The sequence below is a fragment of the Coffea arabica genome, chromosome 10e (genome assembly GCF_036785885.1).
Source record: "Coffea arabica cultivar ET-39 chromosome 10e, Coffea Arabica ET-39 HiFi, whole genome shotgun sequence".
NCBI classification, from domain to species: Eukaryota; Viridiplantae; Streptophyta; class Magnoliopsida; order Gentianales; family Rubiaceae; genus Coffea; species Coffea arabica.
In genome coordinates this window covers 2020096-2123361 of record NC_092328.1, presented here as the reverse complement: position 1 = coordinate 2123361, position 103266 = coordinate 2020096, and the positions used below count along the sequence as shown (strand labels likewise).

The 103266-nt window shown below is 37.8% G+C and overlaps 13 protein-coding genes, 1 long non-coding RNA gene and 1 other non-coding gene across 26 annotated transcripts; 10 read left to right on the top strand and 5 right to left on the bottom strand.

The window, feature by feature from the left end:
• Positions 1-339: 339 nt before the first annotated feature.
• On the bottom strand, positions 340-6912 carry LOC113712678 (sugar transporter ERD6-like 6). Its single transcript, XM_072067280.1, has 18 exons — positions 6540-6912; positions 6159-6221; positions 5985-6074; positions 5789-5848; positions 5622-5687; positions 5469-5534; positions 5296-5371; positions 4268-4332; positions 4089-4181; positions 3759-3839; positions 3538-3622; positions 3131-3177; positions 2842-2904; positions 2705-2764; positions 2510-2575; positions 2359-2418; positions 1067-1181; positions 340-687 (listed from the first exon to the last, which is right to left on the bottom strand). The coding sequence occupies exons 1-18, from the start codon at positions 6732-6734 to the stop codon at positions 575-577; spliced, it is 1464 nt and encodes a 487-aa protein (XP_071923381.1). The 5' UTR covers positions 6735-6912; the 3' UTR covers positions 340-574.
• Positions 6913-8954: 2042 nt separating this feature from the next.
• LOC113712556 (uncharacterized) lies at positions 8955-11128 on the top strand. Its single transcript, XM_027236039.2, has one exon. The coding sequence runs from the start codon at positions 8998-9000 to the stop codon at positions 10954-10956; it is 1959 nt and encodes a 652-aa protein (XP_027091840.2). The 5' UTR covers positions 8955-8997; the 3' UTR covers positions 10957-11128.
• Positions 11129-20009: 8881 nt separating this feature from the next.
• Positions 20010-21785, top strand: LOC113711130 (zinc-finger homeodomain protein 2-like). The gene has a single exon (XM_027234298.2). It carries the CDS (start codon positions 20702-20704, stop codon positions 21560-21562), a length of 861 nt encoding a protein of 286 aa, XP_027090099.2. The 5' UTR covers positions 20010-20701; the 3' UTR covers positions 21563-21785.
• Positions 21786-24829: 3044 nt separating this feature from the next.
• TRNAA-AGC (transfer RNA alanine (anticodon AGC)) lies at positions 24830-24902 on the top strand. Its single transcript has one exon. It is a non-coding gene; the product is annotated as a tRNA-Ala (tRNA).
• A 442-nt stretch (positions 24903-25344) lies between these two features.
• LOC113711904 (protein RADIALIS-like 3) lies at positions 25345-27233 on the bottom strand. The gene is made up of 2 exons (XM_027235141.2): positions 26809-27233; positions 25345-25611 (listed from the first exon to the last, which is right to left on the bottom strand). Exons 1-2 carry the CDS (start codon positions 27084-27086, stop codon positions 25584-25586), a joined length of 306 nt encoding a protein of 101 aa, XP_027090942.1. The 5' UTR covers positions 27087-27233; the 3' UTR covers positions 25345-25583.
• Positions 27234-36520: 9287 nt separating this feature from the next.
• Positions 36521-39873, top strand: LOC113712696 (uncharacterized). Its single transcript, XM_072067391.1, has 2 exons — positions 36521-37729; positions 38618-39873. Exons 1-2 carry the CDS (start codon positions 36605-36607, stop codon positions 39665-39667), a joined length of 2175 nt encoding a protein of 724 aa, XP_071923492.1. The 5' UTR covers positions 36521-36604; the 3' UTR covers positions 39668-39873.
• An 897-nt stretch (positions 39874-40770) lies between these two features.
• On the bottom strand, positions 40771-43360 carry LOC113712054 (CBS domain-containing protein CBSX3, mitochondrial). 4 transcript variants are annotated; one of them, XM_027235335.2, is made up of 7 exons: positions 43239-43360; positions 43077-43153; positions 42042-42336; positions 41854-41935; positions 41700-41773; positions 41545-41605; positions 40771-41360 (listed from the first exon to the last, which is right to left on the bottom strand). In XM_027235335.2, the coding sequence occupies exons 3-7, from the start codon at positions 42327-42329 to the stop codon at positions 41218-41220; spliced, it is 648 nt and encodes a 215-aa protein (XP_027091136.1). In that variant the 5' UTR covers positions 42330-42336; positions 43077-43153; positions 43239-43360; the 3' UTR covers positions 40771-41217. The 4 variants fall into 4 exon arrangements, with proteins under 4 accessions (XP_027091136.1, XP_027091135.1, XP_027091134.1 ...); XM_027235334.2 differs by lacking the exons at positions 43077-43153; positions 43239-43360 and adding an exon at positions 42545-42668; XM_027235333.2 differs by lacking the exons at positions 43077-43153; positions 43239-43360 and having other exon boundaries at positions 40771-41376; positions 42042-42541.
• Positions 43147-45776, top strand: LOC113711080 (uncharacterized). Its single transcript, XM_027234221.2, has one exon. The coding sequence runs from the start codon at positions 43361-43363 to the stop codon at positions 45533-45535; it is 2175 nt and encodes a 724-aa protein (XP_027090022.1). The 5' UTR covers positions 43147-43360; the 3' UTR covers positions 45536-45776.
• A 69-nt stretch (positions 45777-45845) lies between these two features.
• On the bottom strand, positions 45846-49009 carry LOC113711081 (tubby-like F-box protein 5). Of its 2 annotated transcripts, none has more exons than XM_027234224.2 (6): positions 48521-49009; positions 47972-48051; positions 47436-47809; positions 47184-47271; positions 46806-46938; positions 45846-46731 (listed from the first exon to the last, which is right to left on the bottom strand). In XM_027234224.2, exons 3-6 carry the CDS (start codon positions 47790-47792, stop codon positions 46065-46067), a joined length of 1245 nt encoding a protein of 414 aa, XP_027090025.1. In that variant the 5' UTR covers positions 47793-47809; positions 47972-48051; positions 48521-49009; the 3' UTR covers positions 45846-46064. The 2 variants fall into 2 exon arrangements, with proteins under 2 accessions (XP_027090025.1, XP_027090023.1); XM_027234222.2 differs by having other exon boundaries at positions 47436-47813; positions 48521-49008.
• Positions 49010-52902: 3893 nt separating this feature from the next.
• LOC113712551 (uncharacterized) lies at positions 52903-62137 on the top strand. Of its 2 annotated transcripts, XR_011822047.1 has the most exons (4): positions 52903-53762; positions 54110-54192; positions 54271-54506; positions 55633-62137. It is a non-coding gene; the product is annotated as an uncharacterized lncRNA (long non-coding RNA). The 2 variants fall into 2 exon arrangements; XR_011822046.1 differs by lacking the exon at positions 52903-53762 and having other exon boundaries at positions 53833-54192.
• Positions 62138-67017: 4880 nt separating this feature from the next.
• On the top strand, positions 67018-68266 carry LOC113712661 (uncharacterized). The gene is made up of 4 exons (XM_027236160.2): positions 67018-67274; positions 67401-67519; positions 67608-67738; positions 67836-68266. Exons 1-4 carry the CDS (start codon positions 67223-67225, stop codon positions 67984-67986), a joined length of 453 nt encoding a protein of 150 aa, XP_027091961.1. The 5' UTR covers positions 67018-67222; the 3' UTR covers positions 67987-68266.
• A 2492-nt stretch (positions 68267-70758) lies between these two features.
• LOC113712310 (eugenol synthase 1-like) lies at positions 70759-77912 on the top strand. 7 transcript variants are annotated; one of them, XR_011821769.1, is made up of 10 exons: positions 70802-71118; positions 71247-71381; positions 71909-72146; positions 72296-72499; positions 73544-73675; positions 74467-74512; positions 75331-75409; positions 75505-75670; positions 76039-76264; positions 76424-76853. XR_011821769.1 is itself a non-coding variant. In XM_027235669.2 (5 exons), the coding sequence occupies exons 1-5, from the start codon at positions 70936-70938 to the stop codon at positions 77668-77670; spliced, it is 927 nt and encodes a 308-aa protein (XP_027091470.1). In that variant the 5' UTR covers positions 70759-70935; the 3' UTR covers positions 77671-77912. The 7 variants fall into 7 exon arrangements, 1 of the variants encoding a protein (XP_027091470.1); XR_011821767.1 differs by having other exon boundaries at positions 70809-71118; positions 74467-74580; XR_011821768.1 differs by having other exon boundaries at positions 70809-71118; positions 74467-74580; positions 75920-76264.
• A 3890-nt stretch (positions 77913-81802) lies between these two features.
• Positions 81803-85824, top strand: LOC113711870 (gamma carbonic anhydrase 1, mitochondrial-like). Its single transcript, XM_027235100.2, has 5 exons — positions 81803-82134; positions 83058-83201; positions 84508-84633; positions 84751-84902; positions 85103-85824. The coding sequence occupies exons 1-5, from the start codon at positions 82020-82022 to the stop codon at positions 85382-85384; spliced, it is 819 nt and encodes a 272-aa protein (XP_027090901.1). The 5' UTR covers positions 81803-82019; the 3' UTR covers positions 85385-85824.
• Positions 85825-87782: 1958 nt separating this feature from the next.
• Positions 87783-91325, top strand: LOC113712710 (uncharacterized). Its single transcript, XM_027236239.2, has 8 exons — positions 87783-88123; positions 88893-89156; positions 89256-89327; positions 89435-89473; positions 89711-89818; positions 90100-90197; positions 90343-90466; positions 90894-91325. The coding sequence occupies exons 1-8, from the start codon at positions 87950-87952 to the stop codon at positions 91149-91151; spliced, it is 1137 nt and encodes a 378-aa protein (XP_027092040.1). The 5' UTR covers positions 87783-87949; the 3' UTR covers positions 91152-91325.
• A 904-nt stretch (positions 91326-92229) lies between these two features.
• On the bottom strand, positions 92230-95714 carry LOC113712516 (proteasome subunit alpha type-1-B). Its single transcript, XM_027235995.2, has 2 exons — positions 95109-95714; positions 92230-92974 (listed from the first exon to the last, which is right to left on the bottom strand). Exons 1-2 carry the CDS (start codon positions 95457-95459, stop codon positions 92495-92497), a joined length of 831 nt encoding a protein of 276 aa, XP_027091796.1. The 5' UTR covers positions 95460-95714; the 3' UTR covers positions 92230-92494.
• Positions 95715-103266: the final 7552 nt, after the last annotated feature.

The following is a 103266-nucleotide window of genomic DNA, read 5'->3' as shown; positions in this document are numbered from 1 at the left end:
TCTATAACGTTAATGCAAAGGCAAATAGAAATATGGAAAAAAAAACTAATTATTTCGAAATCATATTTTATAATCAGCCACAATAATCAATGGATAAATGAACATGGCACATCGCTTCTTATAATAAAGACGTGGACCATGTACACGACTATATATTTCTTCAAATTTAGCTTTCACAGAGAGCTAGCCAAGGGCAAATTATTTCCACGTTTTAGAGATATTAAAAAGAAAAATCTCACTGCTGGAAAGTTCTGATGTTTCGAGGCTCATAAAGATAATAATGGCTACGCATGCCTTTGGAGAAGGTACAAGCATCTAAATGACAATGCAACCAGTCAATGTGCAAAAAGGACTTACCGCAGTAGCAATGAATTTGGAAGAAGCAATTTGCCAAGCATTATTTGTGACTGCTGTAGATCTAAATTTGACACTATAAAGAGGGCATATTACACAACACAAGAACTGCCCCATATGGATAAGAAGACAACAACAACAACAACAAAAAGAAATGAGGAAAGAGGGAAAAATTTTAGCAAAAAAGGAGGAGGAGGAAAAAGTGGTAGAAGAAATGCTGTCATCTGAATGAAAACTGTATCTCCTCTAGCGTTTTTCCTTTTGTCTCAGGAACCCAGAGCGCCACGAACACCAGCGTGAAGGCGCACATGATCGTGAAAAAGGTGAAAGTTCCTGAGGATAAGCAAGAACAATTTAAAGGACGAAGGTTACAATGATTCATCACGATACTATGTCAAAAACTCCACAGGGTTTCACTCAAATAACCATAGACGACACACTTGATTACCAATTTCTTTCCTAATGCGGTCACATAAGCAATCTTGCATCAGTAATAGTGCAATATGTCGTTCACTATCTGCATAATTTACCATATTGGCCGCGTGCAACCTTTACCATGTGTGGACTCACCGTAAATTATTACACATAATGCGTTTTTCATAAACCCTGATCGAATTTCTGCTTCTTTTTTTTTTTTGGATGCAACCATGTACCGAGAATGAGCATATATGAATACGTGGAGATGCACGCATATAGAGCGAAAAATACTAACCTCCATCACTCCAAGACAACAGCAAAGGGGTACTCATTGTAATAGCCCAGCCAACCAACCAATTGCCTAGCGTAGCTACACTTCCAGCAAGGCCTTTGATTTTGACGGGAAGAATCTGCAATGTTATTCCGAAGAAAATCAGTCAGACGGTTTTCATGAGGTTGAATTGTGCGCGTGCACGTTTTTTCTTTTTCTTTCTTTTTTTGGAGCAAAGTAATAGCTTGTATTAAGATAGAGGACTGAAGTTTACACGGGAGATCTGCTGAAGTACATCATAGACTCTCAAAAGACAGCCAACCTATTCTAAACACTGAATAGGAGGCCCCCATTCAATCGCTAAGTTCTAATTTTCCACATTCCTAGGATTCTTTCCCCAGGAGAGCACTATGAGACTGAATTGTGTTGGTGGCAGAATCATATAGATCATGCATAATATATTTCTCTGAAGTTAACTCTCTGATTCAAAATGATAGAAGTCGTAACGTATTGAGGATTGTAGTCTTCTACCCTCTGCTATTTTCTTCTGTTTGGAACTAGAAACAAATGACAGGAATAAATTCCCTGCTTAAGAACTTGGTTCGTGCTTGAAAAGTCAATCACTAAAACAAGAAGTATTTCCAATGTATGTTCTCTACTTGCTCTTTGGATTTTCAAGGAAACAAAATAGATGCCCCATCTGAAAACCCAATTGATACAAAGAGCTCTTTTCAGGCTAAGGTTTTCACAGGATAATGTTTCTGCCACCAACCATACGCAGCTCAGTGTTACTCTCTTGTTTCAGAGCTGTAGATGAGCACCATCTAAAAGAAGTAAAATAGGACATGAGTAGGCAACCCTGAAGCTGACATCTGACTCTGGCAAAGCTACCCAAGGTTGCAAAACACAGCCTCTTGGCCAGTTTTTGAAATAGGAACAACTCTTTGAAGGAGAGATTTGACAGCATATGAAAGGGAAGAGAACCACAGGTCCCTGAAGTTCAGATGCAGGAATGAAAGTCTATTCCACACTCCAATAGAAAACTGAAGAAAAGACAGAAAGAAAGGTAGAACAAAGGAATCCCTCAAAGGTGTCTCTTCATGTACAGCTCAGAACAGTAGACATCAAACGGAGATCTGAAGGTCAAGTGCAGTAAAAAGATACTGTATTCTGACAGAAAAGAAGATTTAGGGGGGAAAAAAGGCAAATTACACGACACCTTAGTCCAACTAGAGCTACCACTTTGTTATTTACACTACAATATCTCACGTACAATCAAACTAGAGCATGAGAGAAATAAAATAAAACAGCAGTACCTCAGACATTATGAGCCACGGTATGGGCCCGAGTCCAAGTGAAAAAGAAATTATCATCAACTGGAAGAGCAAGGTGGTCAAATCAAAGATTGATCTTGATAGAAATTGATGAAGAATCATTATAAACTTGTTTGAAATTTATAAGGCATACCACAACACCAACTACAGGTAGGATACTGAATATGCTGTAGATGGAAGAATCGTCTGATGCATGGTCCTGAAATAGTGGTTAGATAGGGAGAAAAGAATGAAACTATGTAAAGAATACATGATTACATGAATCAGACCATGCACATATTCTTGTTTTCTTTATAACGGCACAAGAAGAATTCCTAAGAAAAACTACCTTGATGAAGAATGAAACAGCAACCAGTAGGAGACTAATAGTCATCCCAGAAGAGGAAATCTGCAAAAAAATTTTCCCTTTTGTTAGGTTAAGCAACAAGTTAGAGAGCATATACACAATTATTTTGCACAACTCACGATCAGTAGAAGCCTACGCCCAGTTTTGTCCACCAACCATGTAGCAACAGCAGTTGCAACAACCTAACCAATGTACATATTTCCTTTTTAGCACATTATTGAATGCTTATATAGGAGTCAGGCGATTTAAAAAAAAAAAAAAGAAAGAAAATCCAAGATGACTTTATAAGGAACATCTCAAGTGACGACTAATTTTTCTTACAGTTCCAAAGGAGAACGGCGAGAGTTTGAATCAGAGATCTAATTAATAAGTGACATTATATTTCTGATACAGATTATTATAGCTTACCTGGATAGCACCCACTGCGAATGTTGCAATATTACTCGATGAAATTCCTGTTCACATAGCGTCATAAAATTAAAGCAATTCATTTGCTAATTAAGCAAATTATTGTCACTTATTTAAACCAATAACTGAAATATGAGAATCAACTCCTGTGCAAAGCACTTCTTCTGGAAGTTTTGCACCAATATCTAAGGGACAAACACCATGAATGTATAGGAGTTTCAATCGGCTAATAAATAGTGCTGCATCATTTATCTTTTTCATCAACAAGGTTTTCAAAAATTTTACATCAGTTACTAGTGGTGCAGTGTTCAAGTTGGATTAGCAGTTCCAGTTAAGGGTCAACGTTGCTGTCATTTTCCTCAATCACAAGATATAAAGTGTTTGGGGAAAAAGAAATAACCAAGTACCAGCTGATTCAAATATGCTAGTGGTATAAAACAGAACACCATTAACCCCAGTTAGCTGTTGCAGCATCAGTAATCCAATTCCCACCTGCCACGAATAAAAGGAAAGAGAAAATTGATAAGACAAGTTCACTTTATCATACACAATGTTCCCATTCAGCAAATCTACAGTAAAGCCTAAACAAGAGAAAATTGTAAAAGAGTCAGCAGAAAAATTAAAATACCATTAGAGGGAACCAGTATCTCTTCTGTTTGAAATCGCCAAAACGAATAGTTGTTCTTCTGCTTGTTGATGCTACAGATCGCTACAAATAATTGAAAAAAATTAGGGGGAAAACTACTACTCAAAAGACACTAATAATGTGCATAACAAAGAAAGTAACTTCAGAATACTACCTTCAACAGATTCTAATACTAATGCTGATTTCAACATAGGACTTATGAAAAATACTCATGGTCCCTGCTGCCCCTAACAACAGTTTGTCTCCTTTTCCATCCCTTAAAACAAAAATTGCAACATAGCACCAGTTTAAGAATAATTCACGAAATTTTACCTTGATTTCATTTACTTCAAGGGAAATATCTGCATCAAAACCCCGAAGAACTTGCAAAGAAACTTCAAAATCATCAGTCATTCCCATCTTTGCCTGTGTAGTGCAAATTCTGCATTAATTGCTTTAGTGGTGCATTTAACAAGAAATCAGGGCGGAAGAAGTAATTCCATGATGCTCACCAACCATCGAGGGGACTCCGGGATGAAAAATAGGCCAGGTATCAATATTAGACAAGGCAATATTCCTGTTGAAAGACAATAACACTAAGTTGCCTGAGGGACTGCCAAAGTGACAACAGCAACAACGGATGTTAAAGGTGGAGAATAGTTTTGCTAATTTGCATGAAAATGGCCACTTGTCAGTGCATCTCATGCAAAAGGTCAATGCATTCTATGAATTCTAAAGCATCCCGTTAAATTTTTTTTCTTGATCAATACTTGCACACAAACCACCCTAGCCCTTTTAGGAACAGTATATACATACAAAGAGAGATCACAACACAAATTGACTGCATTTGATTGCTAGATAATTTGTATAGATCAGAAACTAAATAAAGCACGATAGAAGTACAACGAATTTCTGAAATGAATTCCCCGATTTCAGTAGTCATTGGTCAATCCTTGTTTCTAACTACACAAAATTACAACATGTTCTTTCTGACAACAGCTAGATTATCTGTTGGTTGATTTATGCATGGTGAGATTTAACTTCAAATATATAGGAGCATTCTTATACAGCAAATCACCTTTGAGCACCTTATTATAATCACTATCGCTGCCCAGAATGTTATAAGGTCTCTCACGACCATAAGTACAATCACTTTTTTCTCAGCATTCAGTTCTGGCTAACCAGTCATCCCACAAAGGAGGAGGTATGCAGGAATTGCCTTAGTTTCTGTGTTGCAATTTAGTAACAAATGCTAGCAGTCTGTCAAAGATTTGAGAACTGGTGTTTCTCTGGAAAATATGTTTTCTTTCTCTTCTAGCCACCTGCTGTTATTAGTGCCTAACAGATAAGTTATATCCTTGTCAAAATGAGCATTATTAGGTAAAAATGGACAACAAAGTCAACATATCTTTGTCCTGGTGAATATGAAGATAAAGTGTTACACGCTTTCATGTCCCATACAGTAAACTGTAAAAACTGCAACACGCGGGAAGGATATGCATAAATTGATATAGCAATGAAAAGATCTCAAGAGGATTACCCAGAACAGCAAGCACTCTCCAACTGCAAAAAAGTCCCAGCAGATAAGCCAGCATAATACCGATTGTGACAGAAAGCTATATCCACAAAAACAACAGGGCTTAATTTATCTCAACAGCATCTCCATGCATGCAAGAACTATACTTTAAGAGGACCTTGATAAACTTAGCCAACCTGATTCACCGACCCCAATGCCCCTCTCATGTTCTGAGGGGCTATCTCTGCGATGTATACAGGCACCTAAAATAGAAACAAGATATGCGTGAAGACTGGTTCAGTTTCTGACAGCTCAGATTAGGAGCTAAAGCCGAAAAGTGCAGTCTTTACAGTGTACGAGATTATTCCGACGCCAAATCCTTCCAATAACCTTCCCATATACAAAAATGATGCATCCTAAACATGGTAAGAGAAATAAAAAAGGATTAACTTTAACTTCCAGGATCAGCAAAGAAATCAAATGTCGTTGCATACCCAGAAAAACAAGAAAGATTTACCCTTGCAAATGAAATGGCAAGCCAACCAATGATGTTGGGTATGGCAGCGATCATCAAAGACTGCAATTTAACAGGAAAATAAGGATTATTCCTGATACGAAGTACAGCTTGCCTCCCTCCGCTTCCTAAGAAGAGAGAAGAAACAAAAGCAACCACGACAAAGAACAACAAAGTGCTACAAAAGCAACAGTTATACCCCTTTTCGCCCAATGTAATCCGCAATCTGACCACTACATATTGCCCCAACCATCGCTCCGACATTCGATAAAGAACCAAAAAGAGAGAACTGTCCGCCAAAATTGTTGGAGTCAGTAACATTTCTTTCAAAATCTCAAAATGGTATCACAGCAGAAGTATTGCACATTCTAACCTCTGACACAGTGAGGCCAAGATCCTTTGAGATAGCATTTTGCGTGGGAGAAGAATAACCAGCCTTCATCATAGTAACAAACATTCACTAGTCAAGCAAGTAATTCAGACAGATAAACAAGTTTATAGGACAAAACAATGCCAACGAATCAAAAGAAAAGTTAACCCCAGCCTTGTGCAAGATTTGAACATTTCATCAAACCTCATTTCGTTTTCTAATCTATGTTTCTTTAACATCAGATTGTTACGTACTAATCTACGTCCGCAGTTGGCAACCCACAGGATTCTTCATTTGGGCAGCAAAAAGAAGTACAACAACAATAAAGGGAAAGACAGATTGAAACAAGTAGAGAAAGGTAAATGGTAAGTAAAGTAGTAATACAGTGAAACCGAACTGGATAGGCCCCAAAGCAACGATCAAGACACAAGCTACAACAGAAATTGAGCTGTCCCTAATAGCCTGAGATGACCCCATCATGCTAGACTGGCGAGAACCCATTCTGTACCAACTCCCAGTATGCAAAAATGGCTTCCTAAGATCCCCTCTTCCATCGTCACTCTCTTCTCTGAAACTCATTCTTGTGCTCCTTCAACTATCAACCAAAGAACTCAGCAACACAAGTCAACCTAGAAAGCAATAACAAGAAATATTTGTGTGTGGCTGTAAAGTTATAGTATTATTAGGAGTAGAGAGGAATCGTCACTGGAATTGAATTTCAGGTGGGTGGGGGAGAGTTGAAAGATACAGTTGAGTTGGAGGAGGAGAAGCGTGAAGGAATTTTCGGTTGAGCCGATAAACATGAAGGATATACTTGTAATTTCAGATACCGCGAGTGAGTCAAGACTCGAGAGCGCCTGGGTGGCTATTTTTGTTGTGATGCGTCGTCGTGTCTGTATCTCACGCATCATGAGTCATGATCTGATTTGATTTGATTTAAATTTTTGGCCTTTAATACAAACAGGGGGGGTAAGGTAAGGGGGCTTCTTTCAATATTTTTTTTTTAAATTTTTAATTCTTCTTTTATAAGGATTGTGAATGTCGCACTACAAGGTTACGTCATAATTATTGGTGTTCTTCCTTTGATAAATAATTTGTGGGTTTGTTTGGATACATATATTATTCTAAATAATATTTCGCTTGTATCATAAACACATTTTTCAACCCATCTTTTTATATTCACGATGCATGTCAGATAAAAATATTCACGAACAATGTATTCAATTTTGCTTACTTGAATTAATGGGGTAAAACACAGTAATTACAGAAATTAAAAGCAAAGGAAGGTGGTGGAAAAAAGATGGAATTGATCATTATTCAAAAAGAAATTAAAATTTTAAAAGTTGATTAAATAAATTGTGAAATATGTACACGTGACAAAAAGTAGTAGTAGTAGTATCACCACCAGCACTACAATGCCACTCTGCATTTTTTTTTTTTTTTTTTTGTTATCATCACAATAATCTCAAACTACTAGTAGCTTTAAAAAGAGAATAAAAAGTGATAAATAAATAAATGTAGTACTAATGTAAAATCACTACGCTGTCCTCATTACCATCACCTAAGTGCCTGAACGTGTTCTTGGCAAGAATCACCTAAGTACTTTCCAGACACGAGAATGATGAGGACAGCAACTAGACTGAAGAGCAACCTTTGTGCTGTGGGAGAGTGTTTGGACTCAAACACTAAGATCTGGCTAGCAAAGACTCAGCAGGATTTTGAAATAATCTGCAACAGATTTGCCTGATTAAGTACGTGTGGATCCTTGAAGCCTGACCCAACCCAATCCTTAAAGCATGTTTACTTGTGGATTTTGGGCTTTCTCTTCTTATTATATTAGTTTTAGGAAAATAGGAATGTTGTAGTTAGGGCTGCAAACGAGTCGAGCCGAGTCGAGTTTTGAGCTAATCGAGCCGAGTCTCGACTAAATTTTACCAAGCTCGAACTCGAGCTCGAGCTCGACGAGCCGGCAAATTTCGAGCTCGAGCTCGACTCGAATCAAGTCGAGCCGAGCTCGAACTCGAGCTCGAGCTCGAAAAAAAATAAAAAATAAATATTTTATTAAAAAATAAATAAATAAAATAATATTTTTTTCTTAATAAATAATAAAATATTAAGGACATATACGTAATTTTACTATGAAAATAAAAAATAAAAAAAAAAATATATATATAATATACGTAATTTTATTATTAAATAAAAATAAAAATAAAAAATATATATATATACCCAAGCTCGCGAGCCGGCTCGCGAGCTAACGAGCTTAATATTCTGAGCTCGAGCTCGAGCTCGAGTTTGACTCGAGCCGGCTCGAGCTCGACTCGAGTTCGATTAACATCGAGCTCGACTCGAGCTTGACTCGAGCCGCTCAACCTCTCGCGAGCGGCTCGATTCGTTTGCAGCCCTAGTTGTAGTCATTATAATTTTGAAAGTTACATGATATGCCTAAACAGGCTCTGGTTGCGAAGGAAGTTGAGATGTCAAATGATCCATTTACGTCTCATCTAATTCTAGATGGCCTGGGAATCTCAGAATGTATGTATGTCTAAATAAATCAGACGAGATGTGGCATGCGGCATCACAGAGTTCTGTTCCGCTAAAAACAAATTTACAAAGGTTAAACGACAGTGCTGATTCACCCCAAGTGGATATTCTTCCCGAATATCTGATAATTCTTCTTCGTAATTTGTAATCTTCGCTTGGGATCGGGTTTCTGAGCTTTCAATCCTTTTTCATCTCTGTTTTGCATCACCCCATCACCGCTGTATATATAACAGCTTAGCCAGGGCAATTCATTTCACCATCACCTCATCAAATTCTCCTCTTAAGATATACTAGCACAATGCACTTCGAGAACTACGATCCTTGTTTCCCTGATCAGCCGGTGGTTGATCTTTACCTCCAAATATGGGGAAAACTGCCAGCTTTCAAGTCCAAACCAGCTTTCATTTGGGCCGAAGATGATTCAGCTTCTTCAGGCACCGGGGCTAGCACTTGCTCAGCCATCACCTATCAGCAGCTGAACAATTCAGCGGATTGCATTTCCTCCCAGCTGTTACTTCCGCTGCAAAGGGGTGATGCTGTGGTTGTGATGTGTGCTCCAGGACTGGAACTCGTAGAGATCATTTTTGGGTGTCAAAGAGCTGGCCTTTTGTCTGTTCCTGTTGTCCCTCCAGACCCGTCTTTTGCTGAAGATAATTATCACCACCTCGTCAGAGTTATATCCCAGACAAAGCCTAAAGCTGCCATTGCAAATCATTGTTATATCGAGCGCGTTAAGCAGTATATATCTTCACCTTCGACCAATAAACAACTCTCTGAGTGGTTGCAGAAGCTTAGCTGGATTTCAATTGAGGCTATTAAAGACAAGAAACTGGACCTGCACTCGAATTCAGTACCGTACAGCGGTTGCAAAGCTGAAGAGGTGTACCTGATTCAGTACACTTCTGGTGCCACAGGAATTCCAAAACCAGTTCTTGTAACGGCGGGTGCAGCTGCTCACAACGTTAGAGCAGCAAGGAAAGCTTATGATCTGCATCCCAATAGCGTTATTGTTTCTTGGTTGCCTCAGTACCATGATTGTGGCCTCATGTTCTTGCTACTTACCCTAGTGTCAGGAGCAACCAGTGTCTTAACATCGCCAGCTACATTCTTGAAAAGGCCCCGAATATGGCTCGAGTTGATTACCTTTTTCAGGGCAACTTGCACTCCCGTTCCCTCTTTCACATTACCACTTGTTCTTAAGCGAGGTGGGGTTGCTCGGGGAACAATTCCTATAAATTTGGAAAGCATGAAGAACTTAATTGTCATCAATGAGCCAATATACAAAGATGCTGTTGAAGAATTCATTCAAGTATTTAGGAGATTTGGGCTGAATCCATCAGCCATCTCTCCATCTTATGGCTTAGCAGAGAATTGCACGTTCGTTTCTACGGCATGGAGAATCGGCAGAAATAACAATTTGCCAACTCACAATAAGCTCTTACCTAGTGCGAGGCTCATTTCTTTTGACAAAGATGAGGAAGAAGATATTGAAATTCTAGTTGTCAATGAAGAAACGCAAGAGCCTGTCGAGGATGGAACAGAAGGCGAGATATGGATATCATCTCCGAGCAATGCCTCTGGCTACCTTGGCCATCCTTCTCTGAGTAGAGAGGTATTCAATGGGATGCTCAGCAAGAGAGTGGGGCGGTGCTATGTCCGAACTGGAGATAGAGGAGTTGTCATGGGAGATGATAGGTATTTATTCGTGACAGGTCGAATTTCAGACATCATTAAACTCCCAAATGGCCAAGAATTGCATCCTCATTACATAGAAACTGCAGCTTACAACAGTCATCCGAAAATACTCCGAGGAGGCTGTATTGCAGCATTTATGGTTTCAGGAACTCTAGCTATTGTTGCAGAGATTCAAAATTTTGAAAGAGAACGAAGAGCTATGAGGAACATATGTGAAGGGATAAGGAAATCTATCATGGAAGAAGAGAGCGTAGCAGTTGGACTGATCGTTCTTGCTGCAAGTGGAAGTGTTCCAAAGACTACTTCTGGCAAAATACGGAGATGGTTAGCTAAGGAGAACCTGATAAGGGCCAAAATTCGTACAATAATGCAGATGGAATTAAAAGAGGAAAATTGTGATTTAGCAGTTAGCAAGAAGATAAATCATTCAAGAGAAGAAGGGAAGGGAGAAACATGCAAACTTAAGGGGAAGGGTGAGGTTGTAGCAGAGCACAAGCTAGGAGGGATCATCCTTTCGCTATCAGAAGCTCCAACTAAAGGACCCTTGCTATCTTCTCTATAGGAACGTGAATGCTACGCCGTCTTTATACAATCTTCTTCTTGTTTTTTTTTTTTTTTTTTTTTTTTTTTTTTTTTTTGGGTTCAAAAGTCATCCTTGTCTTTATGCAGTCAATCTCTCAGTTTTTTACCTTTTCTTGCCTGTAATCTTTAAACCCTGCATTGTTCGGATTTTATGACATGGTTCAAAAACTCGGCCAAGACTGAGACGGTTCAGCCGAGTCGTCATCGGAACGAAGTTTTTCGATTCAATATCAGGACGAGATGACTCCGAGATAATAAATCGCCGAAAATTCAACCAAGTGACTGAAAACTCAACCAATATTTCTCTGAAACAGATAGAAACGATCAAATCGCCCCGAGTTATCCTGAGTCAACTCGAATTTTTATTATTTTTAATTATTTTTGTTTATCATTTTTTTACAATTTTAGAATATTAAGTATTTCAAAAATTTGCGTCTCATCGAAATCGCAATCTATATGTCGGGACCATTACCGAGATCGATGTAGAATGATCCGGACTACGACCGTCGCTTTGAACCATGATTTTATCAGATGTCCCCGAAGGGACTTTTTCTTCTTCTTTTGACTAAAGAGCAAAGCTTGGAGTTTCTCTTGACCAAAAAATGGGGAAGCAAGGATAACAAGAACCTAACAAGGAAATGCAAACATCTACCATTTATCAGAAAAATGCAACAATTATACTCTTTATCTGTCTTCTGAAGTGTCAAGAATCATATTTGAAACTAAATAGCATTCGGAGTTTGAGGGATCAAGTCATGTACATTAAATTGTTTGTTTTCTTAATTTCAACATATTTGACGATTTCATGGTCAACTCGACTTTGGTTCCGTTTAATAAAACTGAATCTGAATTCTGAAATCTGAATACTGAAACAATTAATTTACTGAATTTTAAGTACTGAAAAGAAATGCATGAATGTTTAAATTTTAATATTAAACCTATTTATACTGTTTGATAAACATTTATAACTAAATGCTTAATAAGTTAAATTTGACAAATTTGCCTTTATATCTTTTCATCCAAAAAACAAATAGAACCTCTGATTTAATTAGTTAAAAATGTTAGGTATGAAAATGACAATATTTATTTTTAAATCAAATTAATATAAAAGATGAAATATATTATATGAGGAGTATGGAGAATATGTGAAATTCATTCAAAAGGGAGAAAAAAGAAATAGAAAATCATTATATAGAGAATATTAGATTGTTTAATTAGATAAAAATTTTGAATATAATTAACAAATAAGGGTAGATTTGATAGATAAGATAAGGTAATTATTCTTATCAGAATTAAGTATTCAATTAGGATTTTTGTGCTGAAAAAAATACACACAAGTTCAGCATTACTTAACAAGTTCAACAAATAGATTTTCATTTATCAAACACTCAAAACATCTGAATATCTGAAAAAATTTAGATTCAATACTTTTTTATGTTATCAAACAGGCCCTTTGTCACAATAGATAATTTTTTTTTTTTTTAAGAAAAATGCACAATCAAGGGACGAGCCTCGAAGTCGTTGGCTAAAAATATGTAAATCATAAGCAAAGCAGCGCATTGGTGAAAATTGACTAAATGGAGCCATAGCCACCCTTAGAATTGCTTTACAATTCCAATTTTTTTTTTTTTTAAAAAAAAAAGAGAAAGGAAGAAGAAGGGTTAATTCCAATAAATCTCCTCAAACTTGCCTCATATCTCACTTTCCTCCCCATGAAGGTTCAATTGAACCAATGCACCCCTAATTTTTTTTACAACATTCCTAATCAACTGCAATTGGAGCAGATAACCCACTTTGTGTCTAGTTGAATCATATGCAGCTCCCGTGATTATGTGAATTGATTGAGTTATCCCCAAAAAATCAATAATGAAGCGTAATCTTTATGAACAATTTCATCATCTGTCTTTACCATTTTTTTTTCCCTCGGGACAACGATAAGGGCAAATTTATTTAAGAGTTCTGTAACCGTTAAATACCATCCTGAGAGCAGACCTATGGGTAGACGCTAATGTAAAATGGCAAGTTAAGTTCCCGGTCCAAAAGGGCAAATTGATTTAATTTATTTTGGTAGCCAAGTAGTAAATTAGTGATTTTCTAGAGATAATTCAGTCAATTCACATGATCATTGCACTGCACAGTGCACATAACTCAATCAGATGGTACAAAATAGGTTATCCGTCCGAATTAGAGTTGATTGGAATTATTTTGTCATTCAGATTCTTTTATCTTGATTTTCAACGAAAACCAAGCTTTAATCGAAAAGAAGCAAAATACTTCATTACTTATTCAACATATATACAAACATTTTAATTAAATTAACTAATTTTTTTTTGTGATTTTGATCCATTTTGCATGAGCATGAAGATTAAAGGCGCAAAAAAAAAAAAAAAAAAAGCATACTTTTCTCACATGTGAAAGCTCAAAAAATAAGCAGCTCCTTTTAAAAAAAAAAAAATTTCGAACACAAGTTTCTTGGTTTACAATGGAGACAGATATTGAAGATCACCAGGTAACAAACTCAAAAAAAGTGTTCCTTTAGCACCCTAAAAGCCTCGGCAAATTGAGCCAATAACCCCCAAGACGTGACTGCAAATTGAATACACGAATGCTAAAATATGCCAATTACCAAAGACTTGTATGCTTTCTGATGTAGTTACCTAGGATCAATCTCACACAAACAAATTCACAGATTTGAATAAAAAGGGAAGAATTTTCTCGATTGCATAGTTCCCTTTAAACTCACCACAAGCCCAAACTTGTTCCAATTCTCGAGTCTCTAAGCTGTAAGCTACAATTGTTCCAGGAGGAACGTGCAGATACAGCAAATGGAAGTCTTGATTGAAACCGCAAGGCTTAATTCCGCATTTAGCCCTCAATTTCTTTACCTCGCCATTGACCGTCCCATAAAATTCTTGCCATAGAAATTCCATCAACGTCACAAAATGACTGAGCTGCCACATGCAACAGCCCTCCATGCTGCTGTAACGACCATGTTCTTGGTCCATAACTTCATCGTCGCCAATGAAGTTGTATATGCAAAGCCTCTCGTTCATTTGATAACAAAAATATATGCTTCCATCTGATTCCCACAAGAGTTGAGAAAGCATGTCTAATGGCCTCCCATAATTACCCTCCTCGGCCTTTGATGGCAATGGGATGAGCTTGAAGAACTCTGCCTCATTATCATACACCAGCATGCATAGACTCCATATCCAATACAATCTTCCCCTGCAGAAGACGCTAGGGCCAAATAAATGTGCTACATCGAAATCCCTTTTCAGCAAAAGGTCGGTGTTCAAAATTGTTGCTTGAAATTCTCTCCAATCCCACGTTGCTGACGAGAAAATCTTGCGGCCAACTGTGCCTCGAACAAAATCAATTTCTTTCAAGAAAAAACAGAGAACCCTGAAGTTTTCTTTGGATGATCCATCTAAAGCAAGGCTTGCACAAGCGAGTCTTGTGATGCTGTGGGCTCGAGGAAGGGCTAAACACTGATCAAGAAAAGGGCTACAGACGTAGTAAGCCCAAGAAAGACCATCATTTGCGGCGTAGAGGAGTAAGCCTTTGCATGAATCGATTAAGCGGACGGGAAAGTTGCCTTTGATGCACGCACGAGTAGAAAAGAATCCCTGTTGGCCTTCTTGGGTTCTGAGGAAGGTTGATTCTTGAAACTCTGGATTGTGGAGGTTTCGGTTGAGGTTTTGGAGGACGATTGTGAGGCCTGAGGCAGTGGTGGGAGGGTTGCGACGGCGGAAGTGTTCAATGAAATTGCACCATGTCTTGGAAACTGACTTCAATTTTGCCAGAGATTTGAGAGGGATTCTTGAGAAGATGGAGTCTACTACTTCAGGACAAAGATCTCCTAACTCAATTCTATCGGCTTCTTTCATTTTCGCTTGTCAACCCCTTGGGTTCAAATTTCGGTTGTTTATATACGTATAGGGCGGTTAAAGCCTTAAAGGCGGTGATGAAATCAATGGTGACTGGGTTAAAGGCGGTGATGAAAACACTAATGATTGGATCAGTGAAGTAGATTTTTTATGTTTCCTGAAAAAAACTTTTTTCGGCCCTCTGCATCCTTCAGAATATAAGAAGCCGGACATCCATCCTTTTAAGAGAAAATAAATTTACACTTGGGCCCCTAATATTTGGACCTTATCCCACTTAGCCCTTTAAGTTGTCAGTTTGAACATTGGATCAATACGAAACAAGTGAAGAATATTGGCTAGCAGTGAATGGACATTTGACAAGCCAAAAAGGCGCCTTTAGAGGCCAAAGTGCCTGATGTTTTGGATCCTTGTGCTTCTGTCTTGTAGAATCATTAATGGGCTAGCATTCGGGAGGGATTTTGCAGTTTATATTTAATTAAGATGAAACGTGCTACTCATAATGACATGATCATTATCAATTAGGGTTTAAGATTTTTCATTTTATTTCAAATTAATGACTTCAATTTTTTTTTTTTTTAAGTGTCAGCGGGAGGTTTCAAACTAAAAATTTCTCCCTCATACTCCCTCTTCTATACCCTTGAATTTAAGTTGCCTATTGCTGTTGTTATCAATTGACGGGAATAAGTCAGTTTAATGGACAAATATTAGATTTTAAAGTGTAAATTTACATGAAAAGTATCCAAAAAAGGATGACCGATATATTTGTCGGGACATGGAAAGCTTTTGCCTACACATTCAAAGATTGCTAGATGGAGGTGTCAAATTCAAAGTTGGAAAAATCACACAAATAGTGTGTATTGGCTGCATAGCTTTTATACCCCTCATTTCTGAAGTGATGATTTTTCATTCTTAATATATTAGTTTGATACCTTTTACGTCCCCTACATATAGAAGATTGATTTTTCGTTCCTTACAAATAAAAAATGCATATTTTTAGTCCCTCGCCTTATTTCTGCTCATAAAAAAAAATACATGTAACTCATGCCTCACAAATTTTAGAAAAAAAAAATGAAAATTGAAAAGAAAAAGGGAAAATTGTCCTTCAAATTTCTTTCTTCTTCATCATATTTTCCTGGCCAAGAATGTAGCAGCCACCATGGTTGACTTCAGCCGTTATGCTGACAATGTCGCCGTTGGCTGCTACCATTTCTGATTACAAAAATTTCACCAAAATTCAACTTCTCACTCATTTTTTTTCATGTATAATCTGATTTCAATATTAGCTTTTACACAAAAAAAGAACAAAAGTGAATGAAAAATCGAAAAAATAGTGGAGGGTAGTTGAACTTTTCACCTACGTTCTTTTTTTGTGAAAACTAATATCGAAATTAGATTCCATGCAAAAAAATTTTTTTCAATGGAATGTTGATTTTTTTGTGAAATTTTGTGACCGAAAATTGTGGCGGCCGACGACAACACCACTAACATAGTAGCCGAAGGCAATCATGGCTGTTATCATATTCTTAGTTAGGAAAATAAAACGAAAAAGCAAAATATGTGAGGGGATTTTTCTCTTTTTCCTTATGATTTTTTTATTTTAGCATTGAAATTTCTGAGGCATGAGGTGCATGTGATTTTTTTTCTGGCAAGATAAGTAGAAATGAGTCAAGGGACTAAAATCGTGCGTTTTTTTTTTTTTGAGGGATGAAAAATCATCATTTCATATAAAAGGGACATAAAAGGTAAAAAACTAATATGTGATACACTAAAAAAAATCATTATTTTATATGTAAGAGACAAAAAAAAAAGAAGTACCAAGTCAATATATAAGGGACTATTTGCATGATTATCCTTTCAAAATTTCCCAGCTCCCGCCAGGATTAATTGAATATCCAAGTGCTTTTGGGCTCATTCCATAAACAATGTCATGTATCAATACACCAAGCACTTTTTCCTTTTTCCCATTTTATGTATTGCATCCAATTTTTCTTCCCTAAATGAGTAAACCCAACTCCATGACATGCTTGGTTGCATAGTCATAAAACTCTACCCGGCCCGACGGTCGAACTTTTCAAATTGGTGAACCGGCTATAAGATCGGATTAAGTCACTAATTAAATTGGATAAGTAATAACTCATTTACCAATTAATGATCCGATGGTTCAACTAATGAGCAAAAAAAATTGTCCGTCGAACCATAAACTTAAAAATTTTAGTATTTTTGTAATTTAAAATATATTATTATATTATATAAGATAACTACTGTCCAATCCACAGTTGAACTGCCTAATCCATGATTGAACCGAAAATCTGTTGAACCAATCACCTCTTTAGACCGAGGTCTGGGTTGGATTTTATAAATATGCTTGGTTATCAAGCGCCCCATTTTCAAAATTTTTCTTGGGCACTCCATTTTCCGGTTCATTATTGTACAGCTTAAGGTTTTCTGGCTACAGATAAAATAATATAACAACCACAGTAACATTAAATATGTTTGTTCTTACTATGGCATTGAATAAACAAAAAAAGTCAGCATATACTAAACCAATGTGGAAAAACAAAAAAGGCCTGATGCGCAATTTTTTTTTTTTTTTTTTTTTGGGGTGAAATTCTGAGAAAATTTGTATGCAAGGCAAATGGTTAAGCATGCATGATCTGTAACCCACTGATGGACCAAATGTTAAGTTCAGTGGCTCGCGTGAGTTTAGTAATTCGCTGATGTATAAGAAATGGTGATGTAATAAAGGGATAATTTTAGAAACGTTTCCTGAAGTTTGTGATGATTGCACAGACCTCCCTTTAGGTTTGAAAAATTATGGAAACGTCCCCTAAAAAATATGTTTTGGCAACAAATAGTGATATCAGTACAAAAAGTCTAATAAATATCTTATATTGCCTTTATTTGATTTACAAAACAAATTAAATGACAAAAGAAATCAAATATCAATATTACTTGCTAAGTAAAAAGATGGTTTGAGATAGTTCTTTGTAGCAAAATGTAGGTCATGTTTCAAAACATCATTTTTTAATATTTAGATTTTTTTTTTTTTTTGCTTTGCTAAGGGCTTGCTTGGATTGCAACTTTCCGTCGGAAAATTTCGTTGTTTTCCGTGATCACATTTCCCTATCACCTTTTTCCCTCACATACATCAAATCGCTACAGTAATTTTTCCATGAAAAATGACGGAAAATGCAATCCAAACACAACCTAAGTAAGTTGTGAAGAAACTATTTTCAACAGATACATCCCTACTAGTCGCGGCTATCTATAAAACTAAGTAAAAAGTCCATTTAAATGACTTAGAAATTGAATATAATAATGTATTAGGTAAGATGAGTTTAGAATTTTTGAACCAAAAAAATTTAAAAATGCAGATTTTTTTTCTTTACACCTACTTTTCACTTAAATTTTGTAAAGTTGTCAAGACTATTATAATCTTTTCATAACATTAAAGGAGTTAAGTATAATTTTTCAAACCTCAAGAGAAGTGACTGCAATTATTTAGAAACCTTAGGAGAGGTCTATGAAATTATACCTATAATAAAATGCATGTCTTATTAGTTATTAATTATACCACATGTTTAAAAAAATGATGGTAAAACAGGTCTATCCAAATACATTTGGCCTACAGGTAGGTAGTTGGTAATCTTCATTTTAGTGATGAAGGAAGTTATCCAGAGAGTGATATTACTACTGATATCGCATCTTTCACCACCCGTAATAGATCAGTTAATTTCTTATCACAAATATTCTCTGAGCTAAAAATTCAGTTTATTTAATAAAATCCATTCCCCAAAAGTTGCACCCCATACTGCCTATAAATGGTTAATATTGCCCGTGAGTTTACTAGACCTAGGCAGCCATAGGACGCTCAAAACACTTGGGAAAAAAAAATGCTACTGAACTTCCTTTCGCTTTCACCTTATTTTCCTCATCCATCTCCAGCTATTGAAGCACTCACTAGCTAGCTTGATATTTAGCAATGGAGTCAGCCCCTGTTCCTTCTTTACAGCAGTAAATCAACAGGCCTAGCTGCTGTAAATAGTACAGTGCCAGTGAACTTCCTCCTTGAGAAAAGAAAAGTAAAACAAGAAACCAACAATAGAAGTAGGAGGGGAAAAAGGGTTTTTGGCTTAATGAAAGAATATTAACTATACACAGCGAAAACAAAAGCTCAAAAACTATAGCCCGTCTAGTAAAGAGTAATCAATACTAAGAAGATGAAAGAATATTTATCTGATTCCATGGCATCCAGATAAATGGTTTCCATTGGTCAGTTTGCTGCACTGTACCACTAGGGGCCGGTATGCAGTAACCTAACCAAGTACCAAAGCATATCACAGATCACTGTAGTCCAAGCATGGATAGAGAGAGAAAAAGAAAGAGAAGGGGAAAGCATCGATTGTATCACGGAAAGGTAAAGACATTGCTTGGGGAAAGCATGGACTTGGCAGAGGTGCGCAGGCAGAACGCTGCAGAGAAGCATAGTGTCACACACACACACGGATACAATACAATAGCTAGCCTCTTCTGCCTTTCGGAAGATAGGATGGATAGATAGATGGGAGAACTAAGCAGCTGAGTTTGGCTAAGCCTCAACTCAATTTCAACTCAAAAGGCACAAGAGGACAAGTGCGCCACTGTGGACCTACCTTCTAGCTCCCTCTCTTTCTTTTTCACCTTACCGTTTACTTTAGCAGTTGATTCGTTTACCCAACAGGGCCAACTCGCCTATGCTGTTTTGTTACTCGTTAAACCGGGATCAAGACTCCATTTTTAACGACTAATGGAATCTAGAACCTGGGATTATGGGAGAAAACATGGTGAGGGAGAGCATCATATCAAATCTAATGAAGAATCATGAGGCTACATAAGGCTGTTAGCGTCAATTGGGAGTGTCATAAACAGAAAAGAGAGGCGAGTACGTGAGAGAACTGGCAAAGATAAGAAATATATAGAAAGGGGCAATAATGACGGGGGAGGGATGGGACCAAGTGGCAGGGCGTGGGAGAGGACGAACATGACTCTGTCGGTTGTTTTTATGCTCAGTTGTTGTTAATCTCATCAGTTGTTTTCCACTTATCTCCTCCCTTAGCTTCATCGCAAGCAACCAAGCTGTCTCTTGTTGGATACATAGTTGGCCTGTTGGAACCACTGAAACACTCCCCCCACGCCCTCTTTTCTCCCTCTGCCCCAATTAACCCTCATCCTCCTCTTTTCTTCCTCTCTTTTCTCTCTTTCACTTTATCTCACCAAGAAAAGGAAAAAAAAGAAAAGAAAAAACCTAAACCCTGCTTCTCTCCAATTTTTTTTTTGGGACAACAGAAATCCCATTCGATACAATCCTAAGGTGGTGGTGGTGGTGGAGGAGCTGCGGCAGGCTTATTCTAAGGTAGAGTAGTCAGGGCCCCATTCATGTTTCTGCACTCTCCTTCTCAAGTTATCCTGGGGACTTCTCTCTTTTGTTTTTCTTTTAACTAGTTAGGTGTTTCTTCTATCCAGATGGCCCCCATCTTCCCTCTGTTGCCTTCTTTGTCACTTTAGATCTTGATTCTGAACAAGCAAACAGTTTGAAATTTGGGGATATGGGTAGTTGAGATGAGGACACAAAAGCTGAATATTATTGACAATCACTAAGATTAGGGTGACCACTTAGATTTTGTACGAGGGCGATTTAGTTAAGCTACTCTAGTTAACCCTTTTGAAAATCAATTCTAGTAGTCAATAATTGACCCCATAAAATGCTAGTAGTAGATTAATCGTTGGAGGAATTTATTTGAGGGGCAAACATCAATCTACTTTGGGTTTGATATTATTATCCTCCGACGGACATAAATGGCTCTAACTGGTGAGGATAAGGAAATGAGAATACCACCAGGTTCTTTAGGTTATGACCCACTTGAAAACCTAGACCATAGCACCGCCACCCATCATCACCATCATATTCAGCATCCCGAAGACCAGCTGATTCACCAAGAGAAATCTTCCCGAGGCCCCGGTGCAACTGCAGCTGCACTGAGTTCAGGTGGATCTAAATCCAAAACTCCAACTCCCACAGCTGGAAGAAGTCATAGCACTAGTAGTACTAGATACCGCGAATGCCTCAAGAACCACGCTGCTAGCATTGGCGGAAATGTTACAGATGGTTGCGGAGAATTCATGCCCAGCGGTGAAGAAGGAACCCTCGAGGCCTTCAAGTGCGCTGCTTGTCACTGCCACCGCAACTTCCACCGCAAAGAGTCCAGTGGAGACGGTGCAATTGTGGTGCACCAGCTCCCACTTCCGCCGCCGCTGCCCTCTCCGTCCATGAACCAACATCGTGGGGAGTCCATGAACGTGCACGCTAACCACTGGACTACTATGGTTCAGCCAGTGAAGATGGCTTTTGGAGGTGGGAGTGCAAGTGCAGCCACAGATTCTTCAAGTGAGGAGCTGAATTTCAACGCCTACCAGTCAACATCAGTTCCTCCACCCCCGCAGTTTGTTCTTGCAAAGAAGAGGTTTCGGACTAAGTTTTCTCAGGAGCAGAAGGATAAGATGCTGGCATTTGCCGAGAAGCTCGGATGGAGGATTCCAAGGGAAGATGATACTGAAGTGCAAAGGTTTTGCACTGAGGTTGGAGTGAAAAGACAAGTTTTTAAGGTTTGGATGCACAACAACAAGAATTCTGCCAAAAAGAACCCTCAAGAATCATAAATAAACGTTTTAAGGGGAATGCAGTGTAGTGGGATTCCTAGATTTATCTCGAGTATATTAGGTGATGTAGAATGGGTGTGGGTTTTTGTATAGGGAGAGTAGTAGAGATGAGAGATGGATTACGGGCTCCTGAGTTTCTCTTCTTTTTCATTAGTTAAGATTCATGTATGCTTTTCTGGGGATCGATCGAGGTGCCTTTCTCTTACTTATTTTTATTATTTTTTTTTGGGGGTTCAAGTTATTAAAGTTTCTCTCTAGCTAGCATATTATTACCAAGAACTTGGTCTTAATTTCTTGTGCCATTTCCTTTGCATCTTTTGTGTTTCTTTTGCAGTCCGATGGTCCTTAAATTCTTGTACGTTCTAGAGGTTGGGGAGAGAAGACCAGCTCCCCAACCAAGTCCTATACATGTTCTTCATTAGTACCCCTTTTTTTCTTTTTTCTTCTTTCTTTATTAGTAATTATTATGGTTGCTTTTTCCACTTGTCAGTTCTCGATTCAGATTTTATTTTCCAAGAGGCCTATCAGGCAAGGTATAAATCTGTTAACGCCTGAACTCCCACTACTTCATTGGGACATGCTTTTGCCTTTTGCACTTGAGTTGGCTGTCTTTAGCTTCCATCCCTTGGTTGATATTTGATGCAAAAGCCGGCTACCATATGATCTAGTCTTTTTACGCCAGTTCTTTACCTATTTTATTTTTAGGTGAACAACAAAAGAAAATGTTTTGTAGGCATTGCATGTCGATTTCTTTGACCTCCAAGCTTGATACAACCATTACCGTGTCATTGCATAATATTGGTGCTTGCAAGTTGGAGCTTTTTGTACACGTCCGGCGTAGAACAGAGGCGGGATACAATGATAATTGAAGTTAATCATTCATGCAAAAAAAGGGGGTTTAATTCTTAGGTGACAAATATTTGCAATTCTGCATATCTAATACGGATTGTATGAACTTGATGCCGATAAACGAGTACTGTGTTGCTTGCAGATGCGGGTTTCAGTTTATAGGCCATGGAAATAAAGGCAAGGCGTGTGCTAGTGATAACTGCCGATGTCCCGAGATATATAATTCAGAGTTTAATGAGAGAAAAGATGAAAACAAAAACCTCTGAATGAGAGAAATTGTTCAATTTTTTACCAACTAGCTCTAACATGACCCGGAAAGCAGCACCATCACCAGGATTGAAGATCAGTGCTGCGGCTGGCTGGCTGGCTGAGTTGCATGGATCTGTCGAGAGAAGATTAAGGTTCGTTCCGTTTGTTTGGGACTGCGATGACTCGTAAAGAAATATCTCTGATACAAGTACTTCTAGCAAATTATCAAAAATTGCGTTTCTTAAATTACGCGAAATTAATTATCAAATGCCTGCTTAAAAGCGCCGAAACCGAAGAGGGGACAGACAACCTAGAGAAAGGCTGCACTTCATTTGACCAAACAAGCCCACTCCTTATGGTAATATTTCGAAGTCGGCCTAAACAATGATGGGTCAGTGAGTTGCGATTGGCAACTGTGGGTGGACTCATTTCTTGGCCCGGTCTCATTCTGAGCCTTATTTGTTATTCAGTTCTTGTGGAGTCTCCCTCAAACGGGAAAAATATATTTTTTACTTTTTGGAAGTCTTCAATTCAAAAGAATGGATGTAATATCTCCGAAATACTACTAATTATGGTTTCTGAGTAAAAGGCAAATGATCGAGGTTAGCAAAAAGTGACTGATACATTTATTTTAGTATTACGTTTGCTAAAAAAGTGGTAGTCCCATTTTGTCATGGAGAACAAAGGCTCCAGGAGAGAATAATTATAGTACACATTTTGTCATGGAACTGAAATGTTTCCTTTCCCACTTCACTTCCTTCATCGCCAAGAAGTACGAGGATATGTGTTGGCTGAGAGACGCAAGCCATACCAGTAGTACTGCCTCATTCATAAATCATACTACTAACTCCTTGGTCCTCTCCTCCCCGACCAAACCAACCAAAACCTACCCATGGCTTCATCTGACGAGCAATTTATATCCCACACATACGTACGCCACCCTTTCAAAGTCTCGATCTCCTCATCCGCCTTTTTATCAAAGTCTCAATCTCCTCATCCGCCTTTTTATCATCTGATCGTGCATCTTCTTCCTGGAAAAGACCAGGCATTATTCTTCCATAAACCAACAAGTTGTCTTTTGCTCATCACCCCAGTAAATGACACTCACTCAGTCCCCCATGCAAGTGGAACCCCTCGAACTTATCTAATCTTTCGACTTCGCGAGTCGCGAGTGACCATGCATGACCCACCTGGCCCACATTGACTTAGATCTTCCGTCCGCATTGGCCACAAACAACCTGTATGTATAGGATAGCATGGCATTTTCCGGGACCCCACCAACGAACTTCAACCAGCCATCATTGCAATTCATGAATTGTGAGCTTTGGCTCCTTTTGGCCCGGGGTCAAGGGTGGTGGTGCGCCGTGCATCATTGGAATTTTAAGTTGTGGGCTCAGATTAGCTCGAGCTCGAGCTGAACTCGATCGATCCAAACGGTCAAATATCCCCTGCGATTGCACCTGCAGAGAACTCGAATATTCCTGCTTTTGCACCTCAGCGTCACGATGGGCGGCGTAAATGGAGCCATAGATTTAATTGCGGTTTATGATATATGGGGAGGAAGGAATGTATGGCGGTTTGCTTGCTGTCCTCTGATGATGATGATGATGATGATGTTGTGTGGTGAACAGGGGAAGTCATTAATTTGATGGTTTGAGCTTTTGCGCCAGCCTGCGGTAGAAGAGGGTTTTGCTTGTCCAAATTGGATGGTCGTCTGACTATGAATGCTGAAATTGATGATGACAACAATTGTGATGTTGCTGATAAAAAAAAAAAAAAAAAGAAAGTCTGGACCACTATCATTTGCCCCAAAATGGGGCGGCATTGTAACATTAGTTGTAGACTTGTACTAGAAAACAAGTGTATATTGACAACAATTTCACATCGCCAACTATATTTATGTATGGTAGTAAATTAACAAAGCGTATTGACAACAATTTCACATCGCCAATTATATTTGGCAATTAGTCAATAATTATATTCCGGAAAAACAAAAATACAAATACAGGCCAGCTGCTTTTGTAGAAAACAAGGCAGCTAACGCGCTCGCTCGCAGGACGAGCCGGAAAAGTCCTCTTCCTAAACCCTCAGCGTCGTACGAGAACATCAGCAAATCTATGTTAACTGTCATGTTTGAGGTACAAGTATGACGGACGGACCGACACCAAAGGGGATGTAGCTCAGATGGTAGAGCGCTCGCTTAGCATGCGAGAGGTACGGGGATCGATACCCCGCATCTCCACCTGGGATACCTATTTTCCCTTTGAAGCTTTTGTTATATACCAAAAATAACGCCGCCAAAACAGCATCTTCTTATCGAACGCAAGAGCCAACTGCCAAGAGCTTCTTCAGTCAAGTCAATTCCAACGTAGTGTAGTGTAGGCGTAGGTCTACTTGCTGCCTAATTTGCGCACCAAATTCCGTGATTCTGTTTTTATGTAAGCCTAAATTTTCCTGCCCTTTTCGCATCTTTTAATGGCTTACAACTGTACCGTATCCTCCAAAGGACTTCTTCCTCTGGTGAAGATGACGGTCGAAGCCCATCTTATCATTTGATCAGTATATTCTGCACTCTGCTTTTGATTGGGTTTTTTTTTTTTTGATCATTGTTCTGTTAGAATTTCAAATACCGGACAAAGTTGTTATAGTTATACAACACAGAAGAAGAAGAAGAAGAACAAGACTGCATTAACGTAGACGTAGATAGATAATAGTAATACACATGATGCCTTTTGCACATTTGGCAGTTCCGTTTTGCGCAGCTGGGACCTATCTATTTTATAGTTAACACTTGCTACGTACAGCTGAACAGAAGACAAAAAACACCACAACACAAATTCAGGATTTCTGAATGAAGCATCTGCTTTTTCTTACACCGCATTTCTGACTGCACTGTGCCTTGATATGCTCTAAGTTTTGAACTCTACTGTAGCTTTAGATTCTTCAAAAGCCTGTCCAAGAAAACAGCTTAATTAGCGAAATAAAAAATGCCTGTCACGTACGTGTGTGTGTGTATGTATGTATGTATGTATCGTAGTCGTTCTTAAATGTCTTATTATTGAACAATACTCATTCTTACTCCTCACGCCATCATCCAGAATTGGGTACTGGAAGAAAGAAAGTTAGAATGAGGTCGGACAATAAAAGAGTAAGAATTAATTTTCCCGGTACATATACTAGTAGCTGGCGACCTTTCTAATTGCGTATAAACTTTCGGCCCGCAAGATTAATAGATTGACCTCATCTGTCTCTTTATCCTGCGATATCTTCTTATCTCTAGGTCAAACCACCAATAAACTATTAGGAGGGAGAGACAGCATATTCACCACATTATTTAACTGTTCAGATAAAATTTTAAATTTCCTCGGGAAAGGTTAATGTCTCAAAAATGTCGTACAGCTAAAAGAAAGTCGTTATCTTGGGTTACAGAAGAATACGATGTATGGCAAACCAAATTAAACTTTGTTATTGTCAGCACGAAATTAAACTGCCATTAACCTATGTATATATGTTTTCCGTATGGTGAGGTGGGCGAATTTGTGGAGTAGGACCATGTGCATGTGCTCCAAAACGAGTAAGATTAAATTTCATGTGGATTCTTGTAGGAAACCTGAACCAATTACGTAGATGTTAATAAAAATATCAAGAAATCAGGTAGGCTGGGGTAATCTGTTTGCTTATCTATTTATTTGAACGGATAGTCTTTGGAGACAATTCTTAACTTTACCAGAAATGGAACACTTGGCCAAAAAAGCAACCAGAAGATTATAACAATGCATGTCTTATTGTTGATATCTAGGGACATATTGCTTGTATTGACAGTATTCCATTTGGCTTAGATGATGGAAACGTATCATCCTGTTTTTTTTTTTTAAATTAATTTTAATCTGAATGCGCTTGTCATGCTTCAACAATGAAACGAAGGAAGCGGTTGAACTTAATGTGGAAAGAATTCAAGCTTAAAACACACATAGCGAGAAGTTGTAACTAGTAATTAATTACCATGAGTGATTTTTTCAAGAAAGTGAATGCAATGAGCGAGCTCAAAGATTCAACACATAATTGAGATGCATTACGATGCAGATTGCATGGAGAATACCTGGAAAATGTGCAAGGGGGGGGCAAGAACATCAATGATCAGGAATTACCTCTGCTCGTTAGCATATCCTCTGCCATTGCTTGCCATGGACCTGTAGTTAGGCAAGGGAACTTGGTCTGACTCTATTTGCATGATGTCCTTTACAAGGACCTCATAGTGTCTCCTGACTTCCTCTTCTGATTTTCCACCCACGGCCCTGGCGATGTTATACCAGCGATCAGGAGTGTCCTTGTCATAGGTAGCCAAGGCCTCCTCAAATTGCTTGTTCTGCTTTGCAGTCCAGGACTGAGAAGAGCTGCGCGAAGATGTCATGGAACTGGATGCCATTGCAGACTGAAGAGAGTAGGAGACTTGGTTCCAAGTATATATAGATGGAATTCTCCGAGGGAATACTCCAAAAGACGAAGGCAAGAAATGGGATTATTATGGGTTGAAACCAAAAAGGGGCAAGGGAAAAAGACTTGGAAGTCAAGAGAGGATGTTATGGAGAAGCAAGTTCTATTCTAGCTCCTTATAAACTGGAGGCAAAGCTCAAAGGTGGTGGGTTGCAGCAAGTTGGAGAATAAATGGTTTTTCTTTTCTTTCTTTCTTTTTTTTTTTTGGGCAAATTTCTATTGGAGATGGAGAGAGGTAGAGACCAAGATGGGGATTCGCGTGCTTAGGAACCACAACATGCCGCAGGGCCAAGAGGGCGAAAGAGGTGGAGGAGAATACATGAAGGGCATCGGAAGCCAAAGCTTTTTTTCCAAATCGTGAAAAGTCATTTTCTTGTCTTTTATAATATCATCAGCAAGTGGATTACCTGAGGAGCTCACTCCCAGCTGTGTGGATTAGATCCCCAAATTCCTAACCTACTAATTAAGATAGAAGTGTCGACAACAAGGGAATCAAACTTGGGCCCTTTCCCTCTTCTTCCTCCAAACCACCCCCCCCCCCCCCCCCAAAAAAAAAAAAAGGGGGGGAGATTGTAGGTCGGCAAGTAAAATCACATTTATTATTATTAAAGCATTATTAATGGTATACCATCTCTTTTGTATTATATGGAACATGTATCTCCAAACCTCATGATACTTATACGTGGTCAAGTTTAGATTGTTCCATCTAAAAACCAATTGACAATGAACCTTGGCTGGAATTCCTTCACATATTGATATGGGACATTTTGTCTATTAACAACTATCACTTATATTGATAGTAAAACCATATGAAATTGTCACAAAAAACGTGTACGGGGAAAAGAAATGGTAAACGTCTTCTATTTGTTCTGACATAATTTGGTACTTCTTGGATAGCACTTCTCTATACCAATGCCAGTATATTGGAATTGGAGGGCAATCTTGTTTTTCTTTTTGGTCAATGATAGAATACTTCACCTTATATTTGTCTACATCTTCTAACCAGTGAGCATATGTCTAAAGACAGTGCATCCATAAAGGGATGGAGAGATAAATGGAACTCTTATCTTATCTTGTCCATCCATATATGTTATCTTCTTAAATACTCAACCAGAATACAATTTCTTGGCATTTTAATTTTCAAGTTTGGCTAGTATTTGCAGGAGCTGTTGTCCTGCAGTTGCAGAAGAAGGAAAAGATTAAGGATATTACACGTAGCCGCTCCTTCTTTGAAATATGGTTTATCTTTCCCTCAATTTCTCCGTGATTGGTGCTTGTATTGGTTACTCGGACTTGGAAATGGTGTTTTATCATGTTTTGAGCAACATTCCAAGAGCTTCAGTCCAGAGTTTGCTCCAGTGATGGAGTTTTTTGTTTTTCTCCTCTGATCAGCTGAGGTAACAGGGCTGCAGCCCTTACACAAGTTGGACAGCCGCAGGTTGATGTCATCTGCCTATTTTTTTATCATATCTAGAAATGGGATGTTAGCTTCTCCCCTATAATTCAGCAAAACCCTCAACACTTGAAGCGAAATTTCAGTTTCTTACTGATATTTTTACCTGTATATCATATACTTTGTCCTTTACCTGTAGAGCTATTTTAGCAACCTTCGACCGTTGGACGTTGGTCTCAGACAGAACTGTGAAAGAATTAACAATTAGCATGACCGGACCAATGAATGACACTCTACTGTTACTCTTACATTTGCTTGCTTTTTGTGATTCTTGAAATCTAATATGGGCACAGGAGGTCCAGTGTACCTGACGGTGCTATCCTGCTTTTAAGTACCAGTTCTTTGCCTTTGCCCCCTTGTTCAATCTGATCAGGATCCACCTTAGATTCGTTTTACTGTGATCTCCATTGTCTAGCTACATTTCTGCTTAAACTGGAATATGATTCCGTATTATGCTAAGTTGATCACGAGCAAATATAGCATTAAATCTAAGATGCGACCTCAGTTCTAACTGCATGAATTGACACAGTACTTCAATAACTAAATTCAACAAGACAATTAGAATTTTGTTACGTTGCTGTTAAGCAAGTGTTTCCGCATTCCATAAACAAGATCACCTCATATACACGTCTTTGTGCTGGAGATGGCGGGTGGTCATTGCACAACTTGTAGTAGTAAATTTGGTAAGTTATGTTAATCCTTTCCTGAGATTCTTTGGCTTCTGTTGAGAAAGATATAAGGGCATCAGAAAAGTGAGCAGATTGGATTTGGTATCCTGATTTAGTTAAGCTCAGGTGCCTCATATATGCTTGCCGACCAGGGAGATAATAAATGGTACACTTGCACATTGCAGGTCCTGTTTATTGTGATTGCTGATGATTGAAGCGACTGTTCTAGTGGAAACGTTTGGGCCAATTGGACCGATTTAATAGATGCTACATTTCTTAAGACTGATGGATCAAAATCGAGATGTAGAAGAGTTACTCCTTGAAGCTGAAGGTGATCGCATCTTGAGTGGACAAATCCTCATTAAGCTGTATTTTTTTTTGTTTTTTGTTTTGTTGTGGTGGTGGTGGTGGGGGCGGGGGGGGGGGGGGTGTGTGTGTGTGTGGTGATCTTCTAGGCTAGAAATTCGGTTCTCTTGACTGGAGCCTCCGAGTCGACTTTCAAAGTTCTGAAATTTCTCTTTCTGAGCGTCAGCTTTCAAAGGCGTGGTATTTTGACAATACAACGCAAGCACCTTTAAATCACAATTGGATTCTTGATGATCTTGACAGCAGCCTAATCCCGCCTAGACGCCCATAAGAAGAACAAGTCAATTCTCATAACAACCAGGCTCATACGTGGTCATGTTCGACTTTTTTTTCTTTTGGGATAAAATAAAACATACGACAGAATCAACAAAAGAAGGTGGATCTCACCACCACATCTCAGAATCAGCTGCAGACTCAGCCAATTTATGAGCCACTAATCTCTTTATCCAACCTTAGCTTAACGAATGAAACCGACTCTTTGCTAGTTGCATATCACAAATCACATGATAGCTATATCTGTGGTAAACCGAACCATAAAATGACTATGTGCCCTGAGTGTAACCAGCAGAGAGCTTCTTCTGCACTGATGTCTTCACTAAAATCTTGACTCTAGTCCATTAAAGAGATAACCAGTTAGATAGCAAAGTATTTCCTAGTAACTTGGTGTTCCCCTCAAGACTACTTTCAGTTCAAGACAATTGATTCATGTAGACATCTTAACATAATATTGGGGATAACAGACTTTAGCGTACAGGCAATTCTCTGTTGGAAAACCAGGATTCTTGCTCTCCATTCTGATAGGACGTTGCATTTATAAATGATAGCCCTTTAACGACACCAAAAGAAATTATTGTTCTGTTTTTTCTGTTCTAGGGAAGAGGGGTTGGCTGCAGTTAGAATCCCAACTGCTGACCACATGTACTGTGGAGGCCAATTGTGGATTGTCCACCTCGGCAACCCCGCAACCTTAGAGGTGTGTTAGGATGGTACCGGACTAGCTCAATGGGTACTCCCGGTACCATCCTAACACGGCAACCCCGCAACCTTAGAGGTGTGTTAGGATGGTACCGGACTAGCTCAATGGGTACTCCCGGTACCATCCTAACACACCTCTAAGGTTGCGAGGTTGCCGAGGTGGACAAATCCACAATTGGCCTCCACATGTGCCATTATATATGCAGATGTTCAAGACTTTTCTGTAGCCACTTTTCTTGTTTTCCTCTCGAGGGCCGTGATACATGTATATATGTTATCACTGATGAGAGAGGTCGACATCCAACTCCAGACTTTTATTTGTGGATTATGATCCAGCTCGCTAGGAGCCTAGGACCATTATGAGGAACTTCTGAAAATGAAATCAAGCAATTGAGAGACAATGAGATCTCCATGGTCGCCGTTTACTGTGCGGGGGAACATGGGAAATTCTCCAAAAAGGGAGGAAGGGGTGGAATTCCCTTTTTAGACCACTTGCTAATTGGGTCCTGCGGTTTTGAGTTCCTGCCCACATGCAGGGTGGAGGGCCCTTCTCTTTCGCACAGGTAATATTCAGGAAAATTTGAGATAGGAATCTGCAATGCAGAATGCGTTTGCTCCCTTATATCAAGAATCCTTATCATCTTTAATCCTTTAGATTTTCTCCCTTTTTACCTTAGGAACTGGTGTGATCTTCGGCCCCAAGATCCCCTCCGTATGATTGGAAGTTTGGTTATAAGTTACAACAATTGGAGGATGTTTGCGGGAAGCCTTTATTCAAAAGTCAGAATTCTAGTGATATGGTGCTGATCCGCTTTTAGTTGGATTAAGTCCCTCTTTTCTTGTATGATACCATGCTCGCAAGAATGCGTAGCATTGCAAAAACCTCAAAAAGACGACTTTCTCACGTGCAGGAGAAGTCCAAACTTACCCCGAAAACGTGGTCCATTGATGGTGAGATATGCCAAGAAAAGCTTGAATGCCACACTGCAAGAGAATCTCTGAAAAGAAAGGGGAATTTTTTATTTGGGAACAAAGATCTCTAATGGTTGAATCAACACACAAGCTAAAGGGATATTTTGGTGATGAAATGTTCCAAAAGATAAGGAGATAGAAAAAATATGATGATGTTTGTGAACCAACCTTTGCGGTGGTAGACATTCTTTCCTTTAGCAGATGGGACGTCAATTTAGTATCGCACAATAAATAAAAACGTTAGTTAATTAGAGGTCAGTGGAAGTTCTCCTGTCCCTCGTAAAGGCCTCTTGTCTCTTGGGGTCAAACGTGTGTGCTGTTCAATATTTGTGGTTGCACATATAACATATATATATATATAACTTGGGCCCTCTTCACTTGTACTCCATCAAGAACTGAGAATTATGTTTCTCCGATTTTTGCTTCTTCCATTTCCTTTGATGGGAAGTTAAATGGACTCCAAAAACTTTAGGGCATCAACCTAGTTTCATTTCACAGAGTCTTTTACCCCCCCCCCCCCCCCCCCCCCCCAACACAAAAAATGCAAAAAAAAAAAAAAAACCTCTCTGTGACAAAAGTTTTAATCAAGCATTGTCATGATCACTCTTTTTACACGATAATTAAATGTATGGTATTTGTTTTCAGTCAAGAAAAACTCCAAGTCTTTCAAAGGAGAAGGACAAAGTGAGAGTTAAACGGTCTGATTACAGACCACAGAGTAACTTTCACTAATGTGGTCACAGTTTTGAGGACAAATGCATATAATTCCAATCAACTATCTCCATAAAGCTTGCAAGGAAAAATTGCTTGGCATGGGAATCTTGAATTGTACATAGCTCATCACCCAGTTTTATCATTTATGAGCTCTTTAATTGAAGTGCTGACCATGGATCACGCAATTCTTTGGTCATTGCTTCAACTTGAAGTACTTGGCACAGAATCAAACAAGTAGAGGTGAAGATTCTTTTGCATTTTGCATTGCCAGAATTATGCTTCGTTTATTCACCCTTTTGATCTCCCATAAATCCTAAAGGATCCGATGTTTTTTTTCCCTTAAATTGATTCGGTCTCCTGCCTAACTTTTGATTACCATGTGAACCAATTTGTCCTACGAGAAGGAAAATTTTGAAAAATTAGGCTAGTTGCTAGAAACTGTTCTTTTCAAGAATATGTGATTCTAAATTTAATTGTCGAAATATACCTTGACTATCCAGTATATGTACAAGAATATTTGCTAGAGGCACACAAAGACAAAGTAAAAAAAAAAAGAGTAGTAGCTTTCTACTTCAGAAGAATGCGTGAGACACATGATCCAGTCCTAAACTCATTTTTGAGGGTTTGAGGCAATGAATGGAATTGTGAAGTAGATTAAACTTTCTTTGTGAGCTTGACCATTGGGACAGTAGAGTACTTCCATGAATGCTACATGTTCTACTCCCTGAATCTTAGAAGAATAAACAATCCAACACATGCATTGCATAGTGTTGTCAAATGAGTCCGAGACCATACAAAATATATGGTGGCATTGCAAATGTAAACTTGTTCCAGACTCTGTTGACTTATCGATCGAAATCTTGGTCAACTTAATCAGGTCCAACACTAGAGTAGAATACTCAAGTTTGTTTTTTTACTTTAACGAGCTTGAAATTGGATATAAATTTGACTTGTATCTTAATTAGCTAAAGTAAAGTGAATTTTATTCAAGGGTTAAATACCAAAAACCCCCCTGTGATTTTACTAATGTTCACTTTACCTTCCTATGATTTGGAAACCTACAATTTGACTCCCCGTCGTTTCAACTAAAGTGAAAGTCTGACGGAAAACATCTACAATAATGGTATTTCTGTCAGACTTTCACTTTAGGTAAAACGACAGAGAGTTAAATTATAGGTTTTCAAACCATAGGGAGGTAAAGTGTACATTTGGCAAACCACAGAGGGGTTTTTGGTATTTTACCCATTCTCAAATGCACGAAACATTCTTCTAAGGGTTTGACTTATAAATGGGCAATTTTGATATTTTTCTTTCAGACGTTGGTATTTCTGTCAGACTTTCACTTTAGGTAAAACGACAGAGAGTTAAATTATAGGTTTTCAAACCATAGGGAGGTAAAGTGTACATTTAGCAAACCACAGAGGGGTTTTTGGTATTTTACCCATTCTCAAATGCACGAAACATTCTTCTAAGGGTTTGACTTATAAAGGGGCAATTTTGATATTTTCCTTTCAGACGTTAGTTTAGATGTTTTCTGTTAAACTTTCACTTTAGTTGAAACGACAAGGAGTTAAATTATAGGTTTCCAAACCATAGGGAGGTAAAGTGAACATTAGTCAAATCACATGGGGTTTTTGGTATTTAACCCTTTTATTCAATGGAACTCAAGTGAGCTCGAGTAGTTTAAACCTTCTTACACGTAAATTTTAAATATTATACTAATCGAGCTAAATACTAATTCAATATGAAATTTTACTAAATATAAAATATTGTTCATGTTTAGTTTGATTAATAGACAAATCAAATTTGGACAAGCAATAATTGAGCTTAGTGATCAACAATTTCTTACAAGTGCACAGGGTCAATCGTAATAATAATTTATTTGAAGTATTTTTGGGTCGAACCCACAGGGACAAATTAAATTTTTACTTTAATTATTCTAAAATAACAAAATCTGAATTCAAGGAGTGGTTTTTTCTAACTAAACAATAAAGAGATAATTAATTCAAATAGAGTAGTGGTGAGAAAACAATAGATGCGAGTCTAGGGATTCAGGTTTTAATTCAGATTTTGAGTCAATTATTTAGTTAATTTCTCAATAAACCATGAATGCATCGCATAATTGTATTTTAGATTATCTCTCGATACATCTAAAATATGCCTAATTAAATCCTATGTCTATCTCAAGATTGCAAGTATTCAATTAAACTCTTTAAAAGCTTTGGTAATATAAGTGCGTCATACAAATTTTAACCTACTCTCATGATTAGATTAAACATATTTATCTATCTAGTGTACGGTTGTATCTCCTTTCTCAATTCAATACAAACCCTAAGAGCATATCTATGGTGACTAAACATAAACATGTAATTAAATCAAGATAGATAAATCATAGAAGAAGGCACGAGATTAAACTAGAAAAATTAATCAAATTTCCTCATAAAACTAACCCTAGAGACAATTTAGTTCAACATGATTTGGAAATTAAAACTACGAATTCAAAGAGTTACTACAAAGATAAGAAACAGAATAAGAAAACTTCTCAATTGCTTACTCCAATCTTCTCCTAGCGCACTCTATTGATTCGCCTTAGTTTGATCTTGATCTCTCAAGAATAAATTATGAAAAGATATTAAAACTAATTTAGACTAATGTTTTCCACCCCTAAAAATGTCCAAAATAGCTCATATTTATAGTTTCTTAAAATAGTATCCAAAACGGGATAGGATTGAGTTTATTGGAACTAAAAGGCTACAATTTTGCACATTTTCCAATGAACACTGGCCCAAACACCGGCCTAAACTCTGGCGCTAGAGTTCCTTTGGATGACTTGACCAGAAGAATTCCCGCGTGAATATCGGAGCAATCTATCAAAGAACAGTGGACAAATCGTTTCAAATCCGTGTGCAGATCCACTTCAAGACTAAAAGTCTCTATCATTGAGGTCGAATCAACTCTTGTTTAAAACATAAAAGTTGTAACTCTTTGAATTAACTTTCCAACGCCAAAGAATCAAGTCATTTGGAGGTTTGGTTGCTGAGATATGCCCAAAATACTGTTAACTGGTTAAAAGAACTTTGCAGAGCAACTGTACTCCAGTATTTTGAATATTTGGCTATGAAAATGTGAAAACCAGACTTTGATGTCTTCATAAGATTTGAAGAGCATTTTCTTAGTTTTAAGATGAATCAAGAATCATTTCAATCCAATTTGTGTAACTCAAGTTATCAGCAAATATATGAAACATGTCAATCCTATCAAACCTGTTCTTCCATTACTTCTTCGCACCACATTTTAGCCATTTTCTCTCCAATTGAGATTTTGACCTATTAGAATAATATAAGAGCAAAATTAAGTAATTTCAACTCAAGATAAAGTTCAAATAGCATGATTAACTAACAACTTATACCTATAAATGTACCACAAATTATGCCCTATCACTTAGCTTAATTTGAGTACCAAAATAATTTGTTTCTCGTTTTCATGCTATGAAACTTGACTATCTTTTCAAAAATAAAATTTGGAAAGGAGAAAATAAATTAATTTAAGTTTAAAAAAAAAAACTACTAAGTTGAAACAAGCTATATGAAGCTCAAATACTCCATTTTGGTCGAATCAAGTATGAATGCAGAACACATTTTTGAAATTTATATTAAAAGTTGATATGGTAAATCTCTTATATAAAAAGAAAAATATAGAAATAATCTTATAAAGAGAGGCACAACTAGATATAGCAGAAGGACTCCACATAGAGAGCAATCCACGGCCTAAATCAAGTCGAGTTAAGCTGGCCTAATTTGAGGCGTGTGTTGCATAGTGTAGTTGCACTGCGCTTACAATTATGCCAACCCATCCTCTCTGCATAACATTAACAAAAGAAAAAATCAGATTTATAAATTAATCAGTCAATTCTAATCTTGATTATTCAACTCAACCGTCAGTCAACTAGGGAGTTAAAAGCAAAGAAAATGAAAAGGAAAGAGAGAATAAATTTTCGACCATTATTTTGATTTTCTTTTGGTCTCTTTCTCTTTGTTAAAATTTATCGTTTGTTTGTAGAACGGGTGAAATAGGTTTGAAGGAAACGTCGCTCCCGGAAATGGCTCAACCCATCCAAAGCTCTATTGGATTTGCAGGTTCTTTCGCTGGCAAAATGTAACCCAATAGAGAGCCCAAGGTTTGCAGGCTCCCAAAATATAACCCAAGGTTTTGGACTCTTAAAACCCCTTCACCTCCTTTCAGCCAAGTCATCCTTCCCAAAGCAAAAGCAAACGCACCACAACTGAGGGAGGAGGGTTAGAGATGCATCTCAAGAACCTCATTTGCAGGCAAACATTCAACAATATATCAAAATTCAATCGCAGAAAAGTTTCGTCTTTACCGCGACCATTGTTTAATTCCAGAAATGCCAACTTCAGTACTTCTTCTTCCCTCGCCTACCGATCAAATAATTCAACAAGAGCTGAAGTCGATAACTTTGTTCAGCCCAGTTGGATTTTCAATAGATGTATCAGCACTTCTCAAGGAGCCCTTTTGAGGGATTCCTCTTCTAAAGACGATGAATTAGAGGAAGATGAGGCTACGAATGAGTTCTTGTCAAGATTTGTTTGGATAATGCGGGGGAAGCTCTCTGAAGCTTATCCGGAAAGTGACAGGAAGACAATCGATGCGATGCTTTTGATTATTGTTGAGAAAGTTGTATCAGAAATGGAAAAAGGTGGTGTTGAAGGAATGACTGGGACAGCTGCGGCCACCCCTTCTGAAGATTTTAGTGAAGATTTGTGGAGAACTGTTTGGGAGGTTAGTCAAGTGGTTTTGGAAGATATGCAGAAAGCCCAGAAGAAGGAAAAGATGAAGAAATTTTTGCAGTCTGACGATGTGAAAGAAATGTGTAGGTTTGCAGGGGAAATTGGGATCAGAGGAGATATGCTTAGGGAGCTTAGGTTCAAATGGGCTCGCGAGAAAATGGAGCAAACTGAGTTTTACGAGGGTTTGGAAAAGTTAAAGGAGGAGGCTAAAGAAGGTCGAGAAGAAGTAAAATCAGAAAGCAGGGCTACTGAGGAAGACGGGGTTTTTCTTGGTGCTGGCTCAGATGATAGTGTGAATGAGGAGGTGCCTAATGTTGTAACACTTCCCAAGAGACATGGGAAGTTGAAGTACAAGATTTATGGTCTTGATTTATCAGATTCTAAGTGGGCTGAAGTGGCTGATAAAATTCATCGAACTGAGGAAGTTATTTTGCCTCAAGAACCACAGCCAATATCTGGGAAATGCAAAATTCTTACAGACAAAATTCTTTCTCTGCAAATCGAAGATGATCCATCTCAGCTTTTAGCTGAATGGGTGGAGCTGCTTCAGCCTGGCAGGATTGACTGGATTACTTTGCTTGACAAATTGAAGGAAAGAAGTACAGGCTTGTACTTGAAGGTTTGGTCATACTTTTTTCCTTCAACGTATAACAATTCATTATGAGGTTCTTGATTTGTCATCATAGTTTAGTCTTGCTTTGTCTTCTTATTAAGGACTTTTTCATATTCTGACCGTTATGAACTAGAATTTCTTCAAGGATAATACCTACAAAATAATTTTGACCAACATCCTGGTTCATTATATATGACTATAGGGACAGCACGGTACTAATTATTCTACGGTGTTTCACTAACCTTATTGACCTCTTAATCTTTTCTCTAGATCAAGGGAGTTTTGACCAACATCCTGGTTCATTATATATGACTATAGGGACAGCACGGTACTAATTATTCTATGATGTTTCACTAACCTTATTGACCTCTTAATCTTTTCTCTGAGCTGGAAATGAACTTCAGTTTACTAGATTTTCAACTTTTGGCGATGTTGGTTAGGTACTTAGCACAATAGTTTAATTGGAGTCATGGTATATGGGGATATAAGTCTCTTACAGCTATTGTGGGAACGAGCAGTTCTGCATAGGGAGACACTCTTCTGAGCTACCTGATCCTTTCTGTTCCCTAATATATGGAATTCAATCCTAACCATAGGATGGAAACTTTATCTCACATTTTCAGAGTCTTGTAAATGACCTTCTAGTGCTTTAGGACAGAAAATATCACAGCCCAATATTATAATAAGATGAAAGAATGCATTTCCTTGACATGGAGTTGGTGTTTGAATTTGTCTTATCACAAGTCGTGCTGCTACAAAATCAGGACATTATTTTGTTCAGCTGATTTATGAAACTCGTGCTTTGATGTGGGAGTAAAACTGAGGCATAGTCGTCTTCTTTATTATGCTGTCATGGTTGGTTATATGGTGTTTGCTGATACATTACTGCTTCAGATTGCAGAGCTTATACTTGGTGAAGAGTCCTTCCAAGCAAACATACGTGACTACTCAAAACTGGTTGATGCCCATGCTTGTGAAAATCGCTCAGAAGATGTTGAGAGAATACTTAAGAAGATGAATGAAAATGGAATTTCACCTGACGTTCTGACATTAACAACTTTGGTCCACATGTACACTAAGGCAGGCAACCTTGACCGTGCCAAAGAGACATTTGAAAGCTTGAAGCATCAAGGATTACACCCAGACATGAGGGTATGCAACTCAATGATCACGTCCTACATCAATGCTGGCCTACCAAAGTCAGGGGAGTCATTAATGAGAGATCTGGAGAAATGGGATATCAAACCAACTGAGGAAATATATATGGCGTTACTTAAATCATTTTCTCAGCTTGGTGACGTTAATGGTGCTGTGAGAATTGCTTCCAGTATGCATTTTGCTGGGATCCAGCCTAATTTGGAGTCTTGTACATTGGTTATTGAAGCATATGCAAAAACTGGTGACCTTAATAAAGCGAGGCAAAATTTTGATAACATTATTAAACTCGGACTTAAGCCAGATGATAGGTGCACCGCTAGCATGATTGCTGCTTATGCGAGGAAGAATTTATTGGATAAAGCTTTGCATCTTCTGTTGCAGCTGGAAAAGGACGGCTTTGAGCCTGGGGTTGCTACTTACTCTGTTTTCGTGGATTGGTTAGGTAAATTGCAAATGGTTGATGAAGCCGAACAATTATTGAATAAGATAGCCGAGCTGGGCGAGGCTCCTCCTTTTAATGTTCACATCAGCCTTTGTGAGATGTATTCGAGGGCTGGGATTGAGAAGAAGGCTCTTCAGGCTTTAGGAGTCATGGAGGCTAAGAAGGATCAGTTAGGGAAAGAAGGGTTTACGAGGATTATACAAGGGCTCAATGATGGAGGATTTGTTGAAGATGCTAAAAGGATGCTTGCGTTGATGAAAGCTGAAGGAATTTCAGTTCCTGAATCACTCCAAATATCGATGATGTCATCAACCATAGGCCTCAAGACGCAAGGAAAGAGATAGCAAATTTTCAGATACTCATGTTTTGTTTGCAGTTTGCACGTGGTCAATTATGATAGTGCTGAACGCTTTTGCTGATTCTCGGAATCTAGTCAAGATGTCTTTTGTCGTTGTAATTCCTCCAGCATGTTCTTTTATATCTGGCATTCTAGGTAATGCCAAGGTATGGTCCTCCAAATGATTTTAATGCAGAATCCTACTGTTCATTATCTCGGCTACTGTTTGGAATTGTGCTGCAGGCGTCCTTAACCTCACTTGTATCATTGGTGTATACTTTGTAGTTTTTTCTGCTGTTTTTTTTTTTAATAGTATAACATCTTTGAAAAGGCATCAGACTAGTTTTTTTCACACGTTATACTTTGAAAAGGCATGTCTACCGTCTGTGGTACAAGTCTCGTTCCTATCAAGAAAGGACTGTCAATAGGGCTGGGCCAGCCCGAGCTCGGCTCGTTCGGCTCGACAGAAAGCCCGATGAGCCCGATCATTTAGTGAGCCGGTCTGAGCTTGAGCCTAAAAATTAGGCCCGAATTAAATGTGAGCCGAGCTTGGGCCTTATTAGGCTCAAATCCGATATAGGCCCGACCCTTTAATTACCTATATATATAATATTTATATTTTGATATTATGTATATTTATATATCCAAATATATTTTTACTAAATACTAAATATATATATAAATTACAAAACACAAAAATACATCTAAAGATTCTTTCATGAGATTTCTTGAGAGCCAATATTAGTAATGCATAACTAAATCTCTAATTTTTCTTATTGGTTGAGTAAATTTTTGTATTGGCATATTATTGGTTGATTTTTTTTTGGTCTACAAACACAAAAATCATCAAGCATATTTGGATTTAAATCACAAGATTATAAAAAAAAGTTTCAACTTTTAAAGATGTATTGGCTTTTGATCGCATGTTTTATTACTATTTTTCATGCATTTTAAATGGATTAAATATAAATATTGTTGAATAAATTTTTGGTTTATATACTTTTTAAGAACTATTATTTGTTCATGTTTAGTTTTAATATTATAGTCTTGTAAATGTTAACTTAGTTTTACAACTTAATAGTTATAGTAATTATATTAAGAAAATTAAGGAGTAATAAGTGAGCTTGGGCTAAACCCGATTAAGGCTCACAACCCGAATATTATATGAGCTGAGTATGAGCTTCACATTTACGAATCCGAAACTCATAGCCCGAAGCCCGAAAATGTTTCAAATTAAATGAGCTGAACTTGAACTCATCAAAGCCCGGCTCATTAGGCCCGATTGACAGGCCTTTAGAAAGGTTCAGGCAGATATGAGAGTAGCAAGCCATCTATTGTAATTTGTAACGGTCAAGGGATTTGCAAACGACGAGAAATCATCACTACAGGTCATTGTAGTGACTATCAAATTACACAAACATGAAGATTATCTTCTTATTTTCTCTGCCATTGTTGATCTTTGGTCCACGATTGAGATAAACCGACGATAAAATTAGCCATTGGAAGTCCCTGCTGATTTCAGGAGTCCCTGCTGCTTGCTTCACCTGTACACAATGGCTAATAGTATTCACCCCTAATGAATTCATTCAGCCGCTTCATATCTCCACTTTGCTGCTCCACCACTGCTCGAACAACATCTACAATGGATATCATTCCCGCGATCTTTCCATCTATGACAGGGACATGTCGTATGTGGTTTTCTGGAACGCATCAAAACTGTTATCCATAAATTTTTTGCAGTCTGGGAAAAGCATGCAGGAATGCTGCTAGTGTGGAATGATTTTTGTTTTCTGAATCATTCTTCAAGCATTAAGGAGATATTATATTTTAGTATCATTTGATGTGTTACATGCATATAACTGAATCAATCAGTAGAATAGTTACCGGTCATGAGTTGCATCGCGTGGAGGATGTTTGTATCAGACGTCACTGTTACTAAATTATCCTGTTGAAAGGATGGAGATTTTCGACCACATATGGAAAAGAAATGGTTAAAGGTATCTAGAAGATTTTAGTATTGAGGACAAGGAAGCATTCACCTGATCAGTCATGATCTCCCCGACTCTTGTGTATTTAGATGACCTATCCTGCACAACTACCTTTCGCAAGTAATCTGTTTGCCATTTACTTCCACATTAGCAGATGTATTACTTGCAAGAAATTTGTAATACTAGTCAGCAAAGATTCCATTACCCCTCTCCGTAAGAATGCCAGCGATGAGTTGTTGCTGTCCTGGTTTGAGAACCACCAAAGATCCAATATTATTTTGTGCCATCTGCAAGATTATTGCTTTTCTCTGTTAATAATCACTTAATTTACCATTACGAGTATAGAAATAGATTATTTATGCGCAATGATGCTTCAGTTTTGGCGGAACAGACTTGCTTCACAGCATCATATACTGTGTCGTCGGCGCGACAGCTGAGCCAAGATCCAGCCTTTTCGCCTCCCTTTGTCATTAGTACTTCTGCTACTGTTACATTCTCCAACCCTTTGTGTTGCATGGGTGAAGACTCCTCCGCTGGCCTTGTGCCCTCTTCAACTGTCAGATAAGAGCTGATGGAACCAAGTCGCAAGAGATTGTTTTTCATTGCAGTTGAACTCCTCAAAAGTGAATGCCCTAATAGCTTTTCTTGGTAAGATCTAATGGCTTGTAGGAAACCTTGCATGTTGATTCTGCCACAAAAAGAGTTCATAGAATGCTAAGAAATGAGAGACGCTGCTGGATATATTAATATTCTTGCTACTTATTGCAAGATGCTCTATAAACTTCAGTGGATGGGTGTATACAAATGATGATGAATGTGCAAATTTCATACGTTTTATCATAGGTGTGGCTGATGCAGGCATGCCAAGTCTAAGGCAAGCAACAAATAGAACATACCTTGTCGTGCAGGAGCAATCTGCATGAGCAACAAAGCTGGTCCTATTTGAGAATATGATGAAGCCGTTACATGGGGTATGCCTCTTTGTTCTTTGCTTGAGCAACAAATGTTAAGGAAGGCTACGTTTGTTCAATTTTTGTTTTGACGCCCCATGCTACTTTGCTTCTTATTGTTGCCAAAGGTAAAAAGTCACCCCCTGTGTTTTCTGTCTCCTCTTTTGGTTTGATTGTTTCTTCTGTCCAAAATCTCCCTTTCTTTTTGTATCTTTTAAGCTTTACCTCATAGTTTAATAAAGAAAGGAATAGATCAATGTCTTTTTTTTTTTAAAAAAAAAAAAAAAATTTCTTTATTCTTTTTAATAAATCAAGTATTAATAAACCTTGGCATACTATCAACACAAAAAGTCCCCACATGTTTCACATGTATGTGGCGCAAACTGTTGGGTTTGGGTTTGGCCAAGAACGAGAGAAGAATATGCTAATCTACTCTCTAGAGGAAGAGGAAAAACAAAAAAACAGTGTAAGATCTCACCACAAAGTTGTAAAGACATGCCGTGATGAATTCCCAAGAGTGAGTTCATTGGCCTACTGAAAAAGATGCTAGCTGATCTGCCAAGGAAAATCAGTTTAAGGAAATCAGACAAGGCAGGCAAAGAAGGAAACAATGACAAGTAAGCAGACCAAATGTACTTACAAACTTTCCAAAGAATCATATGAGAAGCTATATATGTTGCATTTCGCTCCTTATGCCAGGCAACCAACTCTTAGGGCTCAAAATTCAGTTATTTACTTCATAGGTCACTCCTTTAAACCTCTATGGCAGACCAAAGACCAGCATTCCGCTTTCGTCTTCCCTGGTTACCAGCTGCACCACCCCCACGTCCAACATTTCCCCCCAGGCCACCGGCCCAGCCTACTCCTGCTACGACCCCGTCCCAAACAATGCCACAAACAACTGCAACCCCAGCCCCTCCCCAGCCCTCCGTCACTGCCACCCCTCCCCCAACCATGCCACAAACAGCTGCAACAACCGAAGCCCCTCCCCAGCCCTCCGTCACCATCACCCCTCCCCCAACCACGCCACAAACAGCTGCAACAACTGAAGCCCCTCCCCAGCCCTCCATCTCTACCACCGCTCCCCCTGCAATGCCTCAAACAGCTGAAACCCAAATCCCTTCCCAGCCGAGCACCACTACAACCCCTGCTCCCACTACTCAAACGGCTGAAAGAGCAACAGTTACCCAGCCTACGATAACTACAAGACCTACCCAGACACCCACTCCACAGGCACCTGAAAGGCCACCATACAGGCCTCCAGCCGTAGCCCCAGCACAGGGCCCTCATCTTCAATCTCAGACATCCAGAACTGAATCGCAGCCTTCATCACCATCTCCTGCCATCACTCAACCCAGAGTCCCTTCTCAGCCAGCGTCTCTGTCTCGTGTAGACACTCAATCGCGAGCTCCTTCCCAGCCCTCGGCTCCACCTCATGCAGCCCCTCAACAAGAAGCTGTATCTCTACCCTCATCTCCATCTCGCAGATCAACCGAGCTCCCATCAACACCCCAAACAGCCACACAGCCCAGGTCCCCTTCATTAGCCCCTATCCAGGCAGGCCAGACATCTCCACCTCCTCCTCCATCTAGCACAACTGCTCAACGGCAACCCACAACAGCAGCTGCCACCCAGCTTGCTTCTCCACTGAAAACAGAGCAAAGCCCAACTCAGAAGAACTCTCAATCTTCTGCCAGTTCCACTGAAGGTTTTTCTCCCTCTGATAAACAAGAACCAAAATCAGCAGTATCCGAATCACTTCCTCTTGAATTTCAGCCAAAGACAGCAGTCCCTGCAGATAACATTCATGACTCTCAAGATCGAGCCCCAATTAAAACCATTGTTCAACCCAATGAGATGACACAGCGGCCTTTAAAAGAATCAGGGAAAATAGCAGCAGACGTGTTCACTACTACTAAAGGTCCAGAAACACCTGTTGTAACACAGAAATCAACTTCTTCGACTGTCAATGGTGAACCTGAATCATTCTCTAAAGATATGAAACCAGAGGAACCCAAAGAGGTGAAGGAAGTCATGCAAGACATTAAAGACAAGGCACATGACAGAGCCAGGCATATAGGAAGTGACCTTAAGGTGGAACAGGGGCAGACAGTGCAGACTAAAGACCTATCTACCATTCCATTTCAGTCAGAACAAGCACAGAAGACTATTGCCAGAAAGGAGATGACAGCAACATCTGCTTCTAATGGCAAAGAAAACAAAATACCAACCGCCCATCCAAGAAACAAAACCATGTTGGCTGACAGTCAACAGAAACAAAGTAACTCCAGTGGAGACCATAGGTCCCTGCACAAAGAGATCAGAGACGACATTTCAAAGCTTGTTAATAAGATGGCTATTGGGGATTCCAAGCACTCCATAGATGACAGGCCAGTGAGTGTAATCACTCTTGCTGGTGAAAATAGGGGAGCATCAATGCATGTAGGCTTTGACACATCAAAGAAAGAAGGGTCAATCCACATTCGCAGAGGCTATAAGATCAAACCTGATGACAGTACCGAAGCAACAACTGATGGAGAGGAGAGTTTCAACAGACAATCTGACAACTCAAATGCCAAAGAAGATCAAGCATCAGAGGCATATGTGAACAGCAATGCACAGGGTATCAACAACTCAATTTTATTCAACACATCCATAACGGAAGGAAATCCTGGTGTCCACCTGATTCACTCGCATTGTCCAACAGAATTAAAGAAGCTGTCTCAAAAACCAGAGCTCATTGAGACACGAAAGGCTGAATTCAACATGACCCCCTCCCAAAAACTTACTCAAGAGCCTACAGTCAGAAGAAGATGTCTCAGAGGCCTGTTTCTGGAGTCAAGTGATTCTGACTTGGATGCTGCGAAGCCTCGACGTCATGGTTGTCGTGTTGGCTGCAAGGAGAAGAGTAAAGAGAACAACATTGATGCTCACTGAGCAAGCAATATCCTGAACACCATACTAGCATGCTAATACATATGAAATAAATGTGCATACATCACATATTCACAACAAAATCCTCATAGTATCTGTGAAGACATTCTTTAAATCGAACAAAAGTAAATAGTAGTAAGGATGTCATAGGTTCCAGAATGATATGGTTTTACCTGCATTATGTTGTTGAATTCATTATAAACAAGGATATTCTGTGGTAGTAAAATTACATATAAATCTCCAATCCCAAAAGGACTCAGTTAAAGCTACTAGCCAATCTTTCCTTATCTAAAGTTAGATCCTACTTGCAACATTAAAAATGTAAGACTCCAATAACTTTGAAAACATTACAGACTTCTGGGAAATAAAATCACGATAACTTACACTTTTGAGGATCAGATACATTTGAAAACTGAACATAAATGTTTGGATTTTCACACATAATCATCCTATCTAAAGACGAAGCTCAAACAGGCTTCCTTTGGTATATTTACACACAAAAACTAACTTTGGAAAAAGCAAGATGGTACAACTACTCGCATGCTGGTTTAGTGTCAAAGCTGCTTAAACAGATTGCGAAGGCCTGGAAGGCAGAGAGGGGGTATCGATAGTCCATTGTAAAGATATCCTTTCCAATCTTTCCAAATTGTAGGATCACCTTATCTTGTTCTTCAACTGGAATAATCTCAGATGGATTCATGGCTGCCACCAGCTGAAAGTTCTTGACAGAGGCCACAGTAACACGCCCTTTGAAATTTAGGCACCAGCATTGCAATTGCTCATGCCATCTAGGCGCCTTGTTTCTCAAGACCAGTGGATTCTTAGTGCTCTGAATTGATTCTGGGGGCAGAGGGAGTTTAATGAAAGTTGATTCTTGAGTACTCCCTTTTACAAATGAACAAGAAGAGGATTCTCCATCCAGGCAATTCCTAAATGCTTCTGGAGCTGGAGTAGCACCCCCTTCTTGAAGTGTAGAGGCAGGAATTGAATGCATGGTGCAATGCATTCTTCTTGGCCCTCTTGTGCGAAGAACATTCAGCTCATAGCATATAGAAGCTGTACTGTAGTTTCCAAGAGGTAACCTTGGCAGGACCTTCTTTGAAGGGATCCTTACATGTGATTGGCCACTTGAAGAGACTGGAGAGTTGCATGCAGGATAAGAGTCGTACACAATAAACTTGGTGCCAAGGAAATTGGACCTATTAAAGGAAACTAATTAGTTGCATGAGAAAAATCAAGGATGACCCAGAAAAGAAAATTTTAAAAAACCAACCTCAACTTTCCAACGTAATAATCATTAGCTCGAGAATAATCATCAGCAGAATAGGATATCACAAAATCAGTCTTTGTGGCTCTTCTAATCTTTTTAGCCGCTAACAACAGTTTACTAGCATTTCCTGAAAGTGCTGTTATAACATCGAAATAACCAGCTCATGTAGTAAATAGATGGAGGCATGCTGTAAGTATCTGATTTATCAGTTCTAAGAAAAATAAATAAAGCCCAATAAAAATCGGGTTATGGATAAATCCTTCAAATGTGGAAGACAGTTAATTCCACAATAAAGCAAAAAGTAAGGAGGACAAATCATATAAAATTCCTTAAATTAAGAAGAATAATAGTAATTGTTAAGGCGAGGATAGCATCATTTACCAGGACTCAATCCAAGATACAAGCGAAATGTCGAAGTTCCTCTTTCTCTTCTGATAAAGCATTGGATTGGATAATCCCTTGGCCCAGGCTAATAGAAGTACAAAAGGTAGCACCCAGAAGAAAAAAGAAACTGTTAGTTATCCTTGCCCTTGGACATTCAGGATGGTACTTCAATCTTGCTATGTGCTAGAAACTAATACACCTGACAGACCTCCGAAGACAAATAAAAGAATTTTGATGCTGACGGATTACCTGCTTCAGTGACATGGGAAAGGTGAGCAAGCCACATTGCTCAGGGGTCCTAACAACTTCCTTAGTTACTTCTCTCCAGGACCGGCAAACAGCAGCACAAACAACCACATCCCTTCTGGCAGGCCATGAGGTCTCACTGGACTCAACTCTGCGAATGATATCAAAAAGCAACTCGATAGGCAAATTCGCCCACCGACTTTGTTGAACAACTGCAAATACGGATGGTTGTGGACTTTCAGGAGCTATATGTGATCTCCCGCAGCCTAGGACAGACTTCTTCTCCCCTTGCTTCCTCCAATTAGTCTCTCTGCCACTGCTTATTCCCCTAAGCTCTCTAAAAATGGACTTCAACGACATTCTCCAAACACTCTTATCTTTCTTCACACAAACAAATTTCACAAAATCCAATTCAAAATCAGTAAAAGTCAATCACGCATCCCAAAATTTATAACAAAAGCAGCAAGACATCACCAATCAGAAATAATGAAAAGAAAACCACGATTCTTTTGATGGTAGCTTTTTCAGCCTTTCTTTACCTGAAGATGAGTCTGAAAGTTCAGATTTTCAACGAACAGAATTTAGGGCCTGCACCAAATACCACATTCCACACTGCAACCTGCGAAAACAGCCAAGCGTAACACTCAAGTTCCAAGTTTTTTCCAGTTAACACCGTGACCAGTAGTGTTCATTAAACTCAGAAACCTAGCAACTTCTGCAAGCGTGCTTGTAAGATAAGAAACAGTGTACTTAAATCAAGAAAAGGAACTATTCAAACTTTAAAAAAAAATCCTTATTGCTTGCGAATCAAAAGGGTAGTTGATATAATGCCGTGCAAATAACAAATGGAATCACAAAATTTTCGCATCCCAGTTGTGATTGCCACTTCAAAATCCTTTCTTTTGCTCCAAAATTTTCTCAACAGCCCAACAAAACCAGTCATATTAGAAATCTTACTCAGTCAATGCAGAGACAGAACGAGATAAAGATCCAACTTTTTCACATTCAGACAATAATAATTAGCACATACCCTGACATAGTAAACTATACATTAAAAAGATAAGAAAACGCAGATGCCAAGGGCTTACTCTACTTAAAGATAAAACCCATTCACGTTTCGATGTCTCCCACACACAAAGCACAACCCAGCTTCTGATTTCTACGATACCCGTCGTCCCCGATGTTTGCAAAAAAGAATATACGTAAAGGAGAATATTATATAGTACTTCAAAGTAAATATTGAAGTATGACTATTTCTGGGAGAAAACAAAAGCCAACAACAAATTGGCAAATGCCAAACGAGTACTCTCTCGAAAGGGTGTGCTTATTATGTGAATTGTTTATACTTTATAGAAATCACATTTTTTTTTAGACTTGAGAGTAACCACCATCACCACAGCATACGGCGGAAAGAACCACCGCGAACCACTACCAAAAACGTCTTGTTAAAGGTCATTTGAGCATGGAGAGACGGATACGTGTTCTTCATGTAATCGTGGGATTGGCGGGGGCTGTGCTGGGTTTGTGGTTGGGTGGGGTGCGGGGTGGTGGTCGGCCTTTTTTACTAGGAACGTCCGTTAAATTAACGCTGGAGGGTGGGTTCGGTGAGGGAGTTTTATCACTTTTATGGGCTACGTGGAATTGGTTGGGTCTGGGGGTCGGGGCCCAGTACCATACATCTTGATTAGTTCGTCCTTTCGGGATTTGCACCCGCCACCTGCACCGTGGCCCCCCTGCATTAAGCACTGTAGATCGTATTCAATACTGCTTGATTATTTGGAGTGGTTGATTATGGATCAAAGGGATTTCACCGTGCCAAGCTTTAGTGGATCTCAATAGCTTAATTAATCCACACACTTTGTAGTAATCTAATCGAGCTAGAAGGGGTTTTAAACATTGAAGAACACAATATAAATATTTTTTTTTTCGTTTCAACTTAATACAAATCATTGGCAATGAGAAAATTTGATTGGAGAATTAAGTAGCTTAATTGACATTTCAATTACCTGCTTATAGATTTCAATTCCTTATAAATACACTTTTTGTCGTTGAGCAAATTCTTAATCAACATTTACTTATTAGTATTTAAAGCCAGGAACAAGAAATGGAATATCTAAAAGCATATATTCGACACTACTGTTTAAACGTAAAATCGATATCATCTTACAGTAATATTCACTCACTTAATAGTTAATTTTCTAGATTAGTGTTCACATAATGGTAGTATGGTTATAGTGCTAGCACTCACTACTCAATGTTGAAACTGTTTGATATGATTCAATCACACACTCTATTCTATATTAGAAATAAATAATATCTTTCAAACTCCAATTTGGAACATGAGTTGATCGACTGTCTTTGAGTGGAGTGAAGCTGAAAAGCACTAGTGAATTGGCCAAGTTTGTTTACCTTGCTGCCCTACCTGTATATGGAAAAGTTTTTTGTTTTAGGTTTTAAGTGTTTGGCAACGTAGGAGGAGCTGAGGAAAAGTTCATTGCATCGACATTATCAAAAAAATTTGCAATTACGTTTATGGTAATGCAACCAAAAACATACTTCTCGTGCATGCATCAAAATGTTTCTCTTTTGTTTTTCCTTCTTGCCCTCATAACCTCCTCCGTCTCCAATGAACTTCAATCCACTTTCACTCTTTTTTCCGCTGATAAAAAGCAAAAAAGATAGATAGCCTTTTTCGAGGATCACCATCTTCGATGTACTCTCAATTTTTTTTTTTTTTTTGTCGATACAGGGGTGTCCGAATCAATCCTTACGGAGTCCGATTAATCCCCTACGGCCCGGACCCGGCGCTCCAACCAGACCTGAACACGTTAAGTGCGCGGAGAAATTCAGCGGAGCGGAGACTCGAACTTGTGACCTCAAGATTCACTGGCGAAAAGCGCTGCCGCTGGACCATTCACGCGGAGGCTCGACGTACTCTCAATTGAAAATGTCTTTTCTGTTTTTCAGCCCCTTTAATTACAAGTCTATACTTTTAGCAGTAAACGCCTAGGCCTAGCTAGCAACATATAGTTAAAATTTCCCTTCGCCTTAGAGACATATGTATGTATATATATATATATCTTCCCGTACAGAGTTAAAACCAGCTCAAGTCCCGGACAACGTTAACCAAACAAATTGCGGGCAGGTCTCTCCGGACAGGCGACTTTGTGCTGTGAGATACGCTGTCAATTTGAGTCGAAGGCGCACGTGCGTGCATCTCTCCATCCATTTCACTATTGCTGCCTTCCAATCTCAATCGACCCCTTTTGCATTTAAGTTTAGATGATAACGATGCCTGTAGGGCTGTGGGTTTTATACAGGGGAAAATTAATGGGCTGCAGGTTTTATAAATGGTCCTTCATTTAAAAGGGAAAAAGAAATATTGATTGAGTGTTCATGATATGTGCGTCCTTCGTAAATTGATGATGGCTGTAAATTCAGTAGAGAAATGAAATTAATGATATCAATCCAGCTGTTGCGAGGACCATCAACTAAAACTTGGACCATTTAATTGATCAACAGACTGTGATAGCACATCATTTGAGTAGTTCATATGAGTTTCCATCAATGAAGTCTACAGACAGGAATTTTAATGTGTTACCCGGAGAAATGAAGAATATTAGGCAACTGATTGGCTCTTGGATATATATATGTATATAGTTAGTGATTCCAATAATTTGTAATGGATATTATCAATGAGAGCCAACCCTAGTTGCAAAACAAGTTGAGATCGTGAAACAAAAAAAATAAGGAGCCGGGCCAAGTTTTATTTATCCAAATCCATTGTGGGGTGGGGGAGCAAAAAGAAGAGGATCCCAAGAAAATGGAAAAGAAAAGAGATTTTGCCATGAGTGATTGAAAAGTTCTGTATATATCACCTAGTGGTAATGAAATCATGGCATTGTGCTAACATCAATTAGACCAGTCGGTAAGGACAGAGCATTTTCGAACAAAAGGTCTTGGATGTGCAAGAAATCCCCCGTGTCTCTGATTCCGGAAGTAGGTTTAGACTCCAATGGTGTGATCGGAGTGATTCTATCCAAACTTCCGGAAAAAAAAAAGAGAGAAATGACCATGGCTTCATTCAAGTGCACCACCACGAGTAGTCGGATGATTGGATTAGATGATAAGATGTGAGAAATTGTAAGTAGGAACTTAACCTTTCGCTTACAAATTATTAAATAAAAAAAAAAAAAAAAAGGTGTGCACTACGGGGAGAAAACCAAAGTGATAACCCCGTGGAACCCCAAAATTATTTGATTCCTCGCTTCATCTATCTTGTGGTTCGTTACGCCCGGCCATCCGATTGCTGCTGTTGAAGATATTGTCGAACTGGAACGTGCGGACAAGTGACTTCCAGACGAGAAAATTTAAAGGATGGTGACATGAACTTGACGGGGCATCTTCGACTCTGTATGAGGTTAGGAGCTATGCCCCAAGAGGAAACAGCTTGAAAAGTGTTTTATCAATAGCAGAATTTAGACCACAATTAGGGGGAGTTATGAGCGAGCAACGACATGTACCAAATTGCAGTCCCTACTTCCAGAAGTGCATCATCACGTCTTCTACAGAAGCCTTCCCAGCTAAGGCCGACATTTCAGACAGAATTGATATGTGGTGGAGTGACTACTTGTAAATATTAAGTGCTAAGTGATCCGAATTCAAAGCCAATGTAGATGGCCTAAATTTTCTCTCTGGTAATTTTGATGCTTAAATATTTATGTGTAGCACTAGAGCATTGAATATTAATGGGGAAAGGTATCAACTGCTTGTGCCGGAGAGGATTTTCATATTGGTTTCTTTTGCCGTTCATCTATACCATTCAATCCCCTCATTTTTTTTTTTCACAAAAATCAAAAGGAACCAAAAAAAAAAAAAAAAAAAAAAAAAAAAAAAAAGCTTTCGGGGAAGAGTTTCAAGGGTCGAAGCATTTACTCTAACACAGTTACAAGCTAGCGTGTAGTTGGCAAAATTGTAAGGAAATTTAGGATGATCACCCTTCTCAAGTTGAACCCAAAAAAAAGAAGAAAAAACAAAAGTTGCGTTCTAGATTTCTGTCCTGGCTTCCATCTTCTTTGAAATATGCACAAACAAACAAGTTACGGGTACTAAGTACCAGCTAACTCGAGTGGTTCTCGAGCTGTCCTGTGCAAAGGTAAGAAGAAGAACGGAACTTCATCCTGTCCGAGTTTTCTTCACAGAGTTAGCTTGCTTCTTATATATCTTGCAGAAAATGCGAAATGAAAAACAAGAAATCGCCATTGTTAACAGATGAAGATTACGACTCTAGGTAGGAAAAAGATCCATGATATCTGCTGATCTCCCCTCTTGTTGAGACAGAAGAAAGAAAAGTAGCATAAGCTGAGAAAGAAAGAGGAGAGTGACAAGTTTCTTGGAAAAAAATGGTAGAACTGGAAAATACTACAAGTATTAGAAACAAGAAGGAGTCAATGAGAGCTACCCATGATCATTGACGTGGCCACGCGGTAAACAAAGCCCAAGCCCAGAAAATGTGCATAGTCCTATCCATGAATTGATGAGTTCCCAATCCAATCGCCACTGTCGCTGCAGATCCATGAACTTGGCCAGTTCATTGTTCTCTCACTCCGGAAAGATCCATTTTTTTTTTGGTTTATTGACTCAATGTCAAGGGAACCTACCTTTATTTTCCCGCAATGGTATGGTTGCAAGCCACAAGTACTCAAACTTGCTTGCTTCAATCGTATATACCAAAACATGGCATGATGACATCAACCTTTTGTCCTTTTGAAAGAAGAAGGACTATTTCCCATTTCTGACACCATATATATACGGAATGGCTGTATGGAGAACATTGTCGATCCTGGTTCAATGAACCAGAGTCTTTTTCTGCAAAATGCCCTTGAAAAGTTCTTCAGTTATAAATAATTCACCTGCGTAGCTAGTAGTGCTAGTACAAACAAACACGTATTCATGATCTTTCGTTCAGGAATAAAAACGGTGCTTCTTGTTTACACTCCTGTTTTCATCTTCCTTTCAACATTTTTATCCTTTCTCTGTAATGGGACTTCGACGGCCAGCATTGTTATGAACGTCGACCAGTCCGGAAAAGGAGATCACCACAGAATACAAGATGCCATTGATGCTGAACCGTTCAATAATTCCCACCATGTTTATATACTGGTCAACGCTGGAACCTACAAAGAAAAAATTGCTGTGCCGCCAAACAAAGCCTTCATAACTCTGAGTGGCATCAAACCTGGTACAACCATAATAACATGTATACAACGCTTATGGGGACATATTTGGTTTTCCAACTGTAACCCTTCTTGCTTCTGATTTTATTGGCAGGTAACTAACCATTCAGGTACCAGTTTTCTTCATAAATTTCATATGCAGTTTTTTTTTTTTTTTCCTTTTTCCCGTTATTAATTAATGACGGTTTAAAATGAAACTCATTGCGAGTTCAAGCAGAAATAATGGTAGTAATTTACATGAATATAAGAGGTGAACCTTTGCGAACTTATTAAAGAAAAGGAAAATTGAAGCTGAACCTCTTAAAACTGTGACACTCATGATTTTTTCACATGATTCTTTTGCTAGAATAGAACACTCATGGCCCGGGAGCCAAAGCAGTTGCACTGAGGGCTTCGGCCGATAGGGTATCATTCTTCTCATGTAGAATTCTATCTCACCAGGATACACTGTTGGATGACACAGAAACTGCTACATCGAAGGGGACACTGATTTCAGATGTGGAATTGCAGCTTGAGTCTTCAAGGTACCATGACTGGAATGAGCACCAGGGACTGGATTTTTAGCGTTTGTCTAATGTCTACGACTAAATTTTGTTATGCAGAAATGTCATTTGCATTCAGTGTCTCAAGGAAATGGGGCAATAACTTCCCAACCTAGGCAGTCATCATCTCAGGAAACAGGCTTCATCTTTGTGGGTTGTAAAGTTAGCGGGGCAAAAAGTGCCCTACCGGGACGACCATGGGGTGATTACTCCAGGGTCGTATTCGCCCTCTGTTACATGTCAAACGTGATTATGCCTCAGGGATGAGATGATTGGGGCAGCTCTTCCAAACAAAGGTAATCTATATTGGAAATTTTCCAATATCTTATGCATTAGATTTTGGCTGCGGCCTTCTGGTAATCGATCAATCCTACTATACTTAAATTGGAAACTAATGTGGTTGATCCGCTGAAGGGAACACATGCTGATTAAATGAACAAGCGTCTAACTACGCCTAATCTTGGGCTCCAGGACGGTGTTCTACGGGGAGTACAAGTGCTATGGACCAGGTGCAAGGTCCTCCAAGAGGGTGCAATGGTCCTATGGCCTGACAACGCAAGAAGTCACACCTTATTTGGGTTGGGGGGTTGTAGGTGGACCAAGTTGGATCCTATCTGCTAATTTTGCCCGCATTAAGAGAATTTCTACAATGACCTCCAACAATTTTCATGGGGGTTGAGACTAGGGATGGCAACGGGTGCGGGTGCCTATTGGGGCGGGAGAGTACCCATTTGTAAAAAAAAAAAAAAAGAAAAAAAAAGATATATATATATATATATATGTGCATAATTATATATATAATTATAGTATTAATTATATTACTAATTATGCATATTTATAAATAAAAATTATTAATTATTTATACTAAATTTATTAATACATTTATATTAAATTCCTAACTACACTTAATACAATAACATTTTTTCTAAAAAAATACAATAATAATTTAGTGATTGTATTTGTATCAAAAGTAAAAACTTGATTATTTTAGTTATATTTGTTTTATCGTATTAGATTGTATTCAAATAACTTTTGTTTAATTATTTTTATGAGTTTCAATTGTGAAGTTTCAATGAATAATAATTTGGTAATAAATTGATATTTTAGTACTTGATTATTTTCTCAAATTTAATTATAATGAACTTATATAATAAATTTTTTTTAATCCCACAAATGCCTGGCTGGGGAGACGGGGCGGGGCGGGGCGGGGCGGGGCGGGGCGGGGCGAGGGGTGGGGGAGCGATCCCCAGCCCTACCCCCACCCCATTGCCACCCCTAGTTGAGACTGTGAGAAGAATGGTAGTGGTTAGTGATAGGTTGCAATTTTATCATTTATTTTATAATTAATTTCCCCTATTACCTGACCTGATGTGAATTAATTGCTAGATTCTACTCACTTTTAGTATTTGGCATATATTTCAGGGAGTAGAACGAAAATACCATAATAAGTGCCAGTTTGACACTTATCAGGAAAGAGTCCAAATAGCAGGCAATCAAGGGCATTCTTGGAACAAGGAGGTGCAAGACCTTTTTGGTAATTTTGACCGAAGACAGCAACTAGAAAAAGGAAAAAGAAAGCAAACCTCAAGGTCTTCTTTTCTCTGGTGCGGCGGACGCCGCTCAGGAGAGGAAGCACTTAGATAGGAAATATGGGAATTGCAGAGGAAGAGCACTGACTCTCTTCTTAGTCTTTTCGTCTTGTAGCTAGCTTGACTTTTTGACTATTGCTTTTCATCCTTAGTTGTTTTCTTCTCGTTTGACTAGACAATTAGGAAGAATTGGATCAATTGCTGTATCTCGCTTTTCTCATCGATTGAAGCGACTTGAACTCTCCCAATATCAGTGATAATGGCCGCAGCTCTGGCTTCAATTTTTTGCGGGTTTTGTTCATCAAATATGAACTAACTTTTCCCTTCTAGTCAAGGAGCAATGAAGGCTTTGATTCGCCTAAAAATTGTGAGATCGATTTAATTTAATCTTTTCCTTTTATTTATTGGTATTTGCTTATTCCCTGGTTACAGTGCTTATGATTGCTTAATTAATTGATTGTCTTGGATCCGGATAATTAGTTAATTTGATAATCTATTATCAATTGGGACGTTAAATCCGTAATTGTTTAACTGTCTCAAAATAGTGATAACTGGCATGATTGGGTTTGTGTCAGGGGAATACGCGGGCTAACCTAAAATAACCCTGGTAGTGCGTTATTTGATTAGAATAGGGCTCCTCTAATACGTAAGGCAATTGGGGAATTAAATTCTACGGGCGTACCTAGGATTATTTCTCAATTAGAGCAGTGATTAACGGACGTACCTTGATCACCGACACAGTAAGGAGGGGTTGACTGCCATCGCTTGTTTGGCAGTTATAACCTATTTATTAGTAAATAATTGGAATTGCCTTTGCTTATCGATGATCAATTAGGTGAACCATTGCTGAAGTTATTCCTTGGCTAGATCCTTAATTATCACTCATTAGATTTTAGTAATTTGTTATTTAATTTTTAGTAGTTTCTTAGATTTTATTTGAATTTATTTGATTGTCACTGTCTGCACAAAAACACCCCCTTGTCACTATGAACTTGAAAAGAAACAATTACTCCCAGTCCCTGTGGATTCGACCCTGCTCACCACTATCTACAGAAATTATTTTTAGTTTGAGCAGGTATTTATTATTGCACAGGCTAACAACCTGTCAATTTTTGGCGCCGTTGCCGGGGACTGGCGCTAGTTATTTGTTTCTTTTTAAATTCATCTTGTTTACATTTTTTTTATTTAGTTTATGGCTTCTTACACTCCGTATTTTGGTGATATACTGGATTTTATTTCCGGGGAAGGCAATGAGGCTAGTTTTTTTGTGAGGTCTGCATATGCAGAGGCACTAAACTCTGTTAGAGAAAGAATGGCTGCTGCAACCTGTGAAATTTGTTATGCCAGGGATCATTCAACCGGTATGTGCCCCGAATATCAAGACTACCTGAGTGACTATCTCAAAAAAAAATTTGGAGATTCTTCACCTCGATCTCAAACGTGGTATGACCCTTATTCAAACCGATATGATCAAGGATGGTGGGATAACTCTAACGTTAATTATGAAGAGGGGCCAATGAGTTTTCAGCTGCAAGAGTCTCAACAATCGTCATTCATGTCAGACTTGCCCTCACAGACCATCAATGACTCTAAGAAAGGTGAGAGTGCAATTATCCTGACAAGTGATATGGAACTGCAAGAGTCTCAAGAAAGAGGATCCAAAGATACAGTTGAAAAGGAAGTTGAAGCGGAAGACATGGGACTCCAACATCAAATTATTCAAGTGAATGAATCCAGTGAACAATTTCCAAATGCGGTGACATCTTCTCCACTCCTTAATCAATATTTTCCTAATTCATCTTCTTCAATTCCTGTTACTGAAATTGATTTTATTATACCAGAAAATTTGAAATTTCATGACAGGAATAAGTTAAGAGTGGCAATGGAAAAATATCTTGAACCAATGAATGCGTGTGATGGAGGAGTGAGTGGAGAATGCAAATCATTGTTGACTTGTTTAGCGCCATTTACTAGTCCATGGAAGCCCGTAACTCGTGTGCCCAAGAATTACTCCATCTATGAGGGTTACCAGGATCACGTTGAAGATGAAGCATTGAAGCGAGTCACAAGATTTTATCCTCCATGAGCAAAACATGATAATGTCTAGCCAAAGACATTAAAGAAAGGCGCTCATTGGGAGGCAACCCAATTTCTTTTAGTTGTTTGTTTGATTTTATTTGTTAGTTTAAATCTGTCTTCCTTGAATTTGACTGATTTTGGGTGTTAATTTTCGTTTTTGCTGATTTGTAGGTGACCTTCAGTCATGACGCGCCCGCGTGGTGATGTGCAGGACGCTCACGATCAGGAATTTCTGCAACTTCTGGGAGCTCTCTTGACCTCTTGACGCGCCCGCGTCACGTTCGCGGGAAAGGTAAGCATTCTAAAAAAAAAAAAAAAAAAAAAAAATTTTCTTATTACTGTAGCTTTAATTTCCAAAATTCAAAAAAAAAATTTTAAAAAAAATTGATTTCCGCAGAGGAAAAAAAAAACCAAAAAAAAAAAAAAGAAGAAGAAAAATTTTTTCAACCGTAGCTAGGTTTCTCAATCTAAAAAAAAAAAACTCTTTCTTTTCTTTTCTTTCTTTTTCTTTCTTTTTTTTTCTTTCTTTCTTCTTCCTCCTTCTTCTTTTCTTCCTCCTCTGTTCCCTCTCTGTTGCCCGAATTCCCTTGCCCGCCGCCCACTCACGCCGCATCCCACATCACGCACGCCACCACCACCAGCTCCGCTACTCCTCCCTTCGATTTGCCGCCAGCCGTGTCCAGCAGCCGAGCGTCCAGCGCCGCCCACCTCCTTAAGGCCGCCACCTCGCGTCTCGCGCAATGGACCAGCCGGCCATCCACTTCGCACCTCGCCGACCCTCGATGCTTCCACTCCAGCTACGACCGCCGCATCTACCTCCTTTTCCCCCTGGCGTCCTCCACAGCTCCTCGGTCCGCCTCCAACCTCGCCGCTCCACCCAGCTCATCCGCCTCCAGCAGCACCAGAGGCAGCACCCACCTCGCGCCTCTTCCCAGCAGACGCCGCTGCTCGCTCTCGCCACTCGCCGCTGCCCCACCCCCCTGCAGCTCGTCGACGAAGTCCACCAGCCCACCACCAGCTCGTGAGCTCTCATCTCCGCCAGCTCCACCCTAGCTCGTTACCACCTGTCAATTGTTGGCAGGTGGAGGTATTGCGATTCCTGCCTCAATTTGTCTTATTCTGAACCCTAAATTGCGAAAATTTTGCACCTTTGCTTGGGCTTCTTGTTGGAAAACAGCGGGCAGTAATTTTGGGCATTTTCTGGTCTAATTTTGGGTAGAGTTGAGTTAAACTGCTGCGATATTTGGGGTACTTTGGGAGTTAGTTGACCATTGCTTCTGGCTTTAATTTCCGTTCATTTTTGGCGCTGTTTGGGTGTTCGAATCTATTTTGTGCACTGGATTGGTTATTTGCTTTAATTTCTCCCTATGCACTCACCAGTGGTACTGGTGATGGTAGTTGTTTAATATCTGATAATCCTGTGTTCTGGATTGCCTAATTAAGCGAGTTGTGCCTATTGGGCGTTTTTGGTTGAGTCGTTCCAGTCCACCCTGAGTTTGAGTTTCTTTATAGCTAATAGCAGGGGTGATTTAGGCATATTCTGGGGGTGCTTTTTGGACAGAATTGGGTTTAATTGCTGCCATAGTGGGGGTATTTTCTGTTATTTATTGAATTATTGGCCGCTTGATTATTTTTCCCTGTGACTCACCAGTGGTACTGGTTGATTAATTTTCCAGTTTAAGTTCTTGCGGTTGAGTTGCTGCCGTTGAATTTAATTCTTTCCTGTCTGTGCACTAGTGGTACTGGTTGCAGTGTTGCTTTCCATTTCTTAATCCTCTGTACTGGCCTGCCTATTTGATTCTTGAGTTTTGGTGCCTGAACTGTTCTCGAATTCTAACCATTGGTTGTTGCCATTGCCTGTTGCTTGGCCCAATTGCTAAGTTTTGATCGTTTGAGTTGTGCAATTTCTTGTCCAATTGGAGCCATTTGGACAGATTTTGGGTGGGCAAGTTTTGCCGCTCTCTGTTGATCTTTGGGAGGCATTTCTGACCGTATTCTACGTATTCAAATTGGTTGAATTCACTGCTTTGTTAAGGTTATTTTTGGTATCACTTGGGTTCTACTTGGCTGATTTCTGTCTTGCGTCCCTTGAAGTGCCTTTGGTTGGGTATTTTCTGCATTTGTTTGTTGAATTGGAAGGCTACTGTGCCACTTCCATTGCTTATTGCTGTTGGTGGCATCTAATTGACTTGCTGGGAGTATTTTACCTATTGATTTCAATTGCTAAATCTTTAGAGCATTTGTTGCGATTTTGGACTGCCTGCATTTGACCCAATTGGGGCCACCCGTGAGTATTGATTGAAATTGCTGTATTGTTGGGATATTTGTCTTGTCTCCGGGTGCCTGGGTTGTGCATTTTGTTGATTGGGTTGTCTACTAGGGAGGCACCGGTGGCTATTAAATTATTATTGCTTTGAATTTGCTGTTTACATTACCTGTGGGCAATTTTTGTCTCTTGTTGATTGAAATGACATTTGGAGAAAATGGTAAAACCCGAGCCCTCTTCTTCTGCGCCTCCCCCATCGATGGCCTCTGATGTAAGTCGCACCACTTGCGGGCTCAGATTCACAACGTAGATGAGCGAGTGACGAACATCACCCGCCAAGTGGCAAGGATATCTCAGAACTCGGCTTCCCTCCACTGTTCCCTCCTATCCCTTAGCTGTTCAACAGGGAAGTTTCATTGTTCTCTTCGCTTTCATTACTTTATTACCTCCATTGAGGACAATGTAGGATTTAGGTGTGGGGGGAGCAGTTATGGTGCTAGTGTCTTTCATTCATTTTTTTTTCTTTTTAGTGATTGGCTCGTAAGTGCATGCCAAGGTTTGATGTTGGATTATTACCTCTATTTCTACTATTGCCAATTTTAATAATAAAAGGGTATCAAGTTAATGTGGTTGAATCCAAAAACATCTCTTTGGTGAATATCGATGATTGTTTTACTCTTATAATTTTTGGTTAACTTTCCTAGGCATAGGGAATGATTATTGGCATTTTCATGTGAATTGGTCCGATTATTAACTTTAGTTCTCCATGTTTGAAAATGAGGCTAGCTGATGCAAGTTTTCTTTTGGTTCTTGTGTTATATTGAGTTTTTGTGATTTTTAGCTATGAATAAACTTGACTGTACTCCGCTATTAGTTACTACTGAGTAACCGGGGATCTGCACCTAAAAGTGTTGATTCTCGCGTCAAAAGGTAGTAATTGCTATGAGTACGTGGTCACGTGGCGATAGAAGCTGAGTAACCGGGCTCCTTCATATGGCCAATGTTGGAGTTCGCGTCAAAAGGCTCTAATGGCTAGCGACTAAGTCTTTTGTTACTATTCAAAAAAAAAAAAGAGAGAGAAAAGTAGAAAAAAATGTGAAAAAAAAGTGAAGGTTGTGTTAGTGTGTAATAAAAATCAGCTTGCCGAATTATGGATTTAATGTTGAGATTTTGGTTAATAGTTGGACCATTTGCTGATAAATGTTATGCGTTATTCCTTTTTCTTAGATTAGTTAACATGAAATTAGAGGAGTTTGTGGTTTAGAAGCTAACCGAGGTGATGTTTCTTGGACTTGACCATTGATGCTTGATTATTATTTTTCTTGGTATCTTGGCAATTTAGTGGATAGAGCAATGACCATTATCAAATTTTGGTGTCTGTGTACTTTTCTTATGCTTGAGGACAAGCATGGTTTAGGTGTGGGGGAAATTGATAGGTTGCAATTTTATCATTTATTTTATAATTAATTTCCCCTATTACCTGATCTGATGTGAATTAATTGCTAGATTCTACTCACTTTTAGTATTTGGCATATATTTCAGGGAGTAGAACGAAAATACCATAATAAGTGCCAGTTTGACACTTATCAGGAAAGAGTCCAAATAGCAGGCAATCAAGGGCATTCTTGGAACAAGGAGGTGCAAGACCTTTTTGGTAATTTTGACCGAAGACAGCAACTAGAAAAAGGAAAAAGAAAGCAAACCTCAAGGTCTTCTTTTCTCTGGTGCGGCGGACGCCGCTCAGGAGAGGAAGCACTTAGATAGGAAATATGGGAATTGCAGAGGAAGAGCACTGACTCTCTTCTTAGTCTTTTCGTCTTGTAGCTAGCTTGACTTTTTGACTATTGCTTTTCATCCTTAGTTGTTTTCTTCTCGTTTGACTAGACAATTAGGAAGAATTGGATCAATTGCTGTATCTCGCTTTTCTCATCGATTGAAGCGACTTGAACTCTCCCAATATCAGTGATAATGGCCGCAGCTCTGGCTTCAATTTTTTGCGGGTTTTGTTCATCAAATATGAACTAACTTTTCCCTTCTAGTCAAGGAGCAATGAAGGCTTTGATTCGCCTAAAAATTGTGAGATCGATTTAATTTAATCTTTTCCTTTTATTTATTGGTATTTGCTTATTCCCTGGTTACAGTGCTTATGATTGCTTAATTAATTGATTGTCTTGGATCCGGATAATTAGTTAATTTGATAATCTATTATCAATTGGGACGTTAAATCCGTAATTGTTTAACTGTCTCAAAATAGTGATAACTGGCATGATTGGGTTTGTGTCAGGGGAATACGCGGGCTAACCTAAAATAACCCTGGTAGTGCGTTATTTGATTAGAATAGGGCTCCTCTAATACGTAAGGCAATTGGGGAATTAAATTCTACGGGCGTACCTAGGATTATTTCTCAATTAGAGCAGTGATTAACGGACGTACCTTGATCACCGACACAGTAAGGAGGAGTTGACTGCCATCGCTTGTTTGGCAGTTATAACCTATTTATTAGTAAATAATTGGAATTGCCTTTGCTTATCGATGATCAATTAGGTGAACCATTGCTGAAGTTATTCCTTGGCTAGATCCTTAATTATCACTCATTAGATTTTAGTAATTTGTTATTTAATTTTTAGTAGTTTCTTAGATTTTATTTGAATTTATTTGATTGTCACTGTCTGCACAAAAACACCCCCTTGTCACTGTGAACTTGAAAAGAAACAATTACTCCCAATCCCTGTGGATTCGACCCTGCTCACCACTATCTACAGAAATTATTTTTAGTTTGAGCAGGTATTTATTATTGCACAGGCTAACAACCTGTCAGTTAGTAGCTAGCATCAGTGTGAAATACAATAGTATTAATAATTAACCGCCTTGATCACTAGCCATTAGGATGTGTTGCATGTACCAAGGTGTAGAAAATGTAGGATTACATTTTAGCAGTGTAATCGCACCACTAAGACCGCTTACTGTGTAAATACAAGTATCGGTGTCTCTAATCTCTATGGTCTATATGCTTTCCACTTCCTTTTTGAGGTCTTCTTATTACTGAATAGTAGCTGTTTGTCTAGATGTATTTGGTGATAAAAGAGCCTAGGGAAATTTAATTTGGAGTAAAAAGTTGAAAAAAAAATATTTTTAGAGCTTTACAATAAGGATTCTTTTTTATTAAGAGAAAATCATTCAAAACGTCCTTCATAATTCATCAAATGAATTTTTTCATCTTTTATTTTTAAAATAGTAACTTTACATTAGTTATAAAGTCAAATGGATAAAATTTGGTCCCAATCAAGGTTTTTTTTTTTTTTTTTTTTTTACTGTTTTTACCCTGAATCCATTATGTAATCCATACATAGTCATTTTTTAAGAAGCAAAAAAGTTAAATCCTATATGTAGTTAAACAAGTGATTCAATCGATATTCATTTCTATCGCTGAAAAGGTATGATCTAACTTGAATCATATTCATTTTTTTCCTAAAAAAGTAAGATTTTACTCTATCTATACTCAATTTTACCAAAGAAAAAGTAGATCTAATCTTTTTATACATAAGAAAAATGACTGCATTTGGGTCACGTTGTAATTTCAAACTAAAAGTTGGAATCAAATTTGCTAACTTAAATTTGTAAGGAATGTAAAACTAACATTTTAAAAATGGATGACGAAAATTTTTTTTGACAAAACGCTAGGGACATTTTAAATTTTTTTCCTTTTATTAATTAATCTTATATCTACTATGCACACAAAATCAAATTTAAATACATGATACATGTATAAAATTTAATATTTAAATTCAAATTAAGATTTGTTATCATACATTTAACCTTGTCAGTTGTAGTATATACACTTTCTACCTTCTCGTGTAGTTACACTGTAAACGGAGACACATTATAAAAAAGCCTTATAAGGATACAAAGGATCAATATAAAAAAAAAAAAAAAAAAGAGATCTTTTCAAGCTCTAAATTCACATTGAAAAAGTGACGGGCGAAAAAAGAATAATGCACTTCTAAAAATATGATATCTTTTCTCTTTTTTTTACTAGTATATATATATATATATATATATATATATATTCTGAGGTAATAATATGCCTTTCCTTTTCATCTTTTACTTTTTCCCGTCCCACAGCATCTAAAAGATGGCATCTGTGGGGTGCTTGAAGATGGGATAGGTCCTTGTCATTATTAAGGACTTCTGCATTAGGATTTTCAGCCAGTAACCCACTAATTATTGGTGCCTGGATGTAGGGTTGTAAATGAATTAAACTGTTTGCAAGCACTCGTGAGTAGGGTTGCTATCGAGTCGAGTCAAGCTCGAGTAGTGCACTATTCGAGCTTGACTCGAGGCAAAATAACTAAGCTCGAGCTCGTCAAGCTTTTAAAATTCGAGCTCGAGCTTAATTAAATGTAATTAATTCAAATCAAGTTCAATCGAGATTATTTGAGCTCAATCAAACCTAATCAAGCTCAAGTAATAAAAATTAATATTTTATATATAATTTTAAATAAAGGATATTATTGACATTTCACAATAATAAAAATTAAAATATATATTATAAAAAGCTCTATAGAACTCGTCGAACTCTCGAGTATTATATTTCCAAGATCGAATTCGACTCGACTCGCGAGCTCGAGCTGAGCTACTTGATTCAGCTCCAGCCCTACTCGTGAGTCATTCAATCAAAATTTAATTGGAGTTGGATCAATATCGAGTTTGAGTTGACCTCAAACTGACCAAGTCAAATTCAATATATATATATATATATATATATATATATATATATATATATATATATATATATATATATATATATATATATATATATATATATATTGTAAAATTACATATACATCTCTAATATTCATTATTTATTAAGGGAAATTTTTTATTTTTTTAAAAATAAATAATTTATTTTTTTCTTAAATTCAAATATGCTTGAACTTGAGTTTGACTCAATTCGAATTTAAAATCGAGTTCGAATTTAAATTTTACATTGAGAGTTTATTGAACTCGAGCTTCTGATAAAATTGAGTTAAAACTCTATTCAATTAAGTCAAAATTTGATTCGATTCGTCCCATTCGTGACCCTACCTGGACTTGAGCTTGTATTTGATGTCACAACGGATGCGTCTCTCGTTAGTGGAAGACAGTGGAACATGAGAATTCCTCTTAAGGCTTTGGCTGCGTATTTGATGTGGGAAATTTATTAATTTATTTATTTTTTTAAGTTAGACTTGGATATTTATTTAGCAAGATGCTAGGATGTCTTAATCTGGACAGCAACAGCCTTGGATCCAAATTTTCCTGAGCTTGGAAAAGATAAAAGATTACGTTGAAAAAGAAACAAATGCATAATTTTTTTCAGGCAGAGACAACTGCATAGCACGATTCCTCTTCATTGGCTTGTAGCCGTGTAGGCCGCTAACATGCCTCAGTCCAAATAGTTGCAGTGAGGTGAAGGATTAACGTGGAAGAGGTCATAGGTAAAAAGTTTTGAATTTAATTTTCTCACTTACAAAAAAAAAAAAAAGTGTTAAGAGAGATGATTGAATTGGATGATAAGTTGGGAAGAATTGTATATAGAAAGTGATAAATTCAAGATATTCCATTTATTTAAAGGAGAAAAAAAAGGTAATCACGAAGACCTGTCTACATTTGAAAGGCCTTACTCTTGATTGTTTTAGATTTTGTAAAATGGATAAGCAAAAACTACTCTTTACTTAATTATGAATTTCAGATTTTTTTAATTATTAAAAAATCTATAATTTGAATAAAAAAATAAGCAATAACAGCATAAGAAAATAATAAATGAGAATAATCAATAATCAATAATCAATCGAGAACAGTATCAAATAAACTCACTTGACTTTGGGATAGCCCATTCGCGAAAATTCAGCAAGATAAACTGTTAAAGCCTAAAGGTGAGATCAGCCACACCACACAGGATTAGCCAAGATGGGATTAGGATTGGCATGACATGACACCTTGATGCCACGTAGTTTAGCCGGCGGTGATATGTACAAAATACTCACTCCAAACCTACACAAAAAAAAAAAAAAAAAAGAGTCAAAAACCGGAGTACTTTATCCAACATCTTTTTTCCCATCCTAACCTAAAAACTACTATTGCACGCTTTTCCTCAGAAGCAGTTAAAATTAAGTCCCATCACCACGCTCCCAATTCTATTTTTTTTTTTATCGGAACGATAAACCTAATCTATTCTACACTAAAAGAAAGGGAACCGGCCTAAAAAGACCTAGAGATAAGCCGGAGGGGATTGAACCACCATCCGCCTGAATTTTTTGAAAACAAATCATAAAAATGTGACATTTTTGAAACCTTGCCTCCCCCCACCAAGTAGGCGGTGGCCACTGAGCCAAAGGCCCAGTGGTTCCTAATTCTAATTGCTTGGACAATATTTTTTGTTATATGATGTATGAAAAATAAAAGGCTGATTAAAAATATTTAAAAAAATTTAAAAATGAATATTTTTACTAGCTAAGGCTATTACTTATTTATTAGTTTATTTCAACCAAAAAAAAAGAAAAAGAAAAAGAAAAAGAAAAAGGGTAGTGAAGAAGCATCCACAATAACCGATAATCTCCATAATAAGCAAGGACCAGATTTTAATCATACAATTGCTTACTTTTACTTTGGGAAATTCATTATCCATCATAGGATTTTCTTCGATAGAATGTCCCTTCACTCAATTAAATTAAACAAGGGGATTAAAAAAGACTTATTTCAAAGTTACTTGTCGGTCTCCTCGCCGCCCCGTGACTTCCGCAATCTGTGGGCTCGTCCTGAGAGAGAAATGGTCTCAGTATCACTGTGTGTGGTACAGTTAATCATTTTAATGTATATCTGAGGATAAGATCAAGACTGGCCATTACCTTAGTTTGGCCCACCAAGAAACATTGGATATAGCTACATGCTCTAGTGGTAGTCTTTATTATTATTATAGTAATAAATGAACCAAGAGGATATCTTTATCAGGTTGAGCTACTTATAGCAGAAGTTCTTATCAGTTGATCAATCGAAGCAGTTCAGTTGAAAGTTATCAGCAGAAGAATAGTTAGTGAAAATGGGTTCTCTCATGGCAGGTTGGGATTCTCCCGTTCAAGATCCTAAAGTTGGTACGTGACTCCTAGCATCTGTACCTTTCATTCTTGTAAACTTTTTAATGTTTCTTCCGTAAGAACCCCTTTTTTGTTTTTTCCTTATGTCTAACAAAAAATGGTTTCTTTCTTTTTGTTTTTCAGAGAAGTTGCGGAGAAATAGTTCATTAACAAGAGAAGAAATTCAGGCCTTTTGGAAATCTAAAAAACAAAAGGAGGAGGAACATCTCAGAGACATTTCCATGTTATCCCCACGCAGCCAGGTCAGGTCTCCTTCCTATGACTTTTTTCTGTTTTCAAAATTAGTCGGGATCGAGTAGCTATTAGCTGATGCTCACCAAATATACGCAGGAAAACGTATTTGAGGATGCCAGAATGAGAAATCGAAGATCGGATTCTTTGCCAGCACAGGACGCAAAGGAAGAGGACTTGGACCCGGAAACTGCATCAAATTTGGAGAAATTGATTCTAAAGCACGGCTGGTAAGTCGAAGTATACACATCTGTTTCTTTATTTTGTTGATCTGATTTAATTAGTACTCGACTCGTCTTTTTTTTTTTTCCTTGGTGAGTCATGCAGGTGGATTAGCAGCAACTCGGCGTTTCTAAACGAGCCGCCGGTGATTGCAGGAGAAGGACCTCGTTACAAGTATGCATCACAATTCCATGTAGCAGACATGGCTTCCTCAAAGACCAATAACGCCGCAGCTCCAACTGGAGTTGGGGCATGAGGCCTCCGCCTCTGGCCTTCAGCTGAATATTATTTAGCTGTCCATCATCATCTTTCATGAGATGCTGTGCCCAAATATGAAACAATCGAGGCACTGATCAGTAATAGGAGTGGGATATTGCTAAGCTTGTCATCCTTTTTCTTTTCTTTTCTTTTTTTCTTGTATATATATATATGTGTGTGATTTTGTGCCATGGTCTGAGGATTGTGAGTTTTTAACGCTGTACATATTCCCTATGAATGTATTGTAATCATCAAGCCAAGACATAGCTTTCCTCTTAGTGCCTCTAATGGCTGCTGCTGTGAACATTCTGTCGGTCGTTGGGGATGGGGCAGTAGTGTAATGTGCCGCACTCTTTTTTTTTTTTTTTTTTTGGTCGATGCGATAGAATTTTTTTATAACCTAACCTATTCTAGGAGGAGGAGGAGGTGGAGATTCGATGTGAGTAAAAATTTCATCAAAATTGATCAATGAAGACTATCACATATTGTGATAAATTTTGTGAAAAATAAGATTTGAATCCTTAGCTTTCTACGCTGCCAAGCTTAAAAAGGCTTGGTGGTGCCAAGCTTAAAAAGGCTTGGAATAGCCACCGGACCAAAGGCTCAATGGCTAATTAGGCGCACTCAGTGGAAGGAATTATAAGTTGTAATGGGATATTTTAGAATTTTGAAAGATGAGATGTGTACCAAAGAAAAAGCCTAATCATTTTTTTTTTTGGAAAAAAAAAATCTAAATGGAAAGTTCCTGGTGATGGCCGAAAGTATCTTATCTTGCTGAAAACCAAGACAGCACAGCTACAAGGATGTAAACATGTGTAATTACACTAAGAACGACAAACCAGTAATTCCTTGAACCAATATTCCGCTAAGTCAGTGCTTAATATCTTAGTCACTTTCATGTGAATGGTGACGCCCATTCCATTCAAGTTGCAACATGGCTAGTTATTAGAGGTCATAAATCGGGATCTGGCATCGTGCAAACAAGAGTTACTGCAAACTTTTCAAAGTAATGTCGCGTCTCAATTATTTAATCATGTTTTAAAATTTTAATTTTTTAAAAATAATAATTTGATTGTGGTGTTTATGCCTTCGAGCAGGTTAATCGAGCATTCGAACGAGGGGAAAAAAGGTTAATCGAGCATTCGAGCTTTTTAGCTTCCCAATCAGCACTTGTAATTGCTAAGAGTCTCTCAAATCCTTGGAACTGTTGAGGTGTCGAGCAGGGTAACGGTGAGCAATACTGGGTTTCGTGGGGGGTCATCACTTCTTAGTACCAGCGGGCCTACTGACTTGTCCTTTTGGGGTTGTCATCCCACATCGGTTCTTGGGGGGGGGGGTTTGGGGTTGGGTTTATAAGTCCCTGGAAGGACCTCAAAAGTTGCCGGCTTTTGAGGTTTCTTCTGGGATTAGATTTATAATTCTAACTTCCGTCAAAAAAAAAAAAAAAGAGCAATAATATATCATTGTTACTTTAAATTCATTGGGAATTATACTTTTCAAGCACACCATTTTCTTTCTTTGTTCTTATTTCGCATCAGGTTCTTATATACCACAGTACCAAACCTTTCTGCCTATACTTCAAAAATGAAGTTTCCAGGTATATACTACAAAAATTAAATACATGAGAAAAAAAGAAGTGCGCTCTTCTTCTACCGTTAGCACAATGTTTCTGATGTACGCGCATACTCTTCTCACTCTCCCTCACAAAAAGAAAAACAAATCCATCTACGTATGCTAAAATACACATTTTAACAGATAAACACTCACCTCTTCCCTCGCAAACACGCCCTTTTTAAACTAATATTTCAAAAAAAAAAAAACTAATTAATTACAAAAAAGAAAAAAGAAGAACATAATATTATTATAGAGCTCAAACTATTCTCAAGTGTAGCTCGACGTAACTTATATTAGTTTGAGCTTGACTGGTTCCTTTAAGTGAACAAGTCTAGTTCAAACATAAAATTAAGCTCATTTAATAAATCCGGCTCGTGCATAGCTGATTTAAACTCATTTAGGATCATTTATATATTCAGCGGAGCTAATATGTCTTCTTTTTTTTTTTTTAATGATTACGTGCATTAAACTTGTCTTGATTGTTTAAAAATTGTTTTATGAAAAGTGTTTGGACACCTTCTTATATTTTGTGGAATTATTTTTGTTTAGTAAGTTGATTAAATTGGTTAAATTTGTCGAGTCACAATTTCCTATAGTATATTGGAATTCATTTGAGTTTTTTCAAGTTCGAGCGCATTTAAGCTCAATTCATCATGTGTTAACAAAGTCGAGCTTGTTTTCAAATCAGACTCAGGATTTATTTCCAAGTCGTATTTGACATAAATTTAGACAAAGAATTTCTTTATAAGTCGCATTTCTAGCATCAAGGAAATGATATGGTTATAAAATATCCCACGTGTTAAATTAATAAGTCGAGCTCAAAGCAAAATAATCAAATTTATTATTATAAAAATATTATTATTATTATAAAAAAAATTTAACTCTTATCAAATTTATTCCTATTTATTTTTTTTCTCGATAAATGGATATTTAGTTTCATTAACGTCCATATATTCCATCGGATTTTCATTTTACATAAAATGTAGGTGAATTATGTGGTTATTTTAAAATTTTAAAAAATTCATATGACATTACGTAAAATCACGAGAGAGTTATATGTCATTTATCCTAAGATTAGCTAATAAGATATTTTCACTGGTCACCTAGAAGATGTACCTGACCGTTTTCATCGACCAAATACAACTCAATCGATTCCTTCGCTTCTAGTGACGTAAAGGTCTTTTCTAATAACTCCCAAACCAATCCTCAAACTGTTTAAATAGAGTTCCTCAGTGTGCCAACGTCCCAACACTCCATTCTTTCCCTGCTCTGCTGCATCAGTTAAAAAACTCTCCACAACCCTTCATTTTTAGATACCTCCGAATATTCAAGAATGGCAGAAAAAAGCAAGATTTTGGTCATTGGTGGAACGGGATACATTGGCAAGTTTATAGTTGAGGCAAGCATTAAGGCTGGGCATCCCACCTTTGTTCTGGTTAGAGAATCTACCGTTTCTGATCCTGTCAAGGGAAAACTTGCTCAAGGCTTCAAGAACTCCGGTGCTACTCTGGTTCATGTAAGCAGCGTTAATTTTTTCCAAGAGAGTATCGTCACTTGGGATTCCTTTATTATTAGTATTTTTTCCCCCTTTTAGCTGGTGATGTATATTTTTGTCCTTGATATTGGAATTCTTCCTTGGAGCAGGGTGACCTGTATGATCATGAAAGTTTAGTGAAAGCCATAAAGCAGGTGGATGTGGTCATATCAACTGTTGGTTTCGGTCAATTGAATGATCAGGGGAAGATCATTGACGCAATTAAAGAAGCTGGAAATGTCAAGGTGTGTTGTTTATGTGGTCTTGTTACTAATGATTCTCATAGGAGAATGTATTGATTACTTTTATTTTTTTTCTTGGATTATTCTGTCATTGCTTTCACTACACTGCTACATGTATGCTGTAACTGCTAATGAGCTCTAGCACAATTTTCCTCAGGAATGCTCACTGCAGATTTTGTGGCGCTGCAATATTGATAATCAAAGGTTTTAGTTGTTGAAATATATTAAATTTTGATAATGCACATGAAATTCATGTATTTGAGGGTTCTATGTGTCGTTCGTAGAACTTGATAATGCATGTGACTCATCTATATGGTACTTCCCATTTTCAGAGTGGAGAAGCGACTAAGATTAATTGGTCAATTCATTGAGGATGTTTTAGTCATCGTGAGAAACCATTGTGATCTTGACAATCTGTGAATTCAACGAAAAGATTGCAGATTGGAATGAAATTTTACTGGAGTATGATTTGTGCAAGTTTATCAACTGTCATCCCCAAATTCTGACACATGATATGGCGAAATTCTCAGAAATTCTACCCTTCAGAGTTTGGAATTGATGTGGATCGCCAAAATGCAGTTGAGCCTGGCAAGTCTGTATTTGCAGTTAAATCTCGGATTCGTAGAGCCACTGAGGCCGCAGGGATCCCTTACACCCCTCTCGTATCTAACGCTTTTGCTGGATATTTTCTTCGAACCTTGGTACAGCCAGGAGCCACTGCTCCACCACGAGATAAAGTTGCTATCTGGGGAGATGGAAATGCCAAAGGTATGGCATACAATATCACTCGGCTATTCTTTTTCACCTACTTCACCTGATCATGTTCTTATCCTCTGCCCAAGTTATTATCCTGTAAGAACGTGAATATTGTGTCGGTGCTTCATGTATATGTTTTTTTTCTAATGTTTCAATTGCAGCGGTTTACAATGAAGAACATGACATTGGCACCTTCACCATCAAAACTGTCCATGATCCAAGAACATTGAACAAAGTTGTCTACATTATGCCCCCTAAGAATATTGTGTCATTTAATGAGTTAGTGGCCATATGGGAGAAGAAGATTGGTAAAACTTTGGAGAAGGAATATATTCCTGAGGAACAAGTCCTGAAGAACATCCAAGGTGATAAGAAGTTTGATTTCAATTTCCTCATTCTTCTTAGCAAACCTTATCAACATAAGTAGATAACGTCCCAACAGAATTCAGCCAAAACTTTCGTCGTCCTCTCACGTGCCCGGCATGTGGATTAGAAGCATTTAGTCCTTCGCGCCTCGCGCGTTAGCTTCCCACCTGGCCTCGCTGCCAGTATCTCATGTGCTTCTGCTGCATTCTTTCTTCCCGCTGCCTTCTCTCTGCAGCTGCTCTCTCTCTCTTTCTTCTGTCATTTGTTTTCCTCTTTTATCTTTCTCTTCTTTCCACAACAATGTTCCTCTGTCCTCTCAATTTCTCTCCCTTTTCCTCTAGGGTTACGTACATCCTCATACTTTGTCCATTCGCTCCTCCTCCTCCTCCGCCGGCGCACTGTCTCCCTCTCCTCTATCGCCTCCTTTTCTACCTAGCATCAGAGGTCCGCTTTCTCCCACTGGCCCTGGGATTCCCCTTTCGCCTCCTTCTGCTTCAAGTTCAACCTCGCTGTTCCCTTTTTTTTTATACCATTTCTCCTCCACCGCCGCACCTTCTTCCTCTCGTTTATCTCTCAGCCTTTGAGAGGCCTTTCAATTCCGTAGCAAGATCCTCGCCATCATCGGCATCTCTCACTGCCTTTCCTCCCTAGATCTCCAGACCCTCCGGACCCAGACCCTCACCCTTTATAGGCTCAACTCCTCCAGATCTCCAGACCATCCTTGCTTGGAGGAAACAGAGAAAGAGATCAATTAAAGCATCTTCCTTTTCCCTTTTTCCTAACCCTAAGCTGACCCGCCTTTCATCCTCGCCGCTCTTCCTCACACTTCCTCTCCCTTCCCTGCCCTTTCCTCTCCCTATCCCATCTTACTACATACAGTTTACTTCTTTATTCACCGGCACTCGAATTCGAGTATAATCCTCATCTGCCGTCCAAAACAACCTGCGGGAAGTTGGATAAAGGTTTGCCTTTTTTTTTCCTCAATCGGTTTTTCATACTCTGTTGTCTTATCTTACGAGGTAATGGGTCTGGATTTGAAGCAGGTGCATCAACGATTGTAAGATTTTTCTTGGTGGGGTCTTGTCATCAGATGCGTAAAAGGAGAGATGGGGTTTAGTAGCTGTTTCAGTGCATCTGGTTCTTGCAAGGGACGAATAAAGCACATGTGCCATGAGGTAAGAACCAAGAATATTTCAATTTTTAGTTTAGGCTTGAATGGAGGTTTTTCCCAATTATTGCTAAATTTGAGCATGGTGATAATTTTGTTGATTGGATTTAACATTCTTGTTGAAAGTGAAATACTCTATAAGCCATTTCTGTTTTCTTGAGGGATTTGCGTGTTGTACGCATGAAAATGAGAGGTATTAATGAGTGAAAAGGGATTTGCCATGAAATTTTTTGTTAGTTATCATCTGCTAAAGCAAATGTCTCCAAACTTGAACTACAAATTAGGCTGTTAATATCATGCTCAAAACTTTAACAGTTTACAATTAGCAATTGAACCTGAATTTATGTTTCCCGATTTCCAATTTTCAACTCTAGATATTCCCCAGGCAAGCACAACCTTCAAGCTTCTCATCATAACTATGCGTCCTTAGGAAACATCTGTTTTTTCTAACTTGATAAGTGGAGCCGATCCATGTATTCTTAAGGTAGCTATGTTACCCAGTTTAGAGTTGTTTGGTTCAGAAAAAGTTAACATCAGAAAAAGCTCCAAAGTCAGGTTTCAGTTTGAGCTTAATCTAAGCGGGACATAAGTGCCTTTAGCTGCTCACAACTTAGATAACAGTTTCAGTTCAAAGATATAAGAACCTGAATTTTTTTTGTGAGATTTATGCTGCATATTTTAGGATGGGTGTTATGGTTTCATCTGAATAGTGCATATACTAATCTACAACTCTTTTCCATGATTTTGTATATGATCACTTCTGATTCTCTGGTTTTCTATCTGCTTCTGCATGGTTAGAGCTTGCTACCAGCAATGTCAGGCTATTCTCATACAACTCTTTGAGGTCAGCAACAGGACACTTTCTCTCCTCAAACTAGAATAGGAGGCGGCGGTTTTGGAGTAGTATAAAGGGTATGATCAATCTTAGTTTGTGTGTCTGCATAAGTTTTACTGTTATGGCAACTTTGCTTCGAAGAGTAATATAGAGGAGAGAAATGAGGAACTAAGCTATTATGGTACCTTACCAATACCATTCTTATGTTCGGTCCTCCTCAATTTGTTAGCTCTTCATAGAGGCTCTTATCCAATTTTTTGTACTATTACTTGCTTGCATCTCACCTTAAAATTACTTGTTAGAGAACTAAACATGGTGCAATGATATTGACATGTGTGTAATTCCTTATGATCTGGTGGATTAAAACTTCTGTTGGCTATTGAATAAGATGAGTAAATTTCTTATATCAAGAATTCAACAAGAATGAAACAGGCAGACCTTGATAATTGTCTACTATATGATGGTTTATATGTGTAGGTATGCATTCAAGTGTCATCGAAAATCTGGAGCTGGAAGGGACATTGTCTACCCCATTGAATTCAATTGCATTTCATCTCATATAAGTGCTGCATATACATTTATCCACAATAAAGAGATTATTGTTCAGCAGTCATTCATTGGAAGTTGGCTTGTATGGCCTTTTTGTTTTTTTTTTTTCAAGTTTTGTTAAGAAAGAAAATCAATGCTAAGATATTTCACTAGTGGAGCTATCTTTTCTTGATTTATTTTATGTTGAATGATTGAGTTGGATCTATTACAATTTTCTATTGATTGAATATCTTTAGCCTCTTCCCGTAATCTATCTCAAAACTGATTTAAATATGCAGCTATGGTACATTTGCTACTGGGGATTGTGATGGTTATGTTAGTGTGTGGGATGGAAACAACAAAAAAAGGCTGTATCAGGTACTTTTTCCACACTGAATTTGAAGTGTCTTCAACTTCATGATGACAGTGCTCACTTTAGTACAAGCATTTATGTTTTTCTTTCTTTTCTTCAGTCTCATTCAACTTACAGTACTCAAAATACCCAGCAAGCCGTGTTGAAGATGTTGAGGGAAAATAAGGACCGATTTGACTTAGTACTTAGGGATGTTCATATGCCTGACATGGATGGCTATAAGCTTTTGGAGCTTGTTGGACTTGAAATGGACCTTCCTGTCATGAGTAAGCAAACAAACTTTCTCTTCTATGTCATTCGAGAATGTTATGATTACTCCTTTCTGGAGTGCATTTGGGAACAGGAAGCATGTCATTTTACTTATCTGCATTGTTTTGGCATTATTTGCTCAAATGCGTAAAGTAAGAACGTTTTACTATTTTGTCTTTCAAAATATATGCATATTGAGTGTTTGGGCATTATGTTATAGAAACCCTTTGATCATTCCATATGAATACTTCCTTGAATTCTGCCAGTGTTATCAGCAAACAGTGATCCCAAGCTTGTAATAAAATGGGTCATGCATGGTGCATGTGACTTTGGTGAAACTTGTTCGAATTAAGGAGCTGAGGAATATTTGGCAACATGTTATCAGGAAAAAGAAGTTTGATACCAAGAAACAAGGGAAGTCTACTTATGAAGACAAGGCTGTTCAGGGAAATAGAGATGTCTGTCACGGGCATCAGAATACAGGTAACAGAGATCAGAATGGGAAACTTAATAAAAAGAGGAAGGATGAAGAAGATGAGAGTGAAGATGACGGACATGATCATGAAGATCCAGCAACACAGATCCAGCCTAACTTTGTTATTTTGTTACTGGTATGGTTTCTTTTGGACCTTATGCATCAAGAATTGCATGTTAATTATTCTATTCATCTATCTTCTATGGTCCTGTTCCACAACATCATGACATTGTTACTTTATATTCCATTATCTTGAAAGCAAGCTAATCTTTGCTTCCACAAATTTTACCTGCAGGTTGATAATATGATTATCAGGAAGAGGATTCATGTTCGCGTAGAGTATGTTCAGCCTTCTCGATGCAATGAGGAAATCAAGTATAGAACAGAAAAAATGATGAATTGAAGGCTGCAGCAAAGGCAAGAGGTGAGGTCAACAATACTAAGAGGCAACCTGAAGGGCCCAAACCAGGTTTCATGGTAGAAGGTGCAACTTTGGAGACTGTAACTCCAATTCCATAAAATGTGGTCAATGATCTCAAAGGGGGTTACTAAGTTTGTACTATGTTGGAGTTCTCTCTATTTGTTTATCGCTTAAACAATTGAAGACTAGAAAATCTGTTTTTCCCCTCATAGCCTTCAAATTAGTGCGGATTTGGTATTTTTGTAATATTAATAGAGGCATTGGCCATTGAGTTTTGTGTTTAATGAAAGTAATGTTGACAAAATGATGATGCGGTACCTGTTTCCAACAATTTTTGTTTACGTGCAATGTCAATTTTGTTGCCCCTGACTTGAGTGTGTGTTTTCTACGCGGGATATGTCGTAGCTTCTATGGATGAGCAATTTGGAAGTTCTTTGATATAACAATGTGGTTTACAGAAGCGTTGTTTTCGTCTTTGTAGAGTATTTTCGGAAACAAAGTTCCATATACAAATGTGGATGGTGTATAATCTCCACAAGAATGAATTAATTGAATGGCTGCCTTGGTTTTCTACTAGGAAAGATGAAGGTAAGTGGGGTAGGGAGACCAAAGAAATGGCTATGATGTCGTACTTGAGCGTAGATACAATTTATTGCCATTTCTCTTGCAAATGGTTTTCATATGCAAAACAAAGCATGGAACAGACATAACTCCATGGACTACCGGTTTAACTCCATAGACTACCTGTTTAAGGATCCATTCCTTCTAAATTTTATTAATAATTCGCATACTTTTTCTGCATAAATTACAATTTTTATTACTTCATATATTTTATTTTGCATGTATACAAAAGTGGACAGGGCATTTTACATTTCCATCGCGCGAAGCGCATTTATGTCTTCTAGTTGTATGAATTATTAGCGTATAAATTTCTGATGGACCATTTCTTTGCAGAGGCTCCAACTCCACTCAATGTCGCATTATCAATCCGCCATTCAATTCTGGTTAACGGTGATAGTACCAACTTTACAATTGAGCCATCTTTTGGTGTAGAGGCTTCAGAGCTCTATTCTGATGTCAAGTACACCACTGTCGAGGAGTACCTTGATCGATTCGTCTGAGAAGTTCATCGGTCTTCTAATATGGTCATTGCCTTGGCTGATAAACTTTGTCAAAGCCTTTGTGTTGAATGTCTTGTAATGATCTTTGTTAAATACTTCTGCTACATTTGGTTTTACTTCATATTTTTAGCTCATGTTTCAAATATATGAGGAGTGTTATCTATATTAGTGTTGTACATTCTCTGCCCCTTTGTGGGAATGATGAGGTAGTAATGAAACGAGTCGTTTTCCACTTTCTACAATGCTTTTGCCATAGCACTTTGCAACTCATTTTATAATTCAATCTTGTGAATTGCTGCTAATAACTTCTGACTCTTTGTGGGATTATTGGCCAATGTAATTGACATGGCAGTAAATACAACACTAATGCGACTATTGAAAGAATAGGCTTTGACTAGGGTTGCAAAACAGAGGAGCTTTGCCCTAATCAAATCGATTCTCTGCTTAATTTTATCAAACTCGAACTCGAATTTGACAAACTCTCAATGTAAAACCCGAGTTCGAGCTTAAAAAAATTAAAAAATAATAATTATTTTATTTTTTAAAAAAATGAATAAAATAGTAATTTTTTTTAATAAATAAAAAAATATTAAAAATATATATGTAATGTCACTATTGGTTCACGAATAAACTAGCGGAATATCTTTGAACTCGAATTCAACCTCTGACTCAAACTACTCACGAGCGGTTCATGTTGTATGAACTCCTAACTTTGATAATATTCAATTATAACTATGCCATTGCATATACACACACACACATATATATATATATATATATATATATATATATAATCGAGTAGGTTCACGAGTTAATGAGTGAAATGTCTTTGAATTCGAGCTCGACCTCCGACTCAAGATACTCACAAGCGGCTTGAGTTATGTGCACCCCTAGCTTTGACAATACACAATCATAACTGTGCCATTGCTGTTGTGGTGAACTAAGAGTTTGACGTCTGTTGTCGAGTGGCAGGTGCATAATTATGCTTTAAACCCAAGCCTGTGATGATTGTGCATGGTGGTCGTTCAATTGGGGATGCTTGAATTTCACTCTTGGCATGTTTCTTTATTCAGAGACAGTAATGATGTCATCAGCAAAACTTGGCTAAGCAACCTTTAATGGAAGTTTATTTATAATCTCAAATACGTCCCCATTGAACTAAAGCACGGTGTGTTTCATCCATTATTATGTAAACAAGGGGTTCACAATAACAATTCCACATTATGCTCGCAGGAATGTTTATGGCAATCTGACGTTACATAATTTTTCGTGTCAAGATTTTTAACAGTATCCAAACATGATAAAGAAGATGGGCCTTTTGGGGCTGGGGGGTTATTTGCAACAGATTCCTAACAGTATCCAAACAATTTTCCGGACAACCAAACACAAAAATTTACTTTAACTTCTCCAATTGGACAAGGAGGACCCCGTTCTCATTGTTCACACCGCGGACGCCACACATGTGGCCCTTGCAACTTAAAGAATCTAGATTGGTATTTTTAGTACGATTTCAGCCCAATACTGGAGCCCATCTAGAATTTTTTTTTTTTAATTTAAGAACAGAGTATATTTACCATATCCATCGCCAATGCAAAAGCCAATGGATGGAAAAAAAAAAAAAAAAAAACCAGTTTGAATGGGAATGTTTTTCAAATACAATAAAATTTTTTTAAAAATACTCTAAAGGTAATCTAAAAATTAGTTTAAATTTTTTTAAAATTTTAAAAAATATCTCAAAATATATTTTAGAAACCCTTCTACTCTTAAATATTTCAAAATATTTTCTAAAAATATCTCAAAATATAACTAATTGTTTCACTTGTTTCAGACTTGCAGCAAATTGACATTGACCTCAGTAGAGTACTACTTCTGAAAAACCAAAAATTACTTTCTTCCCGGAACCAAATATTACTTCTGAAAAACAAGAATTTGGAAATGAAATTTGAAGGTGTAAAAATTACATGAGCAACAAACATCTCTTGGTTTTCTTACCCTTGGCCTTGAATTCAATGTGGGGTTTGGCAGAAGCGGACAAGCGAACAAGCATAGGGGTGACAATGGTGAGTACTGCCCAGAAGAACAAAATCAAGACAAAAGTTCTCCCACTCATTTGTTGGAGAAACTTGAGTGATACATATTTGATCAAGTCTTCTGAAGGCTTTTATCCAGGGTTGGGGGGGGTGGTAGGAGGAGACTTTTTGTCACTTTAGCTGGCCATGTTTAAGAAACAATTAGCAAGTGATGTTTGAAGATTCTAACCCACTATGCAGTTTGGTATACACTATTATTTGTACTATGATGTCATGGATAGAAAGTCAGATATTGGGATGATATTTGATAATGACCTTGTGCCTTCTGGTGTTGAGTTGTTGGAGGTTTGTTGCACCAATAAAAATCTTTTATCATTAACAATCGATCTGGCATGTCTTGTTGAACTCGAGTCAAGGACTAATGAAATGCTCAAAGCCTGGACATTGGTATTGCTTCGCTGTACAGAGGACTCTAGAGAACGCAGACCTTCTCCCAAACATCCACAGAATCCTCTTCATATCCGAAGAACAAACTAGCAATATTTGATGAGTATCATGAGAAGCATATTTAATCCTCAGTGCTGAAAAGGGTAACGAGTCACTTTCTCCGTCTGATGAGATGTTCTTATGCAACGGTTTACTCCGTTTTTCTTGTACTTGTTTGGATGAACTGAGGATGAAGGTTCTACTAACGAATACTAGGAAGAGTATGCTGATCAAAAAGTCACCGCTTGAACAAATAATGAATGCCAAGTTGTCACATCTAGAAGTAGAATATATGTCAAAAGGTTTGATTAATAAAAATAAAATTGAAACAGCTCGAGAGAGAACCAAAAAATTGACGTTGATTGAACAGGTTCTAAACAGCAGTACTATTCATTAATCGCGGTAAAGGTCAAACTGGAAAGAATCTGTAACTCAACAATCGATCAGCATATGTCGATCCCTTTACAGCACCTCTGTATTTGACATGTTGGTTTTGCAGCCCTGACCCCTTTACAAGATTATGTTATCTGCTGAACGTTGATAACTTCTTCCTAGATCTTGTGAATTTGTGGCAGAGGAGATACTCTCACCAGAATCTGAATCCAGGAAGACACCGAAAAAAAGGCCTAAATTCATCGGACACCTTAGCTGGCAACGGAACACCATCTAAAGCTTCCAGCCTTAGGGGATAGAAATCCAGTCAACAAATTCAGGATATCAACAGTGTAGAATCCTTCAACGCAAGAAACCCGCAAGGCATATATCGCAGTAGCGGCAACCGTTCCAAGCCGCCTCAGGAGTCGATGAGGAGATGAACTATCCAAGACAAATATTAGAACACCCTTTAAAAGTCATTGTGCCACTTTGCTGTTGGTGTGACTGAGAATTTACCATCGCCATACGCTTCTTCCATTCGAAGCTTTTATGTACCTTGATCTTACATGGATCAACTGACAAAAGCAGGTGATTCGGATTATGTTTTTTATACAAAAACAGTAGAAATACACGTTGAAGGAGTTCAATCAACGCTTCATAGCTCACTCTCTTATTATGTGTTCATCAAGTGAAGGTAGCATAATTAAGCGTAACATATCTGTATGATATCAGAGTGTTTAAGTTTGTACCACTTCAGCCAGGGGAAACAGTATTGAAATCTCTTCATTTCCTTGGTACAATTCCAGTTTTTCTTGGCACTTCCAAAGGCTGCAAGAACAAAAATTACATGCCTCCGACTCCCGAGTATTCAATTCCAAATTCCAACCAGACTGGACCTAAACGGTGAAATTGTTGAATGTGCATCCATCTTGCACTTCAAGTAAATTTGTTGCGTTCCATTTTGAAATATATCCCCAAAATCTCAATTATGGGAAACAGTTTTCTTCTTCTTTTTTTGATGGGATTTTCGTAAAAAGGTTCACCTAAAATTTCAAAAGTCTAAAATGGATTGCTAAGCACGTCCCAACAAGCTATTAATAAGCAGCAATCAAAACAAAGTGTGATCAGAATGCTTTAGATTAGAGGTACTTGAATGCTTACCTTATTGAAATGATTATCAAGAAAAAAGGGAAAAGAAAGGCCGTGTCATGTAATAGCAGCAATGCAGGACATGAAAGTGCAAGAGCCTATTTTGCAATTAACAGAACAAATTAGAGGAGAGATGTGACTCCATCAAATAAAAAAGAGTAGGTGTGCTATGCATGCCAGTTACCAAAGATGCCCTTCAAGTTCCTATCCAAACGGCTAAAACCCTGACTCACCCTCTTAGCTGAAAAACCCCATAAAACACCTCTACTGGAGGAGCTGATCGATTATCAATCCTGAGTCATCATCGTCATGGGAACTCTGGGAAGAGCAGTGTATACAGTTGGGTTTTGGATCAGAGAGACGGGTCAAGCCCTCGATCGCCTTGGCTGCCGTCTCCAAGGAAATTATTATTTCCAAGAACAATGTAGGTTGCGCCCACCTCATTCTCACCTTTAACATACTTGCGTCCACAGCTTTTTCTTTTTTCTTTCTTTTGGTACGAATGGTGACAAATGTTGACGCCCATCTTAATTTCTTTTTCTCTTTTATCTTCAGATTGTTGGGCTAATTGAGCTATTTGTCAATTTTTTTCCGGTAAAGTTTTAATCTTGCTCAAATTAACTGGCAATAGGATCTTGCTAGGACGGCTTAGTGGGGAGCGAATTATGTAATTCTTTGCTGGTGAGTGACCAAAAAACAAAAAAAAAAAAAAAAGAACGAAGCGATTCTATTTTATGGATCACCCCATCAAATGAGTCAGATGGCCTCATGGTTTATGTGTGTCATAATATACATATGTGGGATATTAAGTTCAAACCATTTCTCTAATGATTTAACGAGGAAATGCGAGGAAAGAAGTTATAGAAATGTGCAATACTAAGTTTAATTAGTATGAAATGTTTTGGTTGAACCTCTTGCTGTAGTTTCAAGTACATGGTCATGTTAGGAACTCATGCTAGAAATTTTCATTCTGCATTTGGATCGATTTTAGACCTTTAGTTTTTTCTTTGATGAAGATATATGCTTGTTGCTTCAGATTTTGCTATCTATACTTTTTCATCTTATTTTCTTTGTCGTGCCAATACCTCCTGACCCTATAATTGCACTTTTTAAGGATGACTGTAACCTTAAGGCCCCTCGTAGGGCAACTTATATGTATCCTGGCTGCTAGCGTTCTGAACCAAAGCACATTTTAAGCCTGTTGATTCAGATTTCATTCAATGCACTTCTGTGCCCAGTTTTCGCTTAGTTATTGCCTTATCCCATCCCTAAATGTCAATTAGCCAATTCTCTTATGAGCTGTGTTTTGCTTTTTTCTGCATTTTTACTTGCTTGTTTGTTCTTTAGTGTCTAGACACCGTACATTGATGAACATATTCGATAAAGCTCCTCTGGTTGATAAGGAAGCCTTTGTAGCCCCAAGTGCCTCCATCATTGGGGATGTTCAAGTGGGAAGAGGGTCATCTATTTGGTATGGATGTGTTCTGAGAGGTCAGTGCTTCACTCAGAAATTATGTTTATATCCATAGCAATTCAGACTGTTACATGCCTGGAGGATGTTCAACAGCAGTTTTTCAGTCATTTTGTTGCCTAGTCAATGACTATTCATAGCTATTACTTTAACACCAAAGAAGAGTTCGAATGTAACTTCTGCATGCGGCATATGGTCCCTCTTCATGATTTTTGTTTCTCTTAATTTTTTCAATTGGTTATGACTAAATTTTTTGCTGCTCAGTAATATGAGAGCAAAATTTTATAGCCCTTCAGTTAAAAGAAGAAAGCAGACATGCCCCCAAAAAAAAATAATTAATGGTAAAAAAAGAAAGTAGACATCTGAAGTTTGCCTGATGTTGTACAAGGAGATTCAATTTTGAAATATTGCTGCATTTTATCTTCAGTCAGATGCTTAAGAAAGTTGTTAAAGTATATAGTATTTGCTTATGATATTCCTTTTGAACGATTTTGGTATTCTTTAAGTTGTAGAGCTCTGATACCATCAGAATGCAACGAGAATTTGTTACTTGTTGCATGGGAAACTAAATCTACATATTCTTGAAAGATCAGATGCATTACGCTTGTTTTCATGTCCTTAAGGGTCTTTGTGTGAAAAGAAAATAAAAAGATATCAAAATGATTAATAACCTTCAAGGAGGGTAAAAAGGCTGCTGCAGCTTTGCACATCATTGTCTGAAAATTTAGGATGCAATTTTCTAAGCCCAGAGAGAGAAAAAGAGATGTTTTTAAGTACCCTCCTTTGTATTCATCGTGATCATTCTTGTATGTCATTCTTTTATGCCACTTCCAGATTTTCCAAAGTAATACCCATTCAGGCAGTACTTTTTTTGCGTGTAAATGATTGTTTTCCTTTCCAGTTGCATTCACTTCTTCACCCCACTAGTGTACCATTTTGCCTGCTCTCTCTCTGACCTGTGGAATCTCATTTTGAATTTGTGGAGGTGATTAGTTCTTGAAGGTATTTGTCATTCAGAAATTATGTTGCTGCCTGCTTAAGTTTTGATAGGAACATAGGCTACCCTCACTGTGGGATTGCATACTTCTGCTGCCCATGCGACTCCAAAGAAAAGAAAAGGGGGGCGGGGGCGCGGGGTTTGAGAATACAAGATGATAACATTTAAGGGAACTTATGACCAGCCTTTTCATCTGAAATTTAACATGCAAAATTGGTTCAAGAATTTTCCTCTACACCCTTAACTTCCAAAGAAAGGAGACAAGAAAGAGGAAGAGAATGCTATTATCTGTCACTAACCTTCATCTGGATCCATCTTTTTATCTGCAGGTGATGTTAACAGCATCACTGTTGGGTCTGGAACTAATATACAGGATAACTCCCTTGTTCATGTGGCAAAATCCAATCTAAGCGGGAAAGTGCTTCCTACCATCATTGGAGATAATGTAACTATTGGTAAGCATCCTGTTTAATGATTCTGCTTTCATGTATGGTCAGAAATTGAAACTTCTACTTTTCCCTACAAGAGTCCTATCCGACTTTTGGTATGGTACTCAAAATGAATCCACGCAGGTCATAGTGCTGTTTTACATGGCTGTACTGTTGAGGATGAGGCTTTTGTTGGTATGGGAGCTGCGCTTCTTGATGGAGCAGTCTTGGAGAAGCATGCCATGGTTGCAGCGGGTGCCCTTGTGAGGCAAAACATGAGGATCCCCAGTGGACAGGCAATTATTTTAATCTTTCCCGTTCTTTCCAAAATTTAAAAGGAGAGCTCAATGGTTTTACTTTTTCTTTTCCTCCTTTTTTTGGTTCGTTCTCCTTTCGAAAGTAATGTTGATGCTGTTCTTTTCTAAATATGGTTCCATTGACGTTTAAGTCTTAGTCTTTGTCAGCTTTGTCTGAGATATCTGTTAATTTGCCATAGGTCTGGGGAGGTAATCCGGCCAAGTTCCTCAGAAAGCTCAGTGATGAAGAGATAGCCTTTATTTCCCAATCTGCAACCAATTACTGTAACCTAGCACAGGTCCATGCTGCTGAAAATGCAAAATCCTTTGATGAGATTGAATTTGAGAAAGTTCTTCGCAAGAAGTATTCTCGCCGTGACGAGGAGTATGATTCAATGCTAGGAGTTATTCGTGAAACTCCACCAGAACTCGTTCTTCCAGATAACATCTTACCAGATAAACCACAAAAGGGCACCCAGTAAGATCTTTTTTAAGTTTGATAGTATGTTTACAGCTATTCGCTTGACCTTCGAGGCTTCATGGTCAGTAGAAGCTATCCTCTGCAAATATCTAATCCGGAAATGGTCGGTCACCTCCTTCCAGAATAACACTAAGACTTCTTTAAGGGTAGATTTATGCATCACGACACTTGCATCTGAACTTCTGGTTTAGCTAGCTAATCTTTATCTCCGGAGATGCCTTTTTCCTGTCCGGAGAGAAACCAATGTTGTGGAGCAACATGCACGAATAGCCGCCCTTTGTTGGCTGATACCCTTTATTGTATGTAATGTCTAACGTTCTCTTGTTTTCCTTATTCTTGAATATCCTGTAGGGCTAACGTCCCAGTCTTGAGCGATCAATCTGATCCTTTTTAAGTTCTGGAGAAGTTTATCAGACAATGTGGATCAGTTATACTTCGAAATTACTATCTCTTTTGCTGTATGTCAACCTGTTTGATTAGTTCCAACTCAAACTCATCTCTTCTTAATTCTTAACGCCAAAAGAAGATTAAAAAGAAAAAAGGGGGGGTTGTAGTGAATACTTTTTGTGGACCTCAAATTGCTGCCTGGAAATTATTTATTCCAAATGCTGCTAAAATGACCCGGCCTGCCAGGCTATAGCTGTAGCAGGATCTAATGGCTAATCCATGTGCATCAGCCTGAGCATGATTGGAGAAACAAATGGCAAGTACTACTAAACTACTAGTAATTCTTCTTCTTTCAGAAGTAAATTATAATTATGTGGAACGACTGAAATATTCCCAGTAATTGTTGCATATCCAAAAGTTTGAATAATAAAGTGGAATCTTGAAAAGTGTTGGCCGACTGGAGCAGGAAGAGGCAAAGAAGATGAGCCATCCCGGAAATTCAGCTGCTTTCTGGACTGTATTAAAAAAAAATACAAAAAGGCTTGTCCTTTGTCCTCTCAATCATTCCAAGCATGCATGATTCGAATCTTTTTATTTGTTTGGCTCTCCTGGATTCTTTCCCAATTGAACTTGCATGCGTGGATTTGGATTGGACCCCCTGTCTTCCTATTATTGACTTCTTTTCTTCTTCTTTTTTTTTCGTTTAAAAAAATAAAATTTATGGTTCGATTATTCCTCCTCCCTCCCTCCCTCCCTCCCTCCCTATGGACAAAGTTCTAAGACAAAATGAGTCCAAGAAATTAAGAAAGTTGTAGGCTGCTCTCTTTGGTCCACACAAAATTGCAGTAGCTGATGGAAGTATACGGCTGGTGGCTTTTTACATCCATCCGCTCTGTCGGCCATATCCTCCGTTAGAGGCTATTACGTTAGAATCTGGTCATGTGATCTCTAGCTAGCTAGTTCTGTTGTTTTGTGCAGGGCTGATCATCTCCTCTTGATTTGAATCCTTACAACTAGCACAAACAAAGGGTTAACCCGGATTAGGATAGATCTTGAGAATAACTAAAACCTCCCTGCCCTATTCAACATTGTAGTAGTTAACCAACCAAGAATAGATGTAGAACCGAGTTAGTGTTGAAAGGTGGATGAAGAGTATCTGCAATCATTGGAGTCCATAAGCCCTGATTATGCTGCTTCCAGTAGTCCAATCTTGGCATGTAGCACCAAATTTTCTAATGGTACTTTTGGTTGAAAGTGGATTTTGGTGAACAAACACAATTATGTACGAGCATATAAAAAGCTTTTTACTCATTCACAAAGAATCAGCAAATCAAGTGAAGTTTTTTTTTTTTGTAAAATATTAAAATAAAAAAAATTGTTCCACCACATCCTTTTGCAAAGGTTAATTATGCTAGCTTTATAGTAAGTACATGGCTTCTAGGTAATTCGCCCAAATCAGGTCCCTATTCTGTACAACCACATTACATAATCCGAATGAGCTAGCATGACTTAAGTCCTTCTTTGGATTGTATGTTGAGGGTTCGAATCTCACCTGTAATGAAAAGAACTTCACTTGCAATGAAAAAATCTAAAAGAGATGTCAGAATATTCCTTTAGCGTAATCAACTGTGAAAAAAATTCGAGGAAATGTCAGATCAATCTTTGAATTCAAGATACTTCTAAAATAAAAGTATACAATTATAGATGAAAATTTGTATTCTTGTTGTTCGAGGACGTGCATCTTTCTATGGGCTACTATTACTTCAATTTGTACTGAATTCGAAATTTTGCCATTATAATTGAGGGGAAAAGACAAAAGAAACAATACTACATGACCTCTTGTTTTTATTTCTTCTGTTATAAGATGGAAAAGATAAAAGTACAAAAACAAAACAAAACAAAAACCGTAACTCTTAATTAGTCCAAAAAATTTAGAACTGAAGAGAAATGGGGAAAAAAATTACACACTACAACATCTGATAATTGTTTTGTTCGGTCGCTTCTCAGTAGTCGGGCCTGTCTATAAATACCATGATGTCAGAGTAGATAGAAGGCGGGGAAGGAGGCTGGAGGGCGATCCAACGTCCCATTCCCAGAGTGCAGGCGCCCAAAGGGAAGGGAAGCTTCATCTGGATCATTCATCGGCCGACTGTTTACCTAAATCTAGGAAGAGGAAGAGATGGGTGTTGAATTTCAGCCTAGGGACTATAACAAGACTGGAAAAGAAACCAGTGCAACTTGGCCTCCGCCTTTGGTGTTGGGTCTACAACCAGCCGCCTTGGTTGACCACGTAGCTAAAGTTGATTTGTCCCTCCTTTCTCAAATCCCCGGCAAGCCTGGTGGCTCCTTTCCTGTACTCTCTCTCTCTCTCCCACTCACTCCTTTTCAAACACTTCTAAACTTAATTGAATACTGAATTGATGCATGCCCGAACAATGTCTCTGTTTTTTTTTTAAGTGAAAGATTGAATTTTACTTAGATTGCTGAATTGGATCACTGGAGCTGAAATTCAGGTGAATTCTTTAGATGGGACTTTTGGTTTCCAAGGAGTGCTTGGCTTTTAAGTTTATTAGTCATTAAGGTCACTATGGACTAGAAGCAGAATCCTCACCAGACACTGATGTTGAACATTTCGGGAGAGAGAATTGGAGGCACGTAATTCCTGTTTTACTGAGTATACCATTCCGTAAGCCAAAAAATATATATATCATTTACTGTTCGGATTCATTGTGCTTAACATGTTGTCTATTTCTAAACCATGAGGTCACAGCATCTCGTGATTAGACGGGCTGCTTTTGTAGTCTTTTGATTGTTCTTGCTTGGAAGATATTTGATCTCAACTAGATGTGGTTGGGATACGATGGTTGTCTCTGTGACTCGTCCATTGTATTATATATTGCTGTCAGTTGGTGATATAAATACAATGGTTGTATTCTGTGTGGCTGGGTGTCAACCTTCCCTTGTTTGTGGTTTTCTTCCTGTTATTGTTCTAGGATGTAAACCCAGTGATTCAACATCAAACTTGGATGTTCCCACTGCTGTTTGAGAACTATTTAGAGTTGTTCAATATAATTGTCCGGCTGTGTAAAAGCTTCTATCTTTTCCCTTTCTACTGTATACAGGTTACTGCTGCGGAACTGAAGTGTATCTTGAGTGAGGTAAACACCCATATTCTTTCCACTCCTGACAATTCATCTTCTTCGAAAACCATGGCTGGAGGCAGTGTTGCAAACACTATTAGAGGCCTTGCTGCTGGCTTCGGGGTAAATTGTGGAATAATTGGGGCTTGTGGTGATGATGAAGAAGGCAGATTGTTTAGGACTAATATGAGCTCTTACAAAGTTGATTTGTCCAGATTGAGATTGAAGAGTGGTCCAACAGCTCAGGTGAGTTTATTGTTGCATCTACATCGTGCATTTAATTAAATGCATAAAAATTTCTTAAAAAATTCCAGAGTGCTGAAATCTTGTATACTAATTCTGCAGTGTGTTTGCTTGGTTGATGAACGTGGCAATCGCACAATGAGGCCATGCCTCTCTGATGCTGTGAAAGTTAAGGTACTTGCTGTTTTCAATCTAGATACTAGTAATATGGCATTTATAGAGGTTTTTGCTTGGTGAGGAGGAATTTGCCCGTGGTCCTCATTTTGCTAAATTTTTGACAGGCAAATGAACTTAAAAAAGAAGATTTCAGAGGCTCCAAGGTAATACACATCTACGTCATAATGAGAATTATGTCAGTTGTCAATCAAAATGCTTGTTGACTGCAGTTGGAGTTCTTGCTCAATTGCTTTAATTCTATGTTCTTGAAACTCATATTTCCATCATTTTGAACTAATGATTAATAGTACCACAAACTTTGTTTTGAATATTAGCCGTTGCAATGCAGTGTTTGACGAAGTGCATTTAATAACTCCTAATTCGGTTATTCTATTTTACAGTGGTTGGTCGTGAGATATGCCATATTTAATTTGGACATCATTCAGGCAGCTATCCAAATGGCTAAGGAAGAAGGTCTTTCTGTTTCCTTGGATCTAGCCAGTTTTGAGGTACTATTTTTTCTTCACTTGAAGCACTTTTTGTACCAACAGAGTATCTTTTCCCCCCCGCTGTTCAATGCATTTTTTGTTTAGGGTTGTTATCAGGAATGAACACCTGAAAGAAGTCATATCTTGTCGGACAGCAATAAATTTTATATTAAGCCACCTCCAATATCAGTTTATATTCTTTGGTGTAGCACTCAGTTTATAATGAGATCTGTAGTGTAGCACAACCTTTAAGTATGAGTGCCACAACCCCTAACTTCACTGCTGACCTTACTGTTGAGCAGATGGTACGGCAGTTTAGGTTACCACTTCTGCAGTTACTAGAGTCAAGGAACATAGATCTATGCTTCGCCAATGAGGATGAAGCAATTGAACTACTAAGGTTATTGTAGCTTAAATTTCTCATCTATTGTTTTGGATCCTCAGACTAAATATGTAGTTTACATTTATGAAGAGCTCTACATTGGAATCTTGCAATGGTTGGTGAAATTTGAGGTCAATGGTGTTTCTCCTTGATGTGCTTGTAGGGGTGAAGAGGATGCCAAAGAGGATGCCAATTATGAGGCAGCGCTTGAATTTTTGTCAAAATACTGCAAATGGGCTGTGGTGACATTGGGTTCAAGTGGATGCATAGCTAAGAATGGAAAAGAGGTATGTGATTTACTTATTCACTTGGATAAGCTTGGCCACGTATAGAGTGGCTAATAATCCTTGGTCTGACTAGTTTTTCAAGTTTTTGTTTCATGTCAATCATTATCCGCATCATAATCTTGGTTGAACATGACAATTTCCACTTTGGTTACAAGATGCCAATCTGTCGATACAAATATATGTTTGCTATGCTATATTTGTTGTTTACTTCGCTATATTTTTGGCAGTAGTTGCAAATAATGAACTTGGTGGTTGGAAGACAACCAACAAAACAAAATCCAAGATTTGATGAGCCTATACACGTGCAGTATTATTATATGTGGTGTTTTTGGACTGTTTCATTTCTGTGGTGGGAGTTAAGATTTAGTTCGCCGTTCAATATTTTCCTGCTCGCTGTTTGATGGGTTGAGATGCATATGAACTTCAGGTTGTGCGACTACCAGCAACCGGGAAGAAAGAGGCAATTGATGCCACAGGAGCTGGAGACCTCTTCGCCGGCGGATTTTTGTACGGACTGATGAAGGGACTATCACTGGAGGAATGTTGCAAAATAGGCTCATGTAGTGGTGGGTCTGTGATCCGTTCTCTCGGGGGTGAGGTAACACGAGAAAATTGGCAGTGGATGTACACACAGATGCGAAACAAGGGACTTCCAGTCCCAGATTCGGCAAATTCCGACTCCTAACGGAGTTGAAGATTATTGGTATTGCTGTTAGATGATTCTTTTACTTGGCCATCATGTTTAAGGAAAGGCCCTCATAATGTTTTTTATTTTTTTGATTTATCAACCACTCTTTCCATTGGAAAGTTGTAGAAAGTTTTAATCCTATGTTACGGCATAATGCCATTGTTTAAGCAATCTTAGTTTCTTGTTTGTACTGGTTTTAACTGAATTTATTGATCTGTGACTGGATGGCACTCCAAAAGTTGGAGTACCGTACTTGCTTGAGCCACCGACTCATGAAAGCTTAACTTGGATTTGGATACCGACAAGATGTATAAAATGGTAGCGGATGTCCAATTGAAAGACAATAATATATTTCCTTAGCCCTGCAAGGAATAATTTCGAACATCTCACCAATCTTTCTGGACTTTTAACATCCTGTTAACAGTGGGATGCCTGTAGTGATGATGCTAGACAAAACCTGCTGATTCCGCTTCTTAACACGCTGGTAATGCCTCACGTGCATTGCACGTGATTGTATTAATACAAAATATGACACTTTTGAGATACTACAATTCTTTGGAATTATTAGCTTCAGAATGGAATTATTGTTATATTTCTGGGTTCTTTTAATCAAGCTTTGTAAAAATGTTTTTAATTTTTGTGCTCCTATATGGATATGTTTTTCGAAAAATAAATCTTGACCTTTTGAGATGAATCATGACTCAAACTCTAATGCCAAGTGTTGACTCTCTACCAGAAATGTATTGTGTATATATCGAGTTAGAAGTAACAAACAAAATTGATAAACATGAGGTAAAGTAAATACTTAAATTGTCAGAACGTTATATCATTGGTGGGGTGTTAATGATCCACCACATTCAGTTATTTCTAGTTAGCTGTTTACTCTTTTTTTTTTTTTTTTTTTTTTGTTAAAAGAAAAAAAACTATGGAATTCTTTTTATTTTATTTTGTCAATTATTTTGTTTTATTTTATGGCAGTCATTTTTTTCATTTTAATACATACACATCTAATTTATTCCAATTTTTTCCTCAAAGGAAAACAACTATGACAATAAAATAGAATTTTTGTCACAAATAACTAAAGCTCCTCTCCCTTTAGAGCAAGACATATTAAAAGGCAATACATAATGCAGCAATGTCCAACCAGAAAGCAGACACTCATTCTGGAAAATAATTTAGCTTGGGGTCTAAGAGAAGAAAGTTTAACATGTTTGCATTAGTGAAGCACCAAAAGACCGCATAATGAAAATCAAATATCCAACAAGAACATGTTTTTTTGTCTACAGCTCGAGCAGATCCCATCATTCATCAAAGAGTAACTCTCATCCTCCCAAATACCATCATATATCCATTGGCGCCACCCCTTGATCAGTAGGCCCCTGATCAGCGGCACCTGCTTGAGCATCACCCCCTTGATCCTGGGGAGCAGCCTCATTAGCAGGAGCCTCCTCTTCGCCTGCTATCTCAAATTCATTGATGAGTGCTTGTACAGTTTCCTTGTCCAATATGTGGAATGACTCGCCTACTCCTACCACAGCAACCGTGCAAATGGAGCTTGTCAGCTTTTCTCCTTGCAAGGTCTCCCTCAATGCAAAAAGTGCATCTTTGACAAGATTCTCTCGTGAGGACTCCGTGAAAGTCTCAAACTTCCGCTCCATGTATGTCTTTGCTGCTTGTGATCGAGACCCCATTGCAAATGCTTGGTATTCAAAATAATTACCGCTAGGGCAATTGTAGTAAAGGTGAGCTCCAGATTCATCTAAACCGCCTACCAGCAGACCAACACCATACGGCCGTTTCCAGGAGCGCTGCGTGCAAACCTACATCAACAAATTCAAAAGAATAAAATAACAAGGTCAACATGAAAATCATGCAAAGTTTGAGGATAGCTCCTCAAGCTCAGCTCCTGAGGAGACAACTGTAAACAGCCAGGATATTTGAACCGATGGACCAGGCAGTGTATGTACCATGCAATGCACCAGAATCTTAAGAATAACAGTTCTACATGCAACCAGCATAAAATTTAAGGTTTATTCCAAATTACTTCGCATTGTTGGATCAGAATATTGGGCAGCACAAGTTATATAGAAGCAACAATAAGACTCCACAAGACAATACTCCAAAGGTGCTCCATACTGCTGATAGAAGTACAAATGTGACTTGCAAACTATTATTATATGTAGACAATCTTGACGTTATCCACTAGTAGAACCTTTACAAAGAAAGCCATTAGCCAACTTTGTTTCTGTCACACTAGTAGCAATAAGGTAATACCCTGGTTCAAAAGTCAATCCATCAAGAGTCAGGTTTGATCATCAAGTGTGCCAAAAAAAATTAATATACAGAGAGAGGAAAAGAGGGGGGGGGGGGTTAGAGATGGAGCAGGCAACTAGAAAACATGAATGACAAAATAATAAGGCATTCCATACATCAGACTGACTCGAACATTTCCAACACATGCAAAGCTGGACTGAGCACAAACCATGCAACCCCTCAACCCAAACAAGCAAAGGTCATTACATAGTGACAGTAGTTTTGCAAAACAATTTCCCCAAGAAAAATTGTAACAACAGCAACCCCCCCCCCCCCCTCTTCTTTTTTCAAAGCCTAGACATGATGGTTTCACGGGTTCAGTTCCCGTGAGCTGCTCTGAAATTGAACAAAACCCCAAAGAAGCAACATCTTTTCTTTTCTTTTGTTTTTCTTTTTAAATGAACACAGAGTAATTTGTCACTAAATAGCCTGCCAGTCACTACACTATGATATCACAAATCAGGACCTTCAAACAGCTTCAAGCCTAAATTTTGCAGCTTCAGGAGCTATATTGTCATTGCGTAAACTTGTTAACAGGTAAGCTATATTACCTTTTTCTTTTTTGTTTGGGTAACAGTATAATCAATGCATATGTTAATAACCCATCTAAACAATTTCACAGAAAAATAAGGGTCAGTCCATGAATAGACAGTAATCAGATGCCACCTATCTACAAACTTTTTCCAAGAAAAGACCATCCACCAAAAAAAAAAAACAGAACAATGGGAATTGATAACAAAAGTTTATCAAAGTAAAGCAACACATTTTCCAACACACTTTTTTTTATCTTCTCAATCACATTTTTATCTCACATACATCATATGGCAAAAAGTGCTACAGTAATTATTCTAAATAATATTTCAAATAATCTCCTATCCAAACACACTCGATGTTACCCAAAAAAATTCCAAAGGAGGAAAACTATTTACACAAGAAGCACCAATTAATTTACCGTAAACTTTGATGAACCAAGACAAAAGCTAACTTAGTCCAATCTATATCACATTAATAATTTCTACTTTCTTTTCTTAAGACAGTAATAATTCATGTTACATCATATAGCATGTCAAAGGTGTGTGCTAGCAAGCACATTAAGAAAATCTCAATTTACTTTGTATTGAACAAACAATGTAGCATGTGAGACATAAATGTTGTGACTTTAGGATTATGTTAAAAGGACAACAAAATTAAACTTATATTTCAACCATGGCACAGCTGATAGACGAATAGCCATAAATTGGATCAGAAACACCACCACCTCTCAGGCATTCGCTCACCCAATTTAGCACTCGTTGCACCACAGAGACATGGTCCTCACTGAAGGTATGTCCAATATCCATAAGAAACTAAGCGACACTATTTGGCTCCGATAAACCATTTTCTCATAATTATCCGATCAGATTGAACCTAAAAATCACAAAGAACAAAAAATTTTCATTATCCAGCTTCAATCCACTAAGTGCTCCCTTCTAAAACTCTATCCCTAAGTGTCCACTAAAACTTCACAAACTGAAATTCCATAGAACAAATACAAACTAACAGAATGACAAAAAGTTAGGTGTACTAACAGATACAGCATAAAATTAAAAAAATCAAATAAATCGAACGAAGAGAGGGAAAAAAAAAAAAACAAAACAAAACCTGCGCCTTGTCAGCAAGCTGGACAACGAGGCGTCCGACAGGTAACTTAGACTCGTAAGAATAACTATAATTGATACACTCAGACCGCATGTAACGGGAGAGAACGCGGCCGTCGGCGGTGAGTCCGGCGATAGCTACTCCGATGTGGTCATCGACCTTGAAGATCTTCTTCTGGTGAGAAGATAGCTCGGAATTGGCCTTGTTAACGGAAGCCAAAACCACATGAGTCTTCGATCTCAGCCCTATCGCCGCCGAACCTTGTTTGACCGCTTCCATCGCGTACTCCACCTGAAATAGCCTCCCCGCCGGCGACCATGTCGTCACATCCGTATCGTATTGATTGCGAAACATCTTTAGTTAGATTTCCCGATCAAAATCTTCCTCGAATTGTTATTACGATTTCACACACTAAGCACGCAATGGAGGAGTATTGGTTGCCCTCAGTAGAAGTACTTCAGGTTTAATTTAATTTCTTTTCTTTTCTTTTCTTTTTCCTCAAGACAAGATTGGAAAAGACATCCGGGGTTTTACAATTTTATTTTTTGGTTAGCGAGGGTTCTAATTGGAGAGAGAGGGGTTCGAGTACATGGGGGACTACAATAATTTTGTGCAGAAGCCGATCAGGACATGGGTGGTGCATACAGGTAGGACTGTCAATGGGGCTGGGCCAGCCCGAGCTCGGCTCGTTCGGCCCAACAAAAAGCCCGATGAGCCTGATCATTTAGTGAACCGGTCTGAGTTTGAGCCTAAAAATTAGGCCCGAATTAAATGTGAGCCGAGCTTGGGCCTTATTAGACTCATACCCGATATAGGCCCGGCCCTTTAATTACCTATATATATAATATTTATATTTTGATATTATGTATAATTATATATCCAAATATATTTTTGCTAAATGCTAAATATATATATAAATTACAAAACACAAAAACACATCTAAAGACTCTTTCATGAGCTTTCTTGAGAGCCAATATTAGTAATGCATAACTAAATCTCTAATTTTTTTTATTGGTTGAGTAACTTTTTGTATTGGCATATTATTGGTTGATTTTTTTTTTTTGGTCTACAAACACAAAAATCATCAAGCATATTTGGATTTAAATCACAAGATTATAAAAAAAAGTTTCAACTTTTAAAGATGTATTGGCTTATGATTGCATGTTTTATTACTATTTTTCATGCATTTTAAACGGATTACATATAAATATTGTTGAAAAAATTTTGGTTTATATACTTTTTAAGAACTATTATTTGTTCATGTTTAGTTTTAATATTATAGTCTTGTAAATGTTAAATTAGTTTTACAACTTAATAGTTATAGTAATTATATTAAGAAAATTCAGGAGTAATAAGTGAGCTTGGGCTAAGCCCGATTAAGACTCACAACCCGAATATTATGTGAGTTGAGTATGAGCTTCACATTTATGAACCCGAAACTCATAGCCCGAAGCCCGGCTCATTAGGCCCGATTGACAGGCCTACATACAGGGTCTGGATGTTAGACTTCTTGGGCCATTGAGATTGGACCCATAATTTTGTGCTGAAGCCGATCAGGATATGGGTGGTTCATACAGGGTCTGGATATTAGACTTCTTGGGCCATTGAGATTGGACCCTTTGGAACTACGCATTTCTCTATGTGCTCCGGCCTTTTTCTTCTGGTCCAAAGCTTCTCCGGATATAAATGGGCGGAACCAAGTGCCAGTTTTTAATTGACTTTTTTCTTTCTTTTTCTCCTTTTTTTTTTTTTTATAAGTAAGAGGATTTGAACCTAAAATCTCTTGTTTATAATCCCTCCCACCTTATCACCCAACTCAATTCTCCCTAATTGACTTGCATTATGTTGTTGTGGCGTTAAGTTTTTTAGCTCTCATCAACAATTAATATGTAATATGTAATATTTCATTTGATCTCAGAATTACTAATCTATCTGCATGAAAATTAACTAAATCTATTGTGTTTGAAAGAAACATATCATTATAGGTTTTTATTTGGTTATACTAATCACCTTATTAGACTCTGTTCTTTTTCTTTTTTCTTTAATGTGCATTAGACACGAGAAGTGAATAAGCGGGTGGGGAAGAATTATTGTTGTTTTCAAATTTTCTTGATGTTTATTCTCTCTTTAATTTTCAAATTACAGCGCTATCATTATCTTAATGGCTTTTTATGTTATTCATGAAGATGATGTCTAGCACATAATAAAAAAAAAACAACAACAACAACACTGGCGTCCGAAACATGAGTATGTATTTTCTTTTGCTGATGATAGAAATTACTAGAGTAATTGTACTAAAAGATAATGGTGCTTTAATACATAGGAAATATGGTAGTTTTTTTGGTTCAGATAAAATAAAATCTTGGGTAATATCCGATGAAAAAGTATACCAATTGAAGAAGCGATACCAAACATAGGCAAACTGGAGGAGCCATCATTTTGAAATTTGTTAAAACAGATTTTCCTCATGTTCAGCCGTAAAAGCAAGCAGGATAAACCCTGACAAAACGTGGTCGTGCGCATCAAAAGATGGATCATAACTTTAATAAATACTATCGGTGGAGGCAAGACTTAAAGTAGGTTCATCTTAGAAGCGGCAATTTGGATTGAAATCCATTTATCCATCCATATAATTCATAATTAAATGGATAATGGATTATCCATTTATAGTATTGGTTTTAAATGGTTGATCAAAGTAAAACCATTAAATTAAATGGATTTATATGGATTATCCACTAAAATCATATATATCCATTTACTTAAAAACCAAATAAAAGAGAGGGAAAGGAAATGACTAAAAAAGGAGCCATCCTAAAATTGCAATTGGGGTGTGAAAATTTTGCTTACATGAACTAGTAACTAGAACAAGAAAAATATAGTTATTCATTTAAATGCATTTTTGAATAAGGTGAGTTACTAGTTTATTTTAATTCTTCACTTAGTGAAATCTAATTCATTTGCTAAGAAAGTGGGTCAACATCAGACCATGAGAGGATTTTGAATTAGGAGGGGTAAATTTGATCATTTTCTTTTTGGTAACAAACACATTAATAAGTTTACAAATCGGTTAATTAATCCACTTGAATCATATATCTATGAACTTTTACTTGGTCTAAGATCTCTCTTATTTTTTAAAGTACAACAGAAAACTGGTATCTGTTCTTGGACTTAATTAATTGAGAGGGAAATGCCGAATTGAGATAAATTTAAATGCAGTCAAGGCTAAAAGTAGAAGATAATATGGGCCATAATTAAATTCCATGGATGCCGAATTTGTAGATACCCTACGTACGGTCTATGCAGGACTTCTATTGTTTGGGCTAGTTTGCAATATATGCCTACTCTGTAATATGTAATATATATATACATATATAATAATAAAAATAAAAAATAATAATAATAATTTCAGATAGTTTTTTAGTGAAATGAAGGTTCATTTTGCTTGAATTTACATCCGTGGTATTTTGTGGCTTGAATTTACAAGAAATGGTAATACAAAAAAAAAGTAACAAAAATATTTAAATGGATTATAAATGGATAATTGGTTTTTATTTAATCCATTTAGATCCATCCATTTAGATCCATTTATTAAATGGATCTAAATGGATTGGATAAATTTTATCCACCATCCATTAAGTCAAAACCAATTATGAATCATTTATCCATATTGCCACCTCTAGTTCATCTCAAGCCCGATCAAATTTAAAGTTGCGATGGCCCAATGTTCATTTAGCGTCTCGGATTGAAAGATGAGTCAAATTATTCCATGCTCAAATTAATTGAAGCTCAATTTGATAAGAGTTTGTTTGATCCTGATTTGCTAACTAATCAAGTCAAGATTGAATAATATTTTATATTTCATAACATTCAAATTTGATAACAAAAAATCGCTCAAACTCGATTTGATATATAAATAAATTATATTTGAACAAATTTTTAAAATTATTAAAATAATTGAATAAATTTAAATATAAAAATATTCGATTTGATTAGACTAATTCATACCTTTATTTACTTTGTGTGCATTGGCAGAAAATGGTGTTCAGATGTCTATCTCTCTATAACTAAAGATGTCTGGCGGATCTGCTGTGAAAGCTAGTGGATCTAGCAGATTGTCATTAGCTTACGTTTCTTTTCAGAAAACAAATCAAAAGTGAAAAGCAAATTTGGATATCAAAATTTTCCAATGATTTAATAATTTTTTCTCGCTTCTCTCATTCCATGATTACTTTATTCTTTTCACAAAGATTCTTCAAAAGTTTACTTCTCCAATCACAGTAGTTTAATCTTACTTTTTCTTTTTGTCTCCGCGCTAATTCGTTCGATTAGATTTTTGTTCCACAAGAAACCTGTCTCGTCACATTTGTTCTGTCCCAGAAGAATAAGCAAAGTTATTTCAATGATAAAATAAAGGTAATGTGAATACTGATTCGGCAAATCTACCTCAATTCTCAATTTTTTACCCGTCCTAATTTTTGTTGTTGCATGAGATGTATGCAATGTATATCTTTTTTTTTTTTTTCGATACAATAGTTTCATGCACTATGGGGAGGGGAGGGCCTGAAGAGGTTCTGGGATAATTCGGAGGAGACTGAACCGCACTACGCATCCGTCTGGATTTTTTAAGTATGTCCACATTTAATTGTTGTGGCAAATTGATCACCAAATCTTAATGCATTGGTGGTGGTCATCGGGCCAAAGGCAGGTGGTTGTATGCAATGCATATAGAATGTAAGAAAAAACATCTTGGTTGAGAATGAGACCTAAAAAGTTCTAGTTGGGGAATCAATCACATCAATTAGTAAATTTATTTTGTTGATGCATACAGTAATTAAGGTTCGGGATTTGAGTTTTGTGACTAATAAATCATAGTTAAGGGTGGAAAGAGAACAGGGGAAAGTGATAGAATTAACAAAATTTATTGATATCACCATCAACACTAAGCAGCGCTTCTGTTTGTTGAATGAGCATTAGTACTCTATTAAATCGTTTCAACTTTGAAACGGAATTAGAATGCAATGATGACAGGATCAACAAGAGAACAGCCTTTTACCAATTAACATCCCAATAATTCAAATAATAATACCACCATAGGAAAAGACACCCTTTTGATAAAGAAGTGGCTTTAAACAATGGAGGGCCATCACTTGAGGAGACAACTTTTGATTTTTCCCTGTCTGTGGTTTAAAATTTGTTGTCAATTAGTATATGCCTTTAAGTGCCATGCTTATGCGGGTCCTATAGGATCTCATTCCTAATAAACTAACCTAAGCTCTCAAAGTATTTGACGGTTAGTTCATGTAACGTGGCTGTGAATGATTCTTCATGTGCATGAACCAAAAATCATTACTAGGATCCCATTGACGAAGACGGAATACCCCCACAAAAGAAAAGTCCAAACCCCCCCCCCCCCCCCCCAAAAAAAAGCCCCCCCCCCCCAAAAAAAAGGGGGCTTAAGGCTATGTTTTCAGAATCGGACCGGATAGCAACTCGGCCGAGGTCAGGGGTCAGGGGTCAATGGGTTCGACCGGGGATCGATAGGGGTCAAACCGGATGACGTCATAAATAAAAATTATTTAAAAATTAAAATATTATATATATAATATTTAATAATATGTTGATATTAATAAAGGTATATTCATATATATTTGATGTTTCAAATATATTTAATAAGAAAATACAAAGAAATTAGAACAATCAAGTAGCAATTTATATTATTTAATAAATATTAATAAGTTTAGAATTAAAATTATAAATTAAATTGAAAAATAACATCAAAATTTAGGACAATATTTATAAAGTATCAAATATTTGAGGTATATCAATAAGTTTTAATAATTTAGGGGGTCAAAACATAATATTAAAAAGTTTGAATTTTTTTATAAAAAAACACTGTTGAACTGGAAAAATCGATTTTTCCGGTCAAATCCGGTTTTTGACCGACTTTGACCGGGTTTTAAATTCCCGATTTTTTAGTATGATTCGAACCGACTATCTGGTCGGTTTCCGGTTCGATCGGCCGGTCCGGTCCGAATTTCAAAACAGAGGTTTAAGGTCGTCTATTTCCATGTCTACATTGTGCAAGAAAAGATTACTTCCCCTTGCCTCCAAGTTTGGTTTTTCTTGGAAAGGTCGCATCCAGCCATACATTTCCATTTTCATGGAAGTTAGCATGGTTGGCGTCAAACTGTCAATGAGCTGTGGTGCAAATTCATACCGCTTCAACTTAACCGCTTCTGAGAAGGGTTGGATTGGGGAAAGACGGTAACCCGTAAGTAAGTAGGAGGTTTTGAGTACAAAATCTATAAATAACTGTACATATATATAGTAATCTTAAGTGTTTCGCTAAGAGGTTTATTATGGCCAATATACATCAGTTTATGGCAGATAAAAGGTTGAGTAATTTGAAATATTAATTCTCCTATACCCTCAAGTTAGATAAGGTAACAAAATTTAATCGCGTTTGATTTTTCAATTAAGCTGCCATGTTGGAAGGTGTCCGGACAATTAACATGTTTTGGGCGATGTGGAAATACTGCTGTACTTTTTTTTTTTTATTGGTTGCAGTTCTATTGTCTGGCGATTCTTGCTCTGGCGGAATCATTTTCTTCTTTTTAGTAGATGTGAATGTCAATGGGAGGGCTTTGACACAAATAAAGAAATACTAATAATTCAGATAGTTCAATATATTTTATTTAAAGACGAATCTGGTCGGTGCTTTATTAATTATGGTTCAAAACCAAATGCCACCTTCATTGTACTTTCCCAAAATTGAATGGCTAATGCTAATTACTGTTTCAGTTCATGGAGAAAAAGTACCTATCTCCGCTATTAGAAACATTGAGAGAAAAGCTACCCAAAAAGGATCCTGTACCTTATGCTAAATAAAGATACTACAGCTTAGTTTTCATCTGTAAAATGAATCACTTGGGGCTATCTTGTTTATGCTTATTCAATTCCCCTATAGAATGACTACACTATGCTGATTTATACAAGCATAATTTGCAACTGTATATACAAATTAAGTGCTGTACACAGATAGCTCTTTCACCGGATCGATAGAAGCTGGTTTATTTCTCTTGGAAATGATGGAGATGATTAATACAGAAAAAAAAAAAAAAAAAGGGTTCAAAGCTGAGTGAGAACATATACACAGTACTGGATTACTGGGAAGCAAAGTGAAGAGGGCAGTCTTGCATATGATGCCCATCTGAATGTGCTGTGAAATCCTCTGCAGATGCCGCCCCTAAACAAACAAATGGTGCCGGAGGAATGAAACCCCACCATCCCACCACTTGAAATCAAGTCTAGTTGAGAACTGTGAGGTGCATGATTTGACAAGGTCATTATTAACACCTTGTGCAGGGTACTTTCAAGGGGAAAAAGTAAATCTGGAGAGAATACGGGGAATTTAGGCTTTGTTTGGATTGTAATTTTTCGTCGAAAAATTACGTTATTTTCCGTGATCACAGTTTTCTATTATCTTTTTCTCTCATATATATCAAATCGCTACAGTAATTTTTCCATAAAAAATTATAAAAAATGCAATCCAAACACAACCTTAGTTTGAAAGGCCAATGCATGGCTACTGTAATTGAGAGTACGGTTATAACTTTAATACATACAATGCCTTGCTTGCTCCAAGCTCTTAAATATGTTTTGTTCCATACTTGCATTTATATTAGAACATGTTATATCCATTTGAAAAAAATCATGAGCTACAAAATTGTGTAATTGCCTACGAAATATATGTGTTTTAATGACCTACAAAAATTGTGCTCCAACACCGTATATCATTAAGGAAAACAAATTAAAGTGAGACTCTAGGTGAAACTATAAATAGGGTATAACTCTAAATTAATTTCAGGCCAATCTAGCCGCTCAACCATTTTGCAGAAATTTGTATTGCACACACTTCAAGATTTACATGTAAATAATCATTATTGTGAAACGTAGACAATCTATGCTCAAGTTGCCATTAGTAAACGGAGTAATAATTTGTCTAGTTACCTTGTTAAATTTTTGTACTACGAGTTTTGAAACTTGAGCAGTAAATTGAATTCTCTATTTTTGCATGCTGCTATATCTGAGCGGATGACAGTTTGGCAGAGTCCAGTAGCGATGTAGCTTTTTTAAAATTCAACACATGATAATTCCTTAG

What these genes read in the sequence shown, in the direction of transcription:
- LOC113711904 (XM_027235141.2), bottom strand. Translation starts at nt 27,086, where the DNA reads ATGGCATCCAGTTCCATGACATCTTCGCGCAGCTCTTCTCAGTCCTGG. An exon ending in GGATATGCTAACGAGCAGAG is followed by an intron (nt 25,612 to 26,808) that starts GTAATTCCTGAT and finishes TTTCTTGGACAG; the next exon opens with GCTTTTGAAGAATCTAAAGC.
- LOC113711130 (XM_027234298.2), top strand. Translation starts at nt 20,702, where the DNA reads ATGGCTCTAACTGGTGAGGATAAGGAAATGAGAATACCACCAGGTTCT.
- LOC113711870 (XM_027235100.2), top strand. Translation starts at nt 82,020, where the DNA reads ATGGGAACTCTGGGAAGAGCAGTGTATACAGTTGGGTTTTGGATCAGA. An exon ending in GTATGGATGTGTTCTGAGAG is followed by an intron (nt 83,202 to 84,507) that starts GTCAGTGCTTCA and finishes TTTTATCTGCAG; the next exon opens with GTGATGTTAACAGCATCACT. An exon ending in TGGAGATAATGTAACTATTG is followed by an intron (nt 84,634 to 84,750) that starts GTAAGCATCCTG and finishes GAATCCACGCAG; the next exon opens with GTCATAGTGCTGTTTTACAT.
- LOC113712696 (XM_072067391.1), top strand. Translation starts at nt 36,605, where the DNA reads ATGCATCTCAAGAACCTCATTTGCAGGCAAACATTCAACAATATATCA. An exon ending in GTACAGGCTTGTACTTGAAG is followed by an intron (nt 37,730 to 38,617) that starts GTTTGGTCATAC and finishes TTACTGCTTCAG; the next exon opens with ATTGCAGAGCTTATACTTGG.
- LOC113711081 (XM_027234224.2), bottom strand. Translation starts at nt 47,792, where the DNA reads ATGTCGTTGAAGTCCATTTTTAGAGAGCTTAGGGGAATAAGCAGTGGC. An exon ending in TTCCCATGTCACTGAAGCAG is followed by an intron (nt 47,272 to 47,435) that starts GTAATCCGTCAG and finishes TACTTCTATTAG; the next exon opens with CCTGGGCCAAGGGATTATCC. An exon ending in GTATCTTGGATTGAGTCCTG is followed by an intron (nt 46,939 to 47,183) that starts GTAAATGATGCT and finishes ATGTTATAACAG; the next exon opens with CACTTTCAGGAAATGCTAGT.
- LOC113712310 (XM_027235669.2), top strand. Translation starts at nt 70,936, where the DNA reads ATGGCAGAAAAAAGCAAGATTTTGGTCATTGGTGGAACGGGATACATT. An exon ending in CCGGTGCTACTCTGGTTCAT is followed by an intron (nt 71,119 to 71,246) that starts GTAAGCAGCGTT and finishes TCCTTGGAGCAG; the next exon opens with GGTGACCTGTATGATCATGA. An exon ending in GGGAGATGGAAATGCCAAAG is followed by an intron (nt 72,147 to 72,295) that starts GTATGGCATACA and finishes TTTCAATTGCAG; the next exon opens with CGGTTTACAATGAAGAACAT.
- LOC113712678 (XM_072067280.1), bottom strand. Translation starts at nt 6,734, where the DNA reads ATGAGTTTCAGAGAAGAGAGTGACGATGGAAGAGGGGATCTTAGGAAG. An exon ending in ATTACATTGGGCGAAAAGGG is followed by an intron (nt 5,849 to 5,984) that starts GTATAACTGTTG and finishes GTTAAATTGCAG; the next exon opens with TCTTTGATGATCGCTGCCAT. An exon ending in TTGAAGTAAATGAAATCAAG is followed by an intron (nt 3,840 to 4,088) that starts GTAAAATTTCGT and finishes AATTATTTGTAG; the next exon opens with CGATCTGTAGCATCAACAAG.
- LOC113712661 (XM_027236160.2), top strand. Translation starts at nt 67,223, where the DNA reads ATGGGTTCTCTCATGGCAGGTTGGGATTCTCCCGTTCAAGATCCTAAA. An exon ending in TGTTATCCCCACGCAGCCAG is followed by an intron (nt 67,520 to 67,607) that starts GTCAGGTCTCCT and finishes AAATATACGCAG; the next exon opens with GAAAACGTATTTGAGGATGC. An exon ending in TTGATTCTAAAGCACGGCTG is followed by an intron (nt 67,739 to 67,835) that starts GTAAGTCGAAGT and finishes TGAGTCATGCAG; the next exon opens with GTGGATTAGCAGCAACTCGG.
- LOC113712556 (XM_027236039.2), top strand. Translation starts at nt 8,998, where the DNA reads ATGCACTTCGAGAACTACGATCCTTGTTTCCCTGATCAGCCGGTGGTT.
- LOC113712516 (XM_027235995.2), bottom strand. Translation starts at nt 95,459, where the DNA reads ATGTTTCGCAATCAATACGATACGGATGTGACGACATGGTCGCCGGCG. An exon ending in AGCTTGCTGACAAGGCGCAG is followed by an intron (nt 92,975 to 95,108) that starts GTTTTGTTTTGT and finishes TTGTTGATGTAG; the next exon opens with GTTTGCACGCAGCGCTCCTG.
- LOC113711080 (XM_027234221.2), top strand. Translation starts at nt 43,361, where the DNA reads ATGGCAGACCAAAGACCAGCATTCCGCTTTCGTCTTCCCTGGTTACCA.
- LOC113712710 (XM_027236239.2), top strand. Translation starts at nt 87,950, where the DNA reads ATGGGTGTTGAATTTCAGCCTAGGGACTATAACAAGACTGGAAAAGAA. An exon ending in AGCCTGGTGGCTCCTTTCCT is followed by an intron (nt 88,124 to 88,892) that starts GTACTCTCTCTC and finishes TACTGTATACAG; the next exon opens with GTTACTGCTGCGGAACTGAA. An exon ending in GAAGCAATTGAACTACTAAG is followed by an intron (nt 90,198 to 90,342) that starts GTTATTGTAGCT and finishes ATGTGCTTGTAG; the next exon opens with GGGTGAAGAGGATGCCAAAG.
- LOC113712054 (XM_027235332.2), bottom strand. Translation starts at nt 42,356, where the DNA reads ATGAACTCTTTTTGTGGCAGAATCAACATGCAAGGTTTCCTACAAGCC. An exon ending in TATATGATGCTGTGAAGCAA is followed by an intron (nt 41,936 to 42,041) that starts GTCTGTTCCGCC and finishes ATAATCTTGCAG; the next exon opens with ATGGCACAAAATAATATTGG. An exon ending in CGCGATGCAACTCATGACCG is followed by an intron (nt 41,361 to 41,544) that starts GTAACTATTCTA and finishes GATGCGTTCCAG; the next exon opens with AAAACCACATACGACATGTC.